Source organism: Leucoraja erinacea, chromosome 9, assembly GCF_028641065.1.
Source record: "Leucoraja erinacea ecotype New England chromosome 9, Leri_hhj_1, whole genome shotgun sequence".
Lineage (NCBI taxonomy): Eukaryota > Metazoa > Chordata > Chondrichthyes > Rajiformes > Rajidae > Leucoraja > Leucoraja erinaceus.
Genome location: NC_073385.1, coordinates 45,902,951 through 46,005,937, shown reverse-complemented (window position 1 = coordinate 46,005,937; position 102,987 = coordinate 45,902,951). Strand labels below are relative to the sequence as shown.

General features: G+C 39.4%; 1 protein-coding gene across 1 annotated transcript; it reads left to right on the top strand.

Moving 5' to 3' along the window:
- The first annotated feature begins 446 nt into the window (after nucleotides 1–446).
- Nucleotides 447–98,267, top strand: LOC129700327 (RAS guanyl-releasing protein 1-like). The gene is given in 18 exon segments (XM_055640721.1): nucleotides 447–839; nucleotides 10,010–10,188; nucleotides 53,041–53,146; nucleotides 61,200–61,262; nucleotides 65,684–65,815; nucleotides 67,135–67,288; nucleotides 69,440–69,613; nucleotides 71,773–71,889; nucleotides 74,549–74,824; nucleotides 79,375–79,455; nucleotides 83,411–83,452; nucleotides 83,454–83,516; nucleotides 84,083–84,192; nucleotides 86,544–86,688; nucleotides 87,148–87,184; nucleotides 92,518–92,661; nucleotides 94,783–95,153; nucleotides 95,449–98,267. Coding segments are annotated over 18 exon segments (2,427 nt in total). The 5' UTR covers nucleotides 447–765; the 3' UTR covers nucleotides 95,608–98,267.
- The last annotated feature ends 4,720 nt before the right edge of the window (nucleotides 98,268–102,987 follow it).

Here is a 102,987-nt window from a genome sequence, read left to right as displayed (position 1 = left end):
ATCTACAAACTTACAGGTCTTTGGAATGTGGGAGGAAAGCAGAGCACCTGGAGAAAACCCATGCAGTCACAGGGAGAATGCACAAACTTTGTACAGACAGGACAGATAGTCAGGATCGAACCTGGGTCTCTGGCGCATTAAGACAGCAACTGTACTGCTGTGCCACTGCACCATCAAAGTTGTAGCCTTCAGATATACTGAAGGTTAATTGGCAATAATTTAAAAAATATTTGCAATTTCATCAGCTATCTTCAGGCCTGACATAGTTTCTATTAAAGTCACTAAACTTACTTCCTACGGTTACTAAATACTGTTGTGCCCCTATCATTGGTTACATTTATTAAAATCTGACAATGTTTATGAAAAAGTAACATTCAGAAAATAATGATTTTAGTGGTTGAAGTTTATTGGATATTATAATTGCTACCACGTCATGTGTTAGTAACCTCAGTATATAATTACCTCTGCTTGTTAAGGCATGTATAAGATATGTTTTCTTAAAATGAGCCTATTTGCATATTAATGTGAGAACATAACAGATGTAGCATGCACTGGCAAATGTTTATCCCCTTCAGACCAAAAGCTACCTCCTCCTTGCTGGATGATAAGATCTTAATTCATATGTCGGAAATATACAGCACTCGTAAACAAAAGCATTTCCTTTAGAAGCTACTTCTAACAGCAGTTGTGCGAGAGAGATTGGTTGTTGCACAAGAAGCATGAGATGAACACGGTCATTTTATTGTTTATGCCACTGTACGAGCAATGAGATACCGACAAAATGCAATATGTCAGCCATCGGATTATATACGAACATTAGTGGGAATCAAAGAAACTCAGTGAGTGCCTGTTTGCTTGTACTTTGTGTCTCAGCAATTCCTTTTTATAATGTTGCTCTTTAGTTATTTTTCTTAGCATTTAATGTGAATCATTTTGATTTTGACAAGCATAATCCTACTGCAGTGTAGAAGTTTCAATCAGAACTTTTTATAGAGATTCTATAAGAATATTTTATCATGGATCTTATCTTTAGAATATTAATGGCAGCTTGTCACCGCTTGCATCAAGGAGCAGGAGTAGACTAATCTGCTCCTTGTGTCTGTTCCCCCATTTAGTTTGATCAAGTTTTATTTACAATATATGGCTCTAGGGTCCCATTGTACAATTATCCATTAGATTTCTGAACAAGTAAGTTCTGAAATCTTGATGTTTTACAATTGTAAAATATGAATTATGCAAAGTATAAGACGCCGCCATGGCATTGCTAGCAAAGGTCCTGCCTTACAGCTCTGGCTATATGTGGAGTTTGCAACTTTCCCTCCGGGTGCTCAGGTTTCCTACCACATCCCAAAGATGCGCAGATCAGAAGATAAATTAGTTGCTGTAAATTGCTCCCGGTGTGTAGGTGAGTGTGGAATCAAATTGATGGGGTTGAGGAGATAATTAAATGAGGTTAATGCAAATGGGTCATTGAAGTCACTATTGACTACTGTACATTGACAGCAATATTTTGGATAACTCTAAAATAATGAAGATGGTGGGTTAGGAGTAAATTAAAATCGTCAAATTTAGTAATTAAAAAAGCATGAATAATAGTTTTAACTGCGGACGAGTTGATTAAAGACAGTTTCATGTAATATTCCAGAGGAAATAGGTGGTCATGATGGAAATGGATGTGGAAATGTGGTCTGAAGCTCTTTAAAAGAATACTATAACGACAAGATTGTGCACACTTTTTGTTGAGTCTCTTACCATTTCCAAGAAGGCCTTTGCAATCAGTATTTGGGAATGGATCCCTGTGTTGATTAACTGTAATTATTGAGATCTTCTTTATATACCATTGGAAATAATTTGTAGCATCATTGTTCACTGGAAAATTATGCCACACTTTCGGACAATGTTGGCATAGGTCAGCACATTGAAAAAAAATAGAAGGGGTTGCAAGGATATTGGAAGGTGTACAAATTATTGAGAGACACCAGAGGAACATTGTGGGAGTGGGAAGAGTAACAGTTGCAGGTGATTCTTCATCGACATGAAATAAGTATAAAAACAGATATATGCCTCTTATAGTTGAAAGGCAGTGACTTTGCTGTGAATAGGGCCAGATTTCATTCTCTACAAATGAACAAGATGATTTTAGACATTACAGTTCTGTCTCTAAGTCTAGTTTTTTAGTGTAGAACTAATTAATTAACCAAATTAAAGTTCCCAACATCCTTTGTGGAATCTATAACCGAATCTTCTGGATTATTAATTAAATAACATGACCATTATGCTACCTATATTTTTCAAAGCTATCTCAACCATATAAATTCAGTCTCTTACATTGAACTACAGTAATAACTAAAAGGGCAGCACAGTGCCACAGGGGTAGAAGTGCTGCCTTACAGCATAAGAGACCCGGGCATGAACATGACAATGGGTGCCGTCTGTATAGAGTGTGTACATTTGCGCTGTGACCGTGTGTGTTTTCTCTAGATGCTCTTGTTTCCTCCCATATTCCAGAAAGTGCAGATTTGTAGGTTAATTTGTCCCTAGTGTGCAGGTTGTGAAAGTGGGATGGCATAGAACTAGTGTGCGGGTGATCGTTAGTCGGCATGGACTCAGTGGGCCACACTGCATCTCTAAACTAAACTAAACAAAAGAAACAACCCTATTTTTTAGTTTAGTTTAGAGATTCAGCGCGGAAACATGCTCTTCGCCTCGAGTCCGCACTGACCAGCGATCCCCGCATATTAACACTACCCTACACACATTAGGGACAATTTCACATTAATACCAAGCCAATTAACCTACAAACCTGCACGTCTTTAGAGTGTAGGAGGAAACTGGAGGTCTCGTGGAAAACCCATGCAGGTCACGGGTAGAATGTACAAACTCCATGCAGCCAAGCACTGGTAGTCAGGATTGAATCCGGTTCTCTGGCGCTATAAAACAGTAGCTCTACCGATATGCCACCATGCCGTCACACTGATTTTATACAGCTGGCTGCTTTGTAATTTTGCTATCAAAACCTACTGTTTTTAATCCATTTTACATATTGTACAGCTACTCTATATTTTAAAATTCAAAGTTTAATTTTGGTGAGTCTCAATATTAAGAGCTATCATTTGATTTGACATTATTTGGTGAGCATATTAGAGCAATTATTTTAATGTTATAATCAGAGTTCAATCTTTATTTCTAAATTACTTGCTGAGCAGTTTCACCTTTTCTGGTAACGATGGTGCTTCTGATGGTTCCTTGGAATTTCGTACCATCTTTAAATCAGGTTTAATTTTACCAGTGGGCAAAATTTTGTGTAGTTACCACATCAAAAATAGCACAGTTATCTATAAGTAAGATGCAAGAAGTCTGAACTGGGCCTTCAATATGTACACATTTATCATTTGGGATCAGTATTTGTGTCCGTCCCCCCCCCCCCCCCCCCCCCCCCCCCCCCCCCCCCCCCCCCCCCCCCCTCCCCCCCCCCCCCCCCCCCCCCCCCCCCCCCCCTCCCCCCCTCCACCAGTGGTATTTTCTGGTGATCAAGGTGAAAAGGGGTTCCTCGTGCTTATCTTAATGACATTTCAAGACTTCCTTTAAACATTGGGAGTGACCAGGTTGAAACTGACGAGAGTAAGTAGCTATTTTATGGTAGGCGTAACTGCATAATTTTTGATCAGTGGATAATCTTTGCTGTTGGGAACAGTGACTACTTCAATTTTGACAAGGTGTCTTCTTGCCAATGTTGTTCACACTATCTAAAAAAAGAACTGGTGGATGATACTTGTACAGCTATGTTAGTAACACTTAAATATTACATTCAAAGAATTGGATGGTTTAATTAAATTAACAATTGAGATAATATTTAGATTTTAATATGGATAAACGTTATATATTTCCCCTTATGAATAGGATAAATGTAATGCATATGCTCGGAGGAAAGATAAATATTTTTGTATCTCATTGAAGTAAAAGCATAAAAAGGAAACACAATCAGAATGTGATCTTATTAACGAAACTAATAATTTACATATACACAGGTCAGCAATGCAACCTGATGATAGTTTGGAAGGTTTAAAAAAATTGTGGCTTGAACTTTATTGAGGTCAATTTGTTTAGAAAAACAAGAAAACTGAGAAAAGCATGCGGCCAACTGTACTACAACCATGTAAAAACACTTTTTTTAATGAAGCTATTTTCACCAGAGCTTTACATAGAAGCACATGTAATGTTGACAAAAGTTATAGCAATGTAAAAGCAGCAATAATCTACTGTAAGATTTGAAAATACCATTTCAAAATTGCATTACAAAATTAACAATTAGCTCATCAGAGTGGCACCCCTGTGGATGGACTCCGGGTAAAATTAATTACTCATAATTCCATTAAACTCAATTAAAAATTAAACTGGACACTGTGTTATGATTGGGATGGAATGTAATAAAGATAGATGATCAGGCGGACTTTTGCTGTCTCAGTTGCTTTCTTCCACTCCCCTCTTTCAATCTAAAATGTCTTTAATTATTCTTTTTTTCCTTTCTGAAGCCATTGTCCTGAAATGGTCACCCTGCATCTTTTCAGATGTTCCTGTATGACCTGGTGTCTTTTTCAGCAGTTTCTCGTTTTGTTTCCAGGCATACTGGCCTTGAAGAAAGGCAATTGTTTTCGTCAGCGGGTTTCTGCTCATTTCTTCTTGATTGCTTTGCATGCTTCTACCACAAGCAAGCTTGTATCCTGTGTTCTGAACCAGCATAGACTCAATTGCAGACTTGGGTACATAAGGGACTGAAATCGCGATCAAAAAGCAAAAAGGCTGCAGGTCTAGTAGCATCTGTGAAGGGGACTAGATAGATGACATTTTGGGTCAGGACCCTTTTAAGACTGATAAAATGTCCTGACTCAAAACATCATCTATCCATTCCCGTCCACAGGTGCTGCCTGACTTGGAGTTTCTCCAGCACTTTGTTTTTTGCTACAGTTTCACTTCATCAGTTTAATTTAGTTCTAAATATCTCACTTACGAGAATGGCTGAAGCAGTCCCCCACTTAAGGTTCCTCTTTTATGGCAATTTTTTTTCTTTTAGTTTCAATCCTAATTGAGTACCGTCCCTCGCCTCTTATGGGACATTTATGAATGGTTTGATACCTTTTCCTATTGTCAAGTCAGCAAGCAAATTATACCCTCCTTTACAAGGTTCATCTCCAATTCTTTTTTCCCTTCAGGACTTCTCTATCTCTATTCATGACAATAGTCTAGCAATCAGTATTCACTTCAGGATTGCCAACTCCCACACCTGCTTTGATTGCTCTTCCTCCCACCCTCGTAAGGATATTGATGCATTCTTCTATATTCTCTATTTCTGATGTGCATATTCTGAAATACCATCTTTCACATCAGACTTGCCAGCAATTCTCATTTCCCCACTTGTTCTTGCCTTCCACCCTGCTTTTTCCATATTCAATGGATCGTTTTAGATATTATTGCAGCATGATATCATCCCTCTCCTTTCAATGGAAATGTTTTCCTCTGCACCAGTGGCCATCTCCTCAATCTCCACCAAAGTTTGCTCATTTTCCAACAGTATCCTCCTAAGCAAGCTCAGAAGATGCAATACTTGTATTTTTTATCTATTCCAGGAATGCAAATGCTTTAATCAGATGAAATAGTGACTTACCTGTAATTTTTTTTGTATGTAAGATAATTATGAATGAGGGAATGACTTGTCCAAGGGAGACAAAAGTTCCGGAGAAACTCAGCGGGTGAGGCAGCATCAATGGAGCGAAGGAAATAGGCAACGTTTCGGGCCAAAACCCTTCTTCAGACGTTGCCTATTTCCTTTGCTCCATAGATGCTGCCTCACCCGCTGAGTTTCTCCAGCAGTTTTGTCTACCTTCGATTTTCCAGCATCTGCAGTTCCATCTTGAACGAATGACTTGTCCATCTTGATTCATCCATCCAGAATGATTCTTGCGCCACTACATTTTTCAATTGTTTTTAAATGATTCTAGACCATTGTGTTTACTACTAAAGGTAGTAGGAATATTCCACACATCACTCATGTATTGTGCACAGTGATTTTCTGCTACTTGTTCGAAAATGTTTGTCTCCATCTTGAACCAGTCCTTTTTTTTACTCACTATTTAATTTGCAGTGTTTGTGGTATCACTTACTTTTCATTTCTGTGTGTGGCACTTTACCTTATTTACATTCATTTTGTCTAGCATTATTCATGCTTCCGATACCTTGGCTACTTTATTTGTATTTTCTGAGCGGCTTTATTCAATGTTGCTGCCTCCATTATGACATCCACACAAATATGATTGCTTTTTATTGTTTTTGAATTTGTATACATTAGAAACAACAATGGTTCCAACAGTAATCTCTGAGATGCCCCTAACTCTGATTTGACCCCATAATGATCACCTGTTTCCCATTCCTTAATCAATTTCTAATACATTATCTGAGTTGATCAAGAGGCCTGAACTAAAGGATGCTTACCTACTGAGATCGTGGGGGTTGAATAAACTTATGGAGGTGAGGATATTGAAGGCATGGAGAGATTTGAAATGAAGCAAGAGAATTTAAAAATAAACATGATTTTCATTATCATTTGTTTCCACATTCTATCAAAAATAGTTCTTTTAAACAAGGCTAACACAGTTCACAGTTTTCGGCACCTGATTTCCAGATAATTGGTCAATATTTTGTTGTACCTCGCTAGTAATATTACCTTCATTTCTTGGGTAAATTACAGAGAGCAAATTACAATAAACTTTGACTGCTATGTGTTCCGTGCAATGGCGTCCTTTAAAATCTTATGAAGTAAGTCATAATTTAATAATGTTGATCAATCAAATACCATGGTTTGGTTCCCTTTGGAGTGTAAGGACAATTTACACAAATTTCAAGGAATAAATAAACGGACACATCCAGGGTAAATTACAGAGCACATAATCTGTCAATCAATCACTTAATATACTTTTTTCTTCCTTTATTCCATGTATTTACATTTCATTTCCTCCTGTTACTCCCATCTCCTCTACCCATTCACTTCAGCACAACAATTAGGTAGTCAGCACTTGTAAACATAACATAATGTTCAATGATCAATGTCACCCCTCTGTCGGTGGATCACCAGCTTCCTGACATACAGGAAGCAGCATGTGAGGCTGGGAAAGGTTTAAAGCACATCTCGGACCCGCAGACCCTCAGCATAGGAGCACCGCAACGCTGCGTACTCTCCCCTCTCCTCTACTCTCTCTACACCAATGACTGCACCTCCACAGACTTCTCTGTCAAGCTTCTCAAGATTGCGGATGACACAACCCTGATTGGACTGACGCAGGATGGGGAGGAATCTGCCTACATACAGGACATGACACAGCTGGCGTCCTGGTGCCATCACAACAACCTGGAGCTCAATGCTCTTAAGACAGTGGAATTGATTGTGGACTTTAGGAGAGCTCCCCCTCCCTTCACCCCACTCGCTATCAACAACACCACAGTCACATCTGTGGAGTCTTTTTAGTTCTTGGGAACCATCATCTGCAAGGACCTTAAATGGGGGGCCATCATCGACTCCACAGTCCAAAATGCCCAACAGAGGATGCACTTCCTGCGGCAGCTGAGAAAACACAATCTGTCACAGGCAATGATGGTCCAATTCTATACGGCCATCGTAGAGTCTGTCCTCTCCTTCTCTATCATGGTCTGGTTTGGTTCAGCCACTAAGCACGACAGCTGAGAAGGTTGTTGGCTGCAACCATCATCTCTGACCCCTCTCACCCTGGCTACAAACTCTTTGAATCACTTCCCTCTGGAAGGCGACTCGGGACTATCAAAGCTGCCACAGCCAGACATAAAAACAGTTTTTTTTTCCCGTGAGTAGTAATCGATAATGTTTTATTATTAATGTTTAATGTTTTATATGTCATTCTTAATTGTCACTATATGTCATGTTGTCACTTGCGAGTGGAGAACCAAGGCAAATTCCTTGTATATGAACATACTTGGCCAATAGACATTCATTCATTGGACCTGGTGTTCAATCAACACCACAAAAACAGGATGAGGCACTTCAAAGTACTGCAGGTGCTGGATGTAACAAATATCTAAATATCTTGAAGGTCAAGTTGCATCAATGGAGAAATAAATGGTTAATCTTTTAAGTCATTCATCAGAACACTTCAGCTGGGATTCACCAGCGTAAAACATAGATCTCGTAGAAATGTAAAATCGTGGTTATACTGCTGCGAGAATGTTTTAGTTTTTTCCAAACTGTACTGAGGACAACAGACAATTCTTTCTGTGCCGTCTCGTATCATGGTTCTATGTTCAATGAGATTCACGAATCCTACAGCAATATTCTGGGTTTCCAGGAATGTAACAATACTCTCCAGGATGCTGCCTCTGGCAATGTCGGAGCAAAATTCTTGGGTCAATTAGAAAAAGCATTTTATTTTTATTTTGTCTGAACGCGTTCATTTAAATGGAGATGGTCTATTCAACCATTTGGTAGTCAGAAAGCGTCCATTTGGTTAAGGAATGGTGTGAGTTTGACAAATAGGTGGTCAGTGTTGTGGATGTGGCCAAGGCAGTTGGAACATCTCCAATAAAATATTCAACCAGCGTTTGACAATCAAGGCTTCAACATAAATGATATGCATAATAGACTTTACTGCTGCCCTTGAAGATTGCAGAAGACCATGGTTTTTCAGCTAAGAATTACAAAAGGCCACATCAGTAATCCCCAGCTCAATCACATTATCTAGGCTTCATATCTTTGGCCTGTACAACCCAAGTGGAATGTCTGAAAATGAAAATGAGAGACATTTTTGCATTCATTTAAAGGTAAACGGGACCACCAGGTAACAAGACCAGAAACATTCAGGAGTTCAGGGAACCTTCTTGAAGAAAATATACTATTTTATGTTTTAGAATTAAATCCCTTCTTCAGCACTCATAAAAGAGCATTGCCAATCTTGCTCCAGTGGCTGATGCTGCCTGGCCCCAATGGATATTTCTGGCTTTTTTTTTAAATTTTAATTGCCATTTAGAATATTCATATTCTTATTTTAAATAGGTAATATAGAAAAAAGAATAGGTCACTCTGAATGTGTAACATTCTAGAAAAGTTCATGATAATTGGACAAGAAATTTGCATTTCTTGATCATAATCAACTTTATGCCTCGGGCTATAATTATAGGAGGTATCAATTCCTGAATTAAGTTCAGAAGTTACTACATACATTGCACCTGTCAGAAGGCCACGTATGCTGTAAGCAGGACTAATGAATATGCTTTTTTCCAAATCTGTAGATCCCTAATCTTAGCCACTGGAAAGTTCCCAATTTGTCAGAGCAGTAAAAAATCAATCTTTTAAAATTTATATCTCTGTTATTGATTGAAAAGTATTTCTTGAAATGCTTGAATACTTATCATTGTTAAAGTGGCAAGAATCAATTTTAAAATTCTGCATCTTAAAAAATTGTTAATAATTGGAAAAGATAACGTTGGTTAACGTCTTGTATACCAGCAGCGTTTGAACAGCAATTTATTCAGGAGTATTGGTAACCCTTTTTGGCTAAAATTAACAAATTATGCTAATGGAATGTTCATTGTGACTTCCAGTATGCCATTAACTGTTTACACTAAATGCCTACATTTTAATACATCAAAATAAACAAATGTTTTTTTTGCGAATCACAGGATGCATTAGGTCATTTTGCTGTATGGCCATGTGCACTGTAGGTGTCATTCAGTGCTTCTGTGCATTCGGTGGCTGGCTAGTTTTAAACAACATGCCTGTGTTCACAAGTTGTGAACTTTTTTTGTGGTGTTTTAATTTGCATATGAAACACAGCCTCCACAATGTGTCTTATTTGCTTCAGTTGCCAATGGGTAATGGTTCCTAACAGCCCAGCTCCAGAGGGTTTTGCTTTAATCTTTTGTGTTCGGGCCTGATGTGAGATTCAGCTGAGCAATCTGACACTTCTCCAACTGCTACTGTTTCATCTTCCAGGAAACCCCAGCAAGAATGCAGAAATCTTGAAGTTGCTACTGCTCAGAAGCAGCAAAGCTATAATATATCAAGCTTAAACCTTACTCCGATCACTCGGGTGAGCATGATGATGTCTCTTGGTCAGCTAGCTAAAGGGGCCAGCCTGGATGACTTACTGGACACCTGCATTCAGTCCTTTGGTAAGATTTACTTTTATTATAGTGGAGCTCATTGTTCTTCGTAGAAAGGAGTCTCATCAATCGGTCTTTTACCCTGTTAACAGATATCTTTAAATTAAGAATTGTTTAATTCATTTATGAACAGTTACATAAAATAATTCTGATTTTAGAATTATGAAAGCATTTTAAAAGATTTAATTCTACATGTATCACACCATGTTTATTAGTTTCCACAGAATAAAAGTAATAGATTTATAAAATGTGTAAGCAGTGCTGATATATTGTAATTTTAATGCTTTAATGTAGACAGTTTAAAACTATCTCAATCAGGTTACACACAATGTAGCTGAATAGCATGGGGTTTTTTTTTAAGTGCATTTAGCTAAAATATTAAAATGCATGGATATATGATTAAAATCAGTTTAATTCTTTTCTGAACAATATCTGGAATTTTTTAATGAGATTTTTTATAGCATAAAGTAAACATTCTGTTATTTCACTTTATTCAGAGAACTATTCAAAAAATTATTGTGGTTATTCTTTTGTGCTACCATATGCTAAATAATTCATTTAAATGTAAAGGGTTGTAAATGAGTGTTCATGAAATGAATGGGTTCCTATTAAATTCAGAATCCACAACATTTATTTTTCCTGAGCTTTGTGAGAGAATTGTTTCATGCAGTGGCAGAATACTGCCACATTTTTGAGGAACATGGATGGGAACTGTCCCCGTTTTGAAATGAATTTGTGAAAATGGTCTTTGTGTTTGTGCATGTCTAAATCAGGGAAAAGGGCTCACACAGAATCTGGTGAGTCCCAATGGTTTAAGAAAATACAGTTTGATCAGCTCACAGAGTCCATGTTTTGCTTTTATTTTGTATACCTCTTGTCACTTTAGGCAACTTCATTTTGATGAATAATAATGATTATCATTAAATACTGTAAATTAGCAATGCGGAAAAATGCATATGTAATTGTTTATATATTTTGCTGACAATTTTCTGCATTATAGTACCATGACATTGTAAACCAGCATATTCCATTCAAATTATTTTATGAGAGTACTGTATCAGAAACATTAATTGTCCCAGATATCATTGACCAGACTGATTCCTGGGATGTCAGGACTTTCATATGAAGAAAGACTGGATAGACTCGGTTTGTACTCGCTAGAATTTAGAAGATTGAGGGAGGATCTTGTAGAAACTTACAAAATTCTTAAGGGGTTGGACAGGCTAGATGCGGGAAGATTGTTCCCGATGTTGGGGAAGTCCAGAACAAGGGGGTCACAGGTTAAGGATAAGGGGGAAATCTTTTAGGACCGAGATGAGGAAAACTTTTTTCACACAGAGAGTGGTGAATCTCTGGAATTCTCTGCCGCAGAAGGTAGTTGAGGCCAGTTCATTGGCTATATTTAAGAGGGAGTTAGATGTGGCCCTTGTGGCTAATGGGATCAGGGGGTATGGAGAGAAGGCAGGTACAGGATACTGAGTTGGATGATCAGCCATGATCATATTGAATGGCGGTGCAGGCTCGAAGGGCCGAATGGCCTACTCCTGCACCTATTTTCTATGTATCTATGTATCTAAGGTAGACTGAAATATTATCAGGCAAAATGAAAAGTGACATTAACTGTTAAGATCAAATTAGTCTGAAGAAAGGTCTCAATCTATGACATTTTAGCTCTTTTTGAAAATCATGTATCATGTCATGCCACAAACATTTACTCCAAGGTACTGAAATATACTTTTACAAGGCACATACCGTTTTAGGTGCTTAAAGATTACAGTGCTTAAAGATTATGGTGCTTAAAATCTATACCTGCTTTATCCTCAGTTTCAGCAAACAAAAGGCACCTACATCCTAAACAGTTTGGATTACATTGCCAGGCTTTAGGAATAATCCCAAATTAATGTTTTGCTCATGAAGAAAGTTATTTGTTGTTAATATGCAGTCAAGAAGAAGTGGTTTTGAATTTGTGGGACATTGGCATCAGTGTTGGGGAAGGAGGGAACTGTTTCAACGGGATGGACTCCACTTGAACCCGACTGGAACCAGACTCCTGGCAAACTGTATAACGAGGGCTGTAGATAGAGCTTTAAACTAAATAGTGAGTGGGGGGGGTCAACAAATTAGAAGTGTAAGGGTGGAGTTAAAGAGAAAGAGAATGCAGGAAATGTTACAGAAGTCTCCCAAATGAATGGGACGGAAAGTTCAAGAAGGGGTACGAGTGGAAGGTTGGGTAAAATCGAGGCCGGTGTGAGAAGGGAGGTGAATATCGAATGAAAGGTGTATTTGAATGTGTGTAGTATAAACCAATGTGCTCAGTTAGAGATTGGTAGGTATGATGTTGTGGGAATTACAGAGACTTGGCTGCAAGAGGATCGGAGCTGGGAGTTGAATGTTCAGGATTATACATCATATCTGAATGACAGGAATGTGGGCAGAGGGGGTGGGGTAGCTCTGTTGGTTAGGAATGTAATTCAGTCCTTCGTGAGGGGTGACATAGAATCAGAAGATGTAGAGTTATGGTGGATAGAGCTGAGAAATTATAAGGGTAAAAAGACCCTAATAGGAGTTATTTACAGGCCCCCAAATAGTAGCCAGGACATAGGGCACTAGTTATATCAGGAGATAAGATTGGCATGTAAAAAAGGCAATGCTACGGTGGTCATGGGAGATTTCAATATGCAGGCAGACTGGGAAAATCAGATTGGTACTGAACCCCAAGGAAGGGAATTTGTAGAGTGCCTCTGAGATCGATTCTGAGAGCAGCTTGTAGTGGAGCCTACCAGGGATAAGGCAATTTTGGATTTAGTGTTATGTAATGAACCGGATTTGATAGGTAAAGGAACCATTAGGATGTAGCAACCAAAATATGATACGTTTTAATCTGCAATTTGAGAGGGAGAAGGTGATATTCGATGTATCGATGTATTGCAGCTGGGCAAAGGGAACTACAGAGGCATGAGGGAGAAGCTGGCCAAAGTTGACTGGAAAGGGGACCCTAGCAGGGATGACGGTGGAACAGCAATGGCAGGAACTTCTGGGAATAACCTGGAAGATGCAGAATCTTTTCATTCCAAAGAGGAAGCAAGATTCTAGGGGGAGAAAGAGGTGACCATGGCTGACAAGGAAAGTCAAGGACAGTATAAAACTAAAAGAGAAGGTGGATAACATTAGCAAAGATTAGTGGGATGCCAGTGGATCAAGAGTTTCTTCAGTTATATAAAGAGCAAGAAAGAGGCAAGAGTGGACATTGGACCGCTGGAAAATGATGCAGGAGAAGTGATAATGGGGAATAAAGAAATGGCAGAGGAGTTGAATAACTTTTTTGCATCAGTCTTCACAGTGGGAGACACCAGCAACATGCCTGAAATTCAAGAGAGTCCGGGTGGAAGTTAGTGGAGTGTCTATTACTAGGGAGAAAGTGCTTGGGAAGCTGAAAGGGCTGAAGGTGGATAAATCACCTGGGCTGGATGGACTGCACCCTAGGGAAAGAGGTGGCTTTAGAGATTGTGGAGGCATTGATAGTGATATTTCAGGAATCACTAGTCAGGAGTGGTCCCAGATGATCGGAAAATTGCCAATATTACCCTGCTGCACAGAAAGGGAGCAGGGCAGAGTAGTGGGAACTATTGGCCCCTTAGTCTAACTTCGGTGGTTGGTAAGATTTTAAAGTCCATTATAGATGATGAGGTTACGGAGTACTTAGAAGTTCACAATAAAATAGGCCAAAGTCAGCATGGCTTTGTGAAGGGGAGGTCTTGCTTGACAAATTTGCTGTAATTCTTTGAAGAAGTAAATAGCAGGAGAAAAGAGAGTCAGTAGATGTTGTTAACTTACATTTTCAGAAAGCCTTTAATAAGGTGCCACATGTTAGGCTGCTTAGGAAGATGATAGCCCACGGTAGCAAAGGGCAGATACTAGCATGGATAGCAGGTTGGCTGGATGGCAAAAGACAAAGAGTGGCAGTAAGGGAGGCTTTTTAACGGATATTTATCAAAGAGTTTTTCTCTGGAAAGGGGTTCAAGACAGGCATGTGCGTGGTCACCATTACTCTTTGCATTATATCTGGAGCCACTAGCTCAATAGATAAGACAAATGAAGATAACAATGAAGGACTGAACATAAATTGGCTGTTATGCGGATGACATTTTGATTTATTTGGGGCAACCAACAAACTATTTTCCTAAATTGATGCAATCACTCAAACAATATGGTCAACTATCAGGATACAAGATTAATGTAGGTAAAACCCAACTGCTTACATACAACTATAGCTCATCAGGAGATCAGAAGTAGGTACCCTCTGGCATGGCAAGCAGAATATCTCAAATATTTGGGCATCATTATACCAAGGGATCTTACAGAACTATTAGAATGCAATTATTCACCTAAACACCAAAACATTAAGGAGGATATAGCTAGATGGAACCTAATTCCTTTCTTAAGTCTCAGCTCGAGAATTGAATCTATTAAAACGAACATATTGGCAAGACTGTTATATTTATTTCAGACCCTACCAATAGAGAGATTAACCAAACACAATTTAAAGAATGGGACAAAATATTGTCAAGATATATATGGCAAGGTAAAAGGCCTAGGACCTGTCTTAAAACCTTAGAGTTAATAAAAGAAATGGGGGGATGGGGGTCTACCCTCTTTCAAAAACTATTATCAGGCAGCACAGTTAAGACCTATGATATGCAGGTACAACCCATCATATGACGCTCAATGGAAAAATATTGAAGAGAGAACACTCGCCATTCCTGTACAAGCAATTACAGCTGACAGCAACCTACATGACTATATAAATGCTATTGAAACTCCTTGGGTAAAATTGTCTCTTAAAATATGGAAAACAGTTATAACAGAGTATAATTTAGAGGAATACATTACAGTCCTAAAATGGTGCACATATGACAGAGACTTTACTTCTAATAAATTAGATAGTAGGTTTAAAGAGTGGACAGTTAAACGTATAACTGCTCTTTGTAACATAATGAAATAGTTAAGTTTTGAAATGCTTAATGAAAAATTCCTGTTAGAAAAACAAGACTTCTATCGATACTTACAGATGCGGAACTATGTTAATAAAAATGTTAAAATAACAGAGTCAAGGATAGGTTTGATGGGATTATTTAGGAAAGCGTATAATTCAAATACTGGTAGTAAAATTATTTTATGTATGTATAAAGGGTTACTGAAACTTAAATCACACTCAACCTTACATATTAAAACGAAATGGGAGAAGGAAGGAGGGATAATCATATCCGAGGAAGAATGGACAGCAATATGGAAGTATCAATGGAAGTGTACCAGCCCACAAAACTGGAGAGAGTTTAGTTGGAAAAGTCTGATACGGTATTTTATTACGCCTTCTCAGAAAGCTAATTATGGTGGGTACTTCCAGTTTGCTGGAGAAAATGTGGAAATTTATGGGCAGAACATTACTATGTTCTCTGGGAATGCCCTGTCATTAAAGATTTTTTGGAGAGAGTTACATGATGCCTTACAAGACATTTTTAGATGTCATGTGCCCCTGGAGAGTAAGACCATGTTTTTTGGACTCATACCTGAAAACTGGTGGAAAAAAGACAAATACTTACTGAATATATTGATGGTAGCTGGTAAAAAAGCTCTGACAAAGAAATTGTTTATCTCAGGAGAGCCCAACTCTGAATGCATGGATGGACATAACAATGGACATTTATAAAATGGAGAAAATAACGGCATATGTTAACTTTAAACTGGATTTATTTGTGTCACGCTGAGAAAATTGGGTTAACTATGTAATGCCTCATAGGCCAGACATTTTTACAAATTTTTGGTTATATGGTAAAGAAAGGATTACTCCCTAAGTGGTTGTAGTTTTTATTGTGTTCCTGTTTCTATATTTATTTTGTACAAATTTCAAAAAGGCAATTCAAGACAAACATAAGTGGATGATGTATACATATAGCATTATACCTGAAACCCATTTTATGCGAATGTGTTTGCTGTGGAAGGGCAATAAAAGAGTATATTTTTTTTAAAAGGGCTTCCGTAAGGATCGGTGCTGGGGCCGCTACTCTTCACATTGTATGTTAACAATTTGGATGAGGGGATTGAAGGCTTTGCGGCAAAGTTTGCAGATGATTCAGAAATAGGTAGAGGGGCAGGTAGTGTGGAGACAGTATGGACTCTGCAGAAGGACTTCGACAGGTTGGGAGAGTGGGCAGAAAAGTGGCAGATGGAATATAGTGTAGCAAAGTGTGGGGTCATGCTTTTTCGTAGTAGGAATAAAGGCGTTGACTAGTTCCTAAATGAGGTGAGAATCCAGAAATCGGAGTTGCTAAGGGACTTGGGAGTGCTGGTGCAGGATTCCCAAAAAGTTAATCTGCAAGTCGAATCAGTAGTAAAGAAAGCAAACTCAATGCTAGCATTTATTTCAAGAGTATACAAAAACAGGGATGTATACAAGAATGGAGGTTTACAAGAATGATCCCAGGAATGAGTAGGTTAACCTACAATGAGCGTTTGATGGCTCTGGACCTGTACTCGCTGGTGTTTAGAAGAATGAATCGGGAACTCATTAAAACAAATAGAATAGTGAAAGGCTTGGATAGAGTGGATGTGGAGACGATGTTTCCACTAGTGGGAGAGACTAGGACTATAGGTCATAGCCTCAGACTTAAAGGATGTTCTTTTAGGAAGGAGATGAGGAGAAATGTCTTTAATCAGAGAGTGGTGAATCTGTGGAATTCTTTGCCAAAGAAGGCTGTGGAGGCCGTCAGTGGATATTTTTAAGGCAGATTCTTAAGAGATAGATTCTTGATTAGTACAAGTCAGAGGTTATGGAGATAAAGCAGGAGAATGGGGTTAAGAGGGAGTGATAGATCTATGATTGAATAGCGGAGTAGGCTTGATGGGCCGAATGGCCCAATTCTACTATTCCTTATGACCTTATGCCCTAATATATGTGTTTTAGCTGAGACGGATTATAGCAAAGAATTCACAAAAGAGATTTCGAACAAAACTTGACCATAACTAATTATTTTAAGTCCCTCGAGTTTCAGTCCTCATATGAAGGTAGAGACATTTTTGTCAAGCTTTATGAATTTTCCAGTTTCAATAAAACATTTCTTTAGTACAGATTTTAATTTTTGTATTTCATTATTTTTTTACTCAATGGATGCATACTTGCTTTCAGATCATAATTTTATATTATGTTACATGATGTACAACAGCCTTATCAGTCTTACAGCATGTCTTTATACTATTCAACTGATACCAATTTTTAGCTATTCTGGTAAGATTCTTTCAGTTACAGAATTATGTCATGCCATGAAACAAAAGTCAATTCATGAACTAGGCTTCTGATTTTACTGCTATGTATACCAGCAGCTAACTTTAAGGAGCAATCTATTAAAAAAATATATTGTGATTTTCAAAGTATCTTTGGGATGTAATATTGGGAAATAGCAGGCTTTCTCACTGCGGAATTTCAGTCATATTTTACAAAATGTTGCAATGCAGATTGGCTGCTTCAATTGCAATCTGAATTGTTCTATCTAATGTAAAATTCCTGTTGTTTTCCATATCTGCATTCATTCATTGAAAGATCCACCCTACTCAATGGTTCTTTCATTGGGATATCATCCAATTGTGTTTGTACTCTTTTAACCAATTGCAGTTCCCATCTCTCTTCTTCAACTATAGTTCATTGATTGCACTGTCATTTGCTACTTTATCCAAATTCATTTGATCCAGCCTTCTTTCAATAATGTGAATTGCACAAAAACAGTCTTTGGCTCATGAACTATGACACTCAGGAACTAACAAATAGCTGGAATTGTGTTACATAACTATAAATTATAAGAAAAATTCTTAGCCTTTGTCATTCTTCTACCCACTACCAACATTAGATAGGTTTTAAATTGGATTTTGACGTGTTTAGATTTTTAATAGCACTATCAAATAAGATGAAAATGCAGTTAAAGGGTTTATTGAAATCCTATAAATAATGCAGAATTGCTTCCTGCACTATGATCCAGTTCCAACTGTCTGACTGCTTATTTATAATCTTGGCCTAATTCAGATGCAGGGAACAGTACATTATTTCCCTTTTTGTTCTCTTATATTGGTTGATTGCAAAGAAAAGTGATATAAAAGTTTAATTTCACTTTAATTTATCTAATACTCTGTTGCTACTTCATTCATCCAATGCATCAAATCATCACTTTGATGGGATGCAAACCTGAGCAAGATTTCTCCGGAATGACTCCAAGTTTATTGAAGAATAACCTGGTTTGGAGATAGTTTCTGTAATATTTTCACTGGCAATGGCACTAGATGGATTCCCTTTGCAGCCATGTAGAAAGGAATGCTCAGATTTGATAATTTTGGTTCTATTTAGTCTCTGGATTGTTCCATTCAGATGTAAATCTGAGGTGTAATATTTTGCCCTATCTGCTGGACATTTTTTCACCTTATTTGCTGAGAGCAACGCATCTTTGGAGTGTATAAGGACAAAAGGTGTTCATGCCAGATCCCATCTATGTATGCCCCTTTATAATGGCTAGCATAATAACAGCAATTATTTGAATACTGGTGCTCTTTACATTCCATATAACCATATAACCATATAACAATTACAGCACGGAAACAGGCCATCTCGGCCCTACAAGTCCGTGCCGAACAACTATTTTTCCCCTTAGTCCCACCTGCCTGCACTCATACCATAACCCTCCATTCCCTTCTCATCCATATGCCTATCCAATGTATTTTTAAATGATACCAATGAACATGCCTCCACCACTTCCACTGGAAGCTCATTCCACACCGCTACCACTCTCTGGGTAAAGAAGTTCCCCCTCATATTACCCCTAAACTACTGTCCCTTAATTCTGAAGTCATGTCCTCTTGTTTGAATCTTCCCTATTCTCAAAGGGAAAAGCTTGTCCATATCAACTCTGTCTATCCCTCTCATCATTTTAAAGACCTCTATCAAGTCCCCCCTTAACCTTCTGCACTCCAGAGAATAAAGACCTAACTTATTCAACCTATCTCTGTAACTTAGTTGTTGAAACCCAGGCAACATTCTAGTAAATCTCCTCTGTACTCTCTCAATTTTGTTGACATCCTTCCTATAATTGGGCGACCAAAATTGTACACCATACTCCAGATTTGGTCTCACCAATGCCTTGTACAATTTTAACATTACATCCCAGCTTCTATACTCAATGCTCTGGTTTATAAAGGTTAGCATACCAAAAGCTTTCTTTACCACCCTATCTATATGGGATTCCACCTTCAAGGAACTATGCACGGTTATACCCAGATCCCTCTGTTCAACTGTATTCTTCAATTCCCTACCATTTACCATGTACGTCCTATTTTGATTTGTCCTGCCAAGGTGTAGCACCTCGCATTTATCAGCATTAAACTCCATCTGCCATCTTTCAGCCCATTTTTCCAAATAGCCTAAATCACTCTGTAGACTTTGGAAATCCTCTTCATTATCCACAACACCCCCTATCTTGGTATCATCTGCATACTTACTAATCCAATTTACCACACCTTCATCCAGATCATTGATGTACATGACAAACAACAAAGGACCCAACACAGATCCCTGAGGCACCCCACTAGTCACCTGCCTCCAACCCGATAAACAACCATCCACCATTACCCTCTGGCTTCTCCCATTCAGCCACTGTCGAATCCATCTTGCTATTCCTGCATTTATACCCAACAGTTGAACCTTCTTAACCAACCTTCCATGAGGAACCTTGTCAAAGGCCTTACTAAAGTCCATATAGACAACATCCACTGCTTTACCCGTGTCAATTTCAAGAAGATTAGTCAAACATGACCTTCCAGGCACAAATCCATGTTGACTGTTCCTAATCAGACCCTGTTTATCTAGATGCTTATATATATTATCTCTAAGTATCTTTTCCATTAATTTGCCCACCACTGAAGTCAAACTAACAGGTCTATAATTGCTAGGTTTACTCTTAGAACCCTTTTTAAACAATGGAACAACATGCGCAGTACGCCAATCCTCGGGGACTATTCCCGTTTCTAATGACATTTGAAATATTTCTGTCATAGCCCCGGCTATTTCTACACTAACTTCCCTCAATGTCCTAGGCAATATCCTGTCAGGACCTGGAGACTTATCCACTTTTATATTTTTCAAAAGTGTCAGTACTTCTTTTACTTTGAACCTCATAGTATCCATAGCTACTCTACTAGTTTCCCTTACCTCACATAATTCAATATCCTTCTCCTTGGTGAATACCAAAGAAAAAAAATTGTTCAATATCTCCCCCATCTCTTTTGGCTCTGCAGATAACTGTCCACTCTGTCTCTCCAATGGACCAATTTTATCCCTCGTTATCCTTTTGCTATTAATATAGCTGTAGAAACCCTTTGCATTTACTTTCACCTTACTTGCCAAAGCAACCTCATATCTTCTTTTAGCTTTTCTAATTTCTTTCTTAAGATTCTTTTTATATTCCTTATACTCCTCAAGCACCTCATTTGCTTCATGCTGCCTATAATTATTGTAGATCTCCCTCTTTTTCCGAACAAGGTGTCCAATTTCCCTTGAAAACCAGGGCTCTTTCCAATTTTTACTGTTTCCTTTCAACCAAACAGGAACATAAAGATTCTGTACTCTTAACATTTCCCCTTTAAATGTCCTCCATTTCTCTTCTACATCTTTCCAATAAAACAAAATGTCGCAGTTCACTCCTTTTAAATCATCTCGCATCTCATCAAAGTTAGCCTTTCTGCAATCAAAAATCTCAACCCTAGGTCAAAATAATGGAAAATATTAACATAACTCACTAGTTAGAAAACTGACAACATTGGGTGAAAGATTAATTAAAAATATTTTCCCATTTTATGCCATGTTTAAGTAATTGAAGAGTAATGTGGGGTGAGGTGAAGAATGAAGGAGGCTGCAGAAACTGGTGGGCATTACCCGGTCCATCACAGGTATTGACTTCGCCACCATCAAAGGGATCTACAGGTAAACTCACCTCAAAAATGCTATGATATTGAATGTGGTGGTCTGCGCCCTGCTTGAAATGTTATGAAATTGAATGTGGTGGCCTGCGCTCTGCTTGAAATGCCATGAAATGGAATGTGGTGGTCTGCGCTCTGCTTGAAATGCTATGAAATTGAATGTGGTGGCCTGCGCTCTGCTTGAAATGCTATGAAATTTAATGTGATGGTCTGCGCTCTGCTTGAAATGCTACGAAATTTATTGTGGTGGCCTGCGCTCTCCTTGAAATCCTATGAAATTGAATGTGGTGCCCTGCGTTCTGCTTGAAATGCTATGAAATTGAATGTGGTGGCCTGCGCTCTGCTTGAAATGCTATGAAATTGAATTTGGTGGCCTGCACTCTGCTTGAAATGGAATTTCAAGGACTAGCCATGAGTGAACTGCCAGCCCACCAGCCATGAGTGACTGATCTGCCAGCCCACCAGCCCTGAGTGACTGAGCTGCCAGTCCACCAGCCCTGAGTGACTGAGCTGCCAGCCCACCAGACCTGAGTGACTGAGCTGCCAGCCCACCAGGCCTGACTGAGCTGCCAGCCTAAGAATCCATTCAGTCCACAATGTCCATACTAGCCCTCTGGAAACCAGTCGCTTCAGTCCACAACACACATACTAGCGTTCCAGAGTGGGAACTTATCCCAGCTACTGAGATAGTTTGAGAAGTATGAGCTGAGTGAAGTCCGATGGATAGGAAGTGGAAGCTAACGAGCGAAGGAAAAACACTGATGTACTCTGGGCATGAACAATAACACATACGATGAGTAGGACTGGTGTTAGACAGAGACGCAGAGAAAGCAATGATGTAAAGCTGCAGCAAGTAATAATTTCATTATTCTGGTCCCAGTGCTTATGACAATTAAACACTTTTGGTGTTCGGTATAAAATCAGTATTCTATACAATTCCTTGAGTTTGCAAATAGTAAGTTTGGTAAAACAATAATGAGCCACATCCCCTGAAGCTAACCAGCTCCTATTCCCATCATCACAAGATTCATTCTTGTGGTGAAAAGACACTTACACTTTTGGTATTAAAATCCCTGATGGTTAATACATAGAGGCTATTCTTGACAATAGACAATAGGTGCAGGAGTAGGCCATTTGGCCCTTTGAGCCACCACCGCCATTCAATGTGATCATGGCTGATCATCCCCAATCAGTACCCTGTTCCTGCCTTCTCCCCATATACCCTGACTCCGCTATTTTTAAGAGCTCTATCTAGCTCTCTCTTGAAAGCATCCAGAGAACCTGCCTCCACCGCCCTCTGAGGCAGAGAATTCCACAGAACTTGGAGGTAACTGTTATCAGGGTGGTATTGGTGGTATCTCAGAGTTTTTGATAATTTCTTGAGGTAGGTTTTCCTGTAGTTTGATGATGAGGATGTCAATACTTGTGATGGACGAAGCAATGTCCACCACTATCTGCAGCCTCCTTCGTTCTTCAATTCACCCCTCATATTACTCTAATGACAAACTGAGCATAAAATTGGGCAGTGTTAAATTAATCTTTAGCCTAATTTCGTCAGTTTCCTAACAAGGAATTATAGTATACTCGCTGAGATGCTGCATATATTCTCTTTTATCTACACAACTTTATTGATTTTGATGATGATATTTTGATAATGATGATGATATTTTGTTACGTACCTAGCTAGGTACAGTGAAATTCTTTGTTTGTGCATACAAAGTACACAAGAGAGTCGCCACAAAGGCACCGACAAAGTTACAAAAAGTACTCATCCCTACTTCGTCCCCCCCCCACTGTGTCCCCGTTAGCTCTTGGCGGTTCCCCTACGCCGGGTCCCCCTTTGCTCTCAGCAATGCGGTCCGTCCACACTGGCTCAACCTCTTCCTCGAGGCTCTGTCTTCGGCCAACCTCCGTTCGAGGCTCTGACCTGACCTGACCTCGGCCCCACCCAACCTCGCCCGACTTGGACCTTGGCCCGACCTTGTCCTCCATGCTCCGACCCGACCCGACATCACCTGCTGGGGCTCCGACTCAACTTCAGGGCTCTGACTCGGTTCATCATTACTTTGTCCTCAACCCAACTGAACTTTGGGGCTCTGACCTGACTGCCGGGTCTTTGACCCCCCCTATTGCACCCTTCTTCACGATGGCCCTGTGATGTCTCGGCTAAGACAATTTGAAGGACTTACCTGGTAAGAACACTAAGAGCAACTCCAGGCCACCATGCTCCCCCAACTCGAATAGCCTCGGCGCATTGCTGCGAGCCGGATAAAATCTCGCCAGATGTGGCCATAGTTTGGAGACCCCTGATCTAAGGTTTAGGTTTATTATGGTCTTGTGTATTTATGTATGGTATTACCAGATCTAATTTAATAGAATGCAAAGCATAGTTTTGCATGCTATCCAATCAGATCAGATAATACTACATATAAATTCTATTAAGTTAAACTCATGTACAATAGATAGAGCAAAGGGAAAGAAACAGAATGCAGAATATCGTACTCAGCATTGTGGCACACGTGTTCCTTAGGCAAAATCCAATGTCTGCAATGGGGTAGAGGTGAATCAGGCTATGTCCCTAGTTTATGGAAGAACCGTTCAGAAGCCTGTTAACAGAGGGGAAGAAGTTGTTCCAGTGTCTGCAAGAAATGTATGTGCTTTCAAACTTCTGTACCTTCTGCCGGATGTGAGCAGGGAAACGAAGGAATGACTGGGGTGGGACAAGCATTTGATTTTGTTGGCTACTTATTCGAGGCAGCATGAAGTGCAGATGGAGTCAATAGTGGGAGGTCTGGTCTATGTGATGGGCTGGGCTACATCTACAACTGTCTGCAATTTCTTGCCAGCAGAGCTGTTCCCAAACCAAGCAGTTGTAACCCAATAGGTGTAAAAGTATGAGTGAGTCAGGGAGACATGCTAAATTTCCTCAGTCTCCTGAGACAATGTTGTGTCTTCTTGGTTGTTTCGTCAATGTGGTTGGTCCACGACAGATAATATTAATGCCAAAGAACTCGTACCTCTGAACTATTTCCACCTCAACACCATTGATGCTGATTGGGGCATGTACTCCACCATGCTTCTTAAAGTCTGTAACTGGTTCCTTCATCTTGCTGACATTGAGGGAGAGGTTATTGTCCTGACATCACGTTACTAAATTCTCTATCTCTTTCCTGTACCCTGTCTTATGATTGAAGACGCGTCGATGGGCTTTCTTTATGATTACATCAATGTGCTGGGCTCCGGCCTGTTCTTCAGAGAGATGTACACCCAGGAATTTGAAGTTGTTGACTCTCTCTGTCCTGACCCATTGATGAGGATTGGTTTGTTGATCCTCAGCTTCCCTTTTCTAAAGTCAACTCTCAGCTCCTTGGTCTTGCAGACCTTGTGAGCATGGTGATTGTTCAGGTGCCGTTCGGTCAGATTATCAATCTCCCTCATATACTTAAACTCAAGATTACCTGTAATTTGTCCAACAACGATGGTGTCATCGACAAATTTAAAGATAGCGTTAGAGCTCTGTCTGGCAACGCAGTCGTGGGTATAAAGTGAATAGAGCAAGGGACTCAGCACACAGGCCTGAGGTGCTCCTCTGCTGATAGTTATCAAGAAGGAAGTGGTGTTGCCAATTTGTACTGATTGTGGTGTGTTGGAGAGGAAATTGAGTTGTATTGAAATTGCAGAGATCCAGTTCCCTACGTTTGATAACAAGTTTGGAGGGTATGATGATGTTGAACATCAAGCTGTAGTCAATGAACAACAGCCTGACATACTTGTTCTTATTGTCCAAGTGGGCCACTGGAGAGCCAGCAAGATCTTATGCCCATTGATCTATTGTGGTGATAAGCAGATTGTGGTGGATCCAGGATCTTGCTGAGATAGGAGTTGATATGCCCCACAACCAACCTATCAAAGCACTTCATTGCCATTGATGTAGTAATAATAATAATAATAATAATAATAATAATAATAATAATAATAATACACTTTATTGTCATTGTAAATACATACAACGACATTTCAGGCACACTGCCTGAGCGGAGCTCCAACGTATCAGATAAATAATAACGAATAACGAATTACAAAAACGGCTAGAAAACGTTAAGTCAAGTCAGAATGTGCAATGTGCAATATTCACAGTATTGTGTTGTGGCAGTACCAAATATTAGCTATGGGGGCTGTGTGTTCAGTGCAGAGTTCAGTGGTGATGGCCTTGGGGTAGAAACTGTTTGTTAATCTTGTGGTGTGTGATTTGATGGACCTGTAAAGCTTGTAGTGCCACCAGTTAGTAGTCATTGAGGCTTGTCACCTTACCCTTCTTGAACATATGTATTATTGATGCCCTTTTCAAAGCAGGTGGCTAGAAAACAAAAATAAAATAAAGGATATCAGTAACTATGGAAGGCCAGCATCTATAATAAAGTAGCCAATACCTCTGAGAAAGCATTAAAGATTGTAATAAAAAATGAATTTCAGTAGATTTGCCAATTTACAATCAAATTTTAAGTATCTTCCAAGAATGTCCTGCTAACAACTTTGTTCTTTAATCTACTGATGTCACTATGATTACCAATACATGTGGTTGAATTAATCGTGCTGGGTCATTTGAGGAAGGAAATACATTGCAAAATCATTGTTATTGGAGATTTTTCTATTTAATCTGCGTTTTTAACAAATTGATTGTAATCAGTTGTCAGAATCAATCTAATCACATTGTGATGGGGTGTAGATTCTGGTGCTTGCTGCAGTGTGGTTCACAGTGTGGATCTAGTGCTCAGTGATGGGTTATCAGGGCTGAATGATGTTGTGGGAAGTTGGCAAATGCTAGGCACATTACTTGCACATTAGCAGGAATAATATGGGGAAATATACATCAGCTAACTTTTGAACAATTTAAAGTAGCTATCTAGAATAAATTTGCTGTAAGATTGGGCATGGGACCCTATCAACATAGCATTGAGAAGTAAGAGAAAATATTCAAATGGAAAAATTGACAGGAAACCACTCGGGGGTTAGAGAAGAGATGGGAAGATGGTGTTCACGTTCCATTTGCCTGCATACCTTCAGCTTGAAACTATATAGTGGGCATACTATACAGGGCATGTATACCAATATTCTAATATGCTTCGCCCACTGAAGTTCTCCATTAAACTTTCCAGCTCAGTGCTCAACAGCTAAGAAGTTGTATCCCTCTCCCTTTAGGTTGAGAAGCATATTAGACTATAGGTTGAGAAGCATACTGATGTAGTTAATATCAGTATATTGCTCAACCTAAGATAGACACAAAAAGTTGGAATAACTCAACGGGACAGGCAGCATCTCTGGAGAGAAGTAAGGGGTGATGTTTTCAGTTGAGACTCTTCTTCAGACTCGAAACGGCACCCATTCCTTGTCTCCAGAGATGCTGCCTGTCCTGCTGAGTTACTCCAGCTTTTTGTGTCTATCTTCGGTTTAAACCAACATCTGTTGTTCCTTCCTATACATTCTGTTGCTCAACCTGATGCACAAAGGGAGGGAGATACAACCTTTTAGTTGTTGAACACTTATAGCTGGAATGTTAATGGAGGTTTTAATCAGAGAGCATAAGAACTATTTGCCTTGCATTTTATTTAAGATATAAAATGTCTAACATCTTAACATTTTAGCTTTCTGCTGACCTGGTATTATATTGCATTTAATTAAAAGATTGAAGTAAAAGTTTCTACTGAGAGGTATTTTCCCTTAACAATGAGAATAATTTGATCATGGCTAATTAAGTTGCCTCTATTATGTTCTTTTGACCTGAATTATTCCATGAATATTATGCACAGAGAAAATGTGTACTTTTAATTGGAACCGTGAGGTCATAAACTAAAGCAACTTCTGAGAATATTTAAGGCAGACAAAAATGCTGTAGAAACTCAGCGGGTGAGGCAGCATCTATGGTATAGGCGAAGGAATAGGCGACGTTTCAGGTCGAAAATATTTTAATATTTTTGACCATTTAAAGTTCAATTTGTTGTTGAAATCAACTCGAATCAATATACAATACTGATCTATACCAAATCATTGGCTTTCTATGTACATGTACATGGTACATGTTCTATGTAGCTAATTTCTATAGATTTCATTTCATGAATTAAGATGTGTAACCTATATAGAAAGATGTGCCCTGCACTTTGCAGAATTCCAAGATTTGTTTGGGTCGGGAAAAATTCTACAACTCTTCTGTAAGATTTTACGGGTAGTTTGTGAAGACTAGGGAAAGGAACTGGTCAGACTTCTTGTTCAACATCCAGCCCAGAATCAACCACAATTTCTTCCAATTAAAATGTGGGGAAGTTATCTTCAATTCCTTCTACAATCTACTATATAAGGGCAGCATTAAATACCACTCCACAGTTTCTCAGAAAATATGACCTACTGGAAGAGAAAGTGCGCCATTTGCTTTTATGTTGCTCTTCAAGAGACTGCAAAATTACTGTTCTTTCGTATCTAAATAGTATCCAGTACGAAGTGTCATATGGATCAATTTCTAGGTCTCAAATTTAATTCTATTTTATCAATCAAAATCTCATCAAATATGTAACAAAAGGCAATTTAATTATACATTCACACCAGCATGCATTGCAATTCTGTGCTCTCCTAGGAGATTAATTCAAGATTTTTCCAATATTCTTCAGCTGCTCCCATGCCACTCGCATTCTCCAATGTTGTTAGAAGTGAAAGTTTGAGTTAAGCATTCTTCTTTCACAGTGTATTGCTCTGTGGCAGCGATTGATGGAAAGGCAACCTAACATATTTAGATCAAAAATAAATTCTCAGCATGCCAGTTTCAAATGCCTTCAAGTGTTCTGTTGCCACATAGACAGATGGGTGCCAGTATCAGGAAGGGAGTTTGATACATGTGATACCCGAATCCTTGGTCATTTGAACTGTCAGGTAATTATTTTGAGAAAAAATCTTACTTGTTGAAACCAAAGGGTTAAGGAAAAATAAAATAACTGACCAGTAACTACATGACAGGTATAAAGAGGAAAACATTCCTGCTGTGCTGCTGCACATCAGAGCTACCCTCTGAGGTCCTGGGGATGTTGCCTTTGGATGTTGAGATCTACACAGACTGCAATCACCATCTATTTATGGGGGAAATGCAATACCTACTCTAACACATGCAGAGCTGAAATGTCACATCGCCAAATGAGGCTTCTAAGGAATGTGTAACTTTGCTTTGAAATATCAAGCACTTTGAGGAGAGGGATCAAAAAAATGTTGACAGAAAGGACCTACATCACGCACACTCTGAACTTCAATAACTGAGTTGATGATGACACACATTTTGGGTATTTGAAAGACTAGACTATCTTTGTTTTTAAACCTAGGAGAAAACTGAACAATTTAATACATAATCCATCGGGCCTTTCAATTCTAAAGCTGCATTCTTATTTCTGTCCAAAAAGCACATTCTGTTTTGTGCACAAGAACTTTATGTAGTAAAGTACTGCAGATGGGTGCTGATTTATCCAAGCACTTTTAGTAGTTATTTGACAGAAAAGTTCAAAAGGAAAAAGTTCAGAATCATGAATGTTTGTTGGAAATTGTGCAGAAATTTAAAATAATGTCCTCTCAGCTAAAATGCAGTCATGTAAAGAAGAATGTTTCTAAATTTGTTTTGTTTTCATTTTTTTCTAGTTAGGCTAAGTCTCATCATTCATTGACTGAGTTACTTTATACATTTCACCATATGTAGCTGTTTCCATGCAATTCCAATCCTACTACAATTTACGCGTGATTAATTCTTTAGCTCTCTGCAATATACTTCACATGCAAGGTTGATTTGGAATCATTTTGGAGTAAAAGCATAGAGTAGATTATATTGAGAACAAATAGTATTAGAAGTGTTCCTCCTAACACCAGAAGGAGACCTGGAACTTTTTATTTTGCCATAATTTTCCATCACTTCACATCTTTCTTAAGACTGTACCTGACTTGTGGACTATTGTTCAGGTTCTCAGTGGGGTGGAAGATTGCAACCTTCACGTGGTCCGCCCTGTTTTGACTAATGCAATCAACCCAGCATACACAATCAAATAAGATAAAAAAGAACAAGTTGTCCTACAACTTTAGGCTATGCATGCGCAAGAAGAAGAAGAAGAAGAAAAAGAAGAAGGTTCTCAGTGCTGGTCTTCCATGGCTGAAAGTCATTTTTTCCTTCTGGAGTCAGGCATGGACTTGGGTAGGATACAAGGATACAAGGATTCCTGTTGTGGAATTAAAACGGAACAGAGGACTGATGACTTGCTTAGGTGTCACAAAATAATTTCTGTTGTGCATTAAAATCTGCCTAACTAAAGATAATTAAAAATAGAATCTATCATAGCCTATCATTATTTCACCTTCCTTTGGAAATGACAGTTGAAATCACAGACAGAAAGACTCACTGCTCAACATGTGCTTTTTTCATTCACCTGAATAAAGCTTATGTTCAGGGGAAAAGAAAATAGAATTGAATAACAAATTCCAACAGAACCAAAACGTATTTGATTTACATAAAGAAAGCATGCCTCCTGAAATGTGTATGTTCACGTGTCTGCTATTACTAGCTGCAGAAAAGTTGGACCTTTTTCATTTGCAAATTGCAATCCCTTCATAACAAAAAGCATGAAATCAATATACATCTGGATCACAAGCTAGTTTAAATAGGTGCCTGCAAAGTCCTCAGCAATTTGATACCAATCCCTGGAAATCTGCACCACTTTACATTTGTAAACTGAATGCATAAACACTGATAAACTACCAGTACTATTAGAGACCTTTAAAATTTCATAAAGACATACATTCCAGTGCTAGAAGACCAATGCACTAAGAGTATAGGTCTTTGTCCCTTCCTGATCTGATTAAACCCGGAGATTCTATCATCTCCTCAATATGTGGCTTCATCACTGTGCCAATAACTTGTGTGCAGTAAAGCCTCTGTAATCGCTGCATAACAAAATTATGTGAAAGACTTTATTGTTTGTCTGATCATAAAGTAAAGTTAATAAAGTGAAAATACAGAGTGGTTTCCCTCAGAATAATTCCCATTGCAATAGTACGTTTTTCTAGGAATATCTATACCAAATCATTTTCCAAATGTATAGAAAGAGTAGACTATATTACACCTTGCACGAATTAATAAGATGCACCCTTATTAATGTCCCCTTTGGGTGCAACTCCACTTTATTGCCCAATCCCCTGAATCCTTGATCTGTAATAGATCTCAGACCTGAATATCCTCAATGACTGGATTCATAGCTTGCTGGGTAGAGAGGGCCAATAATTTGCAACCCACTCAAAGAGTAAATTTTAAATGTCGAAGCTTTCAAGCTTCCAGCTGGGGAAACAAGAATCAAGATAATTGTCAAGAATATTTATTTATCACTAGACTAAGTGGAACCCGTTGGGTCCCATGTTCACACGGGAGGGCTGGTCCCCCAATGCAATATTCCAATATTGGTGGCCAGTGGGGGTGAGGGAGGGGGGGCTTTCTGGAGCACCAGTATGGGTGAGGTGGGCCGAAGGGACTGGTTTCCAGAAGGCTAGTATGGACATTGTGGGTCGAATGGATTCTTGTGCTGGCAGCTCAGTCACTCAGGCCTGGTGGGCTGGCAGCTCAGTCGCTCAGGCCTGTTGGGCTGGCAGCTCAGTCACTCATGCCTGGTGGGCTGGCAGATCAGTCACTCAGGGCTGGTGGGCTGGCAGTTCACTCACGGCTATTCCTTGAAATTCCATTTCAAGCAGAGTGTAGGCCACCAAATTCAACTTCACAGCATTTCAACCAGAGTGCAGGCCACCAAATTCAATTCCATAGCATTTCAAGCAGAGTGCAGGCCACCAAATTGCCAAACAACTCATTGCATTGTCACTAAGGGCTAACAAATCAATTATTTGGACAGGCTAGATGCAGGAAGATTGTTCCTGATGTTGGGGAAGTCCAGAACAAGAGGTCACAGTTTAAGGATAAGGGGGACATCTTTTAGGTCCGAGATGAGGAAAACATTTTTCACACAGAGAGTGGTGAATCTCTGGAATTCTCTGCCACAGAAGGTAGTTGAAGCCAGTTTATTGGCTATATTTAAGATGGAGTTAGATGTGGCCCTTGTGGCTAAAGGGATCAGGGGGTATGGAGAGAAGGCAGGTACAGGATACTGAGTTGGATGATCAGCTAAGATCATATTGAATGGCGGTGCAGGCTCGAAGGGCTGAATGGCCTACTCCTGCACCTATTTTCTATGTTTCTATGTTTCTATTGCATATACATTGCAGCCTCACAGTTCAGTTGATTCACAGCTTAGAATGACAGTTGTGACCTCTCCCTCGCGATCTTCCAGAGTGACAGACTCAGGTCCAGGCATCCGGGGTTTTATAGTCCTGCCCCCCCCCCCCCAGAAGGGGTTTTACCTTCACTGTGGTGATTGACAGGCAATCAGCTGATCTCAAGATTTTTTAAACACTCATAACTTTTTTATTTTTAATCGATCGGAAAAATCCTCGGGGCTGCCTCAGCGGAGGAGGACTGTGAGTAAGCTGGCCTAAAATCATAGCGATATAGGGTAGCATTTTTTCTAAAATCAATATACAGCGCAGACAGGAAGTGGTCAAGATGAGACTTTTAGTTATATAGATATGCACTGGATGTGAACTGGAAGCAATAACATTATTTCTTGCTGCAGATATACATGACCATTCGTAACAAATTTACTCTACCATTCGTATCAAATCTTATTTTTGTTTGCATCACCCTTCACTGCAGAGATGATGTCCACTGCCTCTTATCATTCTGCCTGTTTTTCTGGAATGCCAACCAGGAGTATTCAGTTCCCTGCTTTGATCACCTGGTAAATGCAAATCTGTTGTGGTAGAATCAAACTAATTTATTTTTATTTGTGCCAATATTTTTTCTGCATCATTAGAAATATTTTTTTGCATTTACACTTTGCTCCAGTCCAATTTAAATGAAATCTGATCCAATGCACTGTCTTCCTCGTTCCCCTACTTTGAAACAAATGTGTGTGAATCAAGTCCCCTTTCTCCCGCAATGGTTTTCTAACCATGTGTACTCTATGATGTTGTATCCCTTGTCAATTATTATGTGATTAGGTTGTAATGCAGAAATTATTATGGTTGTTCTTGATAATTTAGACGTTAGCAATACTATTTTGAAAATTCTACCCCATTTGTTGGTTCCTCCAGGGACCATGCAAACAGGATCCTGCCTTCCCACCAAGTCTTCCCCAGCCTTGTTTTATCCTTGATTTACATAGCTTGCAGCCTGACAATATTATCCCCTTTTACTACCACAGTGGGGACCAGGAGAGTTAACTGGATCACAGATGAGTCTCTCCTTTTCTGATATATTATAAAGTCAGCAAGTCAGAATCAACAATTCTGAGCCAACTTGGCACGAGATGCAGATACTGCAGTTGTGTTTGCTGGGGTTTTCACACATTTCCACCAACTTCAACATGTTACTTATACAACGCATTACTTACTCTACCATTCGTATCAAATCTTATTTTATTTATTCTATTAGTTTTATTTCCATATGTTTGATATTGAGATTGTTTCAAATAACCAGTTTAACTGCTAGAAATTAAATGGTTGACTTTATTAAAATCCCCTTTTAGTTGGTTGTAAGCTTTAAATTAAAAAACACACTAAGCATTGGACAAATTTTAAATTTCCAGCATGAATCAGATGCAAACCACCATAAATACAAGAGACACAAGCTAATACCACCTACTGCACCACCCTGCCTTCAGAATTTCCATACCGACCATATTCTAAACCTTCTTACTGTATTCAATTTGCATGACATTTAATTTGCTGTCTGTAGTAATCATTTTGTCGCTTACATAAGGGAATAAAATGCAATTCTGCTGATGAGTCCAGCTATAGTACATAAGTGTTTCCCTATGTTAATAACACTTCAGTTTTGAATAATCTAAAATTAATTTCTGTTGGCAAATGCAATAAAGGTTTGGAACTAGCGACTGTGGTAGTTAGTGGAAATAATTTATTGTATGGTTAAGACTGACCAATTAACAAAAATAGTTCAGAATCGAGACCTAAAACCGCTCCTTGAATGGTTTAAGTTCTGTAGAGTTGTGTTTTAATTCCTGGGTCAGGCACTCCTTTGTGTACTGGCTTAATAAAGTTGTTTACTTTAAGAGGACTGACTTTATCAAAATACCACACATAAGAACTTTGTCCAAGTGTATTAATCAGTTTAATCAACATAATATTTGGTGTAAAATTCATCTTTAGGGCATGCATAAAAATCTTTATATGGTTATGGAAAGAATACCTAAATATGACTGTGGTCAAGCAGGATCCCTGGTAGATGTCTATTGAGGCAATTATTTGTCCAAGCTTGCAAAGACAACCCATGGTACTGTTAGCATCCAGAGAAGCATTATTCCATAATGTTAGCATCATCAGGAAAGAATAAAGTTAGGAAAGGAAAAGGAAAAATATGGAAAAAAATCTACATACTTAAATTTGTGGAGTGCGAAAGATTTACTGGAGGTCAATGGTAAGTTTGGAGTATGTTTGGATATGATTTGAAATTGACGGGAAAAAATGGTGAAAATTTTGCATTAATATTCTGAAGTATTATAACCAGGACAGACATTATTTGTAATATGCTTGTATTTTTGAAAGTTATCTTACAGTCACATGGGAAATCCTATTATAAAATGTATGAATCTGTAAAACATTCACTGTCCAGTTATTATACTGATAGTGCTGATGTACTCTTAAATGCTGTTCAAAAACAATTTTAACTGTACATCAATTGTCATGCCGTTGAAGAGATAACTACTGACATATTCTATGGTCTGGAAATGTGAAATACCATACCCTATCAGATTAATTCCTGAGCAAAATGCATCCTAAGTGCCACATTGACAATAGTTCAGGTTGTTATGGCAACTTGCTTTTCGTGGGATTACAGTACTCTTGGATACAAAATGCTGTACACAAATGTTGTTCTGGTGGATTTCAGCATCAGTCATGGTGGCTTTATAGCAAGGCTGATATCATGAACTGGGAAATATCTGAGAGACTTATGTCTCTGAGACTATTACTCGAAGTCCCACATTATTATTTAGTCATGAGGCAGCTGGAAGTTTTATCCAAGTGATGAAAGGGAAGGAAGAAATGGCAATTGATAAAGGTTACTATGGTGACAAAAAGCAACCATTCGAGTTACATGCTGTGACCTATTGCTGCAGAATATGTATTCAAGGCAACAAAACTGAAATGAAGGATAAAAGCTACATTTGCATTTGTCTTCATTGCACCTAACTGAGCTTTGGTAATCAATCAAATTAACTGTTTTATTAAAGATGTTCCTAAAACATTCAGCAAGCTTTTCTACAAACCGCAATATTCCAGTCTTTTCTGCATTACATTGCCCACAGTACACAATAATAAACAGCATTTTAGGTCATTACATGTGTACTTCTTCCAAGCAAAAAAGTAAGAGCCTTTAAATGTTTTACTTCACTGCATTGCCTTGGCTTGGAACAAAACTGGATTTTGCTAATATGCTGGTACTTCATTGAAATGTATTTCCGGAAAAAAATATTGCAATGAAAGCAACCAATTTCTGGAAAGCCTCTATACATATAACTTTCATATTGACTGGAAAGTTCAAAGATCGATTCACTTATTTGTTCCATAATTAACCAACCACAATTAGTACAAAGGTGGGAGCAGTGGACCATGTGCATGATATATATTAACTTTTTCAAAATTGCTCATGTTCCGTTAAAAACAAATCAAACAAACAGCATCTCAACTACAAGGGGAAAATATGTCTTAAAGCATATTTTTTGTAAGAGCAATAGATTCAAATTCAGTTTCATTTATTATCATGTACACCATGGTGTAATGATATTTCTAGTTCACATGATGCTGACAGAATAAACAGTATATATACAATCATGATTAATGCAATAATAAAATGATGAGTGAAAAACAGAATGTTTAAAAAAACATTTGGACAGGTTTAGAGGGGTATGGGCCAAATGCAGTGTAGATGGGGCATGTTGGTCAACGTGGGCAAGTTGAGCCGAAGGGGCTGTTTCCACACTGTATGACTCTATGGTGCAAGGTTGTAATGCAAATGTGAGTAGTGCAAAAAATAAGTTAACCATACAGCAATGGAATAGCCAAGTGAGGTAGATTTGAGAGTAAGAGTACATGGCAATGCTACGGTGAAGGGGTTGTGAAAGAGGTGATTAGTTCAGTAGACTGTGAGCAGGAGGGAAGAAAATGGGTGGTTTACTCACAGCCGTTTCTTCTACTGTTATTCTTCATTTATTGAAAAGGAGAGATATATCAATGATGGAGGAGGAGCCATCTTGGGGAACGGCTGCTAACTAGCAGCCGTCCGTTTAATTATTATTTTTTTTTTAAAGTTTTTAGTAAGTCTTGTTCTTCTTGTTGGAGAAATGGACTTCTTAATGTGGGGGGTAGGGGGTAATTATACTTCTAGGTCCCTACCTGGTCGGTGAGGCAGCTTTTTTCTCCAGGCTGCCCGTCGACCCGTCCTCGTGGCCTACCAGTGGGCGTGGAGCGCCGTTTCCTGGCAGGGACCGCCCAGCACCGCGGCTTCGGTGGCGGCACAGCGCTGGAGCGCTATCGCGGAGCGGAGCGGGCGATGCCTTGCCTGGGTTGCTGCGCTGGATCGACGCGCTGGAGCTCCGTTGAGGTGACCGCCGAGATCATCACCTGCGGGTCTGCGGAGCAGAGCGGGCGGCGCCGACCTTAACATCGGGAGCCTGGGAGCTCCAAACCGGCGCGGCCTTGCGGCTTCGGAAGCCGACAATCCCCTGCTAGGAAGCGGCCGTTCCAGGTGGCACAGCCGCTGTGAGGACACTCCCGACGCCGGGGCAACACCACTCGGCCAGAACGGCCAGGAACATCGGGCCTCCGTAGAGGCAATAGCGGTGGCCTCAATAGGCTTGACTTTGGATGAACTGGGGTTGGGGACTGGACTTTGTGCCTTCCCCCACAGTGGTATCCAGTGGGGGATGATTTTTTGTGTGTAAGTTAACATGTTAGTCTGTGTCCAAGATGGCTGGCGGAAGGGAGAGTGGACGCTGGCGCGCTTTAGCTGCTGCTGCTCTCTCTTCACATTGTGTTTTTTGATTTTTTGATTTTGTGTCTTTGGAACGATTTCTATCTTTAATTTGTGTATTGATGATGTCCTTATTATTTATTTTTCTCCGACTATATGTTTTTTTTCTCTTCTGTTAACTTTTGTAAGGTGTCCTTGAGACTTTGAAAGGCGCCCGAAAATAAAATGTATTATTATTATTATAATTATGATGTTTAAAATATATGCCAGAAATGGGATGAGGTTTGTTCTTCTACTTTAATTGCACAAAAGTTATGGTGCTTTTAGATATGTTGCATAAGTGGGAAGACAAAAGAAATAAGACAGCTTTTGTATCCTTCTTACTGATAATAAGTGTTCAAGATTTCAGTGATTCGATGATTGAATTTAAGACTGCAATCATTTTACCAAATATAGATAAAACCTAGCTGTTACATGGATCATGAGAAATATTCTCATGATCAAACATTCAGCCCAGGTAAGCAATCTCTAAAGAAGTCACGTGTTGCTTCAGGTACTTATCCAGTTATTTACAGGTAAGTCAATCCTAATGTGTCCCACACTACTGAGCCTTAGTGAATTAACTTCTTAAGAGCTGGTCAGACTCATCCAACCTGAAAATTTACAATTTGTTTATCGATTCCAGACCTGAGCCTGACCTATTTAGTTGGATTTTATTGGGCGGGGTCAGATAGCCAGGCCCAACTGACTGAAAAAGTGAAAGGTCGGTATGGTAGATTGGCTAATCAATCGGATAGATTTATTCTGGATTGTTTTGAGGTGATTTTTAGATCAGTACTTTTCCAGGCAGGTGGGGTGTATTCCTTCATACTGTTGGTCATAGTGGAAAGGTTTTTGACAGTCAGAGTGTGAGTTGTTTGCTACAGAATGTCCAGTCTTTCTAGCCAGGATCATGTTAAATCTTTTACCCAGTAACTCAGAGGATGTTGATGTTGGGAGATTTTATGATTCTGCCATCATTGAACATCAACAGGAAGTGGTTTGACCATCTATTGTTGGAATTGGTCATTGGCTTGCGTTTATGCAGAACGTATGTTCCTTACAGATCAGAATTTCCTTTCACATCAGAATTCAGAAAGTTATGTAATGTTACAATTTAATGAAAGAACAAGTTAATACATAGAATTATTCACAGTAATACCCTTTAGAAAATAAACATACCACACCTTACCAAACTTCTGCAGATGTTGTATTTGACCTCAGTGTCAGGCAATATGTCAGTAGGGTCGATAATGATCTATTTGCTAGTTACCTTCATCTTTATGGTGAAAATTTGACTCTCATTCTTTTACCCTTTCAACAACCTGAATAAAACGTAAATAACTTTGGCAGAGAAATGTCAATAACCAGTGATTTTTAACTTTCTGCTGCAGAATTAATTTAGTTAAAACATTTGACCCTTGAATAGATGCAGCCCGAGCAGGTGAGTTTAATACTTCAGGTTAATGAGTTTTTCTTATTACTGGGGGAAAAAATGTATTAAACTGTTCTAAATTACAGAGGAAAATTGAGAGGGAGAGAGAAAACAAAAAGTTTGATGGGGTTTAGGCAGAATTTACTCGATGAGTGGTGATAGAGCCAGCTGATGTAGAACGGCTGGTGAATAAAATAAAGGGTAAGTTTGGGAGAAGTGTAAATAGGAGAAGTAAATTCCGTAATTATCTCAAGAGGACAAAATAAAGTGACCATTGAAACACAACTAGAATAACTGATTACCTGAAATTACTGAGTTCAATGTTAAGTGGAGAAGACTTTGCTTCTGTACGATTGCAGTATGCTTATTAAATATTTGAACAGATTACCATCCAGAGCTGAAGGGCTAGAATGTAATAACTATGGCCCAATGCCTAATGCAGATGAAATCTGGTGTTTGATCACTGGGGAAACATTTGTGCACAACACTGATGGCAATGATATCAACATTAAAGTCATCTCTCAGTCCTGGTAACTCTCATTCTTCTAGTGTAAATTAATCGGGAGACTTTCTAGTGCAATACTAAATAATCAATGAAGATGAAGGTTCAGCCACTGTTGCTAAAAGATGTACTGTAAATGAAAGGAAAATGTTAGCATTCCTTTTAGATCTCTGCAAAACCTTTCAGTTTTCGGTATCTTCAGGAGATAGATATAATTCCAGTAAAAGTATTGATAAAAGGTAATCAACCTGAACCATTAACTATTTCTCCCTTCAGAGGTGCTGCATGACCATAAGCAGTTTTTCCTCATCTCCGTTCAAAAAAAGCTTACCCCTTATTCTTAAACTGGTTCTGGACTCCCCCAACATCGGGAACACGTTTCCTGCCTCTAAAGTGTCCAATCCCTTAATAATCTCATATGTTTCAATAAGATCCCTTCTCATTCTAAATTCCAGTGTATACAAGCCTAGTCGCTCCATTCTTTCAACATATGACAGTCCCGCCATCCCGGGAATTAACCTCGTGAACCTACGCTGTACTCCCTCAATAGCAGGAATGTACTTCCTGAAGTTTGGAGACCAAAACTGCACACAATACTCAAGGTGTGGTCTCACACGGGCCCTGTACAACTGCAGAAGACCTCTTTGCTCTTATACTCAACTCCTCTTGCTATGAAGGCCAACATGCCAGTAGCTTTCTTCACTGCCTGCTGTACCTGCAAGCTTACTTTCAATGACTGATGAACAAGGACATCCAAATCTCATTGCACTTCCCCTGTTCCTAACTTGACACCATTCAGATAATAATCTGCCTTCCCATTCTTGCCACCAAAGTGGATAACCTCACATTTATCCACATTTAGACTGCATCTGCCATGCACCTGCCCACTCGCCCAACCTGCCCAAGTCACCCTGCATACTCATAGCATCCTCCTCACAGTTCACACTGCCACCCAGCTTTGAGTCATCTGAAAATTTGCTAATTACTTTTAATCCCTTCATCTAAAACATTAATGCACATAGTAATATTCCTTCAGTTCCTCCGTCACCCTAGGTCCTTGGACCACTAGTACATCTGAGAGATTGTTTATACTTCCTGACGTACTTTATCGAAGCCTACCATTGCATTGTGTCAGAGCTTTAAAGCTCCCCCTGACAGAGATTCTGAGCAGTTAGGAGCAGGATGTCAAGTGGAAACAACATTGTCCTAGTATGGAATTGGAGGAAAGCTTTGTATGCAATAATTCTAATGGTATATTCGATAGCAAACATCAGCAAAAACCACTAGGCAGAAAAAATGTCTTCAGCAAGAAACCTCATAATAGATAGAGTAACTTAATTACAAGTCACTTTCATGCTGCTTAATCCCTAGACAGCACAAACTAACCTAAAAACCTGCACTGGGATAAACTTGATTGTTCAAGGCTCTTTGTAAAGGAGAAGATGGGAGAAAATATTTTAAATTTAAAACGTTTTCAAAAGGTTAGTCATGAAGAAACTCTTTTGGCATGCAGGTGGTCCTTAAACAAGGGTGCATCAAATAAAAAAAATAGAGGTGCAATTTCTTCTAGCATTAAAACAACCTGATGTGGGAATGAGGAATGTACTGGTAAATTGAACAATCAAATCAGATAGCATTCATACTTTTAAGGGCAAGCATGGTGAACAGATGGGAGAAAAGGGACTGGTAAGAAAAGTGGGTAGGATAGAATAGAATAGTTTATTTATTGTCATTGTAACATGAACCATGTACAACAAAATTTAAAAATGTCTGCCAGTCAGTGCACCATTCAAACATTTCTAAAAGCTAACGATACATACAATATATTATTATATTATATTAAAATAGATAAATAACTAAAATAAATATCATGAAAATAGCACGCATAAACACCCAACCCTACATCCTTCTGTCGATTTCACAGTGTACCATAGGAAGGGAATAGGAAAGGCCAATGTGGAGCTTAATGTCCAGCACAATTTGTTTTGTCTGAAACGTATTTTACTTTGCTATGGCTTCTTGATAATGGAGTTTCTTAGTATTGAAACGATTAGAATAAACCATTCTTAATTGGCACATATAAAGATGTAGAACATGTATGGTTTCACTGTACCTTAATTTGTGCATATGACAAATAAATGTGAACTTGAACATGAACTAGAGCAGTTGCCTCACAGGTCCTTGACAAAGATTCAATCCTGACCTCTGATGCTATTGGTGTGCAGTTTGCATCTGTATGTGAGCATTTGGGTGTCCTCTAGTTTGATGGTTTCCTCCTATATCCCAAAAGTTTGGGATTGGTATAATCAGTTAGTTGGCCACTTTATATTACATTCAGTGTGTAGATGACTGAAAGTTGATGGGAATTTGGGGAGAGCAAAATGGGCCAGGGTAGCATTAGTGTAAAAAAAATGGTTGCTTGATGGTTGGCCTTGGTTAGGCCGAAGGGCCTCTTTCCTTTCTGTTGTATCTCTTACTCTATGATGATATTTACTGTGATACCACACAAGTACAATGAGAAGCAAACAACTTGTTTTTTTATAGCAGACGGCCGTTATAATCATCACTTTTATTAAGAAAGGCATTTTTCTTACTACATTTAGTTATCTTTTTAAAGAAACATGTCTGACTTTTAGTATTATTCAATTCTTTAACACAAAATTATGGAATGGCCTGCATATGGGGCAAGATATTTGCAAAAACATTCTCTCCTTCATTCTCGAGCTACGGCAGATGTGAAAAACACAAACAAAGCCTTTTAATATTAATGAATTCCAAAGTCTTTTCACTCTCACTGTTAAAATAGAAAAGCCGTGCCCTAGCATGAGTCACGTGACATCACTTATGCAACAGTGACAATCTATTCACTCCCACTCAATGATACTCAGCCTTCTACTGACTTTCACTCTCCATTAACCCATGAAAATAGCAAAGTAACACCAGTAATATTCTGGATTTCTCAGCAAACATAATCGTGATAAAACAAAAAGACATTCATAGCTTTAAATAGAATGTGGCATGTATCCTCAAGGCTCTAAGATGCTTTAGAGCTTTTACATATTGTGGTTTACATTTTTGCATACCTTATATAAAACATTCTTGGTTATTTTATCTTGAGAGTAGCTGTATAGATCATGTCAATCTTAATTATTTGTAGCTTTTACATTTTCTTTGAAAAATTGTTAATTCAATTCTGCAAATCCAGAACATTTCCCTCAATCATTTGCTATTTACATGTTGTTTCATAAAATATACTTTGGAATTCAAAAATATTTAAAATGCTTAACTTAGCACTAACTTCATTAAAATGTTTGTCAATTTATATCAACAGAAATAGTAGCAATGTGTTACAGGAAATCATTTCAAAATCCCATAAATGTGACAATCCATGATGCAATTGACTACTTTTCATCCCAAAGTTAAAACAAATCTCAGTATTCCTCAAAAGTTCATAGTTGATGGCTGCTGAACACAAGTTTATATTTTAACCTCCTGATACGAGAAACATAAACTAATTTTTATCTCATATTTTTCCAGTGTGATTTACACCAGACTGGAAAACTAATTTACACATGGATTCATTGGTGTGTTCTTTTCAAGTTGTTTTTCTAACAGTGGTAATGACATATATAAAGAAATAGCTGGAGTATAGGACTCAGAGTTTTAAAGTCATATACACAGAAACAGGCCGTTCAGCCCACTAGATACACACAAAAAGCTGGAGTAACTCAGCGGGACAGGCAGCATCTCTGGAGAGAAGGATGTGTGACTTTTCGGGTCGATACTCTTCAGTCCACTAGTCCATGCCAACCATGATGCCCCATCCAAACTAGTCCGATTTACCCGGGCCTGGCCCATATTGCTCTGAACCTTTCCTATTCATGTACCTAGTCCAAATGTCTATTAACTGATGTTATTGTACCTGCCTCAACTTCTTCCTCTGGCAGCTTCAATATACCCAACACTCTCCATGTGAAAAGGTTGCCCCTCAAATCCCTATTAAATCTCTCCCCTTTCACCTTAAATCTATGACCTCTAGTTCTTGATTCCCTTACCCTAGGGAAAAAAGACAAAGTGCATTCACCCACCTATTCCACGTGATTTAATTTACCTCTATAAGATCATCCCTCAGTCTCTTAGTCTCTCGGTGAAGTCTTAGCCTACCCAATATCTCCCTATAGCTCAGGCCATCGAGTCTCGCAACATCCTTGTAAATCTTCTCTGCACTCTTTCAGCTTAATGTCATCTTTCCGATAGCAGGGTGACCAAAATTGAACACAATACTCCAGCATATCATTGCTAAAGACAACCAAATGAGATTCCATTGAAATTTTTTCATACTTAAAAATGTAAAAAAACATATCTATTACTATTTTATTCACTGTTTATACTTCATATTTTATATTTTTATGTTTCACTTTAGTGTAGATGGAGTAATTTAAATTAACCAAGTTTTCTGAGGCTGACTGTGTTATGAGCCTGACGTGTTGATTTATTTATTAGATCAGACTGCAGAACATTATACATTTTTTATTTCTACTGCAGATAATTGCGACCATTGTGAATGAACAACATCTATTAACAGTACGATAAAGGTATATTACTTTAAGACTAAACAAAATATTACTGTTGCACAGAATAGCTTTTACTTTACTATTGTAAAGTAAATGCTTTTCTGTGCAACAAAGTAATATTTTGTGAAAGGATTTTCATCAGGTCAAATATACAGTAAAAAATAAAGATTGTGTTGTCTGAGCTATCTTGCCAATCTCCATTTATGTTATCTTTGTGGCTTACTGCGTCTATTTGATGTCGTCTCATTGGTGATCTCTCAGTTAATCAAACTAATCAGGAGTCACCAATTGCCTCTCTATTGACCTATAGTTTAGCTTAGTTTAGAGATATAGGCCCTTCGGCCCACCGAGTCCAGGCCAACCAGCTATCCTCGCACATTAACACTAGCCTACACACACGGTGGGGGTCAATTTACACTTATAGCAAGTATACAAACCTAAGCCAATTAACCTACAAACCTGTACGTCTTTGGAATGTGGGATGAAACCAAAGATTTTAGAGAAAACCCACGCTGTCATGGGGAAAACATCCAATCTCCGTAGAGACAGCACCCGTAATCGGGATCGAAAACGGATCTCTGGCGCTGCAAGTGCTGTAAGGCAGCAACTCTACTGCTGTGCCATTGTGCCGCCCACATGGATATTTTATTACAAGAAGTTTCTCCATCACAGATGCTTCCTCCATTTATCAGTTTGTTGAAGATATCATACAATATGGCACATTTATCATTTCAGTCAGGAGTCTGGAAGAGTTGTCTGGTTTGATCCAGAACAAGGGGTCACAGTTTAAGGATAAGGGGGAAATCTTTTAGGACCAAGATGAGGAAAACATTTTTCACACAGAGAGTGGTGAATCTCTGGAATTCTCTGCCACAGAAGGTAGTTGAGGCCAGTTCATTGGCTATATTTAAGAGGGAGTTAGATGTGGCCCTTGTGGCTAAAGGGATCAGGGGATATGGAGAGAAGGCAGGTACAGGATACTGAGTTGGATGATCAGCCATGATCATATTGAATGGCAGTGCAGGCTCGAAGGGCCAAATGGCCTACTCCTGTACCTATTTTCTATGTTTCTTTGTTTCTATGATGTATGCCCTGCTGGATCATTCAGCCATATCGGAATTGCTGCAGTCCATAGCAGTCAAGTATGTGGTTGATACCTACCTCATTATTGCAGATAAAACATGTGAAAATACTCTATTCCAGTCCATCAGCATGCCTGCCCCATCTCGAGATGACATGACACACCTGTTAACCTGAGGAGTGCCTTCAGCAACAGACTGGCTCCACCAAGTTGCAATACAGAATGCCACAGGAGATCCTTCTTCCCTGTGGCTATCAAACTTTACAACCCCTCCCCCTTCTGTCGTGGGACAGACAGAGACTGAGACTGACCCCACCCCTCAATCTTCACACATCCCCAAAGCCTTTCCACTCGTCATTTTAATTTAATGTTTCATGTATTTTGTGTTTTTATGACTGTTGGCAGATCAATATCCCTCCCGGGATAAATAAAGTTCTATTGTATCGTATCATAGAACGTATGACTGAAACATCCATCAGAATTTCTCTGCTGCTGAGATCGTCTTGGGCTCACAACAAACTGGGCACCTCCTTCAGACTCCCTTTCAATTTCTCAGATAGTGATATCAGAGGAAAGGAAGCACTTCAATCAACTAAATTATTAGCCAACGCAAACCTTTTAAGTTTGTATTTGTCCCACTTATTTTTCATGCTGCACACGAGGGTACAATGCTATGGTTCTAAAAGTTCCTGTATCTATTAAATGCATTGGTTAAATTAGAAAATGTATGAAAATTATGTAATTGCATTACTCTGCAATAGTAACTAAGTCATTCAATAAAAGACATAGCTAGTGAGAGATATATAATAAAACATCAAATTTTCTAAAATTGCCTATATTTGGTAAAGTTCCATTGAGCTGGAAAATTGCAAATGTATCTTAATTCAAAAAGGGAGACAAAGCAAGAAACTACAGGACGGTTAGCTTAATATCTGTCATAATTAAAGTGTTGGAAGCTATTATTAAAGCATTTACAAAAAATTCAAGATGATTAAGAAAATTCTTATTTGGTTTTGTGAAAAGTAGAGCATGTTTGACCACTTTATTGGAGTTCTTTTGTAGAATGAACAAGGCTGGTAATGAAAGGGAACTGGTAGATGTATTATTTTTAGATTTCCAGAAGGCATTTGATAAAGATGCTGCATCAAAGGTCTTTGTGGAAAATGGTGGTTTAAAAAGTGTTATATCTAATATTGTCTGCTCAGTTGCTAGCATAAAGTCATCACGCCCTAACACCATCTTTAATGGAAGATGTCTGATGATCTGTCCTGGGATTAGCACATGAGATGAAAGAGGTCTGATGATCTGTCCTGAGGCAAGCACTTTCATGCAATAACAACAAAAGCTCACCAATGTCTCTGCTTTCTCAGACGCTTGAGGAGATTTGGCATGTTGCCAAATGATTGGTTTCCTTGGCCTGGTTTGAATGCTCAAGAGTTATCTTCCTCAAAGTTAGCTGCTGAAAGTGGTGGACATTGCCTGTTCAATAATAATAATAATAATAATAAATTTTATTTGTGGGCGCCTTTCAAAAGTCTCAAGGACACCTTACAGAATTTAATAAGAGTAAAAAACATATAATCGGAGTAAAATAAATAATAAAGACATCACCAATACACAAATTAAAGACAGAATTCGATCCAAAGACAAAAAAATCAAAAACACAATGTGAAGAGAGAGCAGCGGCAGCTAAACCGCGCCAGCGTACACTCTCCCTTCCGACAGCCATCTTGGACACAAACTAAAATAATCACTTACACACAAAAAATCATCCCCCCACAATGGTTACCACTGTGGGGGAAGGCACAATGTCCAGTCCCCATCCCCAGTTCTCCCAAAGTCAGGCCTATTGAGGCCTCCGCTATTGCCTCTACGGAGGCCCGATGTTCCTGGCCGTTCTCGCCGGGTGCTGTTGCCCCGGCGTCGGGAGAGTCCTCTCAGCGGCTGGGCCACCTGGAACGGCCGCTTCCTTACCGGAGACCGCGGCTTCCGAAGCCGACAAGGCCGCGCCAGTTTGGAGCTCCCAGGCTCCCGATGTTGAAGTCGGCGCCGCCCGCTCCGCTCCGCAGCAGCCCGCAGCCCGGAGGTGTTGAACTCGGCGGTCACAGCTCACCGGAGCTCCAGCGCGTCGATCCAGCGCGGTGACCCAGGCAAGGCATCACCTGCTCCGCTCCGCGATAGCGTTCCAGCGCTGTGCCGCCACTGAAGCCGAGGTGCTGGGCGGTCCCCGCCAGGAAACGGCGGTCCACGCCCGCTGGCCACGAGGACAGGGTCGACGGGGCAGCCCAGAGAAAAATCTGCCTCACCGACCAGGTAGGGACCTAGAAATATAGTTACCCCCTTCACCCCACATTAAAAAGTCTATTTCTCCCACAAACAAAACACAGGACTCACTAGAACTACAAAAAAAAAGTGAATTAAACGGACGGCTGCTGGTTAGCAGCCATTCCCCAAGGTGGTTCAATGAGCTCTCCTCCATTAAATTCTGCCTTTCAAAGGCAGCCAATATCATCATAGGCCGACATCAGCCTGGCCAAGCTCTCACTTCACTCTTGCCACTGGGAAGAAAGTACATGAGCCCGAGAACCATGACCTCCAGGTTCAAAACATCTTCTTCCCATCAACCTCCCTGAACAATCCTAAAGACAATCTCACTTCAGCACTATACTGCTATGGACTGGCAACATACTTTGGTTTGCACTATCATGGTCTTTGTTTCTAGAATAATTTATAGAATAATTTGCTATTCTAGAATAGTAAATCTGCAGCAAGAAAACATGTAATTGTTCTGGTTCCAATGCCTATGAAAATTAGACACACTTGACAAATTGGTCCAGGACATAACCTATTGGTATGGATAATTGCATGGATAATAGAAAACAGTGAATAGGCATAAACAAGTCTTTTTCTGGTGGGCAGGATATGATGAGTGGTGTGCCACTGGGATTGTTTCTGGGGCCTCAGTGGTTCACAATGAATGTAAATGATTTGGAAGAAAGAATCAAAGGTATTTTTTTACTTTGCTGATGACATAAAGGCAAATAGTAAAATAAGTTGAATTGAACAAAAGGAGGCTATAAAGAAGACTGCAAGTGCTGGAAACTTGAGCAACACCCAAAGTGCTTGAGGAACTCAGTATGTCAGGCAACACCTGTGGAGGAAATGGATAGACGAGGTTTTGGTTTGGGCCTTCTTCAAAATGATTGTAGGGTGGAGAAAGCTGGAAAAGAGAGGTGGGACCAGGGCAAAGTCTTGCGTGATAGGTGGATACAGGTGAGGGAGGGGGGAGGAAATGAGTGGAATAAGTGATAAAGGCTAGAGATGAAAAGGAGACAAAAAGGTGTCAGATAAGGAAAAAGGAGGAATGAAATGTAAAGCTGAAGAGAGGGATATGGGTGGAAGGCGACAGAGGAGTGGAAAGAAAGGGAATAAAAAGGAAACTGGGGACTTGGGAATGGGAGACAAGTGTACGAAGGATGGGGAGGAACAGGGTAATGGGGAGGGGTTGGAAGTTGGTGTGACTGGTGTGTGTGCACTGGAGTGGTTGGATGGGGATCATGGGAAAGAGAAGGGGGTTGGGGTATTACTTGAAATTGGAGAACTCAATGTTCATACCATATGGTTGTACACTACCCAAGTGCCATATGAGATACTGTTTCTCCAGTTTGGTTGTGGCTCTCCTCCAGCAATGGGGGGAGCCAAGGACAGAAGGATTGGTAGAGGAATGGGAAGGGAAGTTAAAATGGTTAGCAAAGGTGAAATTCAGCAGGTCTTGGAGCACAAAGTGCAAATATCAGGCAAGGCAGTCTTTAAGTGTACACTTGGTCTCGCTGTGTAAAGGAAGCTACATCGGGGCCACTGAATGCATGTTTGAACAGGCTATGAAGAAGAATACGCAAAGATCTCGTAAATGGAATATGATGTGGGAAAATGTGAAATTGTCCACTTTGGCAGGAAAAATATCAAAAAAGCCTTTAACCTATAACGATGAAAGATTGTAAAGTTCTGAGATGCAGTGGGATCAGAATATCCTGGTGCATGATTATTTTTCTCAGAGCATCAACAGCTTTAGGAATTCTCTTCCTCAAAGTTTGATGCAAGCAGAATCTTTAATTATTTAAAAAAAAAGCAGAATTAGACACTGGATAAGCTGGGAGGTTATGGGTGCCATTAAAATGGACTACAAAGATCACATTTAATAAAGTACAATATGGAGAACATCCATGATGACTAACTGATGTAACGATGCAGCCTATGGGACCTGTGCAAATAAAGCTTTTTTCTTTTGCTACAGAATGATAATTGCTTCCGTGACTAACAATATTAGAATTTGATAACAGAACATTTTCTTTCCTTATGCATGTACTAAGCAACAACACTGAAAGTAATGGCAAACCTCCCACTCTACTAAATTATTGAAGAGTGGTAGACATTATTTACATAGACTTTAGCAAAGTTTTTGACAAGATCTTGCATGGTTAAAGCACACTGGATCCAAGAAATGTTGCAAACTAGATATAAAATTGCCTTGATGAAAGAAGGCAGAGGGCTTCTTAGGTCCAAAGTGTTAACAGCATGGAGATAGGTCCTTTTCCCAGGAAATAGGTATTTCGGTCCAACTCATGTCAACCAATATATCTTCTGAGCTAGTCCCATTTTCCTGCATTAAGACCATATCCTCTCAACCTGTGCAAATGTATTTTTTACATTGTAATTATACTTTCCTCAACAGTTTTCTTTGACAGCTCGTTCTATATACCTATGATCCACCATGTGAACAATTTGTCTCTCAGGCCCCTTTTAAATCCTTTCCTTCTCACCGTAAAACTATGCCCTCTAGTTTTAGGCGCCCTTACCCTGGAAAAAAGATTGTGATCATCTACTTTATCTATGTCCCACACGATTGTATACACTTCTGTAAGGTCACCCCTCAATCTCCTATCCAGCCTCTACTTACACCTTAAATCCCTCCAGCCGTGAGAACATCCTTGTGAATTTTTCTTACAGCTTTCTCTGCCTTCCTATAGCTGGGCAGCCAGAACGGCACACAATACTCCAAATACAGTCTCACCAATGATTTGTACATTTTTAACATGATGGCAAAACTCCTATATTTAGTGTCCTGAATAAAAAAGGCAAGCATGCCAAACACCTTCTTCATCACCTAGTCTGCTTGTGACACCACTTTCAGGGAAATGTGTACCACAACCCATGGTCTCGCTGCTCTGCAACACTTTACAGGGATCTACCATATATTCTGCAAGTCCTGCCCCAGTTCAACTTAACAAAATGCAACTCCTTGCTCTTATCCAAGTAAGTTCCACTACATTCCTTAGCCCACTTCCTCAGCTCATTCATTTTGTAATCTTAGATAGCTCTCTTCACTATGTCACCACTTTTGGAGTCATCTGCAAACTTACTAATGTTGTTATGAACATTGTCATCTAAATTGTAAATATAGAAGACAAACAACAGTAGACTGAGCACTGATCCCTCCAGCACACTACTGGATAAGGGCTTCCTATTTGATTAACAGCCCACCATGACCACCCTAACTCCTTGTACCAAACCAGTATGTCTTCACTTATCACCTCCCAGTTGTGTCACTATCTCCACCCTTCCCTTCCCTTCCCTTCCTTCCCCCACCTGACCCATATCTACCTATCAACCCCTTTTCACCTGGATCCACCTATTGCTTGCCAGCTTAATCCACCCTCTCCCAACCCTTTTATACTGGCAACTCTACTCTTTCAGTTCAGATGAAGAATCTCGAACTGAAATATCAACTGTTCAATTCTCTCCACCTGACACATTGAGTTCCTCCAGCACCTCTCCTTTTTTCACCAGGATGTCACCTAGAATTAAGGCTTTAACCACAAGGAGACATTGAATATTCTGAATTTGTTCACACTGGTGATTTCTGAGGTTGCAGTAATTTTATAGAAGTATAAGATTATGAGGTGCATTGATGAGATAGAGTATCCCAGAAATTAACACTAGAGGGCATAGGTTTAAGGTGAGAGGGGAAAAATCAATATCAATCAATATTTATTACATGTCATTTGAACCTCAGTGAGGCTCAAACGAAACTCCGTTTCCACAGCCATACAAACAAAGACATTCTCCTACAGACATACACACAATTCAATTTACAAAAACATCCATCGATGGATGGCAAAGTATTTTTCTCTCCCCTGTTTTCCATTTCTCTCCCGATGTCCAAGCCCCAGGCGGGCGATGATAAGTCCCACGGCGATGTACGGCCACTTTAGGCCACGTGGGGCGATGTAGGGCCCCGCTCCGGGTCGTTCAAACCCCGTGACTCGGGCTAGAGAAGACGCGTTGCGGGAGCTCCGGAAAGCGGTCTCTCCACCCGGACCCACGCGCTCCCGATGTCCCGTCAGTCCACAGGACCTGCGGCTGCAGCTGGAACCTCTGGGCTACGTGGTCGAGCCGCAGCAGCGAGTCAACACTGCTCCCCACGCTCCGATACCGGCCAGCCCCACGATGGTAAGTCCGCAGCTCCAAAAGCTCCGTGACTGGAGCCTCCAGGTCGTTCAGGCTGGAGACCGCTCCACGGCGCTAGGCCCCAACGACAACGGAGACCCGACAGGAAAAAGTTTGGGTCTCACGTACAGGGAAGAGAGTTTAAAAATGTTCCCCCTTCCCTCCCCCCGTCCCCCCGCATATACACAGTTAAAAAAACTATTTAAAAAACACAAACAACTACATTTAACAAGACAAAAAATAAAAAAAGACAGACAGGCTGTAGGAGCCGCTGCAACAGTGAGTCACGCCGCCTCAAAATGTAAAGGAGATTGGAGTTTTTCCACAGTATCATGGTTGTATGGAATGAGCTGCCATTAATTTATGTAATACGGCATCTTACTTATTGCCTGTTCCTAATTACCCCTGTGTAGGTGATGGTAAACTGCTTGCCTCAATTGCTGCAGCCCTTTTGCTGAAGATATTACTATAAATCCGAGATTTACACTCAGAAGGACTGGCAATGTATTTCAAAGTTAGGTCATAGGTCATAAGTGTTAGGTGTAGAATTAAGCCATTCGGCCCATCAAGTCTATTCCGTCATTCAATCATAATTGATCTATCTCTCCCTCCTAACCCCACTCTCATGCCTTCTCTCCATGACCACTGACACCTGTACTATTCAAGAATCCATCTATCTCTGCCTTAAAAATATCCACTGACGGCAAAGAATTCCACAGATTCACCACCCTCTGACTAAAGAAAATGTTTTCTCATCTCCTTCCTAAAAGAACGTCCTTTAATTCTGAGGCTATGACCTCTAGTCCTAGACTCTCCCACAAGTGGAAACATCGTCTCCACATCCACTCTATCCAAGTCTTTCACTATTCTGTATGTTTCAATGAGGTCCCTCTTCATTATTCTAAACTCCAGCTGTACAGGCCCAGTGCCGACAAACGCTCATCATAGGTTAACATACTCATTCCTGGGATCATTCCTGTAAACCTCCTCTGAACCCTCTCCAGATCCAGCACATCTTTCTTCAGATATAGTGCCCAAATTTGCTCACAGTATTCCAAATGTGGCCTTACCAGCGCCTTTTAGAGCCTCAGCATTACAACCCTGTTTTTGCATACACGCCCTCTTTAATTAAATGCTAGCATTAAGTTTGCTTTCTTTACTACCCATTCGACTTGAAGATTAACTTTTTGGGAATCCTGCACCAGCACTCCCAAGTCCCTTTGCACCTCCGATTTCTGGATTCTCCCCATTTAGAAAATAGTGTACGCCTTTATTCCTACTACCAAAATGCATGACTCCACACTCTGCTACACTATATTCCATCTGCCACTTCCCTGCCAACCTGCTACCCATGCTAGTATCTGATACCTTGGGCTCTCATCTTCCTTAGCAGCCTCACATGTGGCACCCTAGGCTTTCTGAAAGTTCAAGTAAACACCATCTACTGACTCTCCTTTGTCTGTCCTGCCATTTATTTCTTCAAAGAATTCCAACAGATGTCAAGCAAGACCTCTCCTTCACAAAGCCATGCTGACTTTGGCCTATTTTATCGTGAACTTCTAAGTACTCAGTAACCTCAACCTTTATAATGGACTCTAAAATCTTACCAACCACTGGTCAGACTAACCGGCCTATAGTTCCAACTATTCTGCTTTGCTTGCTTCTTATGCAGCGGGGCAATATTGGCAATTTTCCACTACTGTCTCTTGTGATTCTTGGAATATCATTGTCAATGCCTCCACAATCTCTAAAGCCACCTCTTTCAGAACCCTAGGGCCCAGTCCATCTGGTCCAGGTGACTTATCTACCTTCAGCCTTTTCAGCTTCCCAAGCACCTTCTCCCGTAATAGCCAGTCCAGTAATTCCACCCCCTGACTCTCATGAATTTCAGGCACGTTGCTGGTGTTTTCCACTATGAAGACTGATTATAAAAAAAATGTTCAACTCATCTGCCATTTCTTTATTCCCTATTATCAATTCTCCTGCATCATTCTCCAGTGGTCCAACTTCCACTCTTGCTTCTTTCTTACTATTTATATAAATGAAGAAAGTCTTGCTATCTATCCTCTTTTATATTATTGGCCAGCTTACCTTCGTATTTAATCTTTTCTGCCCGTATTGCCTTTTTAGTTACCTTCTGTTGTTCTTTAGAAGCTTCCCCATCTTCTGGCTTTTTAGGATGGTGTGTGATTTGGAAGAGAATTAATTTTAATTTTTTGGTCAATCCTGAATTTGTTTTATAAAATACTGCTTTCAGCAGATACAAAAAACAGTGAGAATAGAACAAGGTACTTTCTAATTTTGTAACATTTTGTTCATTTTTAGATGTGAGATCAGTCCATACAATAGCACCGTCAATTTTATCTGTTTGGAGCTAATAGCGTTGACCCACTTCAGTGCCTGGCTTTGCAGTATAGTGAAGTAGCATGCCATTTTCCATTGTCTTTAATCTTAAAACTCACAGATTTAATGAAAGGACCTACTCGCAAAATCATTGAACTAAAACCAAAGTTTTCATACTGAAGGCGAATAGTCATATTTGCATAAATGACGAGGAAGACATCAGTGAGCCTGTGTACCAAATCATAATAATCTTTTCTCTCCCAACAGATGCAGATGGGAACCTATGTCGAAGCAGCCACCTCTTGCAGGTAACTCTGTCAATGCACCGCTTCAATGTATCATCAACGGAGCTGCTGCAGAAGCTCATCGTACTATATCCTTTTGGTGCAATAATCCTTGAACTGCAAAGCAGGTATTACCACTAGAGCGTAACAGTATATCTGGATCATAAACAGGTTGGAAAAGGAAGTGGAGTTTAGTTTAAATGATTTGTAAAAATGCTCTTTAGTTTGTGAAGTAAAAAGTTAAAAGTATATTTCCCCCCATCTACACCCTTTAATGTCAGCTAGATTCAGTTGATAGTGCAGTAGTTCTTTCTGTCAGAAGTTTGAAAGGTCAATCAATGGTCTAGATTGATACTGTAGGGTAGTGCAGTGGATGTCCCAGACTGTTCAAAGTGGTGTCTCGTGGATGAAATATTAAATTGAAGACCTTTGGACTAGATCTAAAATTATCCACTGACACATTTTCAAAAATCGCGAGTTATCCCCAAGTGTGATATGATTCAGGTTAAATATAATTTAGAATCTAATCACTTACAAAGTAATAGAATCTAATTGTTGCTGTTCTGTCACTACCAAATCAGATATCTCGATTCTAATGCAAAAGGAAAAAAAAATGTTGCTGCACCTTTCATGTTAATTTAAATTCACTGCAACTTAATAGTTTTCCTTTCTGTTTACCCTCATGTACTTATATAGCATTTCCTGTAAATACAACAATACTATTGGTCTCAAAAAATTACTTGAGGCAATGAGTTCCGTATTATGACTGGTTTCTGTCTAAAGACGTTTCTTCTGAATACCCTGTTGGAATTATTAGTAGTTTTAGAAACTTTTATTAATAGCTCCGATATTAAATTCCCTACAAATCTATATCTAACCTACAAAAACCTCAAAAACCTCTTAATAGATCATTTGTCAATCATTTCTGTTCAACCTAGTTTTACCTATCAATTGGTGTATCATTCCAGTAAATATTTGTTACACTCAATTTCAGTGTCTTAATATCCTTTTTGTGATATGAAAAAAACTGTGCAGTTCTCCAGATGTGTTTCAATTGAAATTTCATAAAAGTGTAACATTACTTCTGTCCTTCTGTTCTATAACTCCAATACTTTTGGGGCTCATTTCCTGCCTTGTGTATATGTGATCTCTTGGGTCTCTACTCCATTGCAGATCTCTCCAAGATGTAGCCTCCTGATGTTCACTCCCAAAATATACCATCTCACACCATAGAGTCATACAGCACCGCAGAAATAAACCCCCGGCCCACCTTGTGTATGCAGACCATCACGCACCTGTCTATACTAATCCTATTAACTAGAACCGTATGTTTGGGTAGTTCGACTGGTTATTCTTATGCTTAAATGCCATGAGAGCACCTGCTTTCTACCACCACCTCAGCCAGTGCATTCCAAATTACAACCACCCTATGTGGGAAAAGATTCTATGTCCTTTGGTCTTGGCCATCTACTAGGAGGAAATGTTTCTTACTACCTAATCTCAGTGCCTTTCATAATGTTGCATAGTTCTGTCAGGTCTCCTCTCAGCCCCCTGTGGCCCAAGATAACCAAACTCAGTCTATCCAGTCTCTCCTCATAAATGAAATATCCTCTCCAGTGCAATCCCGTTCTTACGACTGTGGTAATCCGAACTGCACATAATATTCCAACTTGGCCAAACCAATGTTTTATAAAGTTGTACCAAGACAAGTATTCAATTCCCTGGCTAATGAAGGCAAATATCCTGTAATCATAACCATAATCGTAATATATTAGCCAAGTATGTTTTGCAACATACGAGGAATTTGGTTTGCCATTACAGTCATACAAAAAAAAAGCAGCAAGACACACAACTACATAAAAATTTGACATAAACATCCATCACAGCAGCTCCTCCACATTCCCCACTGTGATGGAAGGCAACAAGGTCTTATCTTCTTTCCTCCTTTTCTCCCGCGGTTGGGGGAGTCGAACCATCCGCAGTCAGGCCGATCGAAGCTCCCGCAGCCAGCAATCGAAACTCCCACCTCAGGGCGATCGAAGCTCCCGCGATCGGGCGGTTGAAGCTCCTGCGGTTGGAGCTCCCAAAGTCGGTCGCTAACCAAGGACCGCGAGTTCCACATTGTTAAAGTGTGCTGCCATCTCTACCTTATCTAATAGCGCTATCACCTTTGGGATTCTTTGGATTCGTACACCACAGTCCCTTTGCTCAACAGTCCCTCAGGCCCTAACATTCATATTCTGCTCTAATGCAATCCCCCAAAAAAACACCTCCGTCTATCAATTTCATCTGCAATTGCCCTATACAATGTTCTCTTTTCACTGAACACTTACGCTCAGTCCGCCTAGGCCCACACGATCTACAAGATGCCAAGTATTTTAACTCCCCGTTCCTGACTGCCTTCCATACTGACCTTTCTGTCCTGGGTCTCCCCGAATGTCAGTGTGAGGCCACACACGAATTGGAGGAACAGCACTTCATATTTCGATTGGCCAGCTTACAACTCAATATGAATGTTGATTTCCCTCATTTCAATTAACCCCTGCATTTCCCCCGCCCACCCCCCTCCCTTCTCTCTACCCCCTCCCCCACTTTAGTCATCCTACTAATTCCACTGTTCCCATCCTTGTATCCCTGTCATTAGCACATTTTCCCCAGCCAACAATGGGCCATAATAGATTCCACCCTTCCTGAGATCATCTGTAACCAGCCCTATTTTGTTCTGGCCTTCCCTATCTTTCAGTCTGAAGAGGGTTCTGATCCAAAATGTCACCTGTTCACTTTCTCCAGAGATGCAGTCTGACCCGCTGAGTTTATTCCAGCATTTTGTGTCTAGCTTTGACATCTGTTAATGCATGTAACAAACAGCAAGGAAATCAACACTGATTCTCTACGGTATACTGTTGGTCATAGGCTTCCAATCACAAAAGCAACCCTACAACATCATCCTTTATCTCCGATTACCAAACCAATTTTGGAACCAATTTATCAACTTGGTCTCAAACCTTTTGGACCAGACTTCCATGAAGCATTTTATCAAAGGCCTTACTGAAGTCTATGTGGAACACATTCAACTGTACTTCCTATTCAATATATTTAATTATCGCTAAAAAAATGAAATTAGTCGGACAGTATCTCCCTCCAATATATTCATACTAACAATACCAAGAGGTCACATAAACCTTGGAAAAATCCTCAGTGGAGCAGAGACCAAGGGATCTGGGATTACAGATACAATAAATACTAAATATATATTTTCACTAAGTATTTACTAAGCATACATTTCACTTCCTGCAGCTGAGTTCCCTTGATGATTTCAGCAGCACTTGCTGCAATAAATATATCACAACATATAGGTGAATTGTCAGGAGGGACTAGTGTAAAGTGTAAATGTCATTCGAAAATGTAGTTTTCACCAGTTTGTTATTACACATAATGGGGATCAAAACATATAAGTAAACTGATCCAGTATAACTGCTGAACTTTCAATTGCATCAGAGTGTACTGACCCTCACTCAACTAACAAAAACTGAAACTGAAGCTGATATTAGTTATAGAGTCATGCATCACGGAAATATGCCCTTCAGCCCTTTTTGTTCATGCCGACCAAATCGCCCCATCTAAGCTTGTGCCATTTGCTGGCATTTGGTCCACATCCTTTAAAACTTTTCTATCCATGTATCTGTCCAAGTATCTTTTAACGATTGCACCCACCTCAACTATCCCCTATGGCAGCTCATTCCATATATACCTACCACCCTCTGAGTGAAAAAAATGCTCTTCGGGTTCCTATTAAATCTTTCCCCTCTCGTGTTAAAACTTTGTCCTCTGGTTCTTGGTTCCCCTACCCTGGATTAAAGACTCTATGCATTCACCCTATCAATTGCCTTCATGATTTGATATACCCCCTATAAGATCATCCCTTAACCACTTGCACTCCAAGGAATAAAGTCCTAGTTTGCCCAATCTCTCCCTGTAGCTCAGGCCCTCGAATACTGGCAACATCTTCATAAATCTTCTTTGCACTCTTTACATCTTAATGAAATCCTTCCTATGGCAGGGTGATCAAAACTGAACACAATCCTCCAAATGCGGCCTAACTGACATCTTGTACAAATATAACATAACATTCAAGATCGGCTTATCCATTGAAGACAGAGGATTGTGGTGGAAAGTAGATATTTTGGCTGGAGATTTGTGACCAGCGAGTCCACAGGGATCTGTGCTACGACCTCTGCTATTTGCGATATATATAAATGAGCTCGACGTACATGTAGATGGGTTGGTGAGTAAGTTTGCTGACGATACCACAATTGGAGGAGTCACCTACAGTGAGGAAGGCTGTCAGAAGATACAGCAGGATATAGATCAGCTGCAGAAATAGGTGGGAAAATGGCAGGTAGATTTTAACCCGAGCTAGTGCAAGGTGTTGCACTTTGGGAGGTTGAATGTAAGGAGAGAGTAGATAGGTAATGGCAAGATTCTTAACAGCATTGATGTGCAGAGGGATCTTGGATTTTTGGTTCATAGCTCTCTAAAGATGGCAAGACAAGTAGATTGGGTGGTAATGAAGGCATATGGTATGCTTGCCTTCATTACTAGGGACATTGTGTACAATAGGTTGGAAGTCATGATGCAGCTCTAGAGAACTTTGGTTAGGCCCCATTTGGAATATTGCATGCAGTTCTGGTCACCCCATTACAGGAGAGATGTAATAACTTTGGAGAGGGTAAATAGGAAGTTTACCCAAATGCTGCCTAGATTAGAGAGTTTCTGCTACAGGGGGAGGTTGGGTAGACTTGGGTTGTCTTCTCTGAAACATCAGAGGTTGAGGGAAGACGATAGAAGCATATCAAACAATGAAAGGTATTGATAGGGTAGACAGTTAGAACCTTTTCCCAGGGTGGAAATGTCCAACACAAGAGGGCATAGCTACAAGGTGAGAGGGGGGAAGTTTAATGGAGATGCACGGGGCAAGTTTTTTACACAGCGAGTGTGGGGGACTGGAGCGCATTGCGAGGGGTGGTGGGGAGGCAGATATGATAGTGCTGTTTAAGAGGCTTTTGGATGGACATGGAAGTGCAGGGAATAGAGGGATATGAATCATTTACAGGCAGATGAGCAGTTCAGTTAGGCATCATGTTCCGTAAAAACATTGATGGCTGGAGGGCTCGTTCCGGTGCTGCGCTGTTCTGTGTTATATGCTCGATACCCTGACTGATGAAGGTCAATGTACTTTTATTTACCACCCTATCTACCTGCGGCGCCATTTGTGGATAATTGCGTAGCTGTACTTCTAGATCCCTCAGCTCCACAACATTCCCCAGGGCCCTACCATTCACTGTGAAAGTCCTACCCTGGTTTGACTTCCCAAAGTGCAACACCTCACATCTTTCTGCATTAAAATCTATTAGCCTTTCCTCAGCCTACTTGCCCATCTGATCATGATCCTCCTGTAATTGTTGATGATCCTGCTGTAATTGTGGTCATCATGAGATCTGACATGATTCAATGGAAATAATAGGTTTTAGTATAACACAAACTATTATCACCTAGTTTCAAGTTTAAAGCCATACAAACACCCTATGCAAAATGTATACTATTTCAGCTAAAGTTGGGTATGTGACAATTCTTTAGAAATCTCATAACAGAGGCAATGTTATAATATTCCTATAATTAGAACTGTATAGTTACAATATTGTCTGGAACTACTGAATAAGAAAGAAAAAATAACCTACCTTTACTAAGGGCACATGCATTATAAGTATCTTCCATTTCTGTTCATATTTCCAACACTGAAGAGTAAGCAAGCATTAATTTACTGTCCCCGTAGTACTCTATCGAGTTGGAACAGTTTAAAATTAGACTCTAATCAGTGAGACCATGTTTAAAATAACCCAGGCAACAGAAGCTACTTCAGAAAACACACTAACTGTTATGATAATTAGTCTGTCATGCTGGAGAAATGAACAGCGGGCTTGTAGAGAGATAAAAAGCTTCCCAGATACTTGAAAAGGGCACACCAATGCACCTATTCACAGTGAAGTTTGAGTGGCACTGCATGATATTGCGTTACATGACATTTACCATGTTAGAACAAAGATTTTTATTCCTCCTGTCGCACTCAAAGCAAATTAGAAAGGATATAGACCCAGAGTGCAGACATTTTCACCTCTCTGAGAAGACAAATGTTATAATGTTTAAGAAAGAACTGCAGATGCTGGAAAAATCAAAGGTAGACAAAAAATGCTGGAGAAACTCAGCGGTTGAGGCAGCATCTATGGAGAGAAGGAATAGGCGACGTTTCGGGTCGAGACCCTTCTTCAGACAAATGTTATAAAATCTTTTACTACATTGACCCAAGGGATTGGAAGTTAACGTACTTTAGTCACACCATTGGATCAGCATCAAATTGCACTTGTTTCTATCATGTCTTTCACACACTACTAAAGACAACGTTTGATCCGTCATTTCTTTACCACTACATTGGCATTCCCAACCCCAATAACCATAGCTTATGATTTGACAGTCAGTGATAGTTACCTGCAAACTTTCATATGGTAATTGCTTAACTTAAATGTGAGCTTGCACTGTGCAGTGAACAACAGCAGGCTTGTTGATGTCACCAATGTCTAAATGTGAGCATGTTCCATCTCAAAGCAATGGATTACAATCATACCACCAAAAATCCAAACACCAGATGTTTCTCTTCTCTCTATCTCAAGGACACCATTAATTGAATCATTATATATTTGTTTGTCAGAAATCAATGGAATCCTTACCTTTGTCTTGTTAGTCCCTGTGAGCTCCAGTGGAACAATATTCTTATCCATAATAAATCCAACATAATGATCAGAAAATACCAAAAATGTATGTTTGAATAAACTTTAAGACTTGTTTATAAATAGTAACATTTGCCAATGCTAGCATTGGAAAGACTTCAGAGCAGAAGACAAAATCAACAATTTGAGTGCATAATGAAAGAGGATGTCATTTGCGGTGATATCTTGGTATCATCCTGGCAGAAAATGATTTGCAATATGCACCCTACCTCACTACACTTCTGTGGTTTTTCCTTTCAAATTGTCAGACTGCTCATTTGAATTCCAGTTTCGAAAGATCATATAATTCATCATAGGGATGCCATTATGTTTGGTCCCTTACACAAACTCCTATATCCTCCAGGTAAATGTCTGAGTCTGAACCAGATTGTTTGCTACACCCAGTTATATAGGATTCTCAGTTTGCCCATTTCCATATTTGTTTTAGCTCCTCTATTCCTGAGACCCTCATACATATAGATTAGGAGGCAAAGTGGAAGGCACTTTTATAAATAAAGTTAAGTATTTTTAATTATTCCCAAATTATTTTGTGTTTTAATTAAATATTTTAAGAAATTAACTTGTATATTTTTTATATTTCTAGTTTTCAAATGTCTGAATTTCAGAGAAAAAAAACCATAATAGCTTTAATAACTACCATAGCACCACTCCCAGCTTTGTGCAACATCAAGGAATCTCAGGGTGTTTGAGAAGCAAGGCCTCCTCACTATGCCACCTGAGACCATGTTGTCATCTAGGCTACAACACTTGATTCAAGGGTGCAGAGAAATATTGTGAATGGTATTACATATCCATCCCAGATACTTGCAGTTTTGTGGGGACTGGACTGCAGAACTAGCAGAGTCGTGCCCAAAATACTGTTGCTCAACTTCCTCCCCAACAGGCAGGGTAAAAAGACATCAACCCTATTGCCAAATAAAGATGCAGATTAAAGCTGGCCAACCGAACAAGTAATTAAGTGCCACAATCATTGTTTATCACGGTACATCATAAACAGCATACAACCGGCACTGCCTTCTGTGCCTTCTACAAGACTGATTATACTTGTAAATATATTTTAAAGTAGCAAATAATTGCCTCAATTTTGTTCCTCTTAGGAGCTCTGAAATTACATTTTAGAGAAACATAATTGTTGTGTATTTCAAGGTATATTAAAAGACAAATGACCGACATCATCTTCAGCAGTTGACTTCCAGAAAATGTCATTCATAGGGACCTCAATAACGATGTCGCTGAATATCAGTAAGGATATTAATAAGGAAACTTCAAATTAGAACTGTTTTCCTTAATGATGACCTACATACCAGAATGCTTTAGAGCAAAACTGTGCTGCAGCCTGCCTGAAGATCTGTTATTTCATAAGGTGAGGCTTTTCCTGGAAATAACCACAGCTAGTAAAGACAAAAAGCAAAGTGACTATCTGCGGTAGCTGCACATCTCATTTTGGGTTGTGTTTGAAAGATTGTGGTTACATCCTGCAAATGTTTCTTTTGAAATGATAAAAGCTCTTTTTTTCATCCGTGTTGTCTATAGTTAGTTTTTTCTGCACATACTATTCAGTTGAGAACTATGTGAAATTATTCAGTTCGATATATGTTCCAAATAACAATAATAGATAAATAATATCTAATGGGTTGGAGGCAGGAAACACTTATCTGGTCTACCTGTTAAATATACATAAAGGGATGCAAGTGTTAAGAAGCATAACATTAGAAAATCAGAATAGAAAGAGACTGTGGCAGATGATTGCTGTTTTATTTATACATAAATTGCTTGAAAGTGCTATATTTTGTCCCAGCATTAAACGTGGTATCACCAGCAAAAGCACAAAATTCATGTGCATGCTTTAAGCAATTGTTGTTCAGGTTTTTAGCCATCTAAAAGAGATAGAAGTCAAACTATGTATTCACTGGTCATAAGGTGGAATGAAGGGGTGGGAGGAGATACAGAAAGTGGAGTGAGGAGATAAAGTTAGGAGCATGTGTTAAACAGCGCAGTTTAATGGCAACACCTCTCCCCCCCTCTCCCCACCTGTACAATTGGGCCACTTTATAAATTGTTAAGAATTGAAAACAACTTCCTGTTTGCGAATGTGCAGATCTCAGTGTTTCCTGTCTGCAGGAAACAGCTCATTAAACTCAATGTTAGGGAGGGAGTTAGTGAAAATAACAATATGTCACAGCAGGCACTCTTTAATTCACACATGGTTCCCACCTTTCTGCCTAATATAGTTGTTAACTTGCTTTTCCTTGCAAGAGTGCAAACATTGCCTTTTGTACCGATCTCTTTTCCTAAGTCAGCAACACACTTGTGACAGTGTCATTACATAAGCAAAATTCTTTGGGGAAAATTATAGCTGCATTAAAGCGAATTGGGACAAGTAACACGTTATATCATTTTCTGAGGGACTGGAGTTCAATGGGAAATATGTACACACTTCAAAATATGCAAAACATATTTTTTCGCAATTTATGCATGAATATCCATTGCATCTAATTTTTAATCTAATTTCTAGGTAAAATTGTGCTGGCGAGTAATAAGGAATAATATTTAAATATTAATTTAGTTTTGATAGTTTTGAACCACTGGGTGTTGATGCTCTAGTATAAGTAAGTAAAACAATATTATGTGTAGGAAGGAACTGCAGATGCTGATTTACACCGAAGATAGACACAAAATGCTGCTCAGCGGGACAGATAGCATCTCTGGAGAGAAGGAATGGGTGGCGTTTCGCCATAGAAGTCGAAGTATGAAGGGTCTCTACCCGAAACGTCACCCATTCCTTCTCTCCAGAAGTGCTGCAGTTACTCAAGAATTTTGTGTCTAAAACAATATAATGCATGGTTTTGGTCTCCTTTTTTAAGAAAGATTCTATTCTATTCTATTCGTTCCATACATAACTAAAACTCTGATCTTGTGGTCTTCCGGTTTGGCGGCCTTTCTATTTGAGTAAAAATGGTTTGCGATTGCACTACGATTTTTCGCCAGTTCACTCACCATTCTCCTGTGCTGCAAGTTTCGTTCCAATCGGTTGAATGTCGTAAATGTTAGCGAGGTTTAAAAATCTTAAAAACCGCGCGTGTGCAGATCTATCCTTCTCCTGACAGTCAGCGCCATGCAGATTAGTCTCTTCCCCTGTCACTCCCTGGGATGGTCCGCCCCTTCCTGTGCCATCGCATCTTTACTGGAGCTGAGGATGGCCGGCGGAGGTTTCCAATCGGACACAATTTTTGGAGGGACTCGAAGCGACCCAGCCCCAAGTGGCTCAGCCCCAAGCAACCCAGCCCCAAGCAGCCCAGCCCCAAGCAACCCAGTGTCGGAGACCCGAACCAGCTCAACGTGGGAGACCCAGCCCAGCCCAGAGTCGGAGTCCCAGCCCAGCCCAGAGTCGGAGTCCCAGCCCAGCCCAGAGTCGGAGATGTTGCCAAACGGAAAGCGGAGACTCTGATCCTAGCGGAGGAGAATGACCGGTGACCAGCGCCCGCTGTGAGTCCCCATTTCACCGCCAATTCCAGCCACTACCCATCTGGCCCCCCTTGCTAGCTCCTCCCCCCCTCCCCCGTGATGCTCCCCTCCCCCATGGCTCTACCCCGTCTTTCCTCCGAACTCACTCCCCCCACCCACACAACCCCCCCCCACACACCCCCCCCACACAAGCCCCACGCCCACACACACCACCCCCGCCCACACACCCCCCATCCACACACCCCCCCCCCAACACCCCCCTCCACCACAACCCCCCCCTCCCCCGTGTGACTGGGACCCAACGGGTCCCACTTAGTCTAGTATACATTAGAGGCAGAGCAGTGAAGACTGATTGCTGGATTCATTTGGATTTATATATGTTTTTTGATTGGGAGGGGGGGTGGGGGTTGGGTGGGCTATTTCTGGTCAGTTGCTTTCAGAATTCTTTAGCCACAAAGCTATAGAATCTGATAAATTAAAAATAGATGCATTTTTGTACTGCAGAGAAATGATGGGCTATAGTTTGGACGATAAAATGGAGTTACCTTGGCCATTTCAACTATGATATTGAATGGCAGAGCATTCTTCTTATGTTCTTTACTTCCAGAGTGTATCATGTATATATCAACTAAATAGTGTTACAAATTATAAACTGTGTTTTCTATGTTTAGATTGCCCAAAAGATAAGATAGTGAGAGACACTGATTGATAGCTATCACTAGAAAAGAAACAATCAATTTTGTACAAAAAAACAATAAACAATTGTCATCTTTACTGCCTCATTAAGTGAATATAATAGGAAGCAGATATGAGTTATTTGCAAATTCCATATCAATCTAAGAAACCTAAGTGAACCAGACTTGCACTGAGAATTTTGCTTCTCTAAAAGGTGATGTTTCTCCATAAACATTTTTTTTTAAATAAACTACATATCATTGCATACAAGACCTAAGGTGTCTATATTTTATATAGATTGTGCACACACAAGCATGACAGATTTTGCACAAGCACGCACTATGGCAGGAAATAGTATCAGGAACAGATTGAGAGTGGCTCGATAGGAAGGGATGGAGGAAAGGACCCGGTTGAAAGGTTTGAGACCATTAAGGGAACAGACAACATTGAGAGAAGAAATATTAAGGGTAATGACTTTCAAGGTCATGTGGATGGGAAGAGTGTTGGTGACACTGTCAGAGGAACTGAACCTGCTAGGGGAAGGCAGGGGTGAGGGGAAGAGTGGTGGGGGTGGTGTTGTGAAAATGACCCACAAATAAAGTTCTTAGAAAAGTTATCTGTCAGATAATCAACATATTGGACACTCCGCCACAGACCACATAATCCTGTCCTCTTTAAACAAACATAGAAACAGACTTCAACTCTCCCAATTAAAGTCTACTTCTTTATGTGTGGCCAAGGTGCTCATGGACTATTCATTTTGCATAAGTAATGTCCAAAGGTGCATTGCCATGTTCGGTCTCCATTGCCGATTGTCGAATTGTTAAAGGGCTGGATAGAGTGGATGTGGAGAAAATGTTTCCACTAGTGGGAGAGTCTAGGACCAGAGATCATAGCCTCAGAATTAAAGGACGTTCCTTTAGGAAGGAGATCTGGATCTGTCAACTCATTCAACAGCAAAGCACAACATGCTGGAGGAACTCAGGAGGTTAGGCAGCCTCTGTGGAGGGAATGGAGGGACAACATTTTGGGCCGGGGCCTGATACTTGATCCTATTGATTGCAGGGGTGAATGGAGAGCTATGAGGAAGTAAAAAGGATGGAATTGCTGTGTATTATTAATGTTTCATACATTGAAACATTTTAGCTTGTGTTATAGCTTTCTATATTAAATATGTTAGCTTTTAAATATTTTAGTTGTTCGATATAAGTTTAAATGTTTAAGTTCTTTAATATATTTTAATAAACCCTTACAGCATTGACAGCTAGAGGCCGATCTCAGTCACCTGTCAAAGCATTCATGGGAATTTATTGATGGGGCTTCTGGAGTCCATCATTGAAAGCCTGCTACATAGCAGGCCTCATTTCTCGTCTCCAGGATAGCTCCATCCAGCAGCAATGGCCCTCTGAATTAGGATTAGAGAGGGGTGAATTGAGATGGTGATTGCAAGCAAAAAGCCATGAAAATACAATTTGAGATTAATATTTCTGATATAACAGAGTTCAGTTATATACAAATCTGTAATATAGAGTTATTTTCTGTTCTAAATTATGTTGTAGGTTTCAGTGAAAGATGGTAACAATGGGATACATCTGAGAATTGTCTCTCCACGTTGATGTTAATGGTTGCATTGTTCTATTACAGGTATTGGATTACAGAGTTCTGGATTATGTTTAAAATAGACAATAGTCTTTCAGAAACAATGGAGCATTTTCAAGAGCTGGTGAGAATGAAGGGTGAAGAGTCACATTCCCAATGTATCGATACTTCACAAATGTAAGACATAAGTATTCAGTCCATTTCTTAATGAAAAAAATATTAAGCAATCCATCAGTATCACCAGCATAATTACTCTTGCTTAAGAATAGGTGTTTGGGAACAGAGCAGAAATGTAAGAGGAAAAATTGTGGAAAATGTTATAATACAATATTTTCAGTCAATATAGATATATGGTAGATTTATGAAGTGTGACGTCATACAACATTTAATGTGAATTAGTTGTATTTTAAATGAACTCGATTGTGTGCTTTCTCAAACCATTTCTAGAAGGAAGAACTTTAAGTTAAACAACAATTTCACTCTCTCAGAGAACCTGAACGTCTTTATAACCAAAGATAAATATCTCAATATATCACTGTGATGATAGCAAGCAATTAACAACTGCCACTGACTTTTATAAGAATAAGAATGTGATCCTATCTTTTGCAATTCTCGCAGCAGCCACTCACAACAATAATGTTTCATTTAACATTGTGTACATACTGAAGATTTTTATCCACTTTGTAGCTTCAACTATCGGTTCATCTCCAGTCAAGCACTATGTTAGGTATACAAGTATAGGTTATACAAGTTATATACAAGGTATACAAGTATAGGTTACTTGTGTTTTTTCTGGGCACTCAGATTCCACTCTCCTGAATATCTTCCTTCTGCATAAAAATTGACTCATGAACCTAAAATATTCTTGATTTTTGCAGAGCTAGTATTATGCTGTTATATCCATTGCTTATAAAGTCGTAAAATTCCACCACTACACTACTCGGAAATATATTGAAAGAATGGGAACAGTAATATTGCGCTGTGATGGATGTCTGTGTAAATTGTGTTGTGTCTTGGGTCTTTTTTTCTTGTGTGTATGACTGCAGAAACAACATTTCATTTGAGCCTCTATGAGGTTCAAGTGACAAATAAATTGTATTGTGTGTATTGTGTATTGTGTATTGCAGTATCACATTTAAGGCAATAGGCAGTAACACAAAGAGGGTATTTTCCAGCATTGGAATAGGTGGATGAAGGATTAGTCATTTTACAAAATGAGAAGTTTGAAGCTGGTATAATATCAGGAGGCAGACAAGGATAAACACAGGCAGCACATACCAGATGAGAACAAAGTAGAGTTCAGACAAGAATATAGGTACTTTAATGGAATTGAAAGAGGAGCAGGAGAGGGTATTTGAATATTGTACTCCACCAAAAAAGCTAAATCTTAAACATATTGGTGGGATGGCAAATCATTCCAATACATTCTCCACCTATCCTACTCTGATGAATATGTTTGGAACTGACACCTAACCCTCTTTTTGGTTTCTGGACAGAAGTGCACATGAATGGTCACGGAAAATCACTCAACGGATAAAGACAAACTGTAGCAAAAAACGAAAAGTTTCCCTTCTCTTTGATCATTTGGAGCCACAAGAGCTGGCCGAACACCTAACTTACCTCGAGTTCAAGTCCTTCCGCAGGATATCAGTAAGTCTTGTGACAATTATATTTAGGAAATGGAAGAAATCTGATTTGTATTTTTTAATTATAATTATATCACCATAATGAAGAGAAGATACATTTCAACAGGTTACTCATTTAAGCTTCACACACACTCACATAAATCACATAGTAAACAGTTGTGATTATTCTCAAAATGGTTGAAGGTGCATGGGAAATTGTTAAATACTGACAGCTGTGAAAAAAGTATGAAAACAATGAACCTTATCATTTACAGTACATACTGTATACTCTAACAATCAAACACAGTCAAATTTACCTCCAATTTCATTTAGGATTTCAAGAATTGCTTTATATTGTCTCCTCCAAAATCTCATTTGAATGGCTAACAATTTGTTATCGAGGGGACTCTGTCATGTTTCCATGGTGATAATATTTCTGCATAGATTTTTTTGATAATTTTGCTGCAGTGAGAAATATCTTTCACATTCTTTCCAGAAAATATACACAACCATGTAGCATTCCTCTTCACAATGATACCTAATGCAACTAATAAAATAACTTGTTAGCTGGTATAATATCAGGCAGACAAGGATAAACACAGGCATCACATACCAGATGAGAACAAAGTAGAGTTCAGACAAGAATATAGGTACTTTAATGGAATTGAAAGAGGAGCAGGAGAGGGTATTTGAATATTGTGCTCCACCAAAAAAGCTAAATCTTAAACATATTGGTGGGATGGCAAATCATTCCAATACATTCTCCACCTATCAAACATTTAGATCTAAGGTCAGAAAGTATTCCTGCACTTAGAGCATTGGGAATCTCTGGAAATCTACACCCCAAAAGCTGTGCCCTCTTTGGGGAAATCTACACTCCAAAGAGGGCACAATTTTAAGGTGAAAGGGGCAAAGTTTTAAAGGCGATATGCAGGACAATAAATGTTTGATAATTTATCCTGAAACCATTCTTGATTCTCCAAAATAAGGAAATGACTTTTCAACATCCACCCTGCCCTACTCTTTCCGCATATTTGTACGTTTCAGTGAGATCACCTCATATTAATCCAAATTCTAATAGTCTTCCCAATCATTCGGCAGCCCTTCTATCCCATGGATCAGTCTAGAAAATATTTATCATCATATCTCCAAAGCTAATTCATCCTTCCTGAGGATAAAAACAGCAAATCTGTCCATAGAGTTCCCAAGTGTATTCTTGTAGTATACTTGTATGAGGATTTCCCTACCCTTGTACTCCAATGCAGTAAAAGACCAACTCCCTGTTTACCTTTCCAATTGTTTGTGAGTACTTGCTCTCCATTTTTAAATGTTTTGTCATTCTTTCCATCAAAGTTTGATTTATTCACATGTATCCACATTATTTTCTATCTGACACCATCTTGCCCTCTCAATTATATTGTCTGAAAATTCCTTAGCAACTTCTTTGTGTCCCACTCAAGGATTATTTTCCCACCAAACTTTGTATTAACAACAAATATGGATCTCTTGTTGTGTGTCATTAATGTAGATTATTAAAGTTGAGGCCCAAGCTCTTTTCTTTGCAACACTCAATGCTTACTGCCTCTCAAAACATTTGCTGGTTTATAGTCTTCTAAACGTTTCTGTATTTATGCTATAATTATATGCCTAATTCCATAACCTTGTCTTGTGTAACAACTTTAACCCAAATGCCTTAAGAAATTGTCCAAATATCTACCTGTATACTAGTTCATCTACTGATCACCTGTATACTAGTTCTAGCCCTACGCACTAAGGCCAATTTACAGAAGCCAATTAACCTACACACCCTGTACGTCTTTGGAATGCATTTCTTTTGTTTGTGCATGTTCTCATGTTAAGGTGAATAGAACTTTCTGCCACCCAAAAGAAGGTCCATGACTAAACAATTCACAGTAATTGTGCAAAAAACAACATGCTGGAGTAACGCAGTTGGTCAGGCAGCATCTCTGGAGAGCATGAATGGGTGACATTTCACGACAGGAACCTTCTTCAGAGTGATCAAGATTCCAGCATCTACAGTTCCTTGTGTTTACAGTTATTGTGACTCCAGCAACCACAGTTCTATCAGAAGCTGTCTTGCCATTAAAAGACAGGATATGACAAAGCTGATAAAATGGGTAACAATGACAAAATGACTGGATTTTGCTTTGCCCAGTTTTCAGATTATCAGAATTATATATTGACTGGTTGTGTAAAGGATAATCCCACGATGGAACGCTCTGTTGCTTTGTGTAATGGCATCTCACAGTGGGTTCAGCTTATGGTTCTCAGTAGACCTACACCACAACTACGAGCTGAAGTCTTCATCAAGTTTCTTCGTGTTGCTCAGGTATGGATGGTGCGAGTGGTTTTTGCAAAATGTGTAAATAGTTTTGCCAAAATATTATTGTCACAATGGATGTTGAGAAAATGTTTTAATTTATAGATCTTAATCGTAGTTAATCGATTATTAAGGTAATAGTTAAGAGGCTAGAAAATCATAGTACAATTAAAGTCAACATGATTTGATCCATTCCCTTCCATTCCCTGTATATCCAAAAGTCTCTTAGTCACACCTATTATATCCGCCTCTGGCTCAATGCCTGGCAGTGCATTCCAGGGGAAATTGGATAAAGGAGAACCAATGGTATTAGCATTTTGGGATTTCTAAAATGAGTTGCCACATAACTATGTATTGGCTTATGGAATGGATACAGGTTTGGTTAGCTCACAGAAAACAGTGAGTTGGATTTAATTAGTTAAATTTTGGCTATAACCAATGGGGTTCCTATGAAGATAAGTACTGCAGCCATAACTATTTGTAATGTTTAGCAATGAATTAAATGAAAAAGCTAAGTCAGATTTTGCCAAATTTGCCAATGTTGCACTGCTTCTTCACTGTAAGTTGTGAGGAAGGATATAAATGGGTTAGGTCTCAGGGCAAAATCAAAATGGCTGATAGACAATTATATTGAAGAATGTGAGGTTATTCCGTGTTGTAGAAAGAAGTGTATTGTTTAAACAGAGAAGGACTAGAGACTAGTGCTATTCACAAGAACCTGTGTATTTTAATACATGGGATGCAGGGAGTTAGCATGGAGATGCATTAAGTGAATAAGAAACCAAATGGAATATTGGCTTAATTGAAAGGGAGATTATAAAAGTAGACTTGGTTTGCTGTATGTATATAAGGGATTAGTCACACCACACCTGGAGTACTGCATTCTTTTGTGGGCTCTTTGTTTAAGAAAAATCAGCACCTGAGACAGAGAGTTCATTAGGTTGATATCTGTGTTAAGAGGTTGCGTTATGAAAAACAATTGAGCAGGTTGGGCATATACCTATTGGAAATGATCTTACTAGCTAAGATTCTGAGCGTTGTATCCAACTGTTCTGACATTTCTCAAAATGAGTCCCAACAGACTAATTTTCACAGTGGATGACTGATTTGTCTACATCTTTATCCCACATCAAGATGGTCTGAAGGTCCTTCACTTCTAAAGATTCCTGCATACTTCCTTTCCTGGTGATCACCCGTCTACCTCCCGCCCATACCTCAGGTGTGACCACCCCACTATAACTATATCTGATCTATGACTCTCTCATTTTCCTGCACAATCCAGAGCTCCAATTCTCTGATGTGGTCAGTCAGGAGCTACAGCTGGACGCACTTCCTCAGGGACACTGGAAGTTTCCCTGACGTCTCACATCCTACAGGAGGTCCCATGACTGCCATACCTACTTCACTCGGAAAAAGGAAGAATTACAAAAAATGTATCTGGAGCTGAGGCCAGGATTAGAATAGCGATGATCTTACTAAATGGTGTTGCAAGCTCAGAGGCTAATTTGGCCTGATCTTGCTTCTATTCTTTACATTTTAAATTCATAATTTGTTGGGTAATCCAGTTTGTTTTATTGGCTTCTCCAGATATGTAGATGGAAAGATAAGGCAAGAAATCCAATTGAATTTATTGTGTCCATGTTTTCTGTGGTGCTATAATAGCGGAAATGTATCATTTCAACAGCAGCAACATTATTCATTACAGGCAAAAACTCCATTTGGATAATAGAAAATCACCCTTATGCAATTCACAAATCATCTAAAAAATATCTGGGATATGGAATAAAAAGTAACCCATAAATATATATATTTAAAGTATATAAATAAACACAAAAATTTAGGAGGGGGGGGGGGGGGGGGGGGGGGGGGTGTTGCCCGTACTAATGCCTTAACAAAGTGGCAGATCACCATGAGCTTCAGTCTCAACAAAAGTAAATGATTAACTTGTCATCAGTTCATAATTATAACTTAGCAAGTTAATTGCGCTTTAACATTGCACATACAGGAAAATATGTGCCCTTGAATATTTCAAATTATATATTTTGTTGTTTTGAGTCTAGGTGGTGATTACAATAATAGGGTTGCAGTACAGTAAACCTGAAGCATTCAAGAATCTGCCATTCCTCTCATCTGATTCAGAATGCATTATCATCTGCTTCTCTCCTCAGAAACTCCAGCAGCTACAGAACTTTAATACACTAATGGCTGTGGTTGGAGGTTTGTGTCACAGCTCAATCTCCAGACTAAAAGAAACAAGCGCTTGTGTCTCTCATGAAGTGAATAAGGTTCGTTTTTTTTCTTGGAGTGCTCTACACAAGTGCTTATGATATTGCAAAACTGATAGTAAATGTCATACATTTGATGAAAGGTTCAGCCTGGATTTTACTGCCGTGAACCCCATCATCCCATCTTGCTGTTTGTGATCGCATCTTGTCGAAATGTTCATGTTGTTTGAGACCTTGAGATAGAGGCCCAGATTTGGGAGGTTGTCTCCTGTTGCCAGCAAAGTGCATTCCACTCCACTACTTTTAATTAGTAGGATGATAGAGGCCCCAAGTAAGAGGTTCCATGGGAACGGCATCTGATTGTAGCAACTTTTTGACCCCTACTTCCTATGTAACATATGCTTGACCATCGCTCCATATATCTAATATCTTCTACATTTATATGTATAACATTACATTTCTCCATTTGTGAACCAACACAGTGTATGATACAGACTATCAGATTTGGAAGAACTGCAGAAAGGCATAGCCAGCAGAGCTGCTGCCTCCCAACACCATTTATTGGGCTCAATCCTGACCCACAGGGAATATGCCTTGTTTGACCTTCAACTGAAGAAGGTTCTGACCCGAAAAGTCACCTACCCATGTTCTCCATGGATGTTGCCTGATGCTGAATTACTCCTATACTTTGTGCTAGCCGTGTTCAACCTTTGACTGCATGGGTTTTCCCCAGATCACCAGTTTTCTCCCACATTCCAAACACATGCAGGTCGATGGATTAATTGGCTGCCGTAAATTGCCTTTGGTGCTTCGGTAAGTGGTGGAATTTGGGGGGGGGGGGGAGGGTATGGGGGAAATGAGTACAGGGAAAATGGGTAGGAGTGGGATTTTTTTGCGAACCAGGAGAGCTATGATGAGGCTAAAATGGCCTACTCTTATATCATTAAAAACATGGAAACATTACGGAAATTACCTAGATCCGGAAAAGCCAGTCATTTGGAGCTGAAATCCATCAGTTCACCAATGAGGATCTGAATGGCAGCAGGGCCTTGACTAACACGAGAGCAATCTTGGGCAGGCCAGGGCAAGCCTCAGCCATGAAACTCCTCTGGAAATTGGAGAATCTACCAGCTTTTCTTCTGTCAAAAGTGTAAGAACTTTTAATGTTTGTAACATTCAGAAATATTTAAAACTGCTGAAAATTAAATAAAGAATTTAACTTTTCAAAATCAAAACAACTAAAACTTTAAAAAATATAAAAGCAACTGAAAAAAGAAACAAACTTTTCTTTTCTGTAGCCCTACAATCCTCAGTGAATGCAATATACACATGGATCCTACTCTAATATGGCACAAGATTTAAAAGCAGATTCCCTTGTATAAGTGGATGTCATTCAGTGCACTCACAATATGGAGTTCAACATTCGGAGTGTGAGGAGTCCAGTGGCAGAAAATAACTGATCAGCACTGAGAACTAGCATTCCAGGAAAAATGCAGCTGATATATTCTGATTGCAGTACCTCTCAACCACTTACCGTTTGTGAAAGGGGCAATACATGCTGGGCAGTTGCTCCACAAATAACGTGCTCTCCAGTGTCTTGTATATATACATGTATGAGTTCACAATTCTTAATATATGTACCTAGCCAATGTATATTACAGATCATTGCATTAACCAAACTTCATAAGTTTGGTCATTAAAGCTCATTGTGGTGAGTATCAAACTCATGGTTGGTATTCACCAAGCTGTACCAAATACCTAGAGATAGGAAGCTTTCAGCAGGCGTCATTTAATCAAAAAATGGGAACAAGAATGCAAGCTGATCTCCCCCTTTCTTGTTCAGGAGTTGCTCTACTATTAGCTGGCTGAGAACCTTTCTCTAATGTCTGAAAGCTTCATTACAAAACCCACTAACCTCTACAAATAGTCGAAACGAGTAGATTACATTTGTTCTTCATTCATGTATTAGTGCAAACAGAGGGTGAAATGTGTAAAAATTCCCCACATTATATGCAGTTTGTGAAAAACGATACATTAAGGATTTATTTATCTTATGTCATCATTTGCAATATTAAGTTATCTTTTAGCAATGGGAAATTAAGACATGAGAAAGACCAGACACAATGGGCTGAATGTTTTTCGGCACTGTAATATTTTTGATTGTAAGGACAGAATTGGATGATCTTAAACATATTTAATTCTCAAGAATATTTTTGATTAGGATAATTATGATAATTTCACCGTTGCCGCTGGACACTGTTGCATCTGCAGCCAAATCAAACAAGGAAATAAGATATGTTGTACTGAACATAAACTACCACATCCCATTCTGAATTGATAAATCAATATTTGCATGGTGAACATGACAAAAATCCTGATGACAGCAGTGAAAGTACTGCAGACTTTAAAATCTGTATCAAGAATATTACAATCACTGCCTAGGCTGGTAAACATGCGATACTTGATTCCTGGTGATTAAGCACCAATGGCAGGTGACTTAAGGTAGAATTTACACTCACAGGAACAACCCGTTTTTGTAAATAGGCACAGTGGTGGACAATCACAGCGGCATTTTTGCATCAACTTAGGTTGTTCCATTCCTATACTGTTATTGGCTATGTTCTCTCAAAACTATTAAAGGAAAATATATAGGGATAAGATAAATGATTAATTTATGTAAAAATATTCAGAATCTGTAATCTTGGGATTTTCAATGTAGGTAATGAACGAAATGACTGAGCTGCTTTCGTCCAGTGGAAACTACAACAGCTATCGACGTGTGTATGGTGATTGCACAGACTTCAAGATTCCTATTCTGGGCGTCCACCTGAAAGATCTTATCTCACTACATGAAGCCTTGCCAGACTATGTTGAGGATAGCAAGATTAACGTACATAAACTGCAAATTCTGTTCAACCACATCAACGAGCTTGTCCAACTTCAGAACACTGTGCCACCTCTGGAAGCAAATAAGGATCTGGTGCATTTGCTCACAGTAAGTTGGTCTTACTCTGATGATGTCTCGTTCCTTCACGTGATAAACGTTCCAACAGTAGACATTTGCACAATGACATTTCAAACACTGTGGCATTTAGGATATCAAAATTAAATGATAAATGTAAACAATTTGTACCGCTGCTGGCAAATTCATTTCACTTGCACTTATGTGCAAGTGACGAATAAAACTTGATTGATTGATTGATTGACTGAAAGTGCAAAATTTGTAAATTAAATAAAAACCCCGGTTTTTACCGTGTTATTTAAATGCATGTTGGTGTTATTGGTGAACAAATCTGAGCCAGCAAAATGCAACTGATGCCATTCCTCAGGATGCTTTTGCTATTTATGAATGATTTGGGTGTAAATGTAGATTGGTTGGTTAGTACGTTTGTAGACAACATCAAAATTAGTGGAGTTGCATACAGTGAGGAAGGTAGTCCAAGTCTCCAATGGGATATAAATCAGTTAAAGAAACGCACAGTGAAATGTCGGATGGATGTTAATCAGAGCAAGTCCAAGCAGTTGGACTTTGGGGTGGTCGAAATTAAGAAATATATAGTCAATGGTAAGACCTTTAACAGCATTGTTGTACAAAGGGGTCTTTGGGCCCAAGTCCATAGCTCCCTGAAAGCGTCAGCATAAGTAGAGCAATATTAAAGAGGCATATGGTATGCTTGCCTTCATCGGGCAAGGCATTACGTATAAGAGTCAGAAAGTCATGTTGCAACTTTGGTTAGGTTAGGTTGCATTTAGAGTATTGTGTGCAGTTCATGTTCCCTATCACAGGAAGAATGTAGAGGTTTTGGAGAGAGTGCACCAGAATATTGCCTGGATTAGAGGGCATTAGCTATCAGGAGAAGTTGGACAAACTTGTTTTCTTAGGAGTGTTGGTATTTGGGGACAGAGGCGAGACCTGATAGAAGTATATAAAATTAAGCAGCATATAGTAGAGTACGTAGACATTCGGATTCTTGCAGTGGACTTCATGTGGAATCCAGGTGTGGAACAGAAGCTTGCTGAGGTTCCTCTGCACTGCTTATTTGGACACAGCGATACCTGGACTTGAGCCTTTTGATTAATGGCTGGAACTGAGATTGATTGATTGCCCCCTACTTTGTGATTTGCTTTAAATGCTGGTTTCAGAGTAATCCTACGGGACGAGTGGAAACTGCTTGCATTCTGTGTCTCCAACTGTCTTCAGCTGCAGTCCTGTTTTAACTTATCACTGCCCAGAAATTGAGTCCAGGTCTTCTCAGTCTTTTGCAGTCACCAACACCCAGAACAATGGGAGAGCATGGAATTAAGTCCAAACCAAACCTGGACCTATCAACCCAATTTCCCTGCTTCTAATGCTGGACTCTTCAAACTTCTCCTTGCTCTCAGAAAAATTATTCTCAGTGTGCTTAGCAGTGATTGTATCCAAGCTATTTGGTAATAAGAAATATTTGCTAGTGGTGTGGTGAAGTAAATAGAGGATGTGCAGGAAATCAAAATTGGAGCATTGTAGAGATGTACACCTAGAGGAAGCATAGAGATAAGGACAACCAATCCCATAAAGAGATCTAAACACAGCTTGGACCATTCAAATTTTAAGGATAAACATTTACCACTGGCGCATTTATAATTCTCAGCATTATTTTGCTCCTTAATTGTGATGAAAGATGCAAATAATTCAATGAAATATTGTACTCACTTTCATATCCTTAATTTTTATCCAAAAGGAAAAGGATAGCTCAATTTATTATTTTTAATGTTGTTTTCCTAAATACTAAGAAAATTAATGCTGTTAAAAAATGTCAAGCATATCACCACTATAGCCCTATTCTAATGCACCAAGTAAATGACATGTCAAACCAAAGTTAAGAATATTTTGACCTCTGCATTTTTATTAAAACTATTTGCTTTTGTCTTTTGAATGTTTCTACAACTTCCAAGTGTTTATCTCCCAAGAATAAGCAAATTTTTAACTCGTATAAAATGTGAAATTTACAATTTAAGAAACTTTAATCATGATTCACCTGGTCGTCACTTATACTAAAATGACAGTTTCAATCTTGCATGTGATAATGCAGTAACACTTTAAGGTGACGTGTTCTGGTTAGCTTTCTCATTTACATGCTTAAAGCTATACATCAAAATCAATTGTATCAAAATGCTTCAGGAAATTGTTTGCACGGTTCAGTTACTAGCAAATTAATGAGCAAAATCCAAACTGCTGCAAGGAACTTTATTCACCAAGTAATACCATTCTGGTTAATAGTGAACTTTATTGAATCAAAGTGAAATCCTATTAATGGAAAATGGAAATTTGTCTTGAAATGTCTTAATAAATAAGTATCAATGCATTACACTTTACCCCTTCCTTCGTACCCCACCTACCCCCTCTTCATCACCACTGATAACTCTTTAACACCTCCAGCCATACAAGACTTATTATCACTCACATTTTCAAATTCTGGCTTCTTGTATTCCCCCGATATTTACCTCCATCATTTGTGACCTTTTGTTCAGCAGCCTTGGCCCTAAGCTCTGTAATTATTTCCCTAAAGCTCTCCACTTCTCTCTTGTCCTTTAAATCTACCTCTGATTGAGCCTTTGGCCAACTCTCCTAATATCGTTCTGTGACATGGTCTGCATGTTTACATTTCTATTTGATAATATTAATTCGGTCTGATCCTATTAATTGCTATTGGGTATTTTATTAGGTTACCTATCCAATTAGGCTTTTATTTTGTTTCCACAATATTTATTAAAAATTGATAATTTTTCATAAAGCTCTTTAAATACTGCTTTTCTTGGTTTAGATAAACCACATGGCCACGATAAAACGAACAATGTATGAAATACAATTATGAGAAGATAAATACATCTGTGTTATTGCTTCATTTTGACATTACCACACTTCCTTTTGTTTATGCAGACTGTAATTTAGCAAAGCACTCCGAAGTTTCATTCTGCAAGCAGAATTTGTGAATTTAAATTCATATTGATGAGTATTACCTTGATTGCACTATTGTTGGCAATGCATGTACAAAGTCAATCAACTGCCTTTTGGTATTTACAATGCTGACTGCGGGTGGAAAAGCATGTAGATGATTACTGAAAGTACAACTCGCTATTCGGAATGTGTAATCTGCCCGCTCCTCGGCTGCTGTTGGATGTAATCAAACAAATTCACATAGTGTTCTTCAATTAAACGGTCTTATTAGGGATTATTAACTTCAGGGAAGCCCATCAGGGAACATGAAATAAAATCCAGTTGCTGATAATAAATCAAAATGCAAATCGCTCACAAATAGTCAGCAGCTTCAAACTGGTCATCATTAACTTGCTCCTCCATTTTGATTTTCCAATGATCATTGAACATTGTAGTAATGTGGAATAGTATCATTTTTTCAATGTAATGCCTAAAGTGATTCAATATCAGGCTTTATACACATGTAAAATTGATTTTTTTTTTGGTGAATAATTTGCTCTTTTCCCAACAAATTGCTGATCAAAGCTTTGCTGTGAGTCATCTCCAGCAAACACTTTGTGCATCTCCTAACTACCCACTCAAGAGAAGCAATAATGGATACATTACTGCTGTGCCTATACTTCAGTCAGAACTGCTGATGATGGGAAGATGTGGGGATGGAACTGGGTGTAGATGATAGTAGAGGTGAAAATATAAAGGAATGGATTTGCACCCAACGTTGTGTACCAGGAGGGAATTGCTCAAATGAAGTAATGAGACTAACGTCAGTCTGTTTTGAGCAGCATTGATTTAGGGAAGAGGCATATTTTGAAAAGAATACGTGCATTTAGCAGTCTTCCAGTGCATTTACTTTGGTGCCTACTTGCAATACTGATTTGCTGCTTGCTTTGTCAGTTTAAAGCATGTTTTGCCAATTTTGTAAAGTGGTATTTTTATGCTGGACAGTATTTATGTAAAAATGCAGGACAGCTATCCCAGTAAATGTGAACTTATTCTATGGTAATCTTGTAGAACAACCTTAGAATCACTACAACAAGTCTCAGTAAAGGGAATGTATATATAGTATATCTGTTTCTGAAAACTTAAAGTATTAGTAAACATTTGCTGAAGATGGAATAAGCTCATATGAATAATGCTTATTGTGTCAAGACCTTAGTTCTGGGCGACGATACCTGTGTAATCTTATCCCAGCAAGGTTGTCAAAATGAGGTGAGAGAATCAGAAGCCATAACCACACTTGAGATCTTAGCGTAAAATATTCTGTATCTGGCTTTCTTTAAAAGGTTTTATTGATGCAGTTAGATGAAGTGTGACTGCAATAACTACCATTTTAATGTTTGCCATCTGTAATCAGAGTAACTGGTGCCCTCTGTAGATTTTTGCGGTGGCTTGAATCATCAGTAAATCATTAATTGATCTGCAAGAGTATAACATTTCTTAATTAGTGGGTCTATTAATATACAATAAAAGGTACTTGCCAAACATGGGTCACTTATGTAGTGCGGTGAGTGAAAACTGAAACATTTGGTGAAAGCAGTTGGTGTAACTGATATTTTGCATTATTTCAGCTCTCACTGGACCTCTACTACACAGAAGATGAAATTTATGAGCTTTCATATGCACGTGAGCCACGAAACAATAAAGCCCCAGTAAGAAACTTTCCTCATACCATTTCTGTCAGTTGATATTGCTGTTTCACATTAAGTGCACATTGTGATATGCATTATTGCTGATTGAAGCTGCAATCATCTTGTCAGATTGCCAGATAAGTTATATGTCATGAAATTGCAGTTGGTGAAATTTGAAAGACAATCAGATTTGATCATGTTCAAATCAAGAGCTTTATGGCTCCTTAAGCATATAATTGATTTTGGGTTGAAAGCATATGCAAAATCTGAAACTCTTTCACTTAGGGTTTCAGCCAAACAAAAAAACTCCAATATAATATGAAAGTTACATTAAAAGTAATACTTTTTTGGGGTACTTATGTACAATATGCCAAGGTCACTGTTAATAATAATTGTAACGCCAAGGTGATTTGACCATTTGTTGAATTCTCAAAATATTGGTGAGCCACATTTTTGATATGTTTGTAAATCAGGTGTCAGTCCATTAGTCTTGTTTCATGTTTCTCTGGGAGAGATGTTTAATGAGTATCTGATAGAATCCTGCTTACTTTATACCATTGCCTAAAATTAAAATTAGCTTTGTTCAGATATGTCAACCTGTTTAATTAATGCTGCATTATCAGTATGCATCCACTTGCTACTGTGAACCATATTTTTCTGGTTCAGGTAGGTGCGATCCAAATTAAATCAGTTGGGGATAAATCACTAACTGGATTCTTTATCATTTACTGAGATATTTCTGTACAATTGGAGTGGCAGTTTATGTACCATTGACATTTTATCTGGGTGTTAGTTGAACTGTGAGGCAAGGGTGCTTTATTGTTTCTCTTTGAAAGAAAAACTGGTAGAGTGTGAAGTAACAATGGGACTCAACTAATAGGGCTGATTCTTGTTATCCTACTGTAGGGCGAGCATTTTTTTCCAGGGATATAGAAATGGAGTACAAGCATTTCAGTGTAAATTAATTCCTGGTGGGTATTGTTGAATCTTTATTAGATAACTGTCTCCAGCTGGGCATATTTCTGTAATCCCTGGTTGCGTTGAGTTGATTCGGCCAGTCTGATGGAACATGATCTTGTAATGCTGCAGTTTCCCATTTTTCAACACCCCACATCTAGATCAACCAAATTTATTTTAGAGGCATAATCAAAATATTAATGCAATGTACTTGCAGCTTAGAAGCAGCGTCTTTGACCCAAAAGGCACCAAAGGGTGATAATGTTCTAGAGAAACCTTCTTCCATCCTTCACTTAATTCCATCGCCATGTCCTGTGCTTCACTCAATCTTGAATTTGACAAGCATCTCTATCCTGGTCACCTCACATATTACTTGTTGGCAATTACTTACACATTCGAAACACTACCTGGGTAAAATAGATACTTGTGAATTCTTTATTTAATTTATTATTGGCCGTCTTATATTTATGGCCCATTAATTTAACCTGCCCAATAATAACATATTTTCCTGACATTTACCCTCTAAAATCCCAGTGTTCTCTTTTGTACGGAAATTACCAATCTTGTCCAATCTACCTGGGCAGATGAAATCTATTTGGTCATTGAGGCAGTATTTTTCTTTGCATTTTCTCTAATGCCTTCCTATAATATGAAGGCCAGAACTGTTCAAATCACAAACAGCAGATGCTGGATATCTGAAATAAAAACAGAATATGCTAGAAGAAACAGCTTAGGTAAGAGAAACACGGTTGATGTTTCAGATCAAAAACCCTTCAATTCTTGTCATTACCCTAGTATTTGTCCCTTCTATGTTTTGTTGGCGCAATCCCTATTGTAGCCTTTTAAAATGCATTTGGTTGTGGAATAATTATTTTAACATGATGGGAACTGTGGCAAGATGGATATGCAAAGAATGGGGGAAATATAAGTCATGTGCAGGCGGAGATTAACTTGGCATCATGCTTGGCGTGAACATTGTGGGCCGAAGAGCCTGTTCCTGTTCTGTACTGTTCTATGTTAAGATAAATTTACATTCATTTATTAATTACCAATTTTCAAATTTGATTTATTTATTTATTAAAAGCATTGTACACACATCTTAATCATGATATGCAACATAATACATTTCGTGTACAACTTCTCTTTTTTTTAAACTTTAAGCTGTAATAGAAAAAGAGAAAAGAGAAAGAAGAGAAGAATGAGAATAATAGTGAAGTGTAGTCCACAGTAGTTGGCGTTAAATGAATGATGATGTTTAAGTAAACTGCGTTGTACATGCTTGTTGTGAAAATGAATATTAGATTTATGACTTTTTGAAGTCAATAAACTGTTTAAACAGTCAACATGTAATGATCCTAGGCACATTTAATTTGCAGAGTTAACAGGCAGTTAATAATGGGGAGAAACATATCCCAACAATCTAAATCATTTCCGACCAATCTCCAATTTGCCATTTATCTCTAAAATACTAGAAAAAAACAGGTTGCACAGGTCCATAATTATCTCATCAGCAATAACCTCTATGAACAATTTAAATCTGGTTTTCTTCCTCTCCATGGCACAGAAACAGCATTAGTCAAGGTCACCAACGACCTGCTGATGGCTGCCGACTCCGGTTTCCTCACCATACTCATCCTCCTTGATTTGACTGCTGCCTTCGACACCATCTCTCACAACATCCTCCTCGACCGTCTAGCCTCCATTGGTATCATCAACACATCACTCACCTGGTTCACATCATACCTCTCCGGCCGCACTTAAAAATGTCCAATCACAACCCTCCCCAGTCACCAGTGGTGTTCCCCAGGACTCAGTCCTAAGGCCCCTCCTTTTTTTATAATTTATTTACTTCCCCTTGGTTTTATTTTCAGGAAATACAACATTCAATGACACTGCTACATGGATGACACCCAGCTCTACCTGTCCACCAAACCCACTTCTATGCTTCCTCCCTCTTCCCTGTCTGACTGCTTAGTGGAAAATAAAACCTGGTTTAATCCCACAACTTCCTCAAACTCAACAGTGACAAAACTGAAATTCTCCTTGTTGGCTCCAAATCCACCCTATCTAAATGTCCCAATTTCCCACACCATTGACAATTCCATAGTTCCTCCTTCCCCTCGGGTCAAGAGTCTGGGTGTCATCCTTGATAGCACACTTTCTTTTGAAAAACACATCAATAATCTCACTCGGTCTGCTTACTTCCACCTACGCACTATCCACCGTCTTCGTCCATCACTCACACCTAACAGCACTGCTACTCTCATCCACGCCCTCGTCACCTCCCGTATTGATTATTGTAACTCTCTCCTCTCTGGTTTACCCCACAAGCATCCATAAACTCCAATTGGTCCAGAACTCAGCTGCCCGCATTATCACCAGAACCCTATCCATCGAACACATCACTCCCATCCTCAAACAACTGCACTGGCTCCCTGTCCAATACCGCATTGATTTATAGATTCTCCTCCTCACTTTCAAAGCCCTCCACAATCTCACTCTTCCATACCTCTCTGAACTCCTCCAGCCTTACACTCTATCCCGAACTCTCCGATCCTCTTCTTCCTCCCTGCTCTCCACTCCATCTGTCCGCCTGTCCACGATGGGGTTCAGAGCCATCAGCCGTTCTGCCCCTTGCCTCTGGAACTCTCTCCCACTGTCCATCCGTACCATAGAGTCTCTCCCCACCTTTAAAACCTCCCTCAAAACTCACCTATTCAGACTGGCCTAACCCACGTAACTCCACTTTCTATCAAATTCATGGATATGTTGTTTTTGTTTCATTTTATTTATCTATTTGTAATTTGCTTGTTTTAACTGTAAGGTGTCCTTGAGTGTTCTGAAAGGCACCCATAAATAAAATGCATTATTATTATTATATTGTTGGGTATCAAAACTGCTTGATGATTTGTATCTAAGATGGCAACAATAAATGTTCTCCCCCCCCCCCCCCCCCCCCCCCCCCCCCTCCAATATAGAAGGTTTGCAGTTGCAAATTAACTTTTTTTTTTTAATTTAGCCATCAACTCCTTGTAAGCCACCCATGGTAACAGACTGGGCCCCCCGGAATAGCCCCAAAGCCTGATCCGAAGACCATCAGTAAACATGTTCAGCGGCTGGTTGATGTGAGTTTTGCCTCCTACAATGTTTCCACCCTGTAACTCTAAACTAAATTCTGAGGTGAGGCGAGGTTGACAAGATACACGCTGAGAGGATGTTTCGCTTCATGAGTGAAGATGTTTAAATGTGGGTTTGATATAAGAATAAAGGATCACCAATTGAAAACAAGAAAGAACCTGGTGTAAGCTGGTAGACAGATTTTGGAATTAAAAGGGAATCATCAACTTGGGGAAACAGGCAGGACAACGGAGACTAGACCAGCTCATCCAGGTCTTTTTAAAAGAGCAAGTTGATGAAGTATTATGACTTACTCCTGCTCCTATTTTTCATGGATTGAACTCTTACCTATTGGACTAACTCTTGTCCTGGACCATGACAATTAAGTCTGCAGGGGTTTCCACACTTTTCCCTATTTATCAGCCTGTGATTTAAAAATAAAATTTAACAAAAACAATTCCCAAAGTTGGTCTTTCAATCTTAAGAAGAACATAGCTACTGGTATAATTTAGGACTGTTCCATTATTTTAATTAGAGCACATTTTGTATTTAACCTTTTGTTTGCTCTTTGCAGTCTGTTTTTAAAAATTATGATCACGATCAGGATGGCTACATTTCACAGGAAGAATTTGAAAAGATTGCTGCTAGTTTTCCTTTTTCCTTTTGTGTGATGGACAAAGATTGGTAGGTAAAGCAAGTTCACAATTGTATAAGATGTCCCAACCGTGTGACAGCATGCATTCCCACGCAATCCAATAGCTTTAGTCTGATTGAAAGAGTTAGCTGTGAAAGTCTTAATCTCCAATAGAAGTTTTTAGATTATATATTTTTGTACACATCATGTAACACTGAAAAAGGACATCTAGCCCAATAGGTCCACTAGTTCTTTGAAAGCATTAACTCATTGTTCCTTTTCTTGCTCATTCCTTGTAGCTTCAAATGTTTTCCTCATTTAAGTATATATGATCATCGTCCTTTGGAAAGCCAATGTTTTCCTCACCATTTCTTTGTTAAATAAAGTCGTAACCCATTATCTATAGGAACTCCAGCAGTTTGTGTGAAATAATAGTTAAAACATGAGAACCTGCAGGTGCAAAGTTTGCAAATGTTTCATTGCCTCAAAGTCTCATGAAGATTGTGGAGTAAATATAACTTAAAACAACCACCTGGAGTTGGGACTTTTAATTCTAAGGACAAAATAGATTTATGTATCACAACTCACACTCAATTCAGAAAAGTTGAAGGTAGAAATTTATTTGTAATTTTTTTAAAGATTTTACACGCTTTCCCTTTTTTTTTGTCTAATCGTACTTTATTCTTTCCATTTTTTTGTGTCTAAATTGTAAAAAGTTTGTTTCTTTACCATTCATCCTTTACCAGCTCATCTTCCAGGCCTGCTGGTTTCAATGTTCTAGTTTTCAGAATCCTGTGTTGTGTATTTTCTTGTCCCATTTGCCATTCCTGAATCAACTAACCTATCAATAATTAAACAAGAAAGTTTCCCCTTCATCCCTATGGTGATTTTGCCAATTATCTCAATAATAATAATAAGCCTTTATTGTCATTGTACTTAGAAATACAACACAATTAGGAGAGCTACTCCTGATCAGTGCAACCAAAACAAGTCCAAACAAGACAAAAACACATCCAATATATTACACTGCTTAAAATAGTAGATAAATTATAATTACACCTAGGTAGAACATTGCACTGGGAGAATATTACACTTTAAAATTTAATACATACTTTAAAAGAATTTAAAAAAAAGAAATATTAGCTGTTTTATAGTGGAATGGATGACAGCATTCTCATGTCGTGTGGATATTTGAGGAATTTAGAGTTCTAATGGCCCAGGGAAAGAAACTGTTTTTGAGTCTGTTTGTCCAGCTTTTGACGCACCTGTACCACCTACCAGAGGGCAGGAGGTTGAAGAGGGACTGTCCAGGATGGAAGGGGTCATTTCCTGGCTCGACAGGATTATTTTCCTGGCTCTACAGAGGCACCGAGAGCTGGAGATGTCTTCCAGGGAAGGCAGAGGGCAGACGATGATTTTCTGGGCAGTTTTGATCACTCTCTGCAGTGCTCTCCTGTCTGCTGCTGAGCATAGGCTAAAGATGGCTGTAATACAGGCCTGGCAGAGCATCACCAGAGAAGACACCCAGCAACTGGTGATGTCCATGGATCGCAGACTTCAAGCAGTCATTGCATGCAAAGGATATGCAACAAAATACTGAACATGACTACTTTCATTTACATGATATTGCTGTGACCCAAACATTATGGTGCCCTGAAATGGGGGGACATGTATAAACACTGCTGTAATCTCTACATGGTGAAACCAAAATGTATAAAAATGGCCTTTATTAAAATCTGACAATGTGTGCCTTAACCACATGTGATTTCTTTTTTCTATTACAAATCTCAAATTGTGGAGTACAGAGGCAAATATATAAATGATGGGTCTTTGCTCCAAACATTATGGAGCGCACTGTCTATACACCACAGCCCAGTGTTGACTGCAGTCAAGAAAAACAGATGTTGGCACTCACATAAACCATAGGTTGATTGCAGCTAAGAAACAATAGGCATTACCCAATGCTGAAGCGAAGCAAATTATACTGTTGTGCACTTATCAGTAGTTTTTTAATTCTCAAAAGGAACATAAAGGATGTGGTCGTTAAGCACATATCTTTGATACATCTATAAAGCAAAGCAATGTCATCGTGCAGCACTGCTGCTAGTGTATGACATAAATGATTGCCCAATTACAGGTTTGCCCATGACAGCATTATTTAATTACATTCAATGCTGTGACAATACCATTGTCATTTGTGAATTATTTTAAATATTGTGGAAAATATAGCTGGCAGGGATCATTACAGAACGTATGATTTGTAATTTGTAACGAAGCCTGAAATAACAATTATTTGGCTTTCACTTCCACTTTTACCAGAATAATGTACACAGAGCTCCTGTTAAGAATGTGTTTACATCTATGCAAAAGTTTCAGTAATGAACAATTCATCATTTTACAGCGAAGGTCTAATAAGCAGGGACGAAATTACAGCCTATTTCATGAGGTCCAGTTCCATCTCCTCAAAGTCAGTTCAAGGATTTTTCCATAATTTCCAAGAGACAACATACCTGAAACCTACCTTCTGTGACAACTGTGCTGGATTTGTAAGTAACTTGCATGTGTCATTTCCTAGCTTGTAACATATCACTGTATCAAACGTAAAGTAGACAAACAGTTTGCGACAATTGTTCCAATGCAGTTAGATAATTCATATGTCATTTGTTATGGGGATCATGCTTTGCTTGTAAGTTAAAGTCTCGTTTTAGCATGGTGACATTGTGTTAGTTAAATCCGGTAAGAAGTGGGATAATACCACCTGTAAAAGCATTGGAGTTGCTATTGTTGCATAACCCCAAGTTGTCCTTCGGTAAGGGAATTTATCAACATTGTTGTACTAGGACCACAAGCAATTCTATTCTCGCATTGTATTGTTGGTGTCAATGTCCACCAGGCAGGTAGAGATAGCCACTTCTCAAGAAATCCAAATGATTGGCCAGTTACAGGTTTAACTACTTTCCATTCCACTAAATATACAAAAAGTTATATTTGTTTATTATTTGCAGATATGGGGCGTTATAAAGCAAGGATACAGATGCAGAGGTAAATGACAAAAGACAAATTAAATATATAGAAATAACAATTTTTTTTTGTTTGCTTTTCGTATGACGGTGGTTAAACTGTTGTAATGGTCTTTAAAATTATCGGTCCAAATCATGCTTGCCTGTAATTAGCAGTTTCCCCATCAGAGGTCACTTTGTCTCCAACTGTCACTCTTGCCTATTACAATGTGTAAGTCATGGTAACTGGAGGTTAGATGTCAGTGCTGCAGGGCACCCGTGAGTCCAGTGGCAGAGTACTGATGTGTTCAGTTGAGCAGCTGGGTGCACTTTATATTCCAGGCCTCTGTTATGGCAGTCATAAATAGCATAACACCATTCATTTCAATAAGGTCATCAAACTTGATTAAAAAGGGAAGTGATTTATTTATTTTCAATTTTTTATAAAATAATCTCTAATTTCTGGTAGTTTAAGTGTATTTATGTTTTAAATTATTTACAGCTATTGGATTGTTTTTAAATGTCTCTAATTATCAGAGACACTTGACAGTGGCAAATTGTCAAAATGGACATCACGTCTGGTCCTCAGATTTAGCATCTGAGGAACTATACATGAAATTGTTCATGAAACACAGACATCAGTGTATATTGTACAGATAATGAGAACAGGCAAGGTCTTAATAAACTCAATTTAACTTTCTAAAGGTAGGTTTTCATTATAAAACTGTAGTTGCTGGAAATCAGAAGTACAAACACAAACTACTAAAGTTATTCATAAGATTAGGAAGCATCTGTCATGATGGAAACATACTTAATAACATGTCAGGTAAATGATCAGTCAGCAGTGGGTCTTGTTTATCTGAACTGCATTTCTCTCTCCTTGGCAAAGTGAATTAGATTGTTGCAAACTTCATGTCCTATTTGACCCCAAAATGTGCTTCAGATCAACAAATCCACACAATTCAGGGCAAATCATTGTAGCTAGCTATACTGTAAACTAGGTTCCCTTTCCCTGTGTAGGTTAATAACTGCAGAACTACAGATTTACTTTTTTGACCAAACAAAGAATGTCAACTTTACATCAACCAACGTTTTTTTAAATGTTTATGTACAAGATCAAAATTCAACTGCAAAATGAAAAAAAAAAGAAATTAATTCAGTGAAGGCATGGTTTTAGAACATTCATATTCATATTATTTTCAGTGCTGGGAGAAATAGAAACATAAGCATAGAAAATAGGCGCAGGAATGGGCCATTTAGCCCTTTGAGCCAGTAATATGATCATGGCTGATCATCCAAAATCAGTACCCCGTTCTGGCTTTTACCCCCATGTTCAATCCTCTTAAGAATTTCATGTTTCTATAAGATCACCTTTCATCCTTCTAAATTCCAGCAAATACAAGCCCAGTCGACCCATTCTTTCATCATACGTCAGTCCCACCGCTGCACTCCCTCAATAGCAATAATGTCCTTCTTCAAATTAGAAGACCAAAATTGCACACAATACTCCAGGTGCGGTCTCACCAGGGTCCTGTACAACTGCAGTAGGACCTCCTTGCTCCTAAACTCAAGTCCTCTCACAATGAAGGCCAATTGGTTTTTGTCACTGCCTGCTGTACCTGCATGCTTACTTTCAGTGACTGATGTACAAGCACACCCAGGTCTCGTTGCACCTCCACTTCTCCTAATCTGACACCATTCAGATAATCTGCCTTCCTGTTCTTGCCACCAAAAATGTGGATAACCTCACATTTATCCACATTATACTGCATCTGTCATGTTTCTGCCCACTCACCCAACGTATCCGTCACCCTGCAGCCACACAGCATCCTCCTCGTAGCTCACACTGCCACCCAGCTTTGTGTCATCCGCAAATTTCAGAGATGTTACAATTAATTCCCTCGTCTAAATCGTTAATATATATTGCAAATAACTTGAGTCCCAGCACCGAGCCCTGCAGCACCCCGCTAGTCACTGCCTGCCATTCTGAAAAGGACCTGTTAATTCCCATTCTTTGTCCCCGTCTGCCAACCAGTTCTCTATCCATGTCAATAACCTACCCCCAATACCTTGTGCTCTAATTTTGCACACGTCTCTTGTGTGGGACCTTGTCAAAGGCTTTTTCAAAGTCTAGATACACCACATCCGCTGGCTCACCCTTATCCATTCTACTTGTTACATCCTCAAATAATTCCAAAAGATTAGTCAAGCATTATTTCCCCTTCATTAATCCATGCTGACTTTGACCGATCCCATCGGTTTCCAAATGCACATATAACATCTTTAATATCAACTCCAGCTTTTTCCCCACTACTGATGTAAGGTTAATTGGTCTATAATTCCCTGTTTTTTCTCACCCTCCTTTCTTAAAAAGTGGAGGAGGATTGGCTACCCTCCAGTCTATAGGAACTGATCCAGGTTCAAGACAACACTGGAAAATGATCACGAATTCATCCACGATTTCTAGAGCTACCTCCTTGAATACTCTAGGATGCAGACCATCAGGCCCTGGGGATTTATCTGCCTTCAGTCCCAACAATTTACCTAACACCATTTTCTGACTAACGTGGATTCTCTTCTTTTCCTTCCTCCCACTAGATCCTCGATCCCCTAGTATTTCCAGGAGATGGTTTGTGTCTTCCTTAGTGAAGACAGAACCAAAGTACTCGTTTAAATGTTCTGCCATTTCCTTGTTTCCCCAATATAAATTCACCTGTCTCTGACTGTAAAGGACATACATTCATCTTCACTAATCTTTTCCTTCTAACATACAGTGCCTTCAATAATTTTTGGGACAGACTCATAATTTATTTATTTGCCTCGGTCCTCCACAATTTGAGATTTGTAATAGAAGAAAAATCACATGTGCTCATTGTCAGATTTTAACAAAGGCCATTTCTATACATTTTGGTTTCACCATGTGGAAATTACAGCACTGTTTATATATAGCCTCCCCATTTCAAGGCACTATAACGTTTGGGACACAGCAATATCATGTCAATGAAAGTAGTCTTGTTTAGTATTTTGCTTTATATCCTTTGCATGCAATGACTGCTTGAAGTCTGCGATTCATGGACATCACTAGTTGCTGGGTGTCTTCTCTGATTATATTCTGCCAGGCCTGTACTGCAGCCATATTTAACTTATGCTTGTTTTGGGGGCTAGTACCCTTTAGTTTTCTCTTCAGCATATAAAAGGCATGCTCAATTGGGTCCAGATCGGGTGATTGACTTGGCCACTCAAGAATTGGCCATTTTTTAGCTTTGAAAAACTCCTTTGTTGCTTTAGCAGTACGTTTGGGATCATTGACTTGCTGTAGAATGAACCGCTGGCCAATGAGTTTTGAGGCATTTGTTTGAACGAGCAGATAGGATGTGGCTTTATACTTCAGAATTCATTATGCTACTATCATCAGCAGTTGTATCATCAATGAAGATAAGCGAGCCAGCACCTTCAGCAGCCATACATGCCCAGGCCATAACACACCCACCACCGTGTTTCACAGATGAGGTGGTATGCTTTGGATCTTTGGCAATTCCTTATCTCATCCATACTTTGCTCTTGCCATCACTCTGCTATAAATTAATCTTCATCTCATCTGTCCACCAGACGTTTTTCCAGAACTTGCTCTTTTAAGTACTTCTTGTCAAACTGCAACCTGACCATCCTATCTTTTGCGGCTAACCAATGGTTTGCATCTTGCAATGTAGCCTCTGTATTTCTGTTCATGAAATCTTCTGCGGACAGTGGTCATTGATAAATCCACACATGACTCCTAAAGAGTGTTTCTGATTCGTGGGACAGATGTTTGGGGATTTGTATTTATTATAAAAGAGAATTCTTCTGTCATCAGCTGTGGAGGTCTTCCTTGGCCTGCCAGTCGTCCCTTTACGATCAGTTAGCTCACCAGTGCTCTCTTTCTTCTTAATGATGTTCCAAACAGTTGATTTTGGTAAGCCTAAGATTTGGCTGATGTCTCTAACAGTTTTATTCTTGTTTCTCACCCCCATAATGGCTTCTTTGACTTTCATTGGCACAACCTTGGTCCTCATGTTGATCAACAGCTATAAAAGTTTCCAAAGCTGATAGAAAGACTGGAGGAAAGACTGAGCGCTGAGAGCTCTCTTGTACCTGCTTTAAGGAGGCAATTAATCTCACCTGGGCAATTATAAACACCTGTAAAGCCATGTGTCCCATACATTATGGTACCCTTGAAATTGAGGGGGACGGGGGTGTCTATGTATAATCACAGCTGTAATTTCTACATGGTGAAACCAAAATATATAAAAATGGCCTTTAAGAAAATCTGACAATGTGCACTTTAACCACATGTGAATTTTTTCTGTTACAAATCTCAAATTGTGGAGTACAGAGGCAAATAAATAAATGATGGGTCTTTGTCCCAAACATTATGGAGGGCACTGTACCTATAGAAACTTTTAGTCAGTTTTTATATTTCCAGCAAGCTTTCTTTCATGCGGAAGAATGAGACGGAAGCAATGTAAATTCTGAAGTAAATGCAATCAGTTCCTAAATTCACCGTATAGAATTCTCCTTCAGACAATGGATGTATCGGTGGGGCGACATGGTGGTGCAGCAGTAGATTTGCTAGCTTACAGGGCAAGAGACCCGGGTTCGATCCTAACTATGGGTGCTGTCTGAATGGAGATTGTACGTTCTCCCCGTGACCGCATGGGGTTTCTCCGGGTGCTCCACACACCCTACGACGTCCAGGTTTGTAGGTTAATTGGCTTCAGTAAAATTGTAAAAATTGTCCCAAGAGTGTAGGATAGTGCTAGTGTATGGGGATCACTAGTTGGTGGGCCGAAAGGCCTGTTTCCGCACTGTTTCTCCAACATTAAAACATCTGATCAGAGTAATGCAAGACAAAGGAAAGACTTGCTGACAGTTAACATATAGAAGATAAATTCCAATATGGTTCCCAGATCATCTGGAGAGGACAGCTATATTTATATTTATTTTCCATTCCTGGAAACAATAAGAATGTGATTTTAGAAAACTAGCGGAAGATATGAGCAAGGATTATTATGGATAATGTGGAATTATTTATATATTTTAAAGCAAATTACATGTTCAAGATTTTATCTATGAAATACTTGACATGTTTTCTCATCATAGTTAAATACTGTAAAATTTTACAGTTTAATTATGATTGGAAAAATAGCATAATATTTTCATGGTTTCCCAAAAAATACCTTACACACTGCAGAAATGATGCCTATTATCTAAACATGGAAATAAATGCAAGAGCTTGCCTGCAAATGTTTCATTCTAGTTTGTAGATTTTCTGGTTGGACATTGTTCTGTTGTTGCATGATTGTGTTGGTGTCTAATAATTTATTTCTTATGGTGCAGACTGTGGCATGAACTGTCACAAACAATGTCGAGATCTCGTGGTCTTGGAATGTAAAAAGAGATCCAAGACCTCAGACTCCAGTCCAACATCAAGCACCACTCCTACTGCACTCTGTCCTGCTGGAACAAAGGGCTACAACATTGGTAAACTTACCTTTCTTACAATTATTGTACCATTTTAGATTATAGCAACATTTAGAAAAAGTTCTATTTGGTGTAACAGCAATTTACATAAAGGATGCAGACATCTAACCCAGTACATTACTCCTGTACTTCAGAGACTTGGGGCTTTCCTTTGCCAAATACCCCAAAAGTCAATTTAATTACATCATTGAAGAGCAGGCAAAAAAAAGTTTTATATTTCATTTTTCATCTTCAGAAAAAGTAACATTAATTTTCATCCACCTCTGCTGGCTCATCTTGGCCATACATTAGCTCTAATTAGATTCTACATTTATGTCAATTTGGTTATACAAATTTAGTTAAATTTGTCAATGACACCAAAGTTGGTGGTACAGTGAATAAATAAAACAGGCTAAGTTTACAGAAGGATCTGGATTAATTGGGGGAAGTGGGAGAGGAATGGCAGATGGAATTTAAAGCTGACCAAGTGTGAGATGATGCATTTTGATACGTTAAATCAGGGCGGAGCTTGCACAGTAAATGGTGGGACATGGGAGAGTGTTGTGAAGCAGAGAAACCAAGGGGTGCAGCTACACTATTTCCTGAGTGGCAACCCACTCAGATAGCCAGGGTTTGTGATTTGGCATATTACTTAAGGGCTTAAGTTATACGGAGAGGCTGGGATTTTTTTCTCCAGAGCATAGTAGGAGTGTGACCTGATAGAGGTATACAAAATCACGAGGGGCACTGATAAGGTGAATGGTCAGTCATTTTCCCAGGTAAGAGGGGAAAGATTTCGGAGAACTGAAGAGAAATGTCTTTTCATAAGGTGCCACGAAATGCTTTCTGCTCTATGGCCCTTCTAATCATCCCTCCTCTGGTTGGATCATCCATATATTGTTAAAAAGAAACCCTCCTGGATACACCTAAAAAATTCGGTCTCATCTGAGGCTTTGGCAACAATCGGAGAAATTGAAGTCAACCATGAATGTAAGGTAATGAAGTCAAACATGAAGACAACCATGTTGCTTTGGCCTATAGTACAATCCAATTATAGTAATTGCACCTTTCTTACTTTGGAACTCTACCTAAATTGCCTCAGTGGATTAACTCCCTGAGTGCTGCCATGACAATCTCTTGGATTAGTAGAGCAACTGGTCCACCTCATTTACTTCTCTCTTTATCTCATCTGAAACATCAAAACCCTAGAACGTTAAGCTGTCAGTCATGTCCAAGTCTTGCAACCAAGTCCCAGTAATGGCCACATCATAGTCCCAAGCACTGATCCAGGCATCAAATTCATCTGCTTTACCCACAATACTCATTGCATTGAAAAAAATATACTTCAGCGGTGAATTGGAAATACCCTAGCTTATGGAAGAACCATCAGAAAATATGAAACTCTGCCTCTTATGCCGACTCCTGAGCCACGTGTTCATTTGTCTTATTTTCCTATTCCTACCTTGTTTTTAACGTATATCCGTGGGATTTTCTTAAATCCATCTCATCAATTAAATTTAATGACCCGTTCTTGTTCTTCTAATAGCATGCTTGATAGTTTCTTACTTGCTTCGCATTCCTCAAAGGCCCCCATCTGATTTCATCTTTCTAGGCCTTATTTACATTACCTTTTTCTTCTTGACCAAATTTACAACTCCTTAGGTCATCCAAGGTTCCCTTACTTTAGCATCCTTGTCCTTCAACCTTACTAGAATACACCGGTCCTGAACTCTGACCAGCTGGCCTTTAAATGACTCCCACATATCAGATGTGGACTTATCCAATAACAACTGCTCCCGATTTACTCTGGAGACACAAGGAGTTGCAAATGCCATAATCTTGAGCAAAACACATGTTTTGTAACAAGAGTTACTCTAGCCTTTTGCTGGAGTAACTCAGCAGGTCAGACAGCATCCGCAGAGGGAATGGATAGGCATGTTCTGATTTGCCCACTTTACTCTCCCTAGGTCCTACCAAATAATGCCGGTGGTAGGACAGAGCATGACCTTTTTACCTAAAGAGAGAAGAGAAGACTATTTATAATTCAACACAACAGGCCTTGCTTAAACATTAGTTGTTCATATGTATGTCTGTTATCTCATTCTCTAAAAATTGCTGACATTCATATTGCAAATATTACAGGAAATGAGGATGGACCATTCACGCAATTTAACGAGGAAGCACAGAACCATTCTGAGCACAAGGACCGCACTATTGTACTAATGGGCAGCTCGGCACAGAAAGTTTCCGTAAGACTAAAGCCTATTGTAATGCACAAGGCTGTACAAACAGACGCTTCTAGCTCAGACTCAGAAATCATTGGAAATCAAGCTGCTACTCTGGGAAAAATTAAGGCAGACACCTCTCAGCTGTCCCCAAATATACTTCCATTATGTCCAAGTCCTATTCCAACTCGTAGAAGACCTTGTGTTAAATGGGAGAATATGGCATCCTTTCATAAACCCAAAGGAGATGACTTTAGTAAAGAACATCGGATCTTTCTACTTGAAAAGGTACAAGCTCAGTTTTCTGTTGGCACTTATCACAATAAGTCACTTAAGAGGCAAAGACTAACTAAAATGTCTCCCGTTGTACTCACTATGCAATTTTATTGTTTGACATTAAGGGATTTAAGCAAGATATAATTTCCAGTTTCATTGTTCCAATATATGTAGTAATTGATTTATGTTTTATATTAATATATCAAAATAGCTTTATCCAATATGTGGCACAAAAGTGGCTTTAGAAAACATGAAATCAACACCATCAGAAACGTTGTACATAATTATCACTTTTCCTTATTTTTAGGAAAGAAACCAACTTCGAGAAGAGAAAGAAAAACTGCACATTGAAAACACAAATCTGCAGACAAAACTATTAGAGGCACAGCAGGAAATTAAAACTCTCTCGGAACAACTTGATGCATTCCAAAAACATATGATCATAGATGAAAGCAGCATGGCATAAAAATAACAAAATTATCATTTTCTGCTCATACCCATCATCTGTACAAAAATAGGGTAAATATAGAATTTTCAGGATATGTTGGTAATAAAAATATTGGACGTTTTCCCTCTATTTAACTATTTCCTTGATTAACAAAAATATTTTTTAGATTGCAAAATCAAGCATTAATACCAACACTAAATACAAACAACTTAATGAAAAAATCAAGTGCACATTCAAACAAGTTGAATTTGGGAGGGCATTTGATGGTCAGCTCTGTATTTTTGGAAAACACAAATAACAGTTTTATTGGAAGTACACTGAGGCCATTTTAATGACATTAGTATAAAATAAGCAATAGAATTGTGAGCAAAAATTGATGCAGGATAGCAATAAATGTTGTTCCGAAAATATTACAACAAAGCAATTCCAACTAATTCAAAGTACCATTTTTCAGCATTTGTTTAACTATCGGTTTTGAATGAGACAACTGAAGTGCACATCAATCTCCATTTCGTTCAGTTTCAAATAAAATTGAATCAAACAGTTATGTCCACCACAATGAGATAGCCAGTGACCAACACATCTTTAAGCAACAAGATGTTTATACCACTTTCCATATAACTGCAATAGCAACTGTATTTCAAAGCAATCTGACATCAGACAAAAAAAGGCACTGAGTAGGTTTTTGTTGTCCAGATAGCTTTGTAAAAATGAGAACACTCCACATACATCTTTAACAGTATTAAGCCACTAAAATAAGAAAATGACATGAAGCTTTTCTTTAATATTTATATGTGCCAAAGCCAGTCATCATTTTAAAATAATCAAATTGTATTTCTCCAAGACAACCTACTTGAAATTTTGATAAATCTCACTTCTGTAATCAATACTTAAGTCATGAGAAATGAATCATAGTGACAAGAGTCACCTAGGATTGCTCAGGAGTTTCATACTTCCAGGTTTAAAAATGTCACAGATATTGAGAGGCAGGTCACCTGCTATTTCATTGGCATTTATGGCTGCTCAAATTGCAAGTTATGGATGCTCAAATTTGAGAACTGAGTTCATGACAAGGTTTGATTGGCTAAGTTTAATAACTTTGCAATATCACAGAGACAAATGTTGTTTTTTTTTTTTGCAATAGCTCAAATACTTAACATTTTCCTGTGTGTGAACCAGAACGCACAAAGCATAGTCTATAAATAAATCACACTGCATTGTGTATATTTCCCTGGACCAACCATTACCGCTCTAGATTACACAAACTATCACAGTTCTTTGGACAGAGACAGGTACGTTGATGCTTTCATGTAAAATGGCTCTTGAATGTTTATATTGTAAAATGTAAATATCAATCTATTATTTGGTCAAAAACCTGAATCAGCACTGAAGATTTTACTTACCTTTTTACAAATAGTCATAAAACGGTCTAATTTGTTGAAGTGAAACAAACGTCACAACTTTTAATTTGCATGCATCAAATCAGGTAAAATAATACAGGAAATAACAAGAAATCCAGCAAATTTGAGTATTAAATTTAACTCGATACCTAAATGATGAATATAAATTACATAGAAACCAGAAAACATATTTCTATTGATTTAATACACCATTATCCTTCTGTGTACATTGCAAATGTCATCAGATATTACTCATGCTATTTACTGCACCAGTAAATTAGATCAGCATTTGGGCAAGTACACCTCTCTCATATACTCATACTTACAGAGTGCGCTTAAGATTGTCAAATCACCAAACTGTTAGTTGTAATTTGACCGTTATATACAATGAGAAGCAGTATGAAATATTTGGCAGCAAATGAGCTTTAAAGCTTGGGTAAGTACTTTATTTTAAAAAGTAAAAAATAAATTGTGCTTTTAAGTGATTGTATGTATGTATAATTGTACAATAATTTGTTTTTGTATACCCAACTTGTTTTTTGATGAGTATGTAATCTGTAGCATGATGTAATAAGTAATATGGATTTATTTGTTTAAAGTATCAATTATTAAATGTCATCTTCAAAATATGGACCCTCTTGTCCAATGTTTTGGTTTGGAAGAGTATTAGTTGACAACTAAGGCTATTAGTTGATGACTTGCCTTTAATTTATTACTTGTTGCTTGAAGGTGAGACATTTATTTTGGTCAGAAGAAAGACTTTAGGGGAAAGCAAAAGCAGAGTTACGCAAATGTATTTAAGAAGAGGTCATAATGGTTGCTATCAAAACTGTTTTAAGTTCATTTGATGATCAATGACAATACGGGTGCACAACCTTTTATCCGAAGATCCAAATAACGAAAACCTCCGAATAGCTGACATTTTTTCAGTCCTTGAAGAAAGGTCCTTGAAAACGTTCACCGAGGGCGGCCTGCAGAGGTGACAGCGGAACCTCCGGTCGGTCCTCGAAGAAAGGGGAACTAAATCCCCATTCATAAAAGAGAAGGTGAGGGTATATTGCGCGGGAGGGTTAATAATTGACAATATGCTGCTGTCTGCCCACTGAGTTAAAAAGTTCCCACGGTAGACTCACGATACACAGTGTATCGTGAGTCTTGCGTGGGAACTTTTTAACTCAGCGGGCAGGGAGCAGCAGATTGTCGCTCCCTTCAGTTTCACCCCACCTACTCCCCTCTGCTTCCCGGCCATGTGTGTGACCCCTTCCTTCCCCTCTCCAGCTCCCCGCCCATTGCACCGGCGTGGGGGCTTTGCACTGGCTTCATGTCGGCGATGCCAGCATACAATGCCAGTCACCGGAGACGTCAGGACCAACGGGACACCGACCCCCAGGCCCACTGCAACCACGGAGATCCCAGAGACCCACAGCCAGCAGCAGCCCAGCCCCGTTCCAACTCCAGAGGAAATCTGCAAACTAGCAGGAGACATCAGGACCACCAGAAGCCGCTCCCCGATGGGCCGCTACGGCGACAAGTGGCAGTTCGCCCACAGCCCGAGCTGTGCCCCCTCATCGGGACACCGACCCCCAGGCCCACTGCAAGCACGGAGATCCCAGATCAGCAACTCCAGCCCAGCCCCGCTCCAACTGCAGAGGAACACGCAGGGGCAGAAGCTGATGGTGTGCAAGGTACGTCTTGTTCTTGGGGTCGTGCAGCTCGGGCTGTGGGTGAACTGCCACTTGTCGCCATAGCGGCCCATCGGGGAGCGGATTCCTCTGGAGTTGGAGGGGGAGGGGGGTATTGTGCTGTTTGATCGCCCCCTGCTATCCCAGGGACAGAGAGACAGGACGTTCACCGAAGGCGGCCCGCAGAGGTGATAGCGGAACCTCTGGTCGGTCCTCGACGAAAGGGGAACTAAATCCCCATTCATAACAGAGAAGGTGAGGGTACATTGCGCGGGAGAGTAGGAATCCCAAAACAAAGTTGAGTGAGCGTTCACCGAGGGTGGCCCGCAGAGGTGACAGCGGAACCTCCGGTTGGTCCTGGAAGAAAGGGGAACTAAATCCCCTTCATAAAAGAGAAGTGGAGGGTATATTGCCCGGGAGGGTATATCGTCTACCTGAAAGAAACCGGACATTTTTTCCAGGATGTCGTCTGCACACCAAAGCTCACGTTTGGTGCCAAAACGCACGTCGCCTCTGCTGCACACGGATATAAGAGTGTGAAAATGTCGCCTTAGGCCGCCTAAGGGCGTGTAGCCCCGCTAGGGTGACATGAGTGCGAGAGGTGATTCAATGCTGCGGTCACCTTTACAAATTCAGGAATTCATTCAACACACTGCATTTCATACAGACATTTATTCTGCAAGAAAAAACTACATTGAAGACTCAAACTCGCGACCGAGGAACTGCCGGGATCAAGGCGCAAACTCGCGACCTTGCGGATATGAGCCGAGCACTCTACCACTGAGCCAGCCATTAAAATCTACGCTAAAAAATTTCCATTCCGAAGGCCGACAAATTCCGAATTACGAAAAGTGTCTGGTCCCAAGGCTGTCGGATAAAAGGTTGTGCATCTGTACCATTTTAATGCTTGCATCAATGTATATTGCCAAAACAGCATTTTTTTTGCCCCTTCTCATTCAGTTTCAGCTCCAACAATTGAGCTGAATCTTACATAAAAAAAATTATACATGTTAATGGTGAATGAGACCTGGGCTACAGTAGATACTGAGCTCAGGATTGTCTTCTTCTGGACATCATTAGAAACACAAAAGGAATGGACAGTATGGTGTCAAAAACGGCAGCCTTTCAAACAGAAGTAATCTTTAATGCTGTGTGTTTCAGTGTCAATGATAGAATGAGTAACAGAGCAGAAAGTAGAAAGCAAACTGAGAAACCAGAGTCAATCACGCCCACATTTTTCCTAACCGATCACTTCAACCCAATCTATGGTCTCAAACCTGCCCTCCACACCCTCAATTGGGGCAAGGAGATGCGGACAGTAATCAGGTCACAAAGGCCCTTCCCCAAAAATATTGCTGACATAACTTGTTGAAAGATAAGGCTGGGAGGCAGAACATCAAATCTGAAAGGGGTTTTAACAGATTGTAAATCAGGCATGTATGACTATTAATGTTAAATAGCTAATTAAAATAAAATCTTGCCTCCCTTGGTCCACAGGCCTGCAATGTGGTCTCAAATCTAGCAATGAAACCTCTCAAAAGGGGCAATCACATCGGTGGCTTAGTAGATCTTGGACATCTGCATTCAACAAAAATGTTAGTCCAAGACTTACTGAAGATTAAAAATCTGAGCACCAATTGGAATGAATCCACAAATAAATATTTCAAATGTATTAATTAATGCACTTGAAATATTTATTTGTGGATTCATTCCAATAACACTGACAATGGCAAGACTGCAATTGTGTAAGGTGAGATTGGAATTGCAGTCCTATGTATTATGGAGTCAAACAGCGTGGAAACAGGCTCTTCGGCCCAACTTGCCCACCAACCAACATGTCCCATCTTCACTAGTCCCACCTGCCTACGTTTTGCCCATATCTCTCTGAACCTCTCCTATCCATGTACCTTTCTAATTGTTTCTTAATCATTGCAATTGTCCTTGCCTCAACTACCTCCTTTGGCAACTCATTCCAGACACTCGACACCCTTTGTGTGGAAAAGGTTACCCTTCAGATACCTATTAAATCTTTCCCCCTTCACTTTAAACCTATGTTCTCTGGTTCTCAATTCCCCTATACTAGGCAAGAGACTGTGTGTCTACCTGATCTATTCTTCTCATGATTTTGTACACCTTTATAAAATCACCCCTCATCCTCCTGCACTCCAAGGAATAGAGTCCAAGCTTGTTCAACATCTCCCTATATCCCAAGCAACATTTAAATTCTCTGTACCCTTTACAACTTATCAACATCTTTCCTATAACATGGCAGCTGGAACTGAACACAATACTCTAAATGCGGCCTCACATAGAAACATAGAAATTAGGTGCAGGAGTAGGCCATTCGGCCCTTCGAGCCTGCACCGCCATTTAATATGATCATGGCTGATCATCCAACTCAGTATCCCGTACCTGCCTTCTCTCCATACCCTCTGATCCCCTTGGCCACAAGGGCCACATCTAACTCCCTCTTAAATATAGCCAATGAACTGGCCTCAACTACCCTCTGTGGCAGAAAGTTCCAGAGATTCACCACTCTCTGTGTGAAAAATGTTCTTCTCATCTCGGTTTTTAAAGGATTTCCCCCTTATCCTTAAGCTGTGACCCCTTGTCCTGGACTTCCCCAACATCGGGAACAATCTTCCTGCATCTAGCCTGTCCAACCCCTTAAGAATTTTGTAAGTTTCTATAAGATCCCCTCTCAATCTCCTAAATTCTAGAGAGTATAAACCAAGTCTATCCAGTCTTTCTTCATAAGACAGTCCTGACATCCCAGGAATCAGTCTGGTGAACCTTCTCTGCACTACCTCTATGGCAATAATGTCCTTCCTCAGATTTGGAGACCAAAACTGCACGCAATACTCCAGGTGTGGTCTCATCAAGACCCTGTACAACTGCAGTAGAACCTCCCTGCTCCTATACTCAAATCCTCTTGCTATGAAAGCCAACATACCATTCGCTTTCTTTACTGCCTGCTGCACCTGCATGCCTACCTTCAATGACTGGTGTACCATGACACCCAGGTCTCGCTGCATCTCCCCCTTTCCCAATCGGCCACCATTTAGATAATAATCTGCTTTCCCGTTTTTGCCACCAAAATGGATAACCTCACATTTATCCACATTATACTGCATCTGCCAAACATTTGCCCACTCACCCAGCCTATCCAAGTCACCTTGCAGTCTCCTAGCATCCTCCTCACACCTAACACTGCCCCCCAGCTTAGTGTCATCTGCAAACTTGGAGATATTGCCTTCAATTCCCTCATCCAGATCATTAATATATATTGTAAATAGCTGGGGTCCCAGTACTGAGCCTTGCGGTACCCCACTAGTCACTGCCTGCCATTGTGAAAAGGACCCGTTTACTCCTACTCTTTGCTTCCTGTTTGCAAACCAGTTCTCTATCCACATCAATACTGGACCCCCAATGCCATGTGCTTTCACCAAAGTCTTTTAGAACTTCAACATGACCTCCCAACTTCTATACTCAATGCTCTGACTGAAGGCCATTGTGCCAAAAGCCTATTTGACACCCTATCTATCTGTGACACCACCTTCAAGGAACTACGTACCTTTATATATCTATTACATCAATATTATATCAACAAGAAACAGATAGCTCTAGTTACTGTAACATATTTACCATGTAATGTGAAAATAATTCATGGATTTGTTGGCATTCATTGTGTTGTGATGCAACAAACAGGCAGCACAATTTGAAATAAGGAGCAGTAAATCACAGGCTACTTTGCTTCAATTTGAAATTTCCCCCTCCTGCTTCACCATTCGCAATTCTTCAATCCTTTTGTCTTAAATTTTGTCCTTTCATCTCTGGTCTTTGTTCAACCATCTGATTATCAACCCCCCCCCCCCCCCCCCCTCCCTTTCCTGTATCCAACTATTAATTGTGTAGGAAGGAACTGCAGATGGTGGTTTAAACCAAAGATGGATATAAAAGGCTGGAGTAACTCAGCGGGTCAGACAGCCCCCCCCCCACACAACCTGTCTGAAGACGGGTCCCGGCCCGAAACATCATCTATCTATGTTCTCCCGAGAAGCTGCCGAATCTTTACTTTAGCACGTTGTCTAATTTTGTACACCAGCATCTGTAGTTCCCCGTTTCTGGAGTTCTGAACCATTAGTTTAGAGATCGCAGTTTGAAGTTCACCAGAGCAGCAGGACAATTTAAATTCATGCAAGTGAATGATCCTAATATTTACAAAAAAATCTAATTAGGCTATTACCATCTCAAATATCTACTGAGTGATGTCACCATTGTCAACAGACATCAAGCAGCAATTAATGACAAGTAAC